Below are 129,383 nucleotides of genomic sequence, written 5' to 3' on the forward strand. Positions count from 1 at the left end.
AACTATTATGATGGTGATTGTCTGGCTTTAAACACTTCCCAGGAAGATAAGTTTCGCCAGAGGTCCTCATCCCCCAAGCCCCCAGGAAGCCCGGAAGTCCAGTACTGAGAGCTCTGGATCCTCCCTGACCAAAACCCCTGAGTGACTCTTACGGGAGGGTAACCCAGGTGAGAACACCTGGCCCCCAGGTGTGTGGGAGAGGTCGCTCTTGACCTTTTCTCCTCTTCATGCAGGGAAGTAAGGCCCTTTGCAGGGGTTTGGCTGGCTGAAGGGAGCTCCTCAGTGCACTGCTGGCTTGTGGTTCAAATCCTATTCTTGAGGTTTAAAAACAAATAGTTACCATCTCACTCTGTACACAGGTCCACATCCTGCTCTTTGCCCGGAGGCAGAAGTCTCCTGCGACTTTCTTTTTCAGGTGCTTTCTTGTTGGCTGTAGGCTCGGCCCCCATCCACCTGAGTGGGAGAGGCCCCAACCTCCCAGGAAAAAGCAAACAACTCCATCCTCCAGACCCAACCCAAGCCAGTCAGCCTGGCCGGGTCCACCTGCCTGGCTCACTCAGGGACAGGGCACCACACCCGCCTGCCCCAGGTCTTTAGAAAGGGATTTCCTCCACAGGCCGCCATGGGGCACAGGTATGTCACCAGGGCAGGAGTGTCAATACTCCAAACGCAGAGTATACGTTGAAAGGGTTTCTGGTAAGTTTTTTTCTTTCTTTTGCCGTATGCGGGTCTCTCACCGTTGTGGCCTCTCCCGTTGCGGAGCACAGGCTCCGGACGCACAGGCTCAGCAGCCATGGCTCACGGGCCCAGCTGCTCCGCGGCATGTGGGATCTTCCCGGACCGGGGCAGGAACCCGTGTCCCCTGCATCGGCAGGCGGACTCTCAACCGCTGCGCCACCAGGGAAGCCCTGGTAAGTTTTTATAATGGTATAAATGAAGTTCTACGTTTTTAAATTTAAAAAAATATGTTTAAACATGGTTGAACCTGTATTTTTCTATCCCATCAATAATAATAATCATTGTTATTCATTAAAATAAAAGCTAGTGACTATCAAGCAATTAAAATGTGCTAGCTCTGGATGAAGTTATTGGCATTTTTTATGTACTAATTTCATCGTCTCCAGTGAAGTGGGTTTTCTCTCCCATTTTACAGATAAGGAAGGTAAGGCAGTGTGAAGATGGGACATAGTAGAGAATCCTGCGTCAGGATTCAGTCCTTGTTGTGGGACCCGGGGCATCTCCCCTCTCTCCTCAAGTAACCCTTCCCACACACACCCCCACCATCCCCACCCTAACCCAGGCTAGACCCCTTCCCCTCATCCCCGCCCTACCCTTCCTCGCCTAAATGAAAGACCTTGGCGAAATAATCAGGACACTGGGTTCTCAGTTGTTGAGCGGTTTTATTTTTTCACATCCTGCCTCCTCTGCTTCAAGAATCCTTCCTCAACAATTGCGTTAAGCCTTTCAGTCCTATTCTCGACAGGTGTTCAGATTCAGCTCTGAGGTTTACAGTATCACTGGTCACTGTCTCTTATACACTGCGCCTTCCTTTTCTTGAATTCCTCCTTCTAATTCATTTTTTTCCGTTTGGTTGATGTATTTCGTGAATAAAATCTTTTTCAGAAGTGGCACAGGAAGGCACACCACACTCCCCGTTCCCTCCCAAAGGAAAGAGAATCCTGGTGTTACCGACAGATCCAGCTGCTTACCGCTCAAAAGTCAGTCCTCGAGAGAGGCAAAGGTAGGTAGAAGGGAAGCTTGCTTTTAATCAGAAAGACAGCAATCTGGGGGAACAGTAGACTCAGTGTCTCCCAAAAACCACCCCCGAAGATTCTGCTCAGCCATGAAAGCTTTTAAAGGGAAACAAGGGGGAACTTCCCTGGTGGTCCAGTGGTTAAGACTTTGCCTTCCAATGCAGGGGGTGCAGGTTTGACCCCTGGTCGGGGAGCTAAGATCCCACATGCCTCGTGGCCAAAAAACCAAAACATAAACCAGAAGCAGTATTGTAACAAATTCAATAAAGACTTTAAAGAATGGTCCACATCAGGAAAAAAATCTTTAAAAAAAGTGGGGCGGGGGGTGGGAGGCTTCCCTGGTGGCGCAGTGGTTAAAAATCCGCCTGCCAATGCAGGGAACACGGGTTCAAGCCCTGGTCCGGGAAGATCCCACATGCCGCGGAGCAACTAAGCCCGTGAGCCACAACTACTGAGCCCACGTGCCACAACTACTGAAGCCCACGTGCCTAGAGCCCGTGCTCCGCAACAAGAGAAGCCACCGTAATGAGAAGCCAGTGTACCTCAATGAAGAGTAGACCCCGCTCACCGCAACTAGAGAAAAGCCTGTGCGCAGCAACGAAGACCCAACGCAGCCATAAATAAATAAATAAATAAATAAATAAATAAATAAATAAATAAATAAATAAATTTAAAAGAGGGGGGAACGGAAGTAATCTCAGTTAATCATTGAGATGGGGGGGTCAGAGTGATCGCCATCCCCCACTGTGTGCAGGCTTGTTGACTCCTTGTGGTCTTTCTTTAGATGCTACATTGTTCCTACAGTGTGTTCGTGAGACTACTGAAGGGGAAGCTAGGGAAGAGATCTGGCCATCTGTTAATTACTTAACTTCATTTCGACTTCTCTGATCTACAGAAAGAATCCAAAAGTTAGGCAAAGTAGGGCTTCCCTGGTGGCGCAGTGGTTGAGAGTCCGCCTGCCGATGCAGGGGACACGGGTTGGTGCCCCGGTCCGGGAAGATCCCACGTGCCGTGGAGCGGCTGCGCCCGTGAGCCATGGACACTGAGCCCGCGCGTCCGGAGCCTGTTGCTCCGCAACGGGAGAGGCCACAACAGTGAGAGGCCCGCGTACCGCTAAAAAAAAAACAAAAAAAACAAAGACCAAAAGCTAGGCAAAGTATTGTGTGAGCAAAAGATTTGAAAAGTGCGCTTCAGTCTAAGATGAGTAGAGTATGGGGGTGCCTAGGTTAAGGTTAGTGACAAGACAGAGAGGCCTGGGGCAGAGAGCTCTTTCCCTCCAAAAGCTGCTCACACTGGGACCAGCCCCGTTCACCTCGGATTGGTTGTTCTGCCACCATTCAGGCTTCTGGAGACACTCCCCTGCCAGCCAGACAGTTGAAACAACTTCCTCTTTATCATTGAAATTCCTGAGTGTCCTTTTCAGTAATTGCACCCAGTATTTGGTGAGGATTTTTGACCTGATGTCTTTAGCTCAAGGAATGTTTGTATCTTTGGTCTTTGCTTCTCCTCCGTCATTTCAGTTCTACCTTCCTGAAACTTGTGACATGAAAGTCAAAGTCCCCTAGATCCCCTTCCCCATGAATCTATCCTTTTGTGGTCCCCACCTCTTCATCTCTTTACTCTGGGGCTGCCAGCCATTCCCTGACCTACACTGAGCCGCTCACTTACACTTCAGATTTCAGCTCTGTCCCTTTTGCCATGCACTGCCTCTATGAGTTTTTCTTTTATTCTCAAAAATTATGTTTTTATCTCCAAGAATTCTTTTTTGAGCTCCACTCGCATTTTTTTTTTTTTTTTAACAGTAAAACCTCTTATTTCCTTCTTAGAATAGCTCCTGAAATTTCCCTCAGGGGCAAAGTCTTAGAATTCTGTGTTAAGTTCTCCACTGCCCCCTCCGACCAGTGGCTCCCCTTCAGCCGCTGGTTCTCCTGGAGTGTCTGGGAACTTCTCACTGTCTGCACGTATTGGGAAGTAAAAGCTAAGACTGATGAATCTAGGTAGTAGCACAGGTTCTCTCTGTAGCCAGTTTAGTGGGAGTCCTTGGGAGAGGGGAGAATGGGATGGGGGCCGGGTGTCAGCTGATGTGCTTCCTCTTGGGGATGGAGCAGGGGCAGGGTGGGCGCAGGTGCCCAGACCTAAGAACCAGGGCGCTGGGGGTGGTGCTATTTTGAGCCGGGGATGGGGGATGGGCAGTGCCTAGCTGCAGGCCACAGCTGGACAGTCACCCTCTATGTGACGCTCTGGTGGAATTTCTGAGATTTTTAATGAGTTCTCCCGTAACTGCTCTGGGTTTGCCCACCCCATTTCCAGCATTTCTGCTGGTGGGATTTTATTGGTGTCTCTGCAGTATCTAGACAAGGGCCCGGGAGCTCAGGGCAGGGGCCGGGCATGCTTGGGCATTCCACTGCTGCCTGGAGCCCTGCTCCCACCTTTGACAATGGCATCCTACAAGGAAATGCAGCACTGCCCTCTCGGTCTCCACTGTCTGCTAGGACCTTGCCAGACCAGATGTCCCACATCACACAGCAGGCCACCCATGGGGGCGATCTGAGGTCAAGTGCCAGGGTTAGCTGCTTTTTGGAGACCAAGGGCCTTTCTGATTATCTGCCTCTTGGGGTCCTTTGCCTTCACTCCTCCAGCCCCACCCCGATGTCTCACATGGGCTGCTGCACCCTGAGCTTGCGGGGGAGGGCAGTAGGGAGGGCATCCTGTGCCCTGAGCTTGAGAGAGAGGGTGGTTTCTGGGGCCCATGTTGCTTTTTTCTCCTGTGCGAGGTGAAGCTGATCTGATTTAAACTGGACGAGCCAGGGGCTCTGAAACTCCACTGGGCAGGGGAATCTGCTGGGAGGGGGAGGGGGAGATGATGCTGTTTCCCAGCCGTTCCCCACACCCACTGCAGTCTGACTCACATTTTCTCCTGCCCTTTCTTCCTTATTCTTTCCCCTTCACTCCCTCCCTTTTTCATGCTTTTACTTTTTTCCTCCCACAAACTCATAAATCCACATAAAAGACAGTCCCATTCTCTAAATGGCCCCTGTCAAAACAGATGCTCTTGCAGGCGCTAGCTTGAATTTGTCTTCCTCCAGACTTCTACCAGGAAAGGGAAGCGATTTCAGACGGTGACCGAAGTAAAAACAGCACATTAAAGAAGACGTTCGTGCAGAGAATGAGTTGGTCTGTGGCCGGCAACCCGCTTCTGAGTTCACCATTCAAGGACTCTGCCTGCATTGGCACGAATATTCATTAATTACGATGATGTAAAAATCACCGAACTTGAAGGAGCTCTGAACTCCAGAGCTTCGCTGAATGCGGCGAAGATTCCACCCTCTCACCTGTGCCATCATAACCAAGTGAGTCCCAGTCTCTTGAATGAGAAATGGAAACCGTTCCTAGTGCAATGGAAAAGAGCAGCGAAGTTGCAGAGGCAGAGAGAAGGCATCCCGACCACACCCTAGAGCCGAGTGACAGGAAGGATGACAGTGAAGATGGACACTCCCCCAAATCCCAGATATACACAGCCACGGGCACAGAGTCTTAAAATCTAAGACAGTATTTTCCGGAAATGTACAGCATTTCTTGAGTAGCTACTATGTAGCAAAGACTTCCACAAGTGTTGTCCATTTCACCAACTCTAATCATGGTAAGATACACACCTCAGCGGAAAGAACCACTATTTCATGCACCACTGAGAAAAAATAAAATGTTACCGTTAAATCATCATACGATACTTTCTTAGCACTTAGGTATTTTGTTTAATGCCTAGAAAAGAGGTTTTCGGCCCAATTTAGGTATTGCTATATAAACATAAAATATAGGTGAAATAAGCTGGTAAGTGATTCTTAAAATTTTTCTTACTCCAGCCAGCTCTCCTGAATCCTTTTGGGACTCACAGTCGTCAATGTCTGTGTTTTTCCCCTACAGCATCAGTCTCTCTGCTATTAAAGTTTGAAGGGATACAGTTTCCTAAGAGTGGCGTGTTAGTTTCCTACTGCTGCTGTAACAAATGACCACAAACTTGGTGGCTTAAAAACAGCATGAATTATTATTATCTTAAACTTCTAAAGGTCAGAGTCTGACTTGGATCTCGCAGGGCTAAAATCAAAGTGCCAACAGGGCTGCTTTCCCTTCTGGTGCCTCTGAAGGAGAATATTTCCTTTGCCTCTACAACTTTCTCAGGTCACCTGAATTCCTTGGCTTGTGGCCCCCCCTCCTCCCTCTTCGAAGCTAGCAACATTGCATCTTTCTGACAGTTCTTCTGTAATCATGGCTCCCTCCGACCACAGCTGGGAAATTGGGATACTCCAGGCTGTTCGCCCAAGCTCAAGGGCCTTAATTTAATCAGGTTTTCAAAGTCCCTTCTGTCATACAAGGTAACTTATTCACAGGTTCCGGGGACAAGGACATGGACATCTTTAGGGGACCATTATCCTGCCACCACAGGGGTTTCCTACTGTGGTCCCCAGGAATCCCCCAGCTCCTGACACCTTTTTGCAAGCATTTATGCTGGGCTTTCTGGACGTTAACAACGGAAAGTTTCAGACAATCCCATGACTCATACACCTTTCTCAAATGATCCTTTAGTGGTTTGGCAACTGAAACGCCCAGGACAGTGGTTTCCACCCATGGCACAGGAATCATGACCAAATGCATGCCTTCTCAGGTGACTAGCATCTGCATCCCGGCTTTGCAGCAGTTACAGTGTGAACAAAGAGAATCATGGGAGCCTAATAAAGCAAGCAAAACCATGCCGATACACAACTCCAGGGGGCGCCATCCATGCTGATTCGATGACAACACACCCCTGGAGGAGGGTGTTTCCTTAGAAACCAAGGCTGAGAGAGCAGAAGAAAGTTGTCTGCGGATGTTCCAGTGGTCTGTGGCAGAAGTCGATCCCAGGTCTCTGGGCTCGCAGTCTTTGGGCCTTCCTTTGGCTGTTACCTCCGCACTCATTCAAAGAGCAGGGCTGGCGGTGGACAAACATTTGGAGACGTCCACGAGTTTGGCAGCCTACCTTTCTAGGTAGAGCCTTGCCTAGGTGGAACCCAGCTGATGTAATATAATACTGATGGGCCTTATTTATCCAAGTGATGTGTTCCTGAAAGTGTACATGGCTTTCTGTAAAGTCATGACCTGTTTTAAATGCACGAGGGAAGGTTGGTATAAGGAAGTCGGAAGTGAGCCCTTACTTCCCTGTGTCCCAAGATCTGCCTGATGAGTCATTTTAAGAAGACAGTGTATAAAATAATGTCATTTTCAGCAACACGGATGGACCTAGAGATTATCCTACCAAGCGAAGTAAGTCAGAAAGAGAAAAACAAATACCGTATGATATCACTTATATGTGGAATCTAAAATACGACACAAATGAGCATATCTACAAAACAGAAACAGGCTCACAGACAAAGAGAACAGACTTGTGGTCACCAAGGGGGAGGGGGAGGGAAGGATTGGGAGTTTGGGATTAGAAGATGCAAACCATTATGTGTAGAATGGATAAACAACAAGGGCCTACTGTAGAGCACAGGGAACTATATTCAATATCCTGTGATAAACCATCATGGAAAAGAATATTTTTAAAACATGTATATATATGTATAACTGACTCACTTTGCTGTACAGCAGAAATTAACACAAGGTTGTAAATCAATTATATGTCAATAAAATTTAAAAAAAATAAAGAAGGCAACGTGGTTTAGGAAAAAGAACATAGGCTTGGGCAGTTTATGGACCGGATTCATATCAGGTTGGCTAGTTACTGGCCGTGATCTCAGGCTGACCTTCGACCCTGCCTGGGCGCCCATCTCCACGGCCTGAGCACAGGATGCCCACCTCGGAGAATAAGTCAGAGGATGTGAGTTAGAGCTAAGAGCGTCCAGGATGTTGTGGGAGCTCATTGCTCCTGTCCCTCAGCGTCCCCTCATAAACAGGGACATCCGCCACCCCCGCCTCCCACTGTTTGAGGATCAAGGTGAGATGGGATTTGTGGCTCAGCTCTGAAAGTGGACGGGCACCAGCCGCGGGCACACAGAAGCCATGATAACACAGATGTCTGTATGCTGTGTGCTAATGTGAGCCTTATCATCCTTCTACCCTATGTTGTGCAGGTTTAACTTCTCAACATGAAACGCTAAACTCTCCTTTTCAGTGCCCGTTGTCGCCATCATCCTCACGGACTCCTGCCGTGACCTCCAAATTGGTCTCCGTCTCCAGGCTCACCGCCCTCAACTCTCCTCCACTCAGAAGCTGGAGTGGTGTCTCCAAAAAAGAAGTATATTTACAATCTGTCTGTGGCCTCTGATGGAAGGGGCTGTCTGGTCTTATTGGTCCATGCGGCTCTGGCTGTAATGTGGCATCTGACACAGACGGGCACTCAACGTATGTCTTTTAAAGGAGCGACGTGGATCCGTGGACGCTGTTGGTAGGCTCTCCCCGGCAGGTGTTCCTCTGGAGGTCCTTCCCAGCTCGACCATCCTGTGATCTTCAGAAAATCCACATCAAAGGGGTGGCCCAAGCCCCGTGACGAAGAGCACAGGATCTGACATCAGAACTCAGATTTTGAATCTGTGCCTCGGTTGTCATCTGTAAAATGGGAATAATAATGATGCCTGTGGATAGGGTTAGTTATTAGGATTATCTGTTTCACTGAGAACCCTGCCTGGTACTTTCCCCACCAACCCATATTATTTTGAAACAAACCTCATTTCATTCGTAAACACTGCAGTGTATGCCCCCACTAGATGAGAACTCCACACACACACACACACTCAGCGCCATTATTACATCTAAAGTGTTAATAATTCCACAACATCATCCAACTAGTGTTCAAATGTCTCTGTCTCATAAGTAACTTTTTCAATATGTTCAAATCGGGATCTAAATAAAGTCCCTAAATCGCAGTTGATTGATAAGGGTCTTGGGACCCTTGTGATCTAGAGCAGGGTTGGCAGACTTTGTCTATAAAGGGTTAGGCAGTACATATTTTAGGTTTTAAGGGCCATACTGTCTCTGTTGCAACTACTTCAGCAAATAGGTGTGGCTGTGTTTCAACAAAGCCTTATTATTATTTTTTTTTTTTTAACAAAGCCTTATTAACCAAAACAGGCAGCAGGCCAGATCTGTCTCCCAGGATACGGTTTGCCAACCTGTGGTCTAGAGGCTTAATGAGATTCAGGTTTGATTTTTTGACCAGAACATTTCACAGGCAGCATGGTGGCCTTCCATCAGGAAGCACAGAATGCTGTGTGCTGTTATCAGCTGTGTGTGCTCAGTGCCCAGATCCATTAATTCTTTAGGGGCTGCAAAATGACAACAGTCTAATTCAATCATTCCTTCACTTATTAGCTGCAATACTTCTATAAAGAGGAATTTCCCTTCATCAGTTATTTGGTTCCACTGAGGCATGGTTTGTACAAGAAAGTCAAAATAATAAATGCTCGATTCTTTTCCTTTCTCTGCCAGTTTTTAAAAACAATGAATTGGGTTCCTCAGCATTCTTCAAAGATAAACAATGGACTTTTTAAAAGAACATTATGAACGAATAAGTTTCAACATAATTGAAGTGTTCTGAGCCATTGCAATTACTACTTTTAATGATGTTTCAATTGTTGCAGCTCTGCCCCAGCTCCTGATAGGACCTCAGGAATCTTTGATAACATCCTTACTTTCTGGTATGACAGAATGTCCCAGGGTCATCTTGTTGGGTTTCTGTTCCAAGCCTGGAGTCAGCCTTCTCCAAGGAGGCCTGGTATAGAGGGAAATGATATTTAGAAACCCTAATTCAGGCACTGGGGATGCTCACGTTTTCTAGGTCTTTTCAGTCAACACAGCAAGGAATCGTTTTTTGAATTTGAAAGACCTCAGGGATGCATACTGAAATTTCAGGATTATGGGGGCACTGAGCCTCTTCCATCTGACGTTTTATCTCATTTCTTCCAGGCTCAGACTCCAGATCCTCCTGGAAGCTTTGAAAACTAGCAATTCTGGAGCTCTGCCTCAAGGCACAGGCAGGATCCCCAGTGATCCTAGTGAAGAGTCAGGCTTGAAAATGCCAGGCGTGGATGAAGAGCCCAGTGTGCAATGCTGTCAAGGGGGTGGGTTGGGACAAGGATGGAGAACTGTCCACAGGGACACAGCCTGTCAATGTGTGGGCGCAGAGTGGGAGGTGAGGAGTGAGTGGGGGAGGGGAAGAAGTTGGGACGAGGGGTGCAGGCAGCATTTCCAGTGGGGGGGCATCAGAAGCAGTAGCTGCAGAGAGGCAGGATCACTACAGGTTTAAAAAGCAGAGAAGAGGAGCCTTTAACTTCAACTTTCTTAAGTTGCTGAGAAGGAGCCTGGGGGCAGGTGGGACATGAAGCCGCAGGGGAATGAAGAGATAAATCCACAAGCTTCCTCTGGGCTGCAGGTGGCCTGGGTCCCCCTCCTGCTAAGTCTGGGGGGGCCGCCGCTAGGATAAAGGAAAGCGCCCCTCCATCTAGTCTGCAAACGTAAGGACCAGCTCTTATCTTGCCTTTTCCGCCCAGTTGTTGACACAGTGCCTGGTACAAAGGAATCTTTATATATTGAGAAGGACTTAAGATGCAAACATAGAAACCATAGAAAGCTAGTGCAAAACAACTGTTCTCAAAGTGTGGTCTGACCCTTCAGGGGGTCCTTTAGCTCAAAACTCTTTTTATTTCCTTGTTCACGCTCATTCTCTCCTGCCTGTTGGTAGAATTTTCTAGAGACTTCGTAATAGGCTGAATGTACCATAGAAGCAGATATGAGAATCCAGCTGCCTCCTATTAAGGCAGAGAGGAATTTGCAAAAATGCAAAATAATGTCACTTCTAACTTTTCTCAGAAGTTAGTTTTCATTAAAATGTTATCAATCTTGTGGTGTGATGGGTTTGTTATTATGATTTTTACATGAATGACTACATACTGTTAAAATGCCTCAGTTCTAGTTCCTCATTTGCTGACTATTGGTAGATATGATCCACATAAACAAAGGCTCTTTGGGGTCCTCAATTTTTAAGAGTGTAAAGGGGGCCTGAGACCAAAAAGTCTGAGAACTGCTGGTATAAAAGGAACTCAGAGCTAGTCCTAAGAGCCAGGGAACATCAACATACGCATCAATGACAATCTTTCTGGCCAAGTGCACCTCGTATTCCTGGAAGGAATCCCTGGTGAGCTCCTTGGGCTGGGGGGTGAGACCCTTCCTCACCTCCTGCTGTCCAGGGACACGATGATGGTGTTTGCTCTTTGCAAGGAGGGAGGGCCCATCCCATTGTAGGGCTTTGGTTTTCCTGAATGGACCAAGGAAGTGTATGGCTGAAAATGGAGGTGCTCAGGCTGGAGGGAGGGAGGGGGAGAAGGGGAGGCTATGGGTGAGGTGAGGGAGCATGGGCCAGTCTGGAGAGGATGCGGGGCTGCTATCAAGGAGTGAGGGGGTCACCTCCTCCCTCCCCACTGCATGGGTCACCAGCACCATGGAAAGTGGCTTCTTTCTTGGAGAAGCCCTTCAAGGATGCTGTAAAGGAAACCCGAAGCCAGCCAACAGGAAGACTGCCACACACGATTTCAGTTAAAACACCTGGGAGGTAAAATGATTGTTCCCCAAATCCAGCCAACACCATAGTTCTGAGTAGGGACCAAGAACTCTAAGACCATTCATAAAAACAGAGACCACAAAGGGTACGGTCATCAGATGCTGTCCCTTCTGCCTGCATCATTTTCTGACGCGGCAGCTCTGCCCTCCATTAAAACTGCACAAGTTTCTCTGTGACTATACCTACTCCACTTGTTTACTCACAAACCTAAACTAGCCCCCTTAAAATGAAAAGCTCATGGATACTCATACTAGATGGAGTCTGGAGTGTCCTGAAGGACCAACCTTAATTAGACTGGATTTTTAAAAACTTCTCTTGTGCTGTTTAATTACTAGAGCCAACGTCTCTAATGTTGCAACTTCTATGTCATGTAGCCCATATGTCAGTGTCCTTAATAAATTTCACGGGCTTTTTACAAGGTTACAGTCTTCTGAGAACTGTCTGGATGTCTTTGGAAACCCCTCAAGACTGGACATTGAAGAGTATAAATAACCATTTTTGAAAAAAATTACACTTCTTCTACAACCTTGAATTTGAAATGTGAATATATGAATGTAATAGTTCTGGGATAACTATGCAGATTTATGGGGAATATCAACTTAGGTTATATCACGGGACCCAACCAGGCCTTTCTCTGTGTGGCTGGGGATTCGTTATAGTTGGGATATAGTTTGGGGAAATGTGATTTATAGTTAAAATCAATACTGCTGAAGATCTCTGACATAAGGGTCCCTTGCAGAGCTAGACCTGATTCTAAAATTGGGAAGACAGCAATAAAAATCAAATCTTGAGTAGAAGTAACTGGAAGCTACAGGGAGGAGGGAAGCTTTCCTCCAACCTCCCCGCTGTTTGAAGATGGGCTTGTTTTTTTTTTAAAACAGCCAACGCAATTCAGCTGGAGGAGGTAGAGTTTTCTACTTCTTGTTTCCGTAGAAATCGATGGACTTTAGCTTATGGAATTGTCTCCCCTGCGTTTCGTATCTAAAATAAAATAAAAACCCTTGTGGCTCGCATTACTGAACGCATTTCTGGGTCTCGGTGTCTGTGGCTAAACAAGTATTAATTAGATAATCCGCGGAGAGCCCGGGGGGAGCGGGAAGCGGTGGGGGGGGGGGTGCGGGGAATGGAGGCAGAGCTGTAAATTCAATGGCCCTGATTTTGGATGATGACTGTAACTTGCTGGGTGGACTGAGGGAATCCTGGGGCAGGTGAAGGAGCAGCTACTGGCAGCATCGCATCTGCATTACGGTCGAGCAGTGGGCGGAGAAGCCCAGGCTCAAAGCCAGCTGCGGACGCCACCTCCCCGGCTCAAACGGTGGGCGCAAAGGGAGAACCGAGGCTGGTGCAGCTACAGCAGCCAAGCCCCCTACCTCCCCCAGATTTCTAGAGAGAAGTCTCCAAAGCTCTCGCATCCTCTCCGGGTTCCCGCAACCCTTGCCTCTCCCAGCCTCCACTCAGACCTCTTCAAAATCACTCAGGGGCCCCCAAAGTGGGGACGGGGGATAGGCAGGAACGGGGCTGGAGGGGGTGGGCACAGAAGAGGCCCCGAGAAGCAGCAGGACCCCAGGGGGCGGGCGGCTGCAGGGCTGCAGGGACGTACTTGGCGAGGGGAGGCGCAGACTCTTTCACTCCTAGAGATGCTCGCGGCTTTTCTGCGTTTCCCTACGCTTCCCTCTGACCCCCACGTCACCCCTGGAAGTCCCCGCCACCAGGGGGCCAGGGAACACCGGCGGGGCAGCCGGGCGCGCGCGGCCAGGGAGCCAGTTGAGGCCCTCGCTGCCCCTTTAAGGGTTCCCGAAACTTTCCCCCCTGGTATCCGATGAGTCTCGTCACATCCGTTGGCCGTGGCAGCCAGGGCGCGTTCCGAGGAAACTGGGGACTCGAGTTTCCCGGAGAAGAGGCGCGGCCCAAGACAAGCGAGGGTGAACAGGGCAGGCCTGGGTGGACCCGGGCGTACCACGCGCCTCGCTTTGACCTTGGCCGGGGAGGGGGGAGGGGCCCGGTCCTTGCGGGGCAGCCGCTGCCCGCCAGAGGGGGCAGCGGCGACCAACTTGCTTAACTTGGCGCGGGCTGGAGCGGCTCCGGCGCCTCCTCCCCGGTCCTCCTCCCGTCCCCCGCCGCCGCCGCCGGCCCCGCTGCGCGCCCAGCCCTGCCCCGCAGCCCAGCGCGCCGCAGAGTCGCTGAGCCGCTGTCGCCGGACGGGACGGGCCCGGCCAGGCGCGCCCCCCGAGCCCCGCCGCGGGCATGGGCGCGCTGGCCCGGGCGCTGCTGCTGCCGCTGCTGGCCCAGTGGCTGCTGCGCGCGGCCCCGGCGCCGGCCCCCGCGCCCTTCACGCTGCCTCTCCGGGTGGCATCGGCCAGCAGCCGCGGGGCGGCGCCCACCCCTGGGCCCGGACCCCCCGCCGAGCCCCGCGCGGACGGCCTGGCGCTCGCCCTGGAGCCCGCCGGGGGTGCAGCCAACTTCTTGGCCATGGTGGATAACCTGCAGGGGGACTCTGGCCGCGGCTACTACCTGGAGATGCTGATCGGGACGCCCCCGCAGAAGGTAGGTCGGTGCGCGCTCGCCAGCCCGCTCGGACCGGGCGCCCTGCAGCCGGGGGGCTCTTGGGGGCGCCCAGCTGTGCCTCCACGCAGCTTAGCGTCGCCCCCAAAACAGCAGCTGTCCCCGGAGAGCAGATCTTGGGGACGCAGAGGGGCTCCGGACCGGGAGCCGGGGCGCGCGCACTCGGGACTCGGAGCGGTGGCAGTCCTGCCCCGGGCGCAGCCGGAGGTGTGTGCAAGCGCTTCAGAACTTGTTAAGCTCTCCGTCTCCGTGTGGCTGCGAGGCGAGAGACCTGTAACTTCCCTCTAATGGGATTGCCTTCTGGCGAGCGACACGTCTTTTCAGCGAGGAGACCTTGCGGTGGGCCCAGGGAGCGATGCTGCTGTTACCGGGGGAATCACTTAGCGTTAATATTCCCGCCCCCTACCCCCGCGCTGTCTCATCGCTAAGGAGGCTCGTGGACGGCCTCCAAAGGCGCAGTACCCTTTCAAAGGGATTCTTGCTTTATCTCAGCTCAGAGCAACCCTGCCCAAGGAGACTCGCTCGCTGGCTGCTCGCGGAGGGAGCAGCGTTTCCCCGGCTCCACTTTCCTCTCTCGGGGTTGGCTGGTCAGCTTCCTCTGGGCTGGCCCTGCTGCTTAGCCCCTCTGCGCCGATCAAAGAGTCTACACACGTGTGGGGAACGTGTTAAATGCAGTAAAGGGACTGGGAAAAAAAAAAATGCGCTGAGCCAGGCTTCCGGGTACCAAGAGGTCTCCCAGTGACAAAATAGAAATAAAATCAAACAGCGATCTTATCCTCATTTTCAATTATTAGCACTTTTTGTAGCAAGAAACAAATGTGCCCAGGCCCGGTCATCTTAAGAAAAACAAAATCCCAGGAGTTGGTTTGGCCCCCTCCTCCTTCCTTCGAAACTACCTAATCTGTGAGTTGAAGTCAAGTTTTTCTTATCCATCGAATACGGTGTCTGAAGATACTTTATTTTTAACATTGTCATTTGGGTTTTAATTCAGCCATGATTCCCCCATAAATAGCACATACTCATGACTTTGGTGTAATTCTAATTAAATTATTCAAGACTTTCTTAAGAGGAAAGACATGCCATGCTAATCTCTTTAAAAAAAGAAACTCTACTGAATAACTTCTATACTTGTTTAATTAGTTTAAAAAAGAAAAGCCTTCAAAAATGTATTTCGGCTCAAAACTTTGATTCTAGTTGCCTTTCATCTAAGCGCTGTCTTTGGCATCTCCTCGGGTGGATGGTGGCTGGAGAGCAGGGGGAGGGCGGGGGGGGGGGGGTGTGTGGAGAGTCAGCTGAGGAAGCTTAACTTGACAAGAGGTTGGAGCTGGTAAAAGCCACCACGTGAGAACAGGCGCTGGTGGTGAGAACCTGGTACATTTCACTTTTCCCAAGATTTCATGAGATAGTGTGAACCTCTTTTTGTGGCCCAAGGATAATCTTTTGGAACAGGCCTTAAATCAGTCACCACTTGGGAAATGTGTGCCTTGATGTTTTAAGTGGAAGGGAATTCTCTCAACTAAAGTAAAGTAAATTTGGGCAGTTTGGGTCCTGATGCCTGTCTTCCTCCAGAGAGGAGGGGAAGGGAAAAAGGCATCTAGAAGAACGAGAAAATATTTCTCTTGGGCTTGCAAAAAAACAAACAAAACAACTTTTCTAAATAATAGTTTGTCTTTATTAATTAATCCAATGACCTTTACTCTAAAATAAAGAAGTTTAATGAATTAACAAGAATGTATTGAGTATCTTGTGCCGATATCTTTACCTTGGCCAAGGAAATAGCTCATTCAAGGTTAGTTCTCAGTTACACATTCGCATGTTTCCGGGGAGGGCTGTTTTAAACAATCCAGATTTAATTTTTACACTTGATGGGAAGTGAAATATTCTGGGCCTCCTTCTTGGCCTGATTTAGTAATAAGCTGCTTTATAGCAGAATTCACGTGTGCGCTTTCCAGATGCCTACTGTAAACTCTTAGGTGTTAATGACGAGGGCATCAGGATTCATTTCTTGCCTACCTCCCCCTGAAACATCTCCGACCACCAGTCAGGTATTTGCAGCAGGCCAGAGGGGGCAGCCATGGGGGGACTTCTGAACTTGAAGGAAGTTTTTTCCTGCTCTGTTAATCGCCGAGAGTCACGCATACGTTCTCTGCTAATTCTCTGAAGCCTAAAAGAAAACTTGCTTAGGTGGCGAGAAAAATGGAATTGTACATTCAAGCAGTAAATAATCAAGAATTTTTTGAAAATTAAATAATAGTCATAGCTAGTGCGGAGGCCTCCCCTCGTGCCTAGCACTGTGCCGTGTGCCTAACGTGCCACTGTAGGAAATCCTCACAACAGCTCCAAGTTCTTACCCTGATACAGGGGATGGGACAGCTGAGACTTGGAGAGGTTGAATGACTTTCCCAGGGCAACGGGACAAAAGGAAAGCACCAGAAGTTGAACCCAGGCAGTTGGACTCCAGAACCCAAGTTCTCAATGACCTGGCAGATACCTGGTCCCTTCCCTTCCTCCCTTCCGACTTCTTTTCTTTGGTTTTTGGCCTCCTGTCACCCTTTTCAGCCAGAGATCTCTGAACCGTACACCCCAAGGTATTAGGAACTTAACACGTGACACAAACTGGACTCTCCCAGTCCCTGCCGTTCCCTCCATCGAGTCCCCTTCCTTGCAGGCAAAGCTCAAGGCTCAGCTTCGTGAATAATTGGATCCAGGTGTGCATAGGAGCGACCATGTGGGAAGATTCAACAGGAACCAGAGCCCCGCCATCCCTGCTCTCCCATGGGAAAGGCAACTGTTGGAAATGTGCTCATTCCCTGAATGCTTTAATCAAGAACAGGGGTCCCTCATTCTGCCTGACACCCTTCAAGACATCGCAGTCATGCGCCCGGAGGGCCGTGTGTGAGCAGCCTCACGTTGGCATGGAGATGAGCGCCGAGGCTCTGACACCATTCTGTGACTTCTCTCTAACAGTGGAGAACCAACAGCTGCTTGAACCATGTAATTTGGTCTTATTAATAATAATAATGGTGTTCTAAAGTGATTATAATTACAGCAGTTTCCATTATTTTTTTTTAAAAAAGACTTCCACGCTAACACAATAAATCCAACTGAAGAAGCTGAAGGTCTGAGGCTATATACCTGGTAATGGCTTCAAAAAGTCTTTTGGGGTTTCTGTTGAAAGATTTTCTGTCATCTCCACTAATAGAGATAAAACAGCAAAATGCGTCTCGGATTTAAACATTGGAATGTATGTGAAGAGCTAACGAATTATTTGGGGGACTCACATTTTAATCATGGCACGTGGGCTTACTTGCTTCTTAGTACACAGTCATCTGGAAGATTTTGGATTGAAGATACGTATCTGTCGTATACAATTTAAAAGTTTGTCCTTTTCAGAATAAGCCACCCAGTGTCCTCAAATTACATGAAGCTCACTGCAGGGGAGGCTGAAAAAGGGTCAGCAAGAAGAAATTTGATGGAAAAAATTGAGACGGACCAAAGAATGGACCACTGGGATGGGAAGAGCCAGAAAGTCAAAGCTCGGTTCCCACCAGCTCCTTTCGGGGGGAAAGATGCCCTTCCTGAGCTTTGGAGCAATAATTCAACACCAAAGGCTTTATTATGGAGGACTGTGAAAGGCCAGGCCAAGGAATCCGCTCCGAACAACTTGGAGAGACAGAGTCTGAGAAATCGTTAACAACTGTGTATTGATAGCTAACCTTGATTTCAGGCTTATTGGGTCCTGGACACCATGCTAAGCATTTTGCCTGGGTCACTTCATTTTCTCTTCACAACAGCATGTACCTGCTGAAGTACGTACGGTTATTTGACTTGGTTTTCAGATGGGGAAACTGAGGCTCAGAGAGGCCAAGTCATTTGGCCCAAGTCACACGGATGAGTGCCTGAGCGGGCTTATCCGTCAGGTCTGCCCCAGTCCACAGTCTAAGCACTTCACCGCTCTGCACGCTGCTGTTTGAGTTGCAGTGACTTTCTTTCTTAAAGAACCATCTTTATTTATCTGTGAATGACTTGGAGGTAGTGGGAAGCGTCCTGGACCCACTGCAGGGGCCCAGATCCTAGTGGCATTACATACTTGACGAGGGGCAGGTGGCAAGCTCCCCGTGCTTCCTTTTCCCCATTGGTTGAAGATCTTTTAAGTTCTTCTTAGTTCCCTGCAGCTGCTGTAATAAATGACCACAAACTAGGTGACTTAAAACAATAGAAACATACTCTCTCAGAGTTCTGGAGGCCAGGAGTCCAAAGTCAAGGTGTCTGTGTGGCTGCGCTCCTTCCGAAGGCTCTGAGGGAGGATCCTTCCTGCTGCTTCCAGATTCTCGTGGCTGCAGGCAGTCCTTGGTGTTCCCTGGCTCGTAGCTGCATCCCTCCCATCTCTTCCTCTGTCTTCCTGTAACATTCTCCCCCCAACCTCATGTTTCTATGTCCAAATTTGCCGCCTGTTATGAGGACACCAGCCTTTCGATGAGGGCCGTCGTGATCCATTCTGACCTCGTCGTGGCTTGATACATCTATCAAGACGGGAACTGGGGTTTAGGGCCTCAGCATTCCTTTTTTTTGGCGGGGTTTGGGGGACACAACCCATAACAAGTTCATTCTAAGTTTATCATTCTGTGGATTTTTTTTCTTTCATTCTACCCCATCTTTTAATTGCTGATAATTTTAATTTGGAATTCAAGTATAATTTTCATCAAAGGCAGCAGCACATGGTGGTTTTGGTGTTGTGTGGACACAGAGTCTGTGACAAGATATTGTGCTGGGAACGGGGGAGGGGGGCGGGGAGGGGAGGGGAGGGTTTGGGTTATTTTCTGTATTTTGGTATCAGTCTCCTCACTAGAGAGTAATCGCTTAAATTTTTTAAATGTCTTTTGTCGTGTTGCATTAATTCTAGAATTGCTGTAATTATTGCATAACCTGGGAAAAGCCCACTTAGACAAGCTCAGATCACTGGTATTTAAATACGGATGACTCACAAATACTCATGTTGAAAGCTGTGTTTCATGTTTTAAAGACTTTGTAAGGCATCTGTCACCCCTTTTCAATGGAATCTGTTTGATATGAAATCCACTCCTTTTCCCCTCAAGCATCTCCAGCGTTTTCTAGACTCTTCTGCCTGACTTCCTTTGTTGTCGGTAGGTGGCTTGACCTCCTCTGGGCTTCCTGTTTCCTCCTAGAATGATCGCTGACCCCGTTCTAACTAAAACCAAAAGGGAAAGGTCGAGGTGAGCCATGGCGAGAGGGATTTCTCCTCCACGGTGGGCTGGGTCAGGCCTGAGGAGAGGAACTCAGAGGCGGCATTTCCCTTCCTCGGGGTGTGGGACAGCACGCCGTGGGTTTATTTTATATTCCAGACACTGAATGGAACAGGTCAAGCCTGGATTCAGGGTCCACCTGGGCTGAGGATGGGGTTGGTGGCTGCGGACTCTCGCCCCAGCCCCAGGCAGAGGGCAGCAGGGGTGGGCGTTGGGTCCCGTCTGATGCTGAGAAAGGCGCTTCTCCCTGGAGCCTAAGAGCCTTCTTTTAGGACTAACAATGGGCTTTCTGCTTACACTTGGCTCCCCTGCCATCTGTCACAGGTTCCTCCTTTGCACTCACTCTGTTCTCCTTGCCCAGCCCGGGCTGAATGTTGACAGTGGACCTCATTGTTTGTTAGTGACAACGGATACCACCTGGAAAACAGAACCCACCTGTGAGGCAGGTGGACGGCCCACCTCGGCTTCTGTGCCTCGTGCATGGATACTGAGGGGTATGGTGTGAGTTAAGGTGTGTGTCCCATATTCTGGGCCAGTTTCCCGGGCTGTGGAGAATGTGTGTGTGATGCCTGGTTGGACTGGCTGTCATGTGGCCCCCCTTCATCCTCTCCTGGACTATTTGCTTTTTTTGCCTATCGCTACTCAATCAAAAAGTCGCTTTTTTGCTCTTGGAATTCTCAAAGAGGTGAAGAGACTCTTGGAGAGCCGACGTCACCACAGGAAGGAAACAAAACGCGTAGGTTTGTTTCTGAGTGAATGCTTGCTACCCCGCACAGGTCTCAGGTTGGGCGTTTCCTAGTTTTATTATACGGCGCATCATATTCCAGTACCTAGAAACACACAGTCTCAGCCCTGCCATTTTAGAAAGATGAAGAGGACTGTCTGCGGGGTAAAGGGTGATGTCCTGGGCCGGCTTCATCGTGCCCGTGAGCCATAAAGGGCGGTGGAAAACCTCTCCCTCCATTTCCCACTAGACTGAGGACACAGGGGAGGAGGGTTTACACCCGGCCCTCCTAAGGAGCCTGCGCACCTCCAGCCCTCCCCAGCCCCCTGCTGGATACATGCACTTCTTGGCAGTGGGCTGAGAACGACTTCAGCTTGTCTGCCCTGCAAACCCCCTGCCAGAAACCCAAGAGGACCACCCACAAGGCAGCCCCCTCAGAAGGGGGCACTGTGGAGAAAAAGGGTGGAAAGCGCGAATCAAAAAGGTTTCCAGGTAGCCTAGGGAGGGCGGGATAATCAGGTCTGACCCCCTTTCAGGGCAGGATACGTTGCCAGAAGGGAGGCTGCTGCTTGGTGAAGGTGGGTGTGGACTCCAAGCCCCACACATCGGGCTGCCTCCTGGGGAAATTCATTAGCTTTTCCCAATCAGACAGGCCACCAAGGAGCAGGCAAGTCTGCGCGTTTGTCACAGCCTTTGGGAATTAGGCGTTTCTGCTGCTCATCCCAGATGCGCTGCTTGCCAGATATTGATGTGGGCGAGCAAGTTCTTCAGCCTGTCCGGGCCTCAGTTTCCTCGTCTGTAAACAGGGGATCTCACCAGGTAGCCTGAGACGCTTCCTAGAAGCTCTGACACTCAGTGATTATAATCCGTTTTGTTGGGGAGAGCTTCCGATAGCCCTAATTTTCAGCAGCTGCCTGCAGGTGCGTCCCCCGGGGGTCTGTTAAGATGCAGAATCTGGTTCAGGCCCTGGGGAGCTGGGGGAGGCTGGGTGCTGCTGGCTCCAAGGGCAGAACTGGAGTCCTTGCTCCGCCAACTAGGGGGCTGCAGGGAGGACTAAGCACGCCTTGTAGGGTTGGTTACAAATACAGATTCCCAAGACCCAGGCCAGACTGACAGGGCGAGAGAGCCTGCACCGGGGCCTGAGAATCTGCATTTTATCACGTCTCTCAACTCCGTCCGCCACTTAAGCAACAAGCCTGGCCCCATCCCTTGGACACTATTTGGAGTCCACGAAGAAGCCAGAGTCTCCTCTGCTGGGTGGTTTCCTGAACGGAATCGGTAGGTTCTTTCATCAACAGCCTAAAGGCTGTTGTCTGATTAAGTGTTAACTCTGCCCATTTAGGAAATCTCTACCTGTAGCAGACTGGGTTCCAGAAGCTTCCTTGCACTTGGCAGGTTGGAAAGGTGGAGTGCGCATTCTCCCGAGCAAGAGCTCTAGGGCCGTGCTGTTCAAAGTCTCTGTGCTGACTGTATCCTTTTTAAATTTCCAGTCTGTCCCGATCAGTCCATTGTAAATCAATGAAAATGAATTACTTGGAAAAGGAAAGTTTAAACGACATACACGTACAAGAGCCGTATTTCAAATGATTAGATTCAGCGGACATCCCTTGTTCTGCGCTGCAAAGTTCGCTTGCGCTCAGAGTTTCCAGGGCTTCCTCCCCCATCCTGTGGTTACCTTATTGCTGACACGTAACCATTTGTTTGTGGATGGGTGCTACCCGCAGGGCATTCATGGAGTACAGGTTAGAAGCTGTTACAGATGGTTCCACTTACGTTTGTTTCGCCACCTCCCATCTTTAGCGGGACAGTGGTCATTTTCACTAAAGCAAAAAGGAAACGTGAGTGTTGGGTTCTCGGCTTTTAGCCCTCTCAAGAGGGGGTGGGTATAGAGCTTTATCCTAGGGGTAGCACGTAAGTCTAACTCAGTCGTTCCCGATCCAGGGAAATCGTATTCTCCAGGTTACATTGGGCTCTCTCTGGAGACGTTCTTGGTGTCACAGTTTGGGTGGTACCACTGGCATCTGGTGGCTGGAGGCCAGCGATGCTGCTTGACATCCTACAATGCACGGGACAGAGAGCCCCTCACCCAACAGAAGATTACCTGTTCCCAAATGTCAGCAGTACCAGGGATCTGAAATCCTGCCCAGAGCAGGGAGGGAGGCTGTCCGTCAGAAGCCTCTGTGTGGGCACCAGTGGGGAGTGGCAGCAGGCTCACACCTGTGGGTCTCCGGATCTTTGCAATCCTGTCTTGTTCCAGTGCCGTGGTTCTCCTTGCCAGATGCAGTAAGGCACTTCTAACTCGAGTGATTGGGGATTAAAGAGGTGAAAGAATTTTGAACTAGACTCAAAGGATGAGCATGCTTTATTCCTTCATTCTGTGTATTTATTAAGCACCTGCTGTATGCCAGGCCCTATCCTGAGCCCAGGGATGCAACAGTCAACTAGACGAAGATGGCCTTTGCTTTCCTAGAACCTGCGTGCTTGTTGGGAAGACAGATTGTAAAGCAAGTAAACAGAATTTTTGATGGGTACCGAGAGACCGTACAGCCTGGTGACGGGCGTGGGTAAAGACCCCTTTAGAAAGGGGACCCGTGTTCCAGGATGAAGCCGGGCAGCAAAGCCTGTACCAGGAGGGCAGACAGCACCAGCACAGTGGGCCACGGGGAGCCGCTCCGACATGCCCGGCCTTTGGAGCAGTTCCTTATTCATCTGCTTTAAAATTGTGCTTTGAGGTTCGATGTTATTAGAACCAAGGCCTTGCAAAGTATGAAAACATTATGCCACATGCTTCTAGGTCACGTGTGTGCAGGGTGTGAGGAGTTGGGGGAGGGGAGTTAAGTATGGTTGTCAGGGAGAGTTTCTGAATAAGGAAGGAAAGTTAAACTCGGGGTGCCAGGGGTGGTGGGGTGCAGGAGACCACTTAGACTTGGGTCTTGGTTTGGGTTTCCCCAGAAACAGACTGAGATGAGCATGTGAGTTGGACAGTTCACTTGGAAGGGGATGGGGCAGTGAGGGGAGGGGAAGTGTGGGTGAGGAAAAGGTTGCAGGCATGGGCAGCGGGCTCAGTCCCCTGGGATCTCTGAGAGGGAATGTCACCTAGACTCAGCTGTCCCAGCTGAAGGGCAAAGGAGCTGGACAGTTATCATCCACTCCGGTTGGTCCTGGGTGAGGGCTAACGGGGGCAGGTTTGTGGTCCTGCAGCTGCTGGCGAGAGAAGCCGGCAGGCAGCGTCCCAGGAGACTTTAGGGTCAGGGGCACAGAATTATCGGCATCAGCGCAATGTACGGCGGCCACGGCATCCCTCCTGCCTGGAGCCATGGCTGGCCCAGGCTGGGCTAATATTTGAGGCATAAAAGAATGATTACTCTCTACCGCTGAATGTATTTGAGAGCATCGTTTGGGCCCACGAGTCACAAAGCGGTTTTAAAGCTCTGCTTTAAAATCCTAACTTCCTGGAGTGTTCTAGAATCTAACTCACGAAAGCCTCTGTGAGTCAGTCCGGAGCGAGCCTCTCATTGCTGCGTGTACTTTGAACTTCTTTCTGGAAAAGGAGGATGTGATGTGTAAGCACTGGGAGAACATGGTTGGGGGGCAGAGAGAGATTTCGTTTGAGGTTAAAAACAACCACAAAACCTCCTTTGAAAATCGAATGCTGTGAACATAAGGATTTTCAAAACCTTTTGAGTGGCTGGCGCCTTGTGATGTAGAAGAGCAGGGATGCAGAGGACACAAAACTGCCAAGTTCCTGATCCGGGGACACTGACGTGTCATCTAATCCGTAACCACGTTCACCCAAGCGTCGCTCCCATGTGTGTGTAAGAATTCACTACCTAATAGTTTGCTTAGCGTCTCCAGCACATCGATTCTTCAGTAGACACAAATTTCAAAAATATGTAAGAGATTTTTTGTTGTCCTTTGATCAGGAAGCGTGTGTACGTTTTCGCTCATTTACCCTGTAGGATGTGGGTGACTTCCGTTTCCCCACCTCCCTGGTTGCTTCACCCAAATAGGAGATGCTGCAGTGCCCGTTCGGGCTGGGCTGGCGGTCGGGGCGGAGTCCTCACCTTCCTCTCCACGTCTGAGCAGGTACTTCACTTGCCTGCTCATCTCTGTGTCTTCGAACGCACGCCTTGTTGTCCTGGGTTTATGAACCGTGAGGCTGGCCGGAGAACTGAGAAATCCCAGTATTTTGTGTTCAGACTTCTGGGGAGGCAGGGACCTGCTGAAACTCAAATCCGAGCTCATGCCCCAGCCGAGCTTCACCAGAGCTCTGTGGGGGGATCCTGGGGGTCAGCACAGCCAGTGGTCACTGGGACCCTCTTCCCGTTTCCTGCTGGTCCTTCAGTCAGCACCACCTCCGATCCCCACCCAAGGGGGAGTGGAGACACAGGAGCCGGGCACTCCCGGCTCCTCTGGCCAACAGCACCTTGATGTATCCCTCAGAGACGTTTTTCTTTATTATTGAAGTATAGTTGATTTACAATACTGAATTAGTTTCAGATGTACAGCATAGTGATTCAGTATTTTTATAGATTACATTCCGTTAAAAGTTACTACAAGAGAATGGCTATAATTCCCGGTGCTGTACAATATATCCTGTTGCTTATCTATTTTGTTCATAGTAGTTTGTATCTCTTAATCCCCTAGCCCGATCTTGCCCCTCCCCCTTTCCTCTCTCCAACTGTATATACACTTACTACATCTTCTTTATCCATTACTATTGATGGACAGTTGGCTTGCTTCCATATCTTGGCTATTGTAAATAGGGCTGCTATGAACATTGGGGTGCATGTGTTTTCTTATTCTTTGGCTATATACTCAGGAGTGGAATGGCTGGATCATATGACAATTCTATTTTTAGTTTTCTGCGGAACCTCCATACTGTTTTCCATAGTGACTTCACCAATTTACATTTCCACCAACAGTGCAGGAGGGTTTCCTTTTCTCCTCATCCTCACCGGTGTTTGTTATTTGTAGACTTTTTGATAATGGCTATTCTAGCAGGTATGAGTTGATATCTCATTGTGGTTTTGATTTGTGTTCCTCTGATGATTAATGATGTTGAGCATCTTTTCATGTGCCTATTGGCCATCTACATCACTTCTATGGAAAAATTTCTATTCAAGTCTTCTTCCAATTTTTTGGTTGGGTTGGTTTTTTTCATATTGTGTTGTATGAGCTGTTTATATATTTTGGATATTATCCATTGTCAGTCATATCATTTGCAAACATTTTCTCCCATTCCAAGGGTTGACTTTTCATTTTCTCAGTGGTTTCCTTTGCTGTGCAAAAGCTTTTAAGTTTAATTAGGCCCCATTTGTTTACATTTTTGCCTTAGGAAACAGAGCCAAAAAAATATTGCTACGATTTATGTCAAAGAGTGTTTTGCCCGTGTTCTCTTCTAGGAGTTTTATGGTTTTAGGTCTTACATTTAAGTCTTTAAACGATTTTGACTTTATTTTTGTATATGGTAGGAGAAAATGTTCTAATTTCATTGTTTTGCATGTAGCTGTCCAGTTTTCCCAACACCACTTGTTAAAGAGGCTGTCTTTTCTCCATTGTATTTTCTTGCCTCCTTTGTTATAGATTAATTGACCATAGGGTGTGGGTTTATTTCTGGCTCTCTATTCTGTTCCATTGATCTATGTGTCTGTTTTTGTGTCAGTACCATGCTGTTTTTATTCCTGTAGCTTTGTAGTATAGTCTGAAGTCTGGGAGGGTGATACCTCCAGCTTTGTTCTTCTTTCTCAGGATTGCTTTGGCAATTCAGGGTCTTTTCTGGTTCCATATGAATTTTAGGATTATTTGTCCTAGTTCTGTGAAAAATGCCATGGGTGTTTTGATGGAGATTGCATTAAATCTGTAGATTGCTTTGGGTAGTACGGCCATTTTAACAATATTAATTCTTCCACTCCGAGAGCACAAGATATCTTTACATTTCTTAGCATCGTCTTCAGTTTCTTTCATCAATATTTATAGTTTTCAGAGTACCTAGTCTGAAGGTAAGGTTAAGTTTGTTCCTAGGTATTTTATTCTTTTTGATGTGATTTTAAAGCTTTGTCTTTCTGATAGTTCATTATTACTATATAGAAGAGCAACAGATAACCGAATATTAATCTTGTATACTGCAACTCTGATGAATTCATTTATTAGTTCTAATAGTTTTTTTGGTGGAGACTTTAGGGTTTTCTATGTAGGGTACCCTCAGTCTTGAAGCTATTTTTACATTGTCATCTGCCTTGATGCTGTTGATAAGCCCAGTGCCATTGTGATTTCTGATTTTTGTCTATGAACTGTATATGAACTATACATGAGATATTGTAAATGTGTTATTATTAGACCTGGTATTCTGAAACTTCATGATGATGTCTTTTTTTTTTTTTTTTTTTTTACACTGGATGCTTGGTGAGTCTTTTCAGTCTCAAATTTGAAGACATTCAGTTCTGAGAAATTTTTTAGTAACTGTTCTCTCCTTTGGACCTCCTATTATCCAGATGCTGGGGCCATCCTGTGTGGTCTCTCCTATTTCCCATCTCTTCGTCTTTTGGTTCTACTTTCCATATTCATTTCTGCTATCTTAATTCCAATTTTCAAGAACACTTCTGAATGTTTCTCTTTTGATTGTGCCTTATTCTTGTTTCAAAGTTGCATATTACTCTGAGAAAATTATGATTTTCTATTACTCTGAGAAAATTATGATTTTTTTTGAAGTTTTTTCTTCTATTACTCTGAGAAAATTAGGATTTTTTTTGAAGTTTTCTTTCAGCTTCCTGCCTTATATTCTGAATTCCTTTCCTCAGGGTGTTTGTCATGGTCTCTGCATATCACCTAGAGGCTTTTCTCAAACAGTGGTGATTGTGGCTGTCTTTTTGTATTTAAAAGAGAAACATGACAAGGCTGATTGGAAGTTCAAGGCTGTGTGTACACAGGGTATGGAGTATGTTCTCATTATGTGTGTCCATGTCTAGTTTTTGAAACATGGCAATGGTAATGATTCTGTTACCTGACCTGTGACAGATATTTTCAGTTGAGTGATCAAACTAAAACACTTTCCCCAGTCTCTTCTCTCCAGCCTGAATCTGTTCACTGGAGCATTCTTTGCGACTAAGGACACAGCTGTGGACAATGGGATCTAAATGGGGTCTCCTGAGGGATTTCAGGGAAAGTGTATGTTTTCCTGATAAAGGTGGCAGGTGTGGCTGGGATTATAATTTCTCCTCCCTCCTGTGTTTGATGCAAATGCAACGCCTTCCACAGGGGCAACCAACTTCTGACCTTGAACAGTAGGTCAGGGGGAACAGCAGAGATCTGACACTGACTTTCCCTGAGATGTTTATCTAATACCAACTTTCTCAAGAGACTTCGTGATATGGAGAAAAATAAACCCCTACTTGTTTGGGCTACTCTAAACCTATAGTTTTCTGTTTACTTGCAGCCAAAAGCATTCCAAATGATGCATCATCATATCTTTGGGGGGGAAATAATAGCTTAATAATAATTTAAAAATAGTTTAGAGCAATTTGTCCTTCTTTTCCTCTCCTTGAACTCTCCAAAGAAGAGAAGAACACGTCTAAAAATCTTGTCACTATCGTCTTTGTTGCTGTTATGGACAAGGTGCTTATTTCCAGTGATCAAGGTGTGTCCCTGTTACAGCAATCTAGGCTTTGGTCGCCACAGAAGGAACCCCGCCAGAGAGGACCACCAGGGGGAGTTTGTATGGGGTATAGACCAGAGCTCAGCCAGCTAAGGCCTGTGGGCCACGTCTGCCGGTCTCCTTAATAAGGTTTTATTGGAACACAGCCATATGGTTTGTTCACATGTCATCTGGGGCTGCTTTCATGCTGCAGTGACGGAGTTGAGTGCATGAGACAGACACCATTTGCCAAGGTCTAAGATCCTGACCATCTGGCTTTATACGGAAAAGTTGGCTGACCCCTGGGTTGGACTGTCAGGTGCTAGAGACTAAGGAGGGAGTAGTAAGGGCCAACGGACTAGCAGTGGTTTCTGCCCACTGCAGGAAGCTGCAGGTGGGAGCCATCTGTGATGGGGATGGGAAGGAAGAGACAGTGGTTCTAAGGAGCCCCCTGCATGTAGACATCAGCCACATCCAGAATCTACCAGGCATGAAGTCAGATAACAAAGTTCCCGCCTCTTACCTTTCCACTCCCCCTTGTTTCAGTCCTGGAGAAATCTGGGGCATCATTGTGATCGAGGTGGGGAAATAGAAATAAATCCAACCGTACCTCCCCTTGCCCTCTGTCTCTCTGAGCCTCAGGCGGGCCCATTATATTGGATGCCAGAAAGAAGCTTTGACGTTAAACAGGATGGGACTTATAATACCTAAAAATAAATTTATTGCCACAAAGCTGTTAGAAAAATATAGCTTTGGCCAAGATTTCATTAAAGCAGGGGCAAGAGCAATTTACAGAGCTTGTTTGAAGGCATTTGTATGACAAGAGAAATTTCTATTAAAATATTATCCCATCCTACAGAGACTATGGAGGGGAGTTTAGAAATGTCTGGGCAAATTCATATGCATTTAGCCTTTGGCTGGGAAAGCCACCCCTAGGAATTTACACGAAAGTTACATTGGGCAAAAGTATGAAAAGTAATTCACAAGGCTATTCTTTGGAGTCTTACTTGTAATACCAAACGATTGGAAACGACCCAGATGCTCATGGGAAGGGGACTGGGGGTGTGAACCGTGGCACATCTGTCCCTTGGACTGTGAGGCAGCTGCAAAGAAACGAGGACGCTCTTTAAAAGCTTCAAGTGAGGACAGCAAGGTGGAGAAAAGAGAGGACAGTGTGCATCTAAGAAAGTGGATCCAGCGCATGCAGGTGCCTCTCTCTCGAGATTGTCCAGGGCAGAAGTCTCCAGCATTGAGCAGGTTCTGCAGCCGTATGAGCACAGCCTCTGTTCCCACACACACTCCTCTTCTTACAGAGGCCGCCGTAGTTTTCAGGCTTCAGCACATCATTGGTCTGGTTTGTTTTTAAAGACAAGACCTCTGAAGGTGAGTTACATGCCTTTATCTCCCAGAAAGCCACAGTTCCAGATGTGCTGGCTTTTATTGCAACTCTAAGTGGCCGTCAGCAACATGCTGCTTCATAAGTATTAAAAAAAATAAATATAATTAAAACATGTCCTTTAAGGTGACATTTTATTTTATTTTTTTATTTTATTATTATTTTTTTGCAGTACGCGGGCCTCTCACTGTTGTGGCCTCTCCCATTGTGGAGCACAGGCTCCGGACGCGAAGGCTCAGCGGCCATGGCTCACGGGCCCAGCCGCTCCGCGGCATGTGGGATCTTCCCAGACCGGGGCACGAACCCGTGTCCCCTGCATCGGCAGGTGGACTCTCAACCACTGCGCCGCCAGGGAAGCCCTATTTTTTTAAATTTATTTTGTTCAGTCTTTTTTGTTTTTTGTTTTTTTTTGGCTGTGTTGCATCTTCATTGCTGCAAGAGGGCTTTCTGTAGTTGAGGCGAGCAGGGGCTACTCTTCATTGCTGTGGGCGGTCTTCTCACTGTGGTGGCTCCTCTTGTTGCAGAGCTCGGGCTCTAGTCACATGGGCTTCAGTAGTTGTGGCTCACAGGCTCAGCAGTTGTGGCTCGTGGGCTCTAGAGCGCAGGCTCAGTAGTTGTGGCGCACAGACTTAGTTGCTCCGGGGCATGTGGGATCTTCCCGGACTAGGGCTCGAACACATGTACCCTGCATTGGCAGGTGGAGTCTTAACCACTGTGCCACCAGGGAAGTCCTTAAGGCGATATTTTAACCCTGAGCTGGAAGCAGCTTTTTGACAGAAACTCCTGCTTTGGAGAGTTCTTTGAAGATGATATCTTTAAGTGTCTCCATCATGATTTGGTTTCTACTACCAAAAATGATATAAGTTTGCTACCTATAAAAATAGTTTTCAACCCTTGACCTGGAAACTGAATTTTCTACCTGGGTAAAAATCTTCCAGAGGATTTCAGCTGTTTAAGAAAAATAACAACCTAGAGATAAGTTGTACCTTATGGTTGGTTTGCCGGAGCTACTTTTGACATTTGGGAAGATGAAAGGGTACCCTCCACTGTCCCCATTTTACAGATGAGTAAGCAGAGGCGCAGACGGTCACAGTGTTGAGGCAACACACTGCATGAGGCCAGAGCCAGGATTTCAAAATGAGTGAGCTGGTCCCAGACCGTGTGCTCTGAACCACTTCCCCAAGCTGCCTCTTAGCACATAAGTTATGGATAGACACACATACAGGGGTTGAATACTCAGATATATTTTCCTTGATGGGGCAGTTTATCCAAAAATCTCACTAGTCTGTGAGAATTCAGGAGCCTTGTAAGGGACGGTGGACCTGGTTGGTTCAAGAGAAACTGCCCATTGCTGAACGGAGCCAATGTGTCTGGTCCTCAGGCCAGCTCTTGGGAAAGCACAGATGCTCAGAAAATAGCCATTCATTTGTTCACGCGCCAGTCTGTCCCTGACACTTGGCCTTCTGGAGAATGGACCGGCCACCTTCTTTAATAAGCTTCTCCGCCAGAGCAGTCCCAGAATAGAATTAGACAATTGAAAGCTTTATCTAAACCATAAATATCAACTCGCAGCGGCGGTTGCCAGGCGGTGCCTGGGTGCGCATACTTACCCCTCTTTCCAACTAGCCTGTAGGAGTTACACCCCTTCGGTTTTAGCAGTGCCCACTTTTTCACGAGACAGTCTCAGAAGTCAGGGTGGCATCTGCTCCCCTTTTTCCGCCTGCGTGTGTCGGGGGGAGGTGGGTTGGCTTCCAGTGGAGAGCAGAGGCCGGAGGAGGCCAGTGGGGAGCAAGGCGCTGGAGACGCCCCTGTGGGTGCTGGAGGCCCTGCTGAGCGCACAGCAGGAGGCACCTGAGCTGGGTGCCCGGATGAAAGCGGCATCGCCCAGGCACTCGAGTAGGGAGTTTTCCTGGGACGGCCCTTCTGTCCTCCATCAGGGTGGCCAGCTTCCGTAACTGGACCGCTCAAGCTCCCTTCTCTTCTGGCTTGGGACTGGGCTCCCGACCCGCCTTCAAGCCAGGATGGGAAGGTTCCCATGGCTGCTGTTGGGTCCCGTGCAGGCCTGTGCTGACCCTCACTCCTGCCCCCCACTCCACGAGGGCCCTGCATCCAGCCTCCTCCCATGGAGCCTGGAGCGGTATCCCCTCTCCTGCTGGGCTCTGGTGGTGAGGACATCAGGGCAGCTGGTGATGATGACGGTGAGAGTGACACTTGTTTATGAGTCTGTCCTAATCTGTTGAGCCTTTGTATTCAGGCCTCAGTTTATTTGGTTTGGACAGTTTATTTGAATAGACTGAGATGCACACACTCAACCAGGTGTCCAATCCGTCTTCACCGCCATCTCCTCCTACCCTGGATCTGGATGTCAGTGTTCCCGTGCCCACGGGGTCTCGGATCGAAACTGCGTTGTCTGCAGGGTCTCAGGGCCTCACCCCCGCACTGTGCTGGCCTGGCCCCTGTTAGGAGCTGAACTGTGTCCCCAAGATCCATACGTTGAAGCCCTGACCCCCAGTAACCTCAGAACGTGACTGCATTTGGAGATACAGGGCCTCTGAAGAGTAATAAAATGAGGCTGTCAGGGTGGCCCTAATCCCATCTGACTGGTGTCCTTTCAAAAAGAAGAGATGAGGGTACACAGAGAGACACTGGGGAGCCCGGGCACAGAGGGATGAGCGCGTGAAGGGGCAGCAAGAGGGCTGACGTCTGCAAGCCAAGGAGAGGGGCTGCAGGAGAAACCAGCCCAGCTGACACCTTGATCTTGGACTTCCAGCCTCCAGGACTGGGAGAAGATGAATTTCTGTTGTTTCAGCTCCCAAGCCTGTAGTATTTTGTTCTGGGCGTCCCAGCAAACTAACACCTCCTGCTTATGTGCAGCTCTTGGTGGGGGCGGAATGCATCTGGCCGTTCCAGCTCTGGCCCCCGACCCCTCACTCAGATTCCACAGGTTTCCAGTGTCCCAGGCCCCCCGCTCCTTCCCATCCCAACATCTCGGATCATTTTATGTTGGCAGGAATGAGAAGGGGAGGACCTCCCGGGCTAGAATCGTCCCTGTGCTGCAAGATCCCATCTGGACCATAAAAAATACTTGTCCTGTGAAGTCTTTTGTTCTTCAGTAAATGAGTGTTAATATGGCGGAAACACACTGAACACCCACTGTGTGCCGGGCACTGTTCAGCTCTCTTCCTGCACTGAAGGTAGACCTACGAGAAACACATTTCACAGAATTAAGTTTCTTTGTTTTTCACAAATCGAGACACATCCACTCGGGGCAAAATCGGGACATTCGGGTGAATCAGAAAATTGCGGCTTCTTTTATAGCCAGTTATCCAAAGGCTAAGACCGTCTCGCTGCCTGTCCTTCGGAGCACTTGAAACCAAAAGGATTGAGATGTTTTGTACAAAACCTGGCACTTAAGCGTCTGAGGCTTTCAGCTGTGACTCTGATGGTCTCATCTCCATCTGGGCAGTTCATTGATCTCCAAACCTGGCAGCCTCCTCCAGGGAGAGAAGATTGAAGACTGAGCAGCTCAAATCTCCCTTTTGTCCAGAAACCAAGAGGTGTGGCGGGCGCACTCGTTAGGCACATATTAACACTTGGTGGTAAGGCTGCGAGACTCTTCTTTTAAATCAGAGTTCGGGAAATGGCGTGGGGAAATTTCTTTCCCAAGTCTGCACTCACACTCATTTCTGCAGGAAATCTATTTTGTCAGTGAAGGAGATACAGTTTGAGGTAACTTTGGTAGTTTCAGACAGTAATCTATATTTTCCAAACTTGCAAGCCCAGCCTTTTTTAGGATTGTTGTCAAGGATTAAAACTTGATTGTTTTAAAACTTCAGTTGGCTGCTAACAGAGGCCCTGATTGGACAGAGAAGGGTGTACTGGAGCTCTAAAAAAATCTTTTATCAAGTTCATATCCCACCTTTGTTCGATGTCGGCTTTTCTATACTCTTTAATGTATTAGGGAACTGTGAAATCATGTAATACAAGTTTTACTATGAATTATTTTCACAGGTCTTTGTGCTAAGTGGGCAGGTGTGACTGCAATTCAGTGTTTGCTGTGTGTATCGCGGCGTGGGTAATGTTGAGTTGACGTGTATGGAAATTGATCATTAGGTGATGTTGATTAGTGGATTGTTGGAAGTTCCTATGGAGGCTGGATATTAACTTTCAACGGGACCCTGAGAAGCTACCAAGGTGGGGAAGGGGCAGGGAGTCAGGTCATATGACCAAGGCTTGGAGGACTCCAGGCAGATGTACCTCCTGCCCACCCACCATCCCAGAGGAGGGACGCCATGGGCTCTATGTAGGGCACACTCCACCACACTTCAGATATTCAACAAGCTGCTTCATGGAAGAGGGCGTTGCTGCAGAGGGCAGGCTAGGTCTCCTGGGAAGCCGTGGGGACCGTGAACTATTTAGCTGACTGGAAACTCCCTGAGGACAGGCACCGAGTCCCTCTTGTTACCCCTTCATCCCAGGATGGAGTATCATGCCTGGCACAGGGTAGGGCCTTAAAAAAATATTTGCTGAATTAAACTGAGCAAGGAAGAGCATTCCAGAATGAATACCCTGAACCTGTGACGAGTTAGGGCATAAGGTAATGAGCTTCCCATCTCTGAGGCATCCGGCAGAAACCTGACCACCTGTCAGGGTGGTTCTAGACAGCAGTGCTACCTTACGGGGAGGCTGGACCACATCAGTGGTCCCCATACCTGGCTGATAATTAGTCATCTTGTTAAGTGCTTGAACTCCAGGCTTCATTCTCTGGATTGGAGAGTCTGTATATTTTTTTAATTCCTGGAGTGATTCCAGTGGACAAAACAATGACCCCCTAAGGTTCATTTCAATGCTTCAATTTTTGTGTTCCGTAACATCTAATCTCATGGCTGAGTTTGGTTATTGTTTTGTTAAGGCGGTTACTATAATTCATAAGTGACTAAACACATTCAATAAATATTTGATGTGCCCTGAATACTTGCCTGGCCCTCTTCTAGGCACAGAGGCTACAGCAGTGAGACATGGTAACAAGAAATCCTGCCGCTTCGAATCTTACAATTTAGTGAGGAAAGACAGACAAATTAAGTAAATGTACTGTATTTGGATGGGGGTAGAGGCTATGAAAAATATTAAACCATGGGCAAAGTCATGCTGAGAGTGTGACTAATTTGTATAGGTTAGCTGCGGAAGGCACCTTTGATTTGGGAGCTGAGACCTAAAGAAAGAGGGAGTGAGGTGCGTGGGGAAGGGTGTTGCCTGCAGGAGGAACAGCCAGTGCAAAGGCCCTTCTTGGGAAGAGCGTGTGCTTGTGTTAGGAGGAGCCCCAAGGGGTTTCCAGCGGGCTGTAGGAGAGGAGGTAAGAGAAAAGAGGGGGCTGGGATTGTTGTGGATGAGTGTGACATGGTTTACTAGGTAAATTGGGAGTTTAGTTTTGGAAAAGCCAAATTGAGATGCCTTTTGTAACATCCAAGGTGCGTGGTCCAGGAGCAGCTGAATCTGCATCTGGAGTTCAAGCAAGAGTTTCCTGATGGAGACCTGTATTTGAGAGCCACTTGGGTAGAGGAGATGTGTACAGTCTTGAGATTGGATGCAGTCCCCGTGGGATGGGTCTAGACAGAGGAGGTGGGCTCCAAGGATGGGGACTGAGACACCCCAAAACTTAGAGGCTGGGGAGAGGAAGAGGGATCGGCCAGGGCCCTGAGAAGCCACAGAGATGGGAGGAGACTAGAAGATGGTGTGTCCGGAAGCCGAGGGAAACAGAGTCGTGATCAGTGACAAATCCTACAACGGCCCCAGGGAGGGGGGTTTAAGGGTTGACTTAGGCATGTGAGGATCCTGGTTGATGTAGGGAAGAGCTGTTCCCACCGGGTGGTGGGTTCCAGTGGGAATCGGAGGAGAGGATTCGCTGTCAACTCTTTGGAGTTGCAGACACGGATGAGAGTCACAAGGAGTGCAGAGAGATGGGGCCGAGGTGGGAGGAAGATGTGGGGTGAAGAAAGTTGTGTGTCATCTTTCTTAAGATGGGAAATATCACAATCTGCTTATAAGGTGGCTGTGGTCCCGGTAGAGGAGGGAAAACCTGACGATGTGGAGGAGAGATGGGGGAGTTGGGGGTGTATTGTCCTGAGTGGTCAATGGGACGTGGGTCCACTGTCCGTGGAAAAGGCTGGAATTAGGAAGAGGTGGATCTGTGTCTACTTTTGCAGCATCTGTCATATTTGATGATGATACCCAAGAGCAGTCACATGTTTGCTAGAGATTTTGCCAAGGTTAATACGTTGCAGTTTTTTGTTTTTTTTTTTTTGCTAAGTCTTCGTTTCTCCCACCTCTAAAATGTTCTGGAAGGTTTCCGTGTGGCTGTTCTGTACCCTAATTAGGAAAACATCTGTATTTTGCCGGCATAGATGCAAAAGAGGGATGCATCCGTTATTTCTCTTCTGGGCTAGCATTCTTTCAAAATATCTGGACACCATAAATAATGTGGAGATTTAATGTCTTTCCTGAGAGGAATTTACTTGGAAGGGCTTTAAAAAATCTTTCCAGCAGAGAATGATATCTTTGATCGCCATATGCCTATTAAAATATTTTTTTTCCTCGTGGGTTTAATAAGAAGAAAAAAAACCCAAAACCTTTTAGGAACCTCATAGAAATGTCTGTTTCTTAAATGGCTGAACTGAAATTAGCGAAGGGTAGCAAATCTGAAAACAATGGCATTTTTGTTTTATACATTCCAAGTTTGGGCCTATCAGATCAGTATGCAAAGAGGTTCTGTAAAATGGAGGTACCATTTTAGATGTTGAGAAGATGTCGTCCTAAAGGCTAGGTCACAGCATTTGACACAGAGACGCATATGAGGAATCTTAGATTATCAGTCATTACCATTAACATACCCATGTACAGTCATCCCTGCTGCTAGAAGGTGTTTGTACCCTTGTGATACTTAGGACTTAAAGCACAATTTCTGCTTTCAAAGCACTTGATGATAGTATTGTACGTGTATGTTCACTACACGTACGTGGAGTTTATTTCAAATAAACTCCGAGAGGCTAACCTCGAAAAGCTATTTGGCCAGGTCAGTTTCAGATTCAGTGCAGTTACGATGCAGTCATTTGTATACTCAAATGCAAAATAATATGATTGGCAGTCCATTTCCCTATTAGGAAATTTACTTTCCTAATTCTTTTGTGTTTTACACAGTGTTAAAATTGATTATAGTACCCTGATAAATATCATCATAAGCAGGGGGAGTTTTTTTTTTCTTTAAGAGTGTTGATTGGAGTGAGACAGGGCTTAGAAATTAAACTTTTAATTCAGTGGAAAAACCTCAAACAAGTCAACTACAGTTATTTGTACTTTATTCCTCACCAGTCCTATAGCCAATTCAGCAGAGACTGAAACCCATTACAGAAGAGAAGGCTGGTCTTGGGTCTGAATGTTAGGTGATAAATTCCATAAGGGGCGCATATCTTCTGTCTCCATGGCCCCGGCACGTGGTCACCACTCACTAACTATTCACTGAAAAAGAATGAATCTTCCCAAGAAAACTGAAACAGGATTCCGAAGAGATATTTGTACACCTGCTTTCATAACAGCATTATTTACAGTAGCCAAAGTTGGAAGCAACCCAGTGTCCATTGATGGATAAATGGACCAAAAAAAAAGTGGAATATACGTACAACGGAATGTTATTCAACCTCAGAAGGGAAGGGAATTCTGACACCTGCTACAACGCGGATGAAACTTGAGGACATTTTGCAAAGCGAGATAAGCCAGGACAAATACTGGATTCCAGAGGAGTCAAATCTATAGAGACAGAAAGTTGAATGGTGGTTGCCAGGGGCTGGGGGAGTGGGGAATAGAGAATTAGTTTAGTGGGTACAGAGTTTCTTTTTTTCTTTTGATTTTATTTATTTATTTTTGGCCACACCACGTGGGATGCGGGATCTTAGTTTCCCGACCAGGGATCGAACCCAGGCCCCCTGCAGTGGAAGCCCGGAATCTTAACCACTGGACCATCAGGGAAGCCCCTAGTGGGTACAGAGTTTCTGTTTGAGATGATGCAAAATTCTGGAGATGGATGGTGGTGGTGGTTGTACAACAGTGTGAATGTCTTAACTCTGCTGAACTGTACACTTAAAAGTGGTTAAGATGCTACATTTCATGTTTTGTGTATTTTACTACCATTTACAAAATGAATCTTGATACCTAGAATAATAGTGAGGAGTAACCATTTTATAGTAATAGTAACTTGAAAATCTTGCCCGTCGCTGCAGTGAGTATATATGCTTTATCTTAATTTTTTTTCACATTTACTGAAAGTTGTTACAATAGTTGAATGTTGAGAGCCAGGATGAAGTTAATCCCATGTCTTTTCTTCTGCAAGTTCAGATCTGAAATGGCTTTCCATTCAAAGTTATCAACTCTTGAGCAAAAGGGAAAATTTAGTGAAACTCCAGAAATGTCTTGAGGGTTAAGACATTACGCCTTTGTTGAGAATCTGTTTAAACTCTTCTGAAAAATGTGCAGGAAGAACCGATTTTTAGCTAAAATGATGTCTCCTAAAAACCCTGGAAATGTGTAACGGGTTTTGGAGGGAGCGGCTGTAGTCATCTCTTTGGGGAAGAAAAGGCTGACTTACCCTCTGTTAATCACACTTTCCCTATTTAGCCCTTCCCCCCACAATCACCAAAATAAGGAGACAGACCTGCTTTTGTCCTTTTTAGTAGTGCTTTCTGAGAGGCAGTTCGGCGTGAGTTTTCCTTTCTGTGGGAAAAAGGATCATGTTTATTGGCGTCAGTGAATGAGGTCAATCCAGCCTTGTGACTCTCATCCGTGTCTGTTTAAATATCCGCTTTCATTCTTCAATCGGTGGGATTGCATTCTGCCAGCAGGCAGACTGTGTAAGCTCAGAGGCTGAGGGGAGCTCCGCAGCCCAGGGAGGTCCCTGGGGCCCTGACATCCTCCATAGAAAGGGCGCCCCTTGTGTTCTTTCTGCCTCCCTAGCCCGCTCCCAAGTTTGCCTGCAAAGAGGGAGGGGCTGGCCAAGCAGGTGGAAGCATCCAGCCCACCTGTCTCTGAATTGCCCCTTGCAAACATCGAGGTACTTTCTGGCTTCCAGCTCTTACTTCCAGAAGCTTGGTGGACGCGAGGCTGCTGAGAGCATCTCCCCTTGTAGCCCGTGATCCCTGGAGACTGTGCCGCCACGTGTAGCCCTTGGCAGACAACCAAGTACCTTCTTCAGGTGTGATGGCAGCTACCCTGTGAGCTCTGAGCCCAGAGGTGAAGTGGCTCCGGCTTCTGGCCCTGGCTCTGCTGGACCAGGGGCAGCCCTGGATGCGTGATCACACCCTTGGACTTGAGTGCGGATGTTGTCTCTAATTCTCAGCAGCCTGAACGGATGGCTGGAGCCTTGGAATATTAAGGGAAACAAACCCAGGGTCAACTCTCACCTGTAAGGATGAGACCCAACGATGGAGACCCCCAGGTGCAGCTCTGTTAGGGCAGTGGCCTTGGAGTATTGTTTTCTTTCTCAAGTGTACGCTAATGCTATTGCTACACCACTGTTAAAAATTGTCCTCAGAGCCCAGGAGTCGCTGCGACTGGGAGACCCTGGAACTCACTAAAACCCCGGGGAGGGCTTGGACCCTGAGAAAACCCAGGCCGGAGAGAGCAGAAACTAGCTGGACTTAAGTCTCTTGCGACAGGGTGGCCTCAGTGGTGTTCGGGCACCATTCATTCATTCAGCAAGCTTTATTGAGCACTTACTGTGTGCCAGGCACTGTGCTCAGAGCTAGCGACACAAAGACCCCGGGGTGAGCCAGGGAGGTGGAAGGGGAGAGGGGAGCATGAACAGTTTTAGAAACATTCTGGAAGTAGAATAGATAGGGCATACCGACTCCATGGTGGGGAAGAAAAGACAGGGTGAGCGAAAGCTGCATCCCTGGCTTTGGGATTAGAGCGTTCCCGGATGGATCTCTGCCTGGTTCCGCCAAGTGCAGGTGCCGCTGACACAGGGCATCCCCAAATGTTTCAGCGCATGGTCACGTCCCTCTCAGCATCACCTGCAGCAGGACCAGCCACGGTGCATGGGGAAAGGCTGCTAAACACACTGGGGTGCCAGTTCTGGAGCTTATGCACGTTACTTCTGGGCTGCGTCCACACTCGCTGCAGTGTGGAGACTCGGAGTGAAAGTCTGGTGGGGAGCTGGATGCGTGTGATGTTTGGCACAGTGATGTATTTGAGAAGTCAGCCCTGTAGCGAGAGGAAAACACGTCACACTGCCCCTCTCTGAGGAATTGAAGCACCCCAATGTACCAGGCACTGTTCTGGGTGTATCACACATACATGAGGGGCATCTCATGTGCCCCTCAGAGCAACACTCTATCATCTTACCTTACAGGTGAGGACACCAAGGCTCAGAGATAGTAGTTTACTTAAGGTTCCACGGCCAACAGGAGTGTCAACTGCAAAAAAAAAGCATAACGTAAAAGTGGAGAGTTATGTTTTACTTGGCGAACAAAACTGAGGACTTAAGTCTGGGACACAGCATCTCAGATGGCTCTGAGGGACCGCTCTGAAGAGGCAAGGGGGGAGCCGGGATATACAGGAGTTTTTGCAGCAAAGACCAGGTAGTCGGAACATCAAGATATTATTGTTAATGAAAGAAAACCAGACATCTCAGCTTAACGGATTTAGTGCTTTTCTCTGTATGGGAAGATGCAAGAGTCCGGGTTCACTGAAGTCATTCCTTTGATGTGCACCTCAGCTCCCTGGGGCCAGTACTCTGTGCTTTCTCATCCTGAGTTTCCTCAGGGGGCACCATCAAGGAGGCTGTGACGTGATGGCTCGATGGCTGTAACAGCCTTTGTTTACCGATATGGCAGGTGGTATTCTTCATTCACAGGAGGCTAAGCCAGGGTTCCAATCCAGGTCTAACAGACGCTAAAGCTGATAGTTTTCATGCCACTCTGCTTTAGAGAAAGTGCAGGGTGTATCCTGGGACCGCAGGTAGAAAGTGAACTTGAAACCAGCATCCCACGAATAGACATAGTTGCAGCACGTTTAAGGGCATCAGCTCTGGTGTGTGATAAAATCTCCCCCCCGCACCTTAGAAATCCGGCCTTTCCACTCATCCTAACAGGGATGGGTTGTTTGAAAAGTTAGGAAACTCAATCACAGAGCAGCCCCTCCCTCCAGTAACTGTCCCATCACCCCGGTGACAGGTTTCAGCTGCAGAGGTAGTGACAGCTCCCGTGTCCAGAAGGATTCTGATTTCGGGGTGACTTTTAGTCTCCTAGAACAAGGACCGCCACACTTAACCTTCCTACAGCCTACGACCTCTGCAGCCGGCCTCAACCTGCCAAGCCCTAAGCATTCAGTGGAAAACTGCCGCCACGTTCGGATCAGACACAGCCAGGCGGGTGTCCCTTCTCCTCCCAGCATCCTTTCGGCAGTTGAGGTTTCCCAGGAACCAGGGAAGCCATCCGCGGGTCTCTGGGCTGTGTTTTTCTAGCAAGAGCCCCATCTGCGAGGAGGAAGCACGTGCACACAAACACACACACACACACATGCACACACACAGAGCCTGAAAGGATTGTATAATCAAGCCCCTCGTAGCTAACTTCGGTAACATCTGTTTGTGTTAAGGGGAGCCCTTTGAAAATGGTTTCTTTTTCCTTCTCTATAAAAACAACCTTAATTTTAGAACGTGGAGAAATGGCGCGTGGCAATTATTTTTGCTTCCTTCAACAAGGCGTTTTGAAGTAAAACGAGATTCATTTCCAGAATTGAAGCCCCAAGAGACCCTGATTAACACGATCAGCACCTACAATCCCATGTCACAACTGTGGGCACACAGCCCTGCGGAGCCAGGCCGCCAAGGACCCCGCCGCTGTGCATTCTGCTTGCTGGCAGACTTCAGCAGATGGGCTGCTAATGTAATTAGGAATCGTTGTGTTAAATGAGCCATTATTGAAATTATCTGCTCATTTTCCTATCTATTAACCTGCTGAAGAAGAGGCAGCGATATCTGAGAGACCTCAGGCTGCTAATCACTAACTAGACGTGGAACCAGTGCTTCTCCTTAATGCCGCCTTTTTCCTTATTACAGCAGAATTAGCAAATGGCTTTCTGTGGGGTTATTGCCCAGTGCATCAGCCGACAATTGAGAACGGACAGTGGGAGCCATGCACAATCTGGAGGTTTCCACAGGTGGTGAACCTTGGGGAGGGAGCCCCTCCGACAGACGTCTGGTCTCTCTGGGGCACAGGAGGCAAGGCTTGCGTGAGTCAGCCTTCCCTGTTCCTCTCCACCCGGAGGCACTGGTAGGGGCAGGGCAGCAAGGCAGGAGGGAGGAGAAGACTAATACAAGGCAGCGCTACGGGGAATCCTGGAGGTGGCGCAGGGCACACTCAGAGCCGTCCGCCCAGGGATCAGGATGTGGGGGCTTCATCCGTCAGCTGTGTATTTGGGGTTCAGGGCTGCGCCCAGCAGTGAGCGTTCATTCCTGGGCACCTCAGGCCTGACGTGGATGCTGGAGGGCATCTTTTTCTTTTTTCTTTTTTTTTGCAGGTATGACTAGGGCTTTACTGGGAATCAGACAGGGCTGGGAAGGGAACACACTGCGCCCTGGATGCTGGAAGAGCCCCAGCAGCTGGAGTGAGTGTGGCGTCAAGTGGAGGCACCAACAAACTCCCCCCACCCCATCATTTTGTTCCTACCTCTGGTTAGCCTTGGATAATTAAGAGGCAGCGTGTGATCATATAGCAACTGGGAAGTTAAGTTAGCCACTCTAGCCAATTCTAGAAAAGCTAAATAAAGTATGTGCACAAGTGTATCGGGAATTCGCCCGGTGAATTCTCTCCAGCTTCTTGGCAGGCTTACCGTCTTTATCAGCTTTCCACTCCTAGGTGGAGTTCATGTGTATTTCCTCCCCATCTTATGGACCAGGTGATTATCGAATTCCTATCAAAGGTAGTCATTATGGAGATTGTTCCAAAGACTAAGAAAAAGGGCTTTGCCCTTGAGCAACTTACAGGCTCACAGAGAGGAAACCTGTGCACCTCGGAGAAATGAGAGGCCAGTAAAAGACATCAGACAAGGGAGGGGGCCAAAAATCAGGCCACGGCTGTCAGAGGAGAGGAATGGATCAGGGCCGCCACTGAAAGGCCTCTTGGAGGACGTAGGACTCTGCCTGGGTCTCAAAGACAGCACTGTGTGTGGTTTGTAATTAACCTCCGCTCGCTGGCAGACAGCAGGAGAGGTGGCTCATAATTGTATGAAAACAAAAGGAGGAAAATAAAACCCCATAAGATGTGCCATTTTAAAAACAAGCGGCTTCCCTGGTGGCGCAGTGGTTAAGAATCCGCCTGCCAATGCAGGGGACACGGGTTCGAGCCCTGGTCCGGGAAGATCCCACATGCCGCGGAGCAACTCAGCCCGTGCGCCACAACTACTGAGCCTGTGCTCTAGAACCCGCGAGCCACAACTACTGAGCCCGCGTGCCACAACTACTGAAGCCCATGCGCCTACAGTAGCCTGTGCTCCGCAACAAGAGAAGCTGCCGCAATGAGAAGCCCGCGCACCACAACAAAGAGTAGCCCCCGCTCGCCGCAACTAGAGAAAACCCGCGCGCAGCAACGAAGAACAAATGCAGCCAAAAATAAAAATAAATAAATTTAAAACAAACAAAAAAACAAGTAAGCTTTGTCTAGGCAGAGCAGGGCATGGCGATATAGAGTCCTGATGTCCCCTAAAGGAATCTTCCTGGAGAATCTGTTAGCTTCAAATCGCTCCAGAACCGGCCCTGGCCAGAGGTTCCTTGGAGTGTCATGGAGTTTGTGGCAATGGCCACCGAGGACTGACCTCTCTCCCCACCTCCTGCTGAAAGTTGCATGTGTGATCAGCGCTAGCAGTTATTACTCGCTTCATATGACTGAATTTACTCCTCACAGGCATCCTGTGAAAGAGGTCAGTGGCCCCCTTCCCGCACGAGGGAGCAGAGGAACAGGACAGGAGGACGACGTGGTCTTGGTCCCAGGCCTTGTGTGCTCCGTCACTGCCCAGCAAAATGAAGAGCCACAGTGACGTGAGGACAGGACTGCCCTCCTGACATGGAGAAAAATCTGTCCACCATCAAAAGCCGTCCGGTTCCCTCCCAGCAGTAACTTGTGCATAATGGCTGTCCTTGTTTCATGATTATTTTATAAAATTGCGTTCGGCAAGTTTGAGTGGGGCTGCTAAAACTGGGGAATATTGTCAAAGAAGCATCCTGCAAAGAAGAAAGTCTTCACTTAGAGGGTAATGGGATTTTCACACTTTGTCTTCTGGAAAAGGTCATCTGAGATCTTTTGCCCTCTCCACATTTTGTGTAGAATTGGTCAGTGGATAATGCAGGTTGCTTTTATAAGTGAATAAACACATTCCGTTTGTCTGGAATGTGCATTTTTCCTATATTGTTTATTTTTAACATCTTTATTGGGGTATAATTGCTTTACAATGGTGTGTTAGTTTCTGCTGTATAACAAAGTGAATCAGCTATACGTATACATATATCCCCATATCCCCTCCCTCTTGCGTCTCCCTCCCACCCTCCCTGTCCCACCCCTCTAGGTGGTCACAAAACACCGAGCTGATCTCCCTGTGCTATGCGGCTGCTTCCCACTAGCTATCTCTTTTACATGTGGTCATCTCCATTCGGTGGAAGTCTCTCAGTCCCCCACTTTTTCATTCATTCAACAGCTGTTCATTGAGCACCTAGGTCGCCCTGGGCACTGTCCAAGGTGCTGGATGGAGAAAGGCTGGTGAGCCTCACGTGGGCCCCACTCGCATGGGGGTGCCCTGTGCTTGGATGTTCTCTGGAGAAGACAGGCTCCAGTGTGAAAATGATGCACAGTGGGGACCTGCTTCTTCCATAAAAGAGCCCTGTGGTTGGCAGAAAGATGGGAGCAGTGAAAAGCCAGTGACCATCAGAATACAGGACGCTTGCTCCTCGTGGAGACAGATTTTTGTCTGCGTTCCTAAATTCTGGAAGAAATGGCACGTGGGTTCTACAGGAGGCTGCTTAGTGTAGGGCAGGAAGCGGGGACTTGCAGCTCTCGGAGGCCTTCCTGCATTTCTTGTTGTAAAGCAGGGATGATGTTTCTTACACACTTCTGAATCATTTTCAGTTGTGCTTCGAAAGTGCGAAGCATATCCCGCTTTTGTTTGTATTTTCAGTGTCCCTTTATGGGGCTGAGCGACAGGCTCTGTGGTTAGACTGTTGTGTGTACTTGGAGCTGAACCCAAGGAGACGGGAAGTGGTGTTGGAAGTTCCCGGGATAAGGACGCAGCAGGGCATGTGCAGCGAGTGAGTGGAGTAGGGGTGAGGCATCCAGAAGACTTCTGCACCCTGAGCCTTTGCCTGCCAGTGGTTTCAGGGTGGATGCTGCAAAATTTATAGGGCAAGCGACTGTATTTTTTTTTTTCCTTTGCAGTTGAGACTAGGACTTGCAAAGGGAAAATCATGGCCCTGGCGCGAGAAGTCAACGTGAGAAAAGTCCGTTTCCAGGTCATCGCACAGAAAAAAGGTGTGGGCAGCTCAGAAGCATTACTTGAAGCCCAACTCAGAGCATTTACTGCTCTCTAGAAATCCATTCCTTCCCTGGCTTTGTGGCTGCCTCATGTATCTGGGCCGTCTCTCGCCTCAAATCTTATCCTCTAGGTACGGCCGAGGTGGCGACCAACTTGGTCGAGCCGTGACTCCAAATTGAATTTTCTTGAAAGCTGTCTTGTGCTGAAACAGCTGGGGACGAACGCCTGGCCATTAGGAGTCTTCTGTGTAAAATAATGCCGTCTATGTTCGCGTGTGACTTTCTGTTTTGTGTCGCCTGCCTCTGCGAGGAGGGGTAACGTGCAGCGTGGCAGAAGCGAGGACGGGAGTGTATAAGAGGACTTGGTTCTGATGTGTGATGCGGAGGCTGTAGGTGGGATTCCACACCCAGGAGAGCAGACTGAAATGTCTGCAGGGAATGGGGCCATTGTGCCCAGGACAGCGGTCCTGTGTCTGCTTTGCCTGGGGCTGGTTGTGCGGGAGCATCGTGTGTGGATGTGGAATGCCAGCCTGGGAATCGGCCGTCAGGTGGCCTGGCCTTTCCACGGGCATCCTGCTGGGCTGTTGGGTGCGTGTTTGCCAGTGAGACCCAGGAAAGCCTTGTAAAAACGGCCTGCTTTCATGGCTGCCGTGAGCCTGGAATTCTGGGCTTTTGGGGTTTTTTTTCCTTTCTTCTTCATCTCTCTACTACCTTCACCAGAGCAACTTTAAAAGCTCATCTTGCCTTCAGGAACCTTTTCAATCCAGGACGTGGAGACGGCACTGAGGACGCAAGGCCGTGTGAGTTACACATATTATTAGGTCAGCTTGGACTATGTCTGCTGTGAGGACAGAGTGAGCTTTATTCCAATGATGGGTGAGGCTCCGGCCCTTGCTGAGTTCCCACTGTCCATATGTGATATTGTGATTTATATGAAGAAACACATTTATACAAAGAAATATGTATTTGGTCTTTGTCCGAGTTCCTGGCTCAGGGCTCCTGAAACCCTTGGGACTTCCTGGGTGATAAGGGGGATAAAGGTGTCTTTTGTTTCTCATAACAAGTCCCTTCCAACCGCACCTGCATCACGTCAGTCAGCTGGCTGTTGGAAAGCCCTGAAGGATGGGAACCAGCCCTGAGAGTAGAGAGTTGCAACTTTCAGCCTCATTTCCAGGGAGCGGAGACGGGTTGGAGGTTGAATCAGTCACCAGTGGCTAATGATTTAATCAGTCATCGCTACAGATGAGGCCTCCATAAAAATCCTGAAGGGCAGGATTAAAACAGAAAATGTGACAGAGGAAGTGATAGGATTAAGAAAAATGTGTATAATTGGATGTAAATGAGATAAACCCATCTCTTAAAAGAATTGAAGTTAAGGAGGTATTTTTAAAAACATGCAGAGGGCTTCCCTGGTGGCGCAGTGGTTGAGAGTCCGCCTGCTGATGCAGGGGACACGGGTTCGTGCCCCGGTCCGGGAAGATCCCACATGCAGTGGAGCGGCTGGGCCCGTGAGCCATCCAGAGCCTGTGCTCCACAACGGGAGAGGCCACAGCAGTGAGAGGCCCGCGTACCGCAAAAAAAAACAAAACAAAACAGAAAAAAAACATGCAGAGATTCTGATATGAGTGCCCACTGAAAATCAGAGCATTTAGAAGCAGCAAGAAAGGGAGAACTCTGCCTGGTAGGACTATCTGGCCCAGCCCCATGGACCTGCAGACAGATCTCCACCTAATTTTCCTTGTTACCAACTGTTCGGTGGTACATGCGAGGATTCCTCGGCATCCCCATTTCCCCTCCTGTAGAATCCAAGTTCATGCAGATTTAATTGGTGCCCTTGGAATGTTTATGTGAAATTCAGGTGAAGCCCATTCCAATCCAGGTTGTGGCTTGGGAGATCGGGCTGTTGAACATCAAATATTTGAATGGAGAACAAGATAATATACTTTTTTAATTGCGTTCTGTCTGAAATCTTTCCGAAGCCTCTGTCGTGAGGCCCTGCAGCTTTTCTAGTGACTGTGTTCGTAAACGGAATTAAGAGAATTCATTTCCCAGAGTTACGAGGCATAAAGGGGCATTTATCGTCTCTCTATTCAGTGCGAGAAGCCCCAAAACATGTTGAGCAGAAGAAGCTGGACCTTCCTCTCGCTCCCCTGACAAAAACTCCACATGATTCCATTTATATAACGTCCAGGAACCGGTGAACTCAATCCCTGGTAATAGGATTCAGAAAGTGGTTGCCTCTGGGAAACAGGAGGGATTGACTGGAAAGGGGCAGAAAGGGACCTTCGGGGAGTAAGAGGAATTCCTGTATCTTGGTTTGGGAGAACACCATGCCAGAGCGCACCAGTGAAAAATCCAAGATCTTCTGTTTTTATTTGTGTGTAAATGCTAGCTCGTTAAAACTAAAAAAAAAAAAAAAAAAAGAAGTGGTACCTCTGACAGGTGTTCCTAGGTGCTATGCAGCAGAGATGAGGGATGCCCAGTGCCAGGACGAGTCTGGGAAAGCATCCTGGACGTGTGGAGGGAGAGGAGGGGGTGAATCAGGATTTCCAAGTGAGATTGGAAAGGCAGGAGGAGGGCTACCCCAGCCAAGTGACAAACCCAGCCAAGAGCCCAGGGTGAGAAAGGGCTCTGCCTGGTTACCAGGTGCCAGCAGCTGAAAAAGGAAAAATCCCACTTATTCCACTGAATTTACCTTCGTTTAAGGTTGAGTGCCTCTCTGAGGCTAAACTGATTCCACCTCGCCCATGCGAGCTTCACGACAGACTGTGTTCAGGGTTCAGTTTTCTAACAGCTTTTTAAAGATATTTCTAATCGATGTAAGTTTTTTCCAAGTAATACATTGTTCTTGGTACTTAATTTTTAAAAGAAGTAGTCAAGAGTGTTGCCTTATTCAAGTAACCTGATGGTTTCTCTGTTTGTCCTTTAAAAATAAAAGCTGCAGATACTTGTTGACACTGGAAGCAGCAACTTCGCCGTGGCCGGGGCCCCGCATCCCTACGTCGACTCATACTTTGACACGGAGAGGTGAGTGATGGGTCCGTGCCTCGCACGGCCGGGCTTGGGAGCACCGCATGAACACTTCAGAACACACTGGGAGAAAGTCACCAAAACGCTGTTTCATTTTGAGGGGGATATATTCATGTATGTATCTGTGTGTGTGGAGGTACCTGTGTACGTGCACATGGTGGTGTGTGTATCTGTGTGTGGTGTGCAGGTGTGGCACGCGTATGTGCGTACACACATGTAAACCTCCATTCCAGATGACTCCACAGGAGGGTTCTCCTAATAACCTGGGTGTGTTCTCATGAGCGCCGCTTTATAGAAACTCAGTCAGACAGCAGTTTTGTAGTCAGACCTGAGTCGCAGGGAGGTGACCCTTTGATGTTTGTTGGGCCCCTCTAGCCCTAACTTGGAGGTGCGCCTGAGCCGGGCAGGGGGCATTGGAGGTGAGTGTGAGACTGTTCCGGGCAGCAGCCTGGCGTTGCTTGGAAAGCCACCTTTGCATCGCCCTGAAGATTGGTGGCATGGGTCAAGGTGTGGTTCACTGAAACACTTTCTGTGCCAGGAGGTGTTTCTGACAAGAGGAATCCATGACTCATTGGAAAGGATGTATTGTGAGCACAAAGCCCTCAGGCCTGAGGCTGCAAGCTAGCAGCTGTGGGCAGGGTTGTGAGGAAGTGTGGAACCCAGATAGAAGTCTCTGGAATAAGACCAGACTGCGTGTCCAGGCGCTGGGACTCGTGCATGTCACTGTTCATCTCTGAAGGGGCCCATGGAGTCAGAGTCACTATCCCCCGGGTATCTATTGCTGCCCTAATGCTGTGCACATTTTAATTTCACATCTATTTTTGTGACCCTAGAATTTAAACGAAACAGATAAGGCGAGTAAGCTGACGTGTGGTTTGCTTTTTAGGGTCGTGAGCTGGTATATCACATTTCCCTGCTGCAAATCTTCTTCGTGTCTTTCCTTTTTCACTCTCCCTACCCACAGTCTTTGGTTCTGGGGAATAAACCCCAACTTCAGTTGCGGGGGGCAAAAAAAGGAAGGAAACATACGAGGGAAAGTAACAACTGGGAAGGTTCAGCAAAGCCCGGGCAGCGTCAATAAGGCAGGAGACGTTATACCGAAGTGCTCATCTCTCTTCTGCCCGTGCATCTTGGTCTCCATTTTGATGGTACAAAGAGCTATGGTCTCCTGTGTGTCCAGCTGGAGACAGTGGTAGTTGGTGCTACATGGGCCCCTGGGGCTACAGTGATAGCTGGTTGGCACCTCCTTCAGGGAATCTGTAGCTTAGTTTATGACTCAGCATGTTGATAACCTTTAATCACTGAAATTCTGGATGAAACTCCTGGCTTGTGATTGCTTTGTGAAGATTAATATGTGCCCTGAAGTTGTTACTGTGACCTCAGATGCCTGGAAATTGGGGCAGCGGGTGTGCAGCCAGGGGAAGGAGGTTGACTTTTGATCGCCGGCTGCCCTTTGCCCTTTCCCACTCAAATTGTGGTTTGTCTAAATCCTCTGCCCCAAACAGCCCGCTCCCCTCAACCACTTCATCATCGAACAGAAGTCAGTCCAAACCTCTCATTTTTATTCACGTAGCCCAGGAGGTCCAGGAACCAAGAGACTGCCCCAGGTTCAGGCTTCTAGGACAAGAGGTCCCAAACTTGAGCCCTGGCACCCCCTCTATAGAGTGAGCGCTTTGTAATGCCCTGAACTGAAACGCAAAGGTAGTGTGACTCATCTTCATATGTAATTCTAAACGCACTGATGCAATATGCAGGAGTTTAGGGGTGCGGGGTAAAAGGAGGGAATTCACAGGAAGGTGATGAGTACCTCTATGTGTAAACACCCTGGGTAGGATACACATGAAGTTGGAGGGTGCCTGAGGCTGTGAGCATCCCCACAGACATGCAGCGCCCAGTGCAGACTGACAAATCGGATTAAAATAGACTCCGACGCCCAGAGCAGCTTGGTTTGGTGATGTGAATTTCCCAGATTGGTGAAGAATCTTAGTAAAGTTTCCCCCTGAAAATATCACCTTCCTCAATTTACACAGTAGTTGCATTCCTAGAAAACGCAGTGTATCTTAAACTATGTAAAAGATGTTTATCCTGGTGGCAAGGCAATCCCAGCTCTATGTTTTTTCCACTACAAGGCTCTTCCTAGTCTACACATTCACGCCGTTTCCCCACGCCTACTGGGGGCTCTGCCTGCCGTAGAGACAGAACAGACATCCCTGGAGCTCAGTTACATCTTTAACAGTTTTCCTCCCCAGAGCAATTTTGTTTTCCATCACGCGTCTGTGGACACATGATACAATACAGCAACGGTACAGCACAGTAAAGCCAAGTTCGGGTCATGTGTGTATCCACTTTATAGATTTAAATGTGTAAATCTAACACCACGGGTGGATATTTCCTTCCCAGTAGGTAAGTGGCGCAGCCAGGGGTCAATAAAGGTCAGAGTGTGCTTTCGACCAGGTTACCCTTTTGCTATGCAGATGCAGTTATGGAAATGTACAAGGGTAAATAATAGTCAACATTACAAATCCTGTGTACAGTGTCATTCAATAAGTGTACAGTATTTAATCGATGGTAGACAACGGGCTGTCTTTCTCATTTGCCTTCGACTTTGTTCATGGTTGTGTTGAACCATGGTTCTCTTTCAGCCTTCAGTGGGACACATCCTTCTAAGCTTCCTGCTAGCCAGTTTGGGGTTCAGCTGGCAGATGGCTTTTGTCTTTCCTACTTAAAGGTGGAGCTCCTCTGGCTCTTTTGCAAACCTGATTTAATGTGAAGACTCCTGGGAACGTGCATAGCTCCCAGCAGGCCTGCCCTCCTGCTAATCCCACAGAAGAATTCCGGGCTCCCTCCCAGCTTTCTGAGCACTCAAGGTTCTCATCTACTTCTCCCTTCTGAGCAAATAAAGAGAGACGTAGCAGAACCTGCCAGCTTTCAGAAGCCCCAGACTCCCTTGCACTGTCAGCTTCCTCCCATTGGCACCTCCGTCATTCAGACTTCCACCTGCTTTCCTTATTTGCAAGTATTGTTGACATTTACTTAATACCTTTAAAACATGACCCATTTTGGACCCCTAGCCCTGGTACTGCCTTTCTTTTAAGGAGATCTCTTCTTCAATAGGGCTATCAGGTTTCTTCCTAACTGAATCAAAAGTAAAACGTCACATTTCTGAATTTTAGGCAAGTTCTCTTCCTAAACAGCATCCCTACTAACACATGTGTTTTGTAGGGTAAATACTTGCTTAAATTTATAGTAACCTTTCTTTCTCTCCTTTCCTCTGTTTTTTTCTCCGCGCTTCTCATAGGCTTATGTCAACACAGATTTATCATTATAAAGACATGAACTATAATTTACATAGTAAAGTGTGTAGGATTAATTTGTCTGATGCTTTCAGCTAACTTTAGAGTTGGCCTAAGGTACACCTTCCACCATGGGATTTGATGGAAGCCGAGGGAATGTTCTACGTCCTTTCTCAATTTTTGACAAAGGTTTCTTTTCTGAGATGCAGCTCCCTGCCTTGTGATGTTTCTGTATTTGCTTTGTCCCTCTGATCTCTCTTAGTTATAATAAGGTTTCTGGTTGGGTTTGTCAGCCTCTGATTCAAGTCCCCCAGTCTCTGGATATTCAGGTTTAATGCTTCCTGAAACATGTCCCAGTAATTGGAGATTTGACTTGGGGTACTTTGACAAGATCTCTTTGATTTGTGGAATCAGACATCAGGTTACCATTAGTCATTTGTGTAGCTTTGTCCCACCAGAAGCCCTCTTTTCATGTTGGTGAATGTTCCAATGAATTACTATATAGCAAAAAGACTATCATGTATTTTTTTTAGATGTACTTCTTTTTTAGCGAGTAAAATAGCCTCCAGTCAATTGGCTTCATGAGAGAGTCAAAAGACTCATTCCCCCTGACCTTATACTAATCTTTTCAGGAAATTAAGTCTATTTTCATTAAAAAGCTTCCTCCTCCTATACTCCATCTGGGGTGAAGCCCACAGAGTAACTGTGGCAAGAGAGCAATTTCTTGTCCTCAACTGATGCTTGTAAGTAGAATTGGGATACTAGAAAATTACCAGCTAATTTCCTTAAGGAGGCTGAACTGGAGCCTTGAGACCCAGTGCCTCATCTTTCCATGTGCTGATGACAGACATTTTTGCCTGATTATTTAGATAATTTCTTGAGCCTGCCCATTGCTTGCCTGTCCAGGAGAGGTCTTGCCATATTGGAGCCCTGAAGCATTTGCCATTGGCGAGGACGTTGATGACGCTCCAGGATGGATGGAAGTCCCTGGGCTGTCAGTGGCCCCGTTTACTCTGATCTGGTCACTTCCAGACCTTAGAAGAGCAAAATGGGTATCTGGTCACCCGGTCCAGGCCAGCTATCCCCAAAGGTAGACCCAGAACTGTGAAATGTGTGGAAGAGCCCCGGGGAAGTCTCTGGGCAGAGTTTTCCAGGAGACTCAGCATTCCCTGCGTGGGGTGGCTTGCGGGAACCAGAGCCGACCCCAGGATTCAACTCTTTTGAATTCTGCCCTTTCACCTTTTCACTGTATGTTCTCTGGGTTTCTTTAAAATAATAAAATGTTCTGTGGTTCTTTTCTCGTCAGTTCGATTGATTTCACTTTCCAGTCCTGCATTCCCTGAACACTCTTATCAGAGGCAGAATGTCCCCTGAATTCGGTTCAAAGTGATTTTATTGCTGTGAGTGGACTTTTTCCTGGCTACTCACATCCTTCCTGGGTGGCTGTTTCTGTGCACCCAGAATTGATACTGCAAAGGAGCAGTCAATCTGGGGTTCGCTCTCCACATAGTTAATTAATAAGCAGAACAGTTGAGAGCCAAAGCATTTTAGTGCCCAAGAGATGGGATGTTAGAACATAAAGATGGAGGAGTGCACTTTTTAAAAAAGTCTGCTCCTGGAAACTATACATTAATGACCCTCAGAATTGCTTATGGTTCATCTATGGGGTTTCTATTCTTTGAGGTTTAGGTTTAGTTCGAGGGGCCCAGTGAATACGAGCTAAGAATTACTTTTTTCTCACATTATCTGGAACTGTGCTTTCTACAAGGGTAGCTACTAGTCACATGTGGCTATTAAAAATTTTTTTAACATCTTTATTGGAGTATAATTGCTTTACATTGTTGTGTTAGTTTCTGCTGTATAACAAAGTGAATCAGCTATACGTATACATATATCCCCATATCTCCTCCCTCTTTCATCTCCCTCCCACCCTCCCTATCCCACCCCCCTAGGTGGTCACAAAGCACCGAGCTGATCTCCCTGTGCCATGCGGCTGCTTCCCACTAGCTATCTATTTTACCTTTGGTATTGTATATATGTCCATGCCACTCTCTCACTTCGTCCCAGCTTACCCTCCCCCCTCCCCGTGTCCTCAAGTCCACTCTCTACATCTCCATCTTTATTCCTGTCCTGCCCCTAGGTTCTTCAGAGCCATTTTTTTTTTTTTTTAGATTCCATATATATGTGTTAGCATACAGTATTTGTTTTTCTCTTTCTGACTTACTTCACTCTGTATGACAGACTCTAGGTCCATCCACCTCACTACAAATAACTCACTTTTGTTTCTTTTTATGGCTAATAGTCCATTGTATATATGTGCCACATCTTCTTTATCCAGTCATCTGTCGATGGACACTTAGGTTGCTTCCATGTCCTGGCTATTGTAAATAGAGCTGCAGTGAATATTGTAATACATGACTCCTTTTGAATTATGGTTTTCTCAGGGTATATGCCCAGTGGTGGGATTGCTGGGTCTTATGGTAGTTCTATCTTTAGTTTTTTAAGGAACCTCCATACTGTTCTCCATAGTGGCTGTATCAATTTACATTTCCACCAACAGTGCAAGAGGGTTCCCTTTTCTCTACACCCTCTCCAGCATTTATTGTTTGTAGATTTTTGATGATGGCCATTCTGATGGGTGTGAGGTGATACCTCATTGTAGTTTTGATTTGCATTTCTCTAATGATTAGTGATGTTGAGCATTCTTTCATGTGTTTGTTGGCAATCTGTATATCTTCTTTGGAGAAATGTCTATTTAGGTCTTCTGCCCATTTTTGGATTGGGTTGTTTGTTTTCTTGATATTGAGCTGCATGAACTGCTTGTATATTTTGGAGATTAATCCTTTGTCAGTTTCTTTGTTTGCAAATATTTTCTGCCATTCTGAGGGTTGTCTTTTCGTCTTGTTTATGTTTTCCTTTGCTGTGCAAAAGCATGTAAGTTTCATTAGGTCCCATTTGTTTATTTTTGTTTTTACTTCCATTTCTCTAGGAGGTGGGTTGAAAAGGATCTTGCTGTGATTTATGTCATAGAGTGTTTATGTCATAGAGTGTTCTGCCTATATTTCCCTCTAAGGGTTTTATAGTGTCTAGCCTTACATTTAGGTCTTCAATCCGTTTTGAGTTTATATTTGTGTATGGTGTTAGGCAGTGTTCTAATTTCATTCTTTTACATGTAGCTGTCCAGTTTTCCCAGCACCACTTATTGAAGAGGCTGTCTTTTCTCCATGGTATGTCCTTGCCTCCTTTGTCAAAAATAGGTGACCATATGTGCATGAGTTTATCTCTGGGCTTTCTATCCTGTTCCATTGACCTATATTTCAGTTTTTGTGCCAGTACCATACTGTCTTGATTACTGTAGCTTTGTAGTATGGTCTGAAGTCAGGGAGCCTGATTCCTCCAGCTCTGGTTTTCTTTCCCAAGATTGCTTTGGCTATTCGGGGTCTTTTGTGTTTCCATACGAAGTGTGAAGTTTTTTGTTCTAGTTCTATGAAAAATGCCATTGGTAGTTTGATAGGGATTGCATTGAATCTGTAGATTGCTTTGGGCAGTATAGTCATTTTCACACTGTTGATTCTTCCAATCCAAGAACATGGTATATCTCTCCATCTGTTTGTATCATCTTTAATTTCTTTCATCAGTGTCTTATAATTTTCTGCATACAGGTCTTTTGTCTCCTTAGGTAGGTTTATTCCTAGATATTTTATTCTTTTTGTTGCAGTGGTAAATGGGAGTGTTTCCTTAATTTCTCTTTAGGATTTTTCATCATTAGTGTATAGGAATGCAAGAGATTTCTGTGCATTAATTTTGTATCCTGCTACTTTACCAAATTCATTGATTAGCTCTAGTAGTTTTCTGGTAGCATCTTTAGGATTCTCTATGTATAGTATCATGTCATCTGCAAACAGTGACAATTTTACTTCTTTAAATTTATTTATTTTTATTTATTTTTGGCTGTGTTGGGTCTTCGTTGCTGCGTGTGGGCTTTCTCTAGTTGCAGTGAGCAGGGGCTACTCTTCGTTGCGGTGCGTGGGCTTCTCATTGTGGTAGCTTCTCTTTGTTGCGGAGCACAGGCTCTAGGCACACGGGCTTCAGTAGTTGCAGCACATGGGCTTCAGTAGTTGTGGCTCACAGGCTCTAGAGTGCAGGCTCAGTCATTGTGACACACGGGCTTAGTTGCTTCACGACATGTGGCATCTTCCCAGACCAGGGCTTGAACCCATGTCCCCTGCACTGGCAGGCGAATTCTTAACCACTGCGCCACCAGGGAAGACACTGTTTTACTTCTTATTTTCCGATTTTGATTCCTTTTTCTTCTCTGATTGCTGTGACTAAAACTTCCAAAGCTATGTTGAATAATAGTGGCGAGAGTGGGCAACCTTGTCTTCTTCCTGATCTTAGAGGAAATGGTTTCAGTTTTTCACCATTGAGAATGATGTTGGCTGTGGTTTTGTCATATATGGCCTTTATTATGTTGAGGTAAGTCCCCTCTGTGCCTCCTGTCTGAAGAGATTTTATCATAAATGGGTGTTGAATTTTGTTGAAAGCTTTTTTTTTTTTTTTTTTTTTTTTTTGCGGTATGCGGGCCTCTCACTGTTGTGGCCTCTCCTGTTGTGGAGCACAGGCTCCAGACGCGCAGGCTCAGCGGCCATGGCTCACGGGCCCAGGCGCTCCGCAGCACATGGGATCTTCCCGGACCGGGGCACGAACCCGTGTCCCCTGCATCGGCAGGTGGACTCTCAACCACTGCACCACCAGGGAAGCCCTGTTGAAAGCTTTTTATGCATCTATTGAGATTATTGTATGGTTTTTCTCCTTCAGTTTGTTAATATGGTGTATCACATTGATTGATTTGCATATATTGAAGAATCCTTGCATTCCTGGGATAAACCCCACTTGATCATGGTGTATGATCTGTTTAATGTGCTGTTGGATTCTGTTTGCTAGCATTTTGTTGAGGATTTTTGCATATATGTTCATCAGAGATATTGGCCTGTACTTCTCTTTTTTTGTGACATGTCTGGTTTTGGTTATCAGGGTGGACTTGTAGAATGAGTTTGGGAGTGTTCCTCCCTCTGCTATATTTTGGAAGAGTTTGAGAAGGATACGTGTTAGCTCTTCTCTAAATGTTTGATAGATTTCGCCTGTCAAGCCATCTGGTCCTGGGCTTTTGTTTGTTGGAAGATTTTTAATCACAGTCTCAATTTCAGTGCTTGTGATTGGTCTGTTTATATTTTCTATTTCTTCCTGGTTCAGTCTGGGAAGGTTGTGCTTTTCTAACAATTTGTCCATTTCTTCCAGTTTGTCCGTTTTATTGGCATGAAGTTGCTTGTAGTAATCTCTCATGATCCTTTGTATTTCTGTAGTGTCAGTTGTTACTTCTCCTTTTTCATTTCTAATTCTATTGATTTGAGTCTTCTCCCATTTTTTCTTGATGAGTCTGGCTAATGGTTTATCAATTTTGTTTATCTTCTCAAAGAACCAGCTTTTAGTTTTAATGATATTTGCTATCGTTTCCTTCATTTCTTTTTCATTTATTTCTGATCTGATCTTTATGATTTCTTTCCTTCTGCTAACTTTGGGGTTTTTTGTTCTTCTTTCTCTAATTTCTTTAGGTGTAACGTTTGGTTGTTTATGTGAGGTTTTTCTTGTTTCTTAAGGTAGGATTGTATTGCTATAAACTTCCCTCTTAGATCAGCTTTTGCTGCATCCCATAGGTTTTGGGTCATCGTGTTTTCATTGTCAGTTGTTTCTAGGTATTTTTTGATTTCCTCTTTGATTTCTTCAGTGATCTCTTGGTTATTTAGTAGTGTATTGTTTAGCCTCCATGTGTTTGTATTTTTTACAGTTTTTTTCCTGTAATTGATATCTAGTCTCATAGCGCTGTGGTTGGAAAAGATACTTGATACGATTTCAATTTTCTTAAATTTACCAAGGCTTGATTTGTGACCCAAGATATGATCTATCTTGGAGACTGTTCCATGAGCACTTGAAAAGAAAGTGTATTCTGTTGTTTTTGGATGGAATGTCCTATAAATATCAATTAAGTCCATCTTGTTTAATGTATCATTTAAAGCTTGTATTTCCTTAATTATTTTCATTTTGGAAGATCTGTCCATTGTTGAAAGTGGGGTGTTAAAGTCCCCTACTATGATTGTGTTACTGTCGATTTCCCCTTTTATGGCTGTTAGCATTTGCCTTATGTATTGAGGTGCTCCTATGTTGGGTGCATAAATATTTACAATTGTTATGTCTTCTTCTTGGATTGATCCCTTGATCATTATGTAGTGTCTTTCTTTGTCTCTTGTAATAGTCTTTATTTTAAAGTCTATTTTGTCTGATAGGAGAATTGCTACTGCAGCTTTCTTTTGATTTCCATGTGCATAGAATATCTTTTTCCATCCCCTCACTTCCAGTCTGTATGTGTCCCTAAGTCTGAAGTGGGTCTCTTGTAGACAGCATATATATGGGTCTTGTTTTTGTATCCATTCAGCCAGTCTATGTCTTTTGGTTGGAGCATTTCATCCATTTACATTTAAGGTAGTTATTGATATGTATGTTGCTATTACCATTTTCTTAATTGTTTTGGGTTTGTTTTCGTAGGTCTTTTCCTTCTCTTGTGTTTCCTGCCTAGAGAAATGCCTTTAGCATTTGGTGTAAAGCTACTTGGCAGTGCTGAATTCTCTTAACTTTTGCTTGTCTGTAAAGGTTTTAATTTCCCTGTCGAATCTGAATGAGATCCTTGCTGGGTAGAGTAGTCTTGGTTTTTCCCTTTCATCACTTTAAATATGTCCTGTCACTCCCTTCTGGCTTGCAGAGTTTCTGCTGAAAGATCAGCTGTTAACCTTATGGGGATTCCGTTGTATGTTATTTGTTACTTTTCCCTTGCTGCTTTTAATATTTTTTCTTTGTATTTAATTTTTGATAGTTTGATTAATATGTGTTGGCGTGTTTCCTTGGATTTATCCTGTATGGGACTCTCTGCTCTTCCTGGACTTGATTGACTATTTCCTTTCTCATGTTAGGGAAATTTTCAATTATAATCTCTGCAAATATTTTCTCAGACCCTTTCTTTTTCTCTTCTTGTTCTGGGACCCCTATAATTTGAATGTTGGTGCGCTTAATGTTGTCCCTGAGGTCTCTGAGACTGTCCTCAATTCTTTTCATTCTTTTTTCTTTATTCTGCTCTGCGGTAGTTATTTTTACTATTTTACCTTCCAGGTCACTTTTCTGTTCTTCTGCCTCATTTATTCTGCTATTGACTCCTTCTAGAGAATTTTTAATTTCATTTATTGTGTTGTTCGTCATTGTTTGTTTGCTCTTTAGTTCTTCTAGGTCCTTGTTAAATGTTTCTTGTATTTTCTCCATTCTATTTCAAGATGTTGGATCATCTTTACTATCAGTACTCTGAATTCTTTTTCAGGTAGACTGCCTATTTCCTCTTCATTTGTTTGGTCTGGTGGGTTTTACCTTGCTCCTTCATCTGCTGCATATTTCTGTCTTCTCATTTTGCTTAACTTACTGTGTTTGGGGTCTCCTTTGCGCAGGCTGCAGGTTCATAGTTCATGTTGTTTTTGGTGTCTGTCCCCAGTGGCTAAGGTTGGTTCAGTGGGTTGTGTAGGCTTCCTGGTGAAGGGGACTAGTGCCTGTGTTCTGGTGGATGAGGCTGGATCTTGTCTTTCTGGTGGGTAGGACTGTGTCCGGTGGTGTGTTTTGTGGTGTCTGTGAAATTATTATGATTTTAGGCAGCCTTTCTGCTAATGGGTGGGGTTGTCCTCCGGTCTTGCTAGTTGTTTGGCATGGGGTGTACAGCATTGGAGCTTGCTGGTTGTTGAGTGGAGTTGGGTCTTAGCATTGAGACGGGGATCTCTGGTAGAGCTCTCGCTGATTGATATTACATGGGGCTGGGAGGTCTCTGGTGGCCCAATGTCCTGAACTCAGCTCTCCTACCTCAGAGGCTCAGGCCTGACACCCGGCTGGAGCACTGAGACCCTGTCAGCCACATGGCTCAGAAGAAAAGGGAGAAAAAAGAAAGAAAGAAAGAAAAAAATAATAAAAGAAAATAGTTACTAAAATAAAATGTTTTAAAAATATATTAAAATAAAAAAATTAATTTAAAAAGAAAAAGAGAGCAACCAAACCAATAAAGGAATCCACCAATGATAACAAACACTAAAAAATAAACTAAGATAAACATAAAACCAGGAACAAATTAGATGCAGAAAGCAAACCCCAAGTCTACAGTTGCTCCTAAAGTCCACCACCTCAATTTTGGGCTGATTCGTTGCCTATTCAGGTATTCCACAGACGCAGGTACATCAAGTTGATTGTGGAGATTTAATCCGCTGCTCCTGAGGCTGCTGGGAGAGATTTCCCTTTCTCTTCTTTGTTCGCACAGCTCCCGGGGCTCAGCTTTGGATTTGGCCCCGCCTCTGCGTGTAGGTCGCTGGAGTGCGTCTGTTCTTCGCTCAGACAGGACGGGGTTAAAGGAGCCGCTGATTCGGGGGCTCTGGCTCACTCAGGCCGGGGGGAGGGAGGGGTGCAGATGCGGGGCGATCCTGCAGCGGCAGAGGCCGGTGTGACGTTGCACCAGCCTGAGGCACGCTGTGCGTTCTCCCGGGGAAGTTGTCCCTGGATCCCGGGACCCTGTTAGTGGTGGGCTGCACAGGCTCCCAGGAGGGGAGGTGTGGAGAGTGACCTGTCCTCACACACAGGCTTCTTGGTGGCGGCAGCAGCAGCCTTAGCATCTCATGCCTGTCTCTGGGGTCCGCGCTGTTAGCTGCGGCTCACGCCCGGCTCTGCAGCTCCTTTAAGCAGCGCTCTTAATCCCCTCTCCTCGCGCACCAGGAAACAAAGAGGCAAGAAAACGTCTCTTGCCTCTTCGGCAGCTCCAGACTTTTCCCCGGACTCCCTCCCAGCTAGCTGTGGCGCACTGGCCCCCTTCAGGCTGTGTTCACGCCGCCAACCCCAGTCGTCTCCCCGCGATCCGACTGAAGCCCGAGCCTCAGCTCCCAGCCCCGCCCGCCCCGTGGGTGAACAGACAAGCCTCTCGGGCTGGTGAGTGCCAGTCGGCACCGATCTTCTGTGCGGGAATCTCCCCGCTTTGCCCTCCGCACCCTTTTGGCTGCGCTCTCCTCCGTGGCTCCGAAGCTCCCCCCTCCACCACCCGCAGTCTCCGCCCACGAAGGGGCTCCTAGTGTGTGGAAACCTTTCCTCCTTCACAGCTCCCTCCCACTGGTACAGGTCCCATCCCTATCCTTTTGTCTCTGTTTTTTCTTTTTCTTTTGCCCTACCCAGGTACGTGGGGAGTTTCTTGCCTTTTGGGAGGTCTGAGGTCTTCTGCCCGCGTTCAGTAGGTGTTCTGTAGGAGCTGTTCCACATGTAGATGTAGTTCTGATGTATCTGTGGGGAGGAAGGGCATCTCCACGTCTTACTCCTTCACCATCTTGAAGGTACTTGTGGCTAAAATTAATTAATGTTAAATAAAGAGTCATTCTTTAGTCAAACTGTCCAGACGGTCCCGGACTTATGATGGTTTGACTGATGATTTTTCACCTTGACCATGGTGCAAAAGCAATGCACGTTCAGTAGAAACTGTACTTTGAATTCTGAATTTTGATCTTCTCCCAAGCTAGCAATATGCTGGACGATCCTCTCTTGTGATGCTGGGCAGCGGCAGCCATAGCTCCCTGTCAGCCGCACAGCCATGAGGGTGAAGAGCTACACACTGATAACCATGCTGGACGCAGACAACCACTCTGTTTTTCACTTTCAGTATAATATTCAATAACTTACAGGAGATATTCAATATTTTATTATAAAATAGGCTTTGTGTTGGATGGTTTTGCCCAACTGTAGGCTAATATAAGTGTTCTGAGCATGGCTAAGGTAGGCTAGGCTAAGCTAGGGTGTTCAGTAGGTTAGGTATATCAAATGCATTTTCAACTTAATGATAATTTCAACTTACAAGGGTTTATCAGGATGTAACCCCATCGTATGTTGAGGAAGATCTACAGTCACATTTCAGGTATTGGAAGCATAGGTAGAGAATATTTCTGTCATTGCAGACGTTCTATTGGACAGCCCTGGTCCAGAGCACAGAAGAGCTCCATCTTTTAGAAACCTAGAAGGTTCCTCCCCTCCCTGGATCGTTTTAACCAAATCTTACCCAAGACTTGCCTCTTTTCCTGGAGGTTGTTGGACTTCAGAATGAGACAGTTTGGGATATTCAGAAAGAGTATCTCTATAGGAACATTTTCTAGAAAAAATATCTTACGTTTTCTAATAGCAGTCCATAGATTGAATAAAGGTAGCAAGTGATTAGATAATTATAATAATAGCAGCTGTGTTTGTTGTGTACCTGCTGTGTTCCAGCGTTTTGTTCTAAATGGTTTACAGTATTAACTCTCTTAATATTAACCCCATGAGGTATGGTACTGTACTTGTCCCGACTTTTTAGTTGAGGAAACCGAGGTCCAGAGAGTTAATTAACTTGACTTAAGGTCACACATGGCTCCTAAGTGGTTGAAGTACTATTTGCCTGCAGGCAGTGTAACTCCAGCTGCCTCTCGTCTCTCTGTAAATGGCACCGAAACATCCAGAATGTTCGCCCATGAGGGAAATAGCAAGCTGGTCAGTACACTGCAGAGGACGTGCTACTTAGCTGGTCAGCCTGGTCCATCTTATCAGTAACTGGCAGATTCTAATGAGTTTTCTGTAGTCTGGACAGAGTAAAAATAAAAAAAAAACTTCTCCAAAGGAAGTCATGGTACTATAGAATATTTGGGGAGATAATAATCTTCTAGATCAGGAGTTGGCAAACTAGGGCTGACAGGCCACATCCAACCTGCTGCCTGTTTTTGTAAATAAAGTTTTATTGGAACACAGACACACGTTTGTTTATCTGTCGTCTGTGGCTGCTTCTTCACTAGCAGAGTGGAGTAGTAACAGAAATCATGTGACCCGCAAAACCTGAAAGATTTGTTTTCTGGCCCTTTACAGAAAAAGTTTGCCAACCCTGTGCTAGATTACATTCTCTAAGCCTTTCAAAATAATTAGCCTCTTCCATTAGCCGTAGTGTTTTGCAGTCAAATGCTCTACCACTGATCTATACCCCCAGCAGTAGTGCAGTTTTAAACTTATGGAATGACCCCAAATTGTCAAAAGGGACTGACAATTTAGTATTTTAATTGCTTTTCATCCTAAACGTGTGCAGTCCCTGCTGTGTGCCAGGCATCGTCACTGAATTGATGTTGGCACTAAAACTTGGCACTAAAACACCAACCCTCAAGTGCCTGCATTTCAGTGACCTGCTACGCGCTTTATACGTATAACTTCTGATGGGTCCCTTAGAGCTCCATGTGCCCGGGGTGCATCCCCACTTACTTTTCGGTCTGTGCCTGCCCTTGTCAGAAGACGTCTGGACGTAAAATGTTCACTTAATGCTGCTCTCTTTTTAAGATCATGGTGGAGTTAGCTAAAGTAGTCAGAAAATGTTAAGATTAAATATTCTTCATATTTCATATCCCATTATGAAGTTAGAATAAATTAAATTTCTCCAAAATGTGTCTGCCAGACATTTTAAAAATAACCTATTTTCCCTGATTATAAGAAGTTATATATGCAGAAAATATGGAAGGATCTAACCACAAGAATGAGAGTTTCCCCTACAAAACCCCACCACCCAGAGGTAGCACTGCTAATGTCGGAATGTATTAAATTTTTTGAAGAAGATTCTGCCACATATACAAATGTTTCTTTTACCTTATTTTTTTACTGTGTCATTGTCATTGTCTTACTCAACAGCATTTTTCAGGTACATCGTATGGATGTACCATAATTTACTAAACTATTTCCTTTTTACTGTGCATTTAGGTTGTTTCCAACTGTTTGCTGTTATAAGTAAAACATAATGACTGTCTTTGTTCATGAATCTCTGTTTGCGTCATGGGTGTTTTTCTTAGGATCAGATTCTCAGAAGTACAATTACTGAATTAAAGACTGTTACCATTTTTAAAGCTTATGAGATGTATCGAAAAAAAGTCATATCATCCCTGACTTAACTTTCTCCCTGACTCCCAAAAAGACCATATAATCCATACAGCAAATTCATATACTCCTGTAGCAAACACTTAGTAACATGTATTAATGTTCAGAGATTTCGTATTAAAACAAAATGAAATGAAAACTGCAGACAAACAGGAACACTTTACAAGGATAGATTTGGTGATTTGACACTTCTCTTAGGAATCTGATCATTTTCCTAGGGGAAGCCTGGTTTGAATGCCCAGATATTTGCTCAGAGATGCCCCTTGGGTTCCTGCCTCTAGTCAACAGAGTTTTCAAGCTCAATTAGGTATAAGAATGACCTCACAGGATTGGACACCCCAGGACCTTGACACCTACTGTTCTCTCTCCAGGCTGCCCCTCCCCAGAGAGCCCCATAGCTTGTTGTCTTCAGGCAGGTCTTACCCAAATGTCCTCTTTCAGAGAGGCCTCAGTGACCACCCTCCCCTCACCCTGCTCTCTTCTCTGGGTGACTCATCACTCTATCATCGCCTGGAATTCTAGGGGTTCATTTGTTTACTGCCTGTCTCTGAAATCCCGAGAGCAGGATTTCCATCTCCCCCCCCCCCACACCCATTGTCCCGTCTTGTTCATGTTATTCTGTTTCAGTAACTCTTACCCTTAGGGGTTGTGGGGTTGTCACAGTGACTTGTCATCAGCATCCTCCTTCATGTTTGGATATGAGTATAATCAGCTTGGGGCACAGGGACGACCTTGAGCAGGAACCTGTGACACCAGGCGGTCGTGCGGGCCCTGAGGAGGGACAGCCCTGGCACTGGGGGGGTGTGGCTTGATCTTTATTCATCCCGTTGGCTGTTTGTGTGAATCTGAACCCCAGGCCACAAGCTGGTGGCCCCTCTTTCTGGGCTGCCAGCCCCTCCCTTTGTCACAGAGTAGCAGTGCAGGGTTCCCGCAGAGCCAGAGGGCCAGGCAGCCCACATCCAGTTGCGGCGTCCCAGGCCAATGCACTTAAGTACAACACCTGGCTTACGGCAGGACTCGGGCGGAGGGAAGAATTAAATTTGGGGCTACACGTTGACCCCAGCGCTCCCTTACGCATGGTGCAGAAGACGCCATTACCCAAATGTTAGCGATTATTTTTTATGGGAAACGTCATCTTGTCAGCGTGAGGAGTCTTAATTATGAAGAATTGCTTACGCAGACCTTCTGGGCGTAGGGCCGCTGTCTTTGCAGCCATGATCGCCATGTGGTCAGAACAGGGACAGGTGGACGGGATACAGGACACGCTGCCTCTTCTCTTTTTCCAGGTCCAGCACCTACCGCCCCAAGGGCTTTGATGTCACCGTGAAGTACACGCAAGGGAGTTGGACTGGCTTCGTTGGGGAGGACGTTGTCACCATCCCAAAAGGCTTCAACAGTTCGTTTCTGGTCAACATTGCCACCATCTTTGAGTCAGAGAATTTCTTTTTGCCTGGGATTAAATGGAATGGGATACTTGGACTGGCTTATGCTACCCTGGCCAAGGTAAGAATCATGGGTGGATCTAAGGAAATCAAGTGATGGGACAAGATTCTGAAGCCAGACATTGGAGGGGCCAACAGTTGGGTCCAGCTGTCCGAGACAGTCAGTGAGAATCACACGGTTGAAAGATCAGTGTTCGCACAATTAAGGTTATCTCTAAGCATTTTTAAAATCTAAGATGAATGGTGACATTCTTTGAACCTTCCTACAAGGTACAGTCATAGCATCACTTTTTACATTTGCCTTTCGTTTATTTTACTTGTATAGTTGACAGGTGTTAACAGAAGCTGAATCCGTTTGATCATGGTGTTTGTTTGGGGGGTTTTATTTGGGCAGGATTAAGAGTAAGCACATTTATTAAATTCATACATTCACATAAAGACGTGACACTGGAACCTCGGCAGGAAGAGGTGTCCCACCAGGCAGAGAGAGCATCGTGCTGCCTTCCCCTCACTCTGTAGTGGGAGCACAGACAGCCTGCAAGCGCGCCCTGGGGATCGCCAGCCACTGGAATTAGCGATGCAGCGAGGAGAGATGGTGGGACCCTCGCTCTCTTCAGCGTCAGAACCTTCACAAAACAGGGAAAGCCAGGATTGAATGTTCTCCAGTTATCTGTCCTTGATCCCACCCAGAGGAAGTGTGTTCATGAGCAGGATGGGTGAGGTGGGCTGGGAAATGTCCACCCGGAAGGGATGCCAGGGGCAGGCGGATCCGACACCCGTGCGTCCCCGGGCCTCCGGGAGACCAGGGCAGGTTAGCATACACTTGAGGAGAGGTTGCTCCTCCTGGCCTGTAAACGGGCACCCCGGCGCGGCCCCTCCTCGTTCAGAGTTAGGCTTCGAGCAGGAGCTAAGTGTGGAACAAAGAATCGTGGGTGCAGAAAGGCCTGTTTTCTCTCCATAAGGACATTTGTTCCAGCTCAGGTTTACGAGCAAGCGACGCAGGGCAGCGATGTGAGGGGGTGGAGATGGGCCAGTAGGCAGGGGCCGTTTCCCAACACTGCGGCTTCTCAAGGACAAAAAATAGCCCGTGAAGCCCTACTGAGACCATTGCAAGGTGTCTGAGACCTCCCCACAAGGCAGACTTTGTAGGCCCCTGTTACCCCATTTTAGAGATGTGTGGACTGAGGGTCAGAGAGGTTTACCCCTTGCCTAGGGCTGTCAGAGCACAGAGCCCCCTCTACGGAGCCCAGATGGCTTCTGGAGCCGTGTTTTTAGCTCAGCACTGTAGGAAATGCTTAACATGAGTTCCCAAACTTGTAGCAACTTATATTCCTCAATACTTTTCACAGACGATGTGACCTCAGGCAAAATGTTTCATCTTCTTGTGACTCTGAAAATAAAAGATGTATGATCGATTTGATGCTGGTTATTTAGAGGATGGTAGCATAAAGCTAAATTATCTGGAATTAATAATATGTCTAACTTCCTTGAGAATAGACTGTTTGGGGGTTCTTTTGGGTGTCCAGACTCCCCACATGACTTTTTATCTTTTCACCTATGAAATTCCAAGATTGCCAACAATTGTCTTCACTTCCCTAGGCTTGGGGAGACAGTAACAGGATTTGTAGGAAGTGGAGCACAGCTAGAAACAGGACTGGCAGGGCGGTCTGGGTTGGCGGCCCAAAGGTGTTTCTGAAATAGGTTCCCCGAGCACCCAGTGGGGTCACAGTGTGTGGTGGCCCCCGGCCGATGCCAGGTGCTTCTCATCGAGGATGTGGTCAGAACCACCTGTGGGGTCTCTCCCACTACAGTTGCCCGCATCCAGCAGCATCCCTGCTGAATCAGGTTCTCTTGGGCTGGTCCTGGGCAGCTGTGTGCTTTTAAACCTTAAAGGATCCCGAGTCCTACTGAAGAATGACCTGACAGAATAATAATAGATCCTATCCCGTGTGCCAGGCACCATTCCAAGCACTCTGTGTGAACTGACCCATTTAAGCCCCAGAAGGCCCTGGGATGCGACTATGATCCCCATTTTACAGATAAGGAAACAAAGGGACAAGTCACACGGTTAGCAGGTGGGCGGTGGAGCCAGGATTCAATTCCGGGCAGTGTTTTATCTCATTGCCTCTCAAGAAGGTGGACGCTGACTGGGTCATCACCAGACCCAGCCCGTTTCAAAAGGGGGCTTTGTCTCATTCCTTGACCCAAACACAAAGTATTTAGACAAGGTTACATGTAGAGATGGTACTGAATTCTGCAAGAGAGTCCACAGCGGCTGGGAAAGAGGCAGACAGGAGGCCAAACACAAAGGAACTAAAGAAATGGGAAGGTTTCTGTCTGTCCGGTAACACTCCTCTCACTCCCTCTAGAATTAGAGTTTCAGTTCTTACAGATTATAAAGAATCCTTCCTTATATGAACCGTAGATGCTCAGAAGATGCCAAGAGCATCTTTGCTGCTACAGTTGTTTTCATCAAGAACTAACCATTCGTAGTAACCAACTCTAATCTCTCTCCCAGTTGTCAAAGCCAAAATCGAAACATAGGTCTATGACCTTCCTTCCTGACCACCAGCACCTGTGACCCACCCCCAGCTAAGACCTGCTCACAGACCATCCCTCCTTTTCAGTCCTGGAGAAATACAGCTGGTCTCTGAAGGTGTGGTTACATGTAACAGAAGCACAGAGGACATTATTGACATACGGCAATGGGGAATAACGAGCTTTTAAACTGCAGGAGAATAGAATCGTTCCTTTCCCGGTTGCCAGAGTTCAGTAGACAGCCGGCAGAGCTAAGCCACCTCCCAGGGTCCGGGATCTGGGATGTGACCTGTCCTCATGATTCAGGCACCTGTCATTTGCATGATGGACGACTACAGCTGAAACGGGTGAATAAAAACTTTTTCTGAAGCTGTAAAGGCAGCTCGTGGAGACACTGTTCTCTCCTTACTCTGAACTGTCTAAGATTAGAATCCACCACCTACCTGGGTAACCCACTTCCACATCTTCTCACGCCTGCCTCACAAGGCAGTCAGGATGGTAAATGGGGCAGCCTCTTAACAGCTTCCGGAAATACTATCTTATTTTTCCAACAGAGCCACCATCCCAAAAGGAAAAATACCAAGTCTTAGGGAGTTCTGTTGGAGGTTTCTGAATCAGTGTACTTAATCATAAGCTCGTTTATTCCTTAGCCTTGAAAATATTAAATATAAAGAAATGCCATGTTGTATACCATGCCTGGTGCCTGCGTGGGGTCACTCCTTGTCTACACTGCGAGTCCTGAAGCAGCTGTGCTCTTTCCCAACCCTCCCGCAGCCATCAAGTTCTCTGGAGACATTCTTTGATTCCCTCGTGGCACAAGCGAAGATCCCCAATGTTTTCTCCATGCAGATGTGTGGGGCTGGATTGCCAGTCGCTGGATCTGGTACCAACGGAGGTAGTCTTGTGGGTATCTTTTCATTTTAAAGGGGGAACATCAGAGATCAGTGGGGCTGCTCTTTCTGCTTTATTAAGACCCTGATAGAAATATTAGACATGTAGGCATACATAGGTACTGTCTGATATGAATAATCCTTGTTTGCGAGCCCTTAAAAATGGATAAAACTAGCTCTTATTTTTATCTTTCCTAATCATCCTGCCAGCTCGTAAGATGATTCTCATTGCTTCCCCAAATTCCTTTATTTTTTTTTATTCCAATTGGGGTATAGTTGTCTTGCACTGTTGAGTTAGTCAGATTCCTTTAAAGCTTTTTAAAAAAAGTTTGTTTGGAAGGTAACTGTTCTGATTGGGTGTGGCAGGGGCACATGAGGACCAGTGGGGTGGGGTGGCAGGTGGGCCTTACTCTGGGGAGGGGAATCAATGGGAGAGGACTGATTTCATAAATTTGGTGGGGAGATGGGGAAAACTGTACATCCTTTCTCTCGCTCTGAATACACGCACACACGCACACAGCCCCACACATATACACATACATATACACACATGAACACACATACACAGCTATACAAACATACACATACATACTTACATACACCCACTTACATACACAGCACACACACAGTGAAGCAGAATCAACACTGTAAACATGCCATAACCCAAGTGTCCCTTTGATGGGCCCTGCACCCAGACATCTAAAGTAGGAGGTGATGGGGAGAATGTCCATGAAGGGGCCCCCTCAGGGTGGGTGATGTTGACCCCTTTGCTCTCCAGCTATGAGAAGCAGGCTCATCTACTCTGATTGCTAACAATACACCTGCTCTCAGCACCTTTTTTATCACCTTTTCAGGGGAGCGGGTAGCCTGGATTTGTGGGATGATGCTATACAGATGTGCAAATGAAGTTTGGGTTAGGGAAGCTCTTTTGTTCTGCTTTCCATGCAAATGTGTGGAGCGGGAAGTCATCCTCTGTCTTCTGAGGAACTAAATTTTTGTCAGTCTGTATGGTTTACAATTGTATTGCATTTCTTTGCCAGTGGCTGGGGTCGGGGGCCGGAGGGGTGGGGATCTCAGTATCATGGAGCTGGAACTGTATGTACTAACTTTAGATGAGGGAACCATCAAAGCATCCTGATTAGACTAGGGCACAAAAGTCTTTGATCTTTGGACACATGGCCCCAGAATGTTCCCTGTTTAATTTTCAGGTGTATGTATTTATTTATAACATCCCAATAACTTGAAATTACTAATTCTAGTGAAGTTTTGCCTTATAACAACATGCTTCTCTGTGTAACTTGTTACATGCCTGTATATTTTTTTCTCTTATACCTGTAAATATCTTCCATCCCAGGTCCTGGGTGGAATTGAACCAACCTTGTACAAAGGAGACATCTGGTATACCCCTATTAAGGAGGAGTGGTATTACCAGATAGAAATTCTGAAATTGGAAATCGGAGGTCAGAGCCTTAACCTGGACTGCAGAGAGGTATTTCCGCACTGTGTCTACCTGTCTGTGTGTGCCTGGGTCACTTAAATATTACAGCTGGGACCTGAATGTGAACTCAGAGGGTACATTACATTGCGAGATAAATCAAAAGTTCATGACGTTAAAAGTTACAGGGCCTTTTTGTAGATGATTTTATACCAGTGATCCCCCCCAAAAAACATTGCTTCCTTTCAACTGCTTCTCTTAATAGAGAGGAATTAGCCTGAAATGGTGAGTGAAGAGAACTGTCCAGAACCATATCATCTTGGCCTGATGGTCCCTGATCTCGGTTCAGGACAACGAGAAGTAAGCAGGGTTTTATCAGTGTAAAGTGGGACTAAAAGATAAGCAAAATGAAACCAAAAGTAAATCAGCTTTATCCTCCATTCACAGCTAACCCCCCTTCCCCCCCAGTATACAGTTCTCACTCGAAGAAACATGTGCTCTAAAGATGTGCATGGCTTTTGATGGTGCTTGAAGGAGGCACACGTGCAGAGCTGGGAAACCACATCTCTCGTTAACCTCGTTCACACCCTCTCGCTGCAGTTTGGCTTGTTTGTGGCACATAATGACGTGATTATGAGGATCTGAGGGAGACCTGGTCCTCTACAATATTTTCAGAATGGTTTACAAAAACCACCAGCATTTCATCAGCATTCCTTGTACTCTTACCTGTCATCACTGCCTTTCAGTTTAACCATCACGTTGTACCATAAGTTCTCATATACACAGATGCCTCTGAAAAAACAAGTCAAAGCTTGATAAAGGGATGGTGCATTCCATTGGGGTGGTGTTTCAGTCCTAAGGCCACAAATCTGTTTATTGTCAAGAGGCATTTACTTGCCATTGAAGAGTCCAGTGATAGAATCAGGTGGGAGGGCCTAAAAGAAAGCACCGACTCCGCGCGTGTGTGTGCGTGTGTGTATGTGTTTGTGTGTGAGTGTGTGTTGGAGAGTGTAAGCATTTATTTGGAGGTTTGATTCTCATATTCCTGGTTCTTTTCTGCCCCCCACAGTCAGCCAAGCTTGCCACATAGAGCAAACAACAAAACCCAGAACGTCCCACCGCCCAGCATTTCAGTGTGCGAGCTTTTCTTACACATACAAGCGCGAACAAACTAGATTATATTTCAATTAACTTTGTTTCTAAACTGAAATTCGTTTTACATTTGAAAAACTATGAGTCAGTTGCTGTATTTCAATTTCTCAAAATTCTTCACTCCTCCCACCTGCTACCTAAACAAATCCTTATTTCCTTTTGACCTGCTTGGTGTATTTGGTCATACGGCTCATGGATTTGCCGTAGAAGCAGGAGGATTAAATTGCCCACGACGCATTCCATTCCTGGGCAGCCTTGCTCATACAGTTATGTCCCTAGAGGTTGGGTGACTACTCTGGTCTTGGCCCACTGACCTCCATTCTTCCCACTCGGCCACATAAAGAATGACAGAGGTGGGGTCAGGGCTGGGAATGCCTCTGTGTGTGTGAGATTCTCTTGCTGAAGGTGGCTTTGGTTCCATTCTAAATGCAAATATGGGATATCTATGGAAAAACTGTCCTCCCCCCTCCTTCTCCACTAGCAGGGTAATAGAGAGTTGAGTTTTCATGATTTGTATAAATGACATTTAATGTATCATTTCAACCTCTGAAGACAAATGGGTCTTCCCTCTTTGGAGGATCCCTGACGGAATCTGGCCACACTGATTTCGGTCAATGTCACTGCCCTTTCCTGGCCTCGGTTTCTTTATCTATAATGAGAACATTGGGCACGGAACTTCCCAAGTTCTGAGAAGATGAAATGAATTGTAGCCACCAAGGAGGTACCGTGACTGCCGAACGTGTGTATCACAGATCCACGGTGACGGCGGGCTGGAGCCGTGCCCTGATGTGGGTGCCCTGTCGCTCATGTGCCTTCTCCCCACCCCCTCTCCCCGTTCTAGTATAACGCGGACAAGGCCATCGTGGACAGTGGCACCACACTGCTGCGCCTGCCCCAGAAGGTGTTTGATGCCGTGGTCGAGGCAGTGGCCCGCACGTCTCTGGTGAGTCCTCAGGATGGATCTCAGAGGTCACACCAGGTCATGACCGCATACTGGGGAATACCGCCACGTAGTCTAACAGTCTCCGTCTGAGGATTTTGAGGTGGTTTTATTTTAATGATTACTTATTAAGTTCACAGTCTTACTCTTTGATATTAACCAGCAAATAATTCCTTCACTTTAACCTCAGAGGACTTGGATCTGAAGGTGTAGTACTTTTTAGTATTTCAAATAACATCGTAGTTAGCATAGTAACTTTTTTAATCTCAGGGGGAAAAGAACCACTTGGTAATATACTATAGTAAAGTAACTAGTAAACCAGGAATATGTTTGTAGCCTTTAAAACAAACCAAAAATTGTACTCCTTTTTTGGCCTTCATCCGAGCTATGCTGGGATTGTAATTCCTACTTCTGTAAAAGAATGAGATTCACAGAAGACAAAGGGTAATCCACCAATGTAATAATTCTTTTATGGCCATGCTTTGAAATACACTTAAAATCATGGTCAAGGACAACATGCCTTTTGAGGGCCTGGTTAACAGTATTCCCAATGTGACCCCAACTTTCCAGTTAGTTCAAGGCAACAGGATAGACCACAGGGCATTAAGTGGGAGGACCGCAGCCTTAAAGGGCAGATGGAATTGAATTTCATCTATAGCTTCTGCCACTTATTAGCTGAGTGCCGGGAGAGGGCTCTTGTGCCCCTTGAGCGTCTCCGTGTTCTTGTCGTGGGACTGTGAGGAGGGTCGGGCATAAAAGCCTGGCACCATGTGCTTGGTCAAGAAGAGCTTCTATTTCATGTCCAAACCACAGTGCTACTACTGTTTGTCTCGACACAAGATAAACGTTTCTCTCGACTTCGTGGGTGTCTTCGTAAGCATCTGTTCATGCAGGGCCACTCTGGCAAAGTGACCAAAAATGAGCGTTTCCTACACAAAGTCTTTCTATTGGCAGTGACCCCAGTTGGGGCTGACAGTCCCACAACTCCACCGGGCTGGCCAAATCCAAAGAATGATGGATAGGAGATGCACAGCAGTTGCTCTGTTACAGGTGACAGCAGGACAGGGGAAGGAAGAGCAGGGTTTTGCTTGTCCTGGACCCAAACCTGAAAAGTCTGAATGTGCTGTCGGAAGAACAGCAGGCAAGTCAAAAGAATGCAGATGGGAAAAAGCAGGAAGAAACAACACCGAGGTCCTTTGTGAGCTGAAAGGTCAAGGGAGCAGCGGACTGCCTTTTTTGTCCACTGCGTGTCTAATATCTGCTGAATCAGAAAAAACTGGCAGGTCACATTCTTAGTGCCTTAAATTTAGAAAACTGGCTGAAAACCAGACTGCTGGAAATGCAGGGCAATATGCTGCCTTCTTCAGAGTAAAACTGGCCTCAGTGAAATTAACATGAGCACCCTCAGATTTGCTATTCTGAGCTAGGAGTGTTTTACAGCCGTCCCAAGGACGTTCTGGCAACATCAGCATGTGACTCCAACAAGCCCGTGACCAGCCTGGGTCTCTGCAGAGTCCGTGACTTTGGCGGGGACCAGCAGGACTGTGGCAGAGGGGCGCTAGCACCCCTGAGGTCAGCACAGCACGTGTTCCGCAATGCCTGACTGTAATTAAAGCACGAGAAGGAATGAGAGTACAAAATTTGTCTGCCTGGTCTAAAATTATCCTCTGATTTCATGCCTCCATCAGGAGGGAGAGGCCTGGGGAGAATGTTTGTCTGGAGCAGGGAAAGCTCAGCGAGGGTGGGAGCTGTCTGTCTCATGGTGTGCGGACCAGAGACGTGCGCGTTCTCTCCCTCTGCCAGGTTCATCTCAGCCGGCTCTCTTGGCTTGGGTTTTCTTTCTTAGGAGAGGACCGGCTTTGAGGAGTTAAACACCATACAGATGCCGGGCTCTGTCTCTGGGCCCAGATTCTTCAGATGGCATTTTAGAAATGAATGGTTTGTAGGTCCGTAGTTCTTTTTAATTATTGAAGTATAGTTAATTTGCAATGTTGTGTTACTTTCAGATGTACAGCAAAGTGATCCAGTTATACATATATATGTATTCTTTTTCAGATTCTTTTCCGTTATAGGTTATTGCACGATATTGAATCTAGTTCCCTGTGCTCTATGTGGGTCTGTAGTTTTAAATGAGCCTGGTGGGGAGTTCTGTGTGTGGCGGGGACCTGGGCTTCCTTCCTGCCCAGCTGTGGCCCCCTCGTCAGCTCAGGCACGGTGCTTCTCCCTCTGTAAGACCCAGAAGTAGGAAGACACCTCCTGTAAATTGACTTCTGGCTTTCAACTCTATGATCTGAGTGTCCAAACTCTCCCCCGGGACACAAGGCTTGTCCCCCAGGGAGGCTTTCCAGACTTGTAAGCACCTCTTTGGAGGCAGACGGTCCCCCTTCCAGTCCCGAGCTGTGCCTCTTAGGCAAGTTACTTGGCCCCTCTGAGCCTCACTGTTCAGCTGGAAATTGGAGCTCTGTGCCCTCTCGTGCAGCCCTAGCCACGCTTCACTTTTCCTGGAATCCAGCAAAATGACTGCGCCACCCCTTCTCAGCTCATCCAGCGAGGGGTCCTTCCCTGTGATACATATTTCAAACTGGCTTCCTTCTCATAAAATGTACAAACCTATGAAGGCCAGCATTAGAGACTTTGCAAATCGGCACTGACAGTTTCAGTGGAGGACCTGTGATGGGTGAAGAGACCGCACGAGCTTCCTCCCGGTTCTCTGCCCCGAGGGCGGCGGCACATGGCTGCGAGGCCCTGAGCAGGCAGCTCTCACTCCGTATTCGTCCAGGGACACCCAGTTTGCTCACTTTCTATCTTCCTTGACCTCTGCAGCACCCCTGCTCACCTTCCTTACCTGTTCTCTCAGCTTCCGTAACACCCTCCTCCCAGGACCTCTTCTAATGCCTGTGTTCCTCTTCATGGGGGTCTCCTTTGCTGCTCCCTTTCTCAGGGTGGGTCCTACGCCCCTCTCTTCTCCCTGTACCCTCTCCTAAGCGATCCCATCCATGGCCACACCATCACTTCCCACCCATTGGTCACTGACTTTCAAATGCATCTGTCTAGCCCAGGCTGATTCCTTGGAGGTTAGACTCAAAGAACCAGTGACCTACACAAATCCTGCTTGGATGCCTTAATCCCACCCCATGTGCCAGAGCGCTCAGATCCCTGATGAATGATCTCTGATAAATGCACGATGGTGCCCCTAGGTCCTTCCCAGCCTCGTCTCCTGCCCCTTCCTGCCCTCAGCGCCAGCCTCCATGGCCATCACGTTGTCTAGTGGGACAGGTTCCATGCCCTGCCTGCTCTCCCCACCACATCTCCCCGACGCCCACCTGCCCCTCAACTCAGCTCATGTGCTTCTTCCTCGGGGACCTTGACAGATACCCCTTCCTCCAAGTCAACACTCTTCTAGCTCCACCCCACATCCCCATCACATGCCCTCCTAGCTCCACCCCGTCACATGCCCTCCAAGCTCTGCCCCGTCACATGCCCTCCTAGCTCCTCCCCCATCACATGCCCTCCTAGCTCCTCCCCTGTCACGTGTCCTCCTAGCTCCTCCCCATCACATGTCCTCCTAGCTCCTCCCCATCACATGCCCTCCTAGCTCCTCCCCTGTCACATGCCCTCCTAGCTCCTCCCCATCACATGTCCTCCTAGCTCCTCCCCATCACATGCCCTCCTAGCTCCTCCCCTGTCACATGCCCTCCTAGCTCCTCCCCATCACATGTCCTCCTAGCTCCTCCCTGTCACATGTCCTCCTAGCTCCTCCCCATCACATGTCCTCCTAGCTCCTCCCCTGTCACATGCCCTCCTAGCTCCTCCCCATCACATGCCCTCCTAGCTCCTCCCCGTCACATGCCCTCCTAGCTCCTCCCCGTCACATGCCCTCCTAGCTCCTCCCCATCACATGCCCTCCTAGCTCCTCCCCTGTCACGTGTCCTCCTAGCTCCTCCCCATCACATGTCCTCCTAGCTCCTCCCCATCACATGCCCTCCTAGCTCCTCCCCTGTCACATGCCCTCCTAGCTCCTCCCCATCACATGTCCTCCTAGCTCCTCCCCATCACATGCCCTCCTAGCTCCTCCCCTGTCACATGCCCTCCTAGCTCCTCCCCATCACATGTCCTCCTAGCTCCTCCCCGTCACATGTCCTCCTAGCTCCTCCCCATCACATGCCCTCCTAGCTCCTCCCCCGTCACATGCCCTCCTAGCTCCTCCCCATCACATGTCCTCCTAGGTCCTCCTCTGTCACGTGCCCTCCTAGCTCCTCCCCGTCACATGCCCTCCTAGCTCTGCCCTGTCACATGCCCTCCTAGCTCCTCCCCATCACATGCCCTCCTAGCTCCTCCCCCATCACATGCCCTCCTAGCTCCGCCCTGTCACATGCCCACCTAGCTCCACCCTGTCACATGCCCTCCTAGCTCTGCCCCATCACATGCCATCCTAGCTCCTCCCCCATCACATGCCCTCCTAGCTCCACCCTGTCACATGCCCACCTAGCTCCACCCTGTCACATGCCCTCCTAGCTCTGCCCCATCACATGCTCCTCTAGTTCTGACCTGAGCAGTGCAGTGTGCTGGGTGTGTTAAAAGAGACACATCCAACATAGTCCTTCCCTCAGGGAGCTGGCAGGAACAGGGCAGGCCTGCTCTGGAAACTTCACTGGGCCTGCTGAGAAGGCACAGAAGTAATTTGTAATTAACTTGCAGATTCAGCAGTTAGTGGATAAGCATGGTTGGCATTGCCCTTCTGGTCCCCGGATGAGAGGCACAGGTGAACAAACATTCTGCATTCTCGGCCATTCATTTTTTTACCCACGAACATTCCCTGAGTCTTTCCTGTGGGCCAGGCGTTAAGGCTATGAGGAGGAGTTGGGGGAGCAGACAGCACACCTGTGTCGTTAGAAGAATCAGATTCTAGTGCAAGAAACAGAAGTTAACCAATCACACCAATAAATTTAAAATTAAAACTGCTACAAGGAGAAAGGTCAAGGAGGAGAGATATATGGTGGAGTACCAGCACTGTGGGGGCCAGTCAAGGAGGGCTTCCTGGACAAGGTGGCATTGGAGGTGAGATCTGGGGGAGGAGAAAGATGTTCCAAAAGAGCAGAGAGCCCCCGCAGGGCTCTGCACCAGTAGGAAGCTTACTGGGCTCAGGGAATTTATAGGGACCTTGATGCCCAAAAGGGCCTTGAGCACCACATTTAAGATCTGGTCTGTCTTCTAAAGGGTATTGCCTACTACAATGTGACCTTGGGTGAGTTATTTTACTTCTCTGAGCATTGGTTTCCTCATCTGTAAAGTGGAGGGGATGATGTTACTGCCCTGATGCGGGTGTTTGAGGATTAAAGTACTTCGTGCTGCGAAGTGCTCCTAGCAGTGCCTAATACCAGTAAGTTTTCCACATGCCTCGGTAATTTTAATAATCGTGATTTTGTCGTCACCATCACTCTTCCAGAGGACGGATGTCTTGCTTTACATCCAAATTAAGCAGTGTTTATCGCCATGGGCATCTGGCAAGGTGATGAGGAGAGCTGAGAGCTGCTTCCTGTTGTCGTGCCAGACTCGTCATTGTTTGTCATGTGACCTTGTTTTGTCTAGATTCCAGAATTCTCTGATGGCTTCTGGACGGGGTCCCAGCTGGCATGCTGGACAAATTCTGAAACACCTTGGTCTTATTTCCCTAAAATCTCCATCTACCTGAGAGATGAGAACTCCAGCAGATCATTCCGCATAACTATCCTGCCTCAGGTATGAACTTGGACTGTGTTTTCTCTTTTTAACATGGAATGTGCAAAAATAAAGCACTTCATGCATAATGAGTGCATTTCAATATCACACCTGTATTAGGTAGCAATTACCATGATAGTGCTGCGTAACAAACAACCCCAAAATCCAGCGGCTTTAATCAGCGAGCTTCTATTTCTGCTTGTGAGTCTGGGCAGGTCTGCTGGTCTCGTCTGGCTTGCTCACGTGGTCTCTAGTCAGCTGGTGGTCGGCCAGGGATAGGTTGGCCTTGGTTTAGGATGATCTCCGACGGCCACACTTGCATATCTGGTGGCTCGATTGGTGGAGGGGTGGGGCCATTGTCTCTCACCACCCAGCAGCTGCCTCAGACAGTGGCAGCAGGATTCTGTGAGAGAGAAAAGAAACCTGCAGGTGCTCCTGAAGTCGAGGTCCTGGGACTGGCCACCACCTCTTGCACAATGTTTCCCAAACCAGGCCAGGGGCAGCCCGGATAACCGGGGTGGGGATGTAGACACCACCTCCCAATGGGAAGAGCTGCAAGGTCACATCACAAGGGTGTGGCTACAAGGAAAGTTAAGCATTGAGGCCATTTTTGCAGAATCTACCATAACATCAATATATGTTTACTTCTGATTTATTTATGAATAGAGACTAACACTGGATGCTCAGAGATGGAAACAGCAGTTTTTCCATACTCAGTAAATCGTTGATTCCTCCTTTATCCTAAGCATCTTGTTACATAGACCAAGTTCCGTCTTCCCCCATCATGTGTCTCACCTCTTCCTCCCCCTCTCCATCCCCAGAGCCCTCACTCACATCCCCTCTCACTGCCACCTCAGGACCCTCCACACACCCCCACCCTCTCCTCCTTCTAAAACTATCGCCAGATTCGTCTTGCTAAGCCACAGCTCTCCACCCCACTACTACAGTCCTGGAGGCCTCACTCGCCAGTGTGGCTTTCCATGACCTCACGGGACCCGTGCTGACTCCCCAGCGTATTTCCTGCTGCGCCCTTGACCCTCCACTCTTGGTGGCTCTCCTCCAGCACTGGGTGCCCGCTGCCGTCTCCTCGCCTTTGCTTCCGCCAACCCCCCTGCCTGAAATGCCCCCGCCTCCCCACTCCATCTGTGTATCCACATTCTTCCCATCCTTTAAGACCCAGTGCAAACAACTCCTCTTTGTTGAACCTCTGCTGAGCAGAATGACCCATTCGTGAGCTTTGCCCTTCAAACTCATAATGCATGTTTTCTAGTCTCCACTCATCTGGCCCGGAATCATATCTCCAGGGTAGAGTTTATGCCCTTGGCTTTTTCATTTGACTTCTTTTTTCTCTAATCGCACACACACTTATATTTCTTCTCCCATTAAATTCTTAATTCCTTGAAGATGAGAACCATGAGATTTAAAGATCATCCTTCCTTCCCTAGCATTGCCACGTGGTAGAGGGTGGTGCATAATAATAACTGTTTGTTGAATGGACAGATCAATGTGTCTTTGTTGCAGTTTGCTGAATTTGGGATAAAGGAGTGGGACTAGGGATAGGGAGAGAGGAATAATTTCAGAAGAAAAAAGTAAATGATAATTTGGCTTTTCCCCATTCTCAACTTTATATGGGGGGAAAGTGCATTCCACAAATGGAGAGTTGTAGGGGAAAGGATTGAAAGCTTTGTGAGAAATACGGCCCAACAGAGGACACATACGCTGAGAGCTGGAAGCTTGAGTGATATTCTCAGTACTGCCCTTGACTCACACTATAACTTTGAACAAATCACTTAGCCCTTTCTGTGTCAGTCTCTTTAACTATAAAAAAGAAATAATAATACTTGCCAAAGACGTTTTCAGAAGAGTGCAGTATCCTTGGATGAACACCACTGCATGGAGTGATGTTAGAATGATATGTTTTCAGCATCCTTAAAATAATGTGCTCTCTGTGATTAAATTTTGGTCAGCCCAACAGCAAAATGTGGACATTATTTCATCAAGGCGATTTGTAACTAAAGTTGAAACCCAGCTTGAGGACAAAGGTGAATGTGAACTGGAGAATAAATGGCATGTGGGTGAGTCGACAGTCAGGGACTCATAAGAAGTAGGAGGAAAGCAGGCACTCATGGGGAAAATCTATAATTATGTCCAGGGCAGGCAGAGCTGAAGGTCTGCTGGGGACCGCCAGCCATTTTTAGGGCTGAGCACTGGGGAGCGTGAAGATATAATGAGGGATGTTTGGGAGTATTGCATTTAATTTGCATAACTCTGGATAAGAATTCAGTTTTATTCTCACTTAGAAGACTGTAGATATCTTTTGTCTAATTTTGACATTGTCCACATTTTCACTTTTTAAAAATCTGCTTTCCCGTGTTTTCCTCATTTCTTATGCACCGTCCCAATCCCGTTTGCTTTCCATTGCCTTGTTGAGAAAGGATGGCAGTTAGGAACCATGACCCGATGAGAACCTCACAAGCGCACGCCTGGGAACAGCGCTGGGGGTACCCTCCTAACACCCCAGCTCTGCCCAACTGAAGCCCTTCCTAACATTCAGGCCAATCATCAAGGCTCCTTGTCACCAAAGTTTTAGAATGAGGCCCCTGCCCAGGACCGTTCAGGCATCAGCAACAGTAGATGGGCAACTGATTGCTAGTGCAGGAGAGTCATGCCAAAAAACAGTGTGTCCATCCCCAACCTATTTTCCAGAAACACATGTGGGCTGAATCCGATTTGGCCTGTCTAAAAAGGCAGCCCCCAAGCCCAGCCCACAGGCAAATTCTGATTTTTTTTTCATAGAATCCTAAAAACGTAAATAGTTTCAGTCTAAATACCACCGGTTTGTCTATTTGTGCTATTTTAGTTAGAAAGCAGGCATGTTATTCTGAGACACAGCAATACTGGAGCTTTCCCAACATGTTACAGAATTTACAGTCTGGAATTTTTATTGGAAGTCAACTGGCACACACACAGAAAGGACAGAGGGAAAGATACAAATTCAGTTTGTATCATGTTTGTATCGGTGTCATCATTTGCATTTTATTTGGTGATTTGGGGGGGTTTTAGTATGGAATTAGTTCATTCAGAGGTAGGAGTGTGTGTGTGTGTGTGTGTGTGTGTGTATGTTCTAGGACCTGCTTACAGAGCCCTAAATGGAAGCGTTTTGGTGGTAGCCAAGTGTATCCACCATCTTTTCTTAAGTTACGTTGACCCTCGGGAGAAGTTGTCTGTTTCATCACACTGCTCAAGCTCATTCGTTTAATACCCATCTGCTGAGGCCCTACTGTGTGCCCGGCATATACCAGATGGTGAGGTGCCAAGACTATGTGAAGAATAGGATGATTCCTTGCTGTGAAGAAGGGTTTACAGACAGACACCAGTCAGTGCAGGGCTCTGACTGCTGGACTCACCACCTGCACGATGTCCAGCAGGTTATGACTCTGGGAACAATCCTGGCGTATCCTTGCTCACCTTCATGCCTTGAGACCCCTTTCCCTCCGGTCCTCCCTGCACGGGGCAAGTGCGCTGATGTTCATCTTCCTCACGTGTCAGTTCGATCATGTATGTTTTGATCATGCAGGGAGCATGTGCTGTTATTCATCTTTGTATGGCTGTACCGAGGACAGCGTCTAGGCCTTATTAAGTGCTCAGTAAGTGTTGAGCGCATAGACGACAGATGGATGGACGGACAGATAGACGTCTCCTGGATGGGTGTACCTGTGCACAGTCAGAGGTGGTGTGCATGTGCCTATCACCTCAGTAGTGTTTGTCACCGGGCACATGGTCCCAGCTCCTGGATGTCAGGGCTGGTAGCATCCTCTCCATCCTCCGTAGCTCCCAGGGCACCTTGGAGAGTCTGAGCACACGGCAGCCTCAACAGCTTGGTGACATTGCCTGACTCGTGTTTTTTCTTGTTTGCTCTTTCCTCTTCAACAGCTTTACATTCAGCCCATGATGGGGGCTGGCTTGAACTATGAATGTTACCGATTCGGCATTTCACCTTCCACAAACGCGCTGGTGATTGGTGCTACCGTGATGGAGGGCTTCTATGTGGTCTTCGACAGAGCTCGGAAGAGGGTGGGCTTCGCAGCCAGCCCCTGTGCAGGTAAGCGATGCTTGGATTGGACAGGGGGCCCTCACAAGAGCAGTTATCTGATGTCAGATAACTGACTTGGAAGCAGTTCTTGATGATGAATCAGTTGGCATTGAATTCTTTCACTCACGCCTATCTCAGAGATCAAAGTCTTATCCTCAAAGTGCACTGGGCGATTGCGGAGAGGAGTAAGTGAGAATAACCCATGTCAGACTTTCAGTCCAGTGCTTGACACATGGCAAATGTGCACTAAATGTTAGTCATTGCAATTATCTCTCATATTAAACGTAAAACGGCATCTCATACCAGGAATAAAAATACTCTATGGGGCCTTGGGGATGAATTACAGTTTTTGGACAGTAAAAGCAAAATGAATAAAAAAGAAAATGCATAGATAAGCTGTGTGTATTTTCTTCCTCAAAGGTATCCTCGTTGTGAAATCAGAGGTAAATGCCTGTCATTGCTATTTCTAGAAATTCTAAAATCGTGAGTGCATTTTTCTCATAGTATTTTTTTGAAGAGTTGCTATGAGGGTGACACAGCAGCATTATTTGGTGAAGTCTAGCTTAAGGATTGGGTGTATCTTCAGAGAAACCAGGAGAGCACAGTAAAGTTGATAGGGTGGTTAAACCCCTTCCACTTGGAAATGTCACAGAGTTAGCAGCTTGCTTGAAATGAAGTGTTCGCACAACACACGATTTAGAGGGAGAATCAGGTACTTCTGACCGATAGCCCAAGCTAGCGAGGAGAAAGCAGATCACAGAAGTGGCAGGAGATAGAGTCGCTGGAGCACGTGCACCAGGGCGGAGGCCGAGGGAGATGCCGTGCTCAGGATAGGGTTTCAGAGGACTGAAAATGTCCCAGTACATTGGATTTGGGATCAGGAACAGAAGGGAATCCCCAAGTTGTACTGGTAACATGCTAAGGGGGAGAACAAGAAATGTGAGGTAGAAAAAGAACTGACAACAAAAAGATAAAACAAGAAAATCAAGGGTTGTAGTGAAATACAAGACTGCCATGTAGTGAAGGAAAGAAAATATGGACTTGATGAAGAAAAAAGTCTTAGACATTAGATGTAGTTGTATGACAGGCAGGGATGCTGGCTGACCATGCTGGTAGCCTGTACTCGGACCAGACCTTCACTCTGATCTAAAACCAGCTGGGGGAGTTTGGAGGCAAACAGAGGAGGTGAGGGTACACAGGCAAAATGCCAAATGATCACAGCTGATTTATTCAGGAGGTGAGGTTTCAGTCTTATTTCTTACTACCTAAACCGTGGTCTTAAAATAGAGGCCCAGTAAATTCCCACGAAGTAGAATAACAATTTGGAGAACAGAAAAAGAGAAATATTCAATGGAAAAATTAAGTATTAGGCCAGTTCCTATTCTATATAAATAAAATCATCTAACCCCAGGTACATATTTGATATCTTGCAATATATCTTCTTAATATCAGTGCAGATTTCTTTGTATTAGTGAAAAGGCTTGGAATCCTTGAGACTTGACATTTTCTTTTTGTCTTAGTCATGAGTAAATGTTTACCTTTCAGCTGTGTATTAACTCTTTCAACCTGTTAGATATCACTGTTAGATTAGCACTGAAAGAGAGCTTTCTCTGTAGCATTACCTGGGACTGTACAACCTGGAACACCACTGTATCTCCCAACTGTGACTCTTTCCCTTCTTCTAACCCAGAGGATCTAAGAACTACAGCAATTTCCCCACAGTTTCTGTTCTCTTGTTAAATACCATTAAAGTAGAGGCTATGATGCCAACAGCTGTTATATCATCCACTTTACTTACTACCTCAGAGAGCGTAATCACCGTATGTTTCCCGAGTGAATTACTGTTGCAAATAGTTTAATCTTAAGGGTCTCTAAGCAGACCGTCTCTTGCACTTCATCATGAATTCTTTGTTAGGTGCTCTTATACAACTTTTTTGTGGCTATTTTTTTTTAAATGTACTTAAGGTCTTGGTACTTAAACATTAGATTTTACCAGCAGTGGGAATATACTCTGATATGTCTCCTCTTTAGTGCAAATTGTTTAGCCATTAAAGTAATTACTTCCCTCAGGGCAGCAGTTAGGAGCTAGACAGTGGTCTAAATAAAGCACCATAGTAAGTGGAAGAGATACCCTGCTTTTCTTTTTCTTTTTAAAAGTGTTTGTTTTTAAGTTATAGCATGTTTTAAATAACAAAATGTTTTCAATTGCAAGAAATCATGTATTATATACACACTGGGGAACACCCAGATTTAACAAATGCTAACATTTTGTTATGTTTTCTTCAAAAATTTTTCATAGAAATAAACATAAATATAGCCCCATGCCACTGCCTTCCCCAGAATTACTCTTTATCCTGAAATCTGTGTATATTCTTCTCCTAATTACCGCACACTTATAATTTCACTTTGTGGTTATAACTACCTTGGATTAGTTATCCATTGCTATATAACAATGACCCCCAATTTAGCAGCATTCCATGGCCTTGTGCAGGTGCCTAGGGGCAGGAATTGAGAGGGGGCGTAGCTGGTGGTTCTGGCCCATGGTCTCTTGTGAGGCTGCAGCCACTGAAGGCTGGAGGGTCCACTTCCTAGTTCACTCACGTGGTTGTTGGCAGGAGTCCTCTTTCCTCACCATCTGGACCTCATCACCGGCCTGCCTGAATGTCCTCAAGGTAGGGCACTGATCACCCCAGAGCAAGTGATCCCAGAAAGAGAGAGAGAGAGAGAGAGCACGCAACAGAGCCCCCCAAACAGAAGCCACAGCCCTTTTATAACCTAATCTTAGAAGTGCCGTGCTATCACTTCTGCCTACTCTTCTGGTCACACAGAGCAACCCTGGTTCTATACTACTTGGGAGGGGACTACACGGAGTAGATATCAGGCAGCAGGGGTCACTGGGGCTCATCTTAGAACCTGCCTACTGTAAACGAGTACCTATACCAAAAGGTAGGTTCGTTTGTTTTGGTGTTTTGGCATTTTTAAATTTATATGAATGCCTTAGTGCTGTGCCGATTCCTTGTCAACTTGCTCTGATTGCCCGACTTTACATTTGGTAGCATTTCCACGTTGAAATGAGGACTAGGTCATTCATTTTGACTGCTGTGTAGTATTCCATTGTGAGAATATACCCAGATTATTTACCCACTCTGGCCTTGAGTAACATGTGGGTCGTTTCTGATATTTCAACTGTGTTGAACATCTTTGTGCACGTGAGTGAGATCTTCTGGAAATGGCATTTCTAGGTGATTTGCTATGCCAGCCTTCAGTGTTACTGCCTGCTGACTGATTTGTCTTCCAAGTAGCTGGACCACCAAAGTTATACAAGAATTTTCATTCCCTCAAAGTATTATCATATTTGTTTTGTTTTCTTTTTTGCCAATATGTGTGTGAAATAGTGCCACATTTTAATTAATTGCTCCTGAGATGACATAACTTTTGATATGTCTATGGGATGGTTAAGCTTTTTCTCTGATAGTGAATTTTTCTATTAACAGCTTGTGCACGTTTTTCTAATTACTTTTTATTGACATACATAAGTTCTTTATATATTTTAGATACTGATTTTCTGGGTTATATGCATGGCACATATTTTCTCCCAATCTCTCTGGCTTTTCTTGGGTTTTGTGTCTTTTATTTACATTTTTAATTTAATGAAGTAAAATTTACTAATCCCTTTTTATGGCTTCTATTCTGTACTTTATTTGAGAAATTCTTCCTTTCTCTAAAAAAATAGAGATTATTTTTCTTCTAAAGGTACTTTATACTTTTGTTTCATTTTCTTCTAAAATGTGAAGTAGGAATCTAATTTTTATGAGGCCACTGAATTTTCTCAGCATCATTTATTGAATATATGTTTTCCCACTGATTTTTTCAATATTTTATTGTAAAAAAAATTTAATATACAAAAAAGACTAAAAATAATACAATAACGTCCTGCATACTGACCATCTAGACTTAATTTTAACATTTTGCCATGTATCAGTATGTGTATATGTATATATATTTTTTTGCTGAACCATTTGCAGATATCATGACATTTCACCCCTAAATATTTCATTGTTCATCTCTGAAAAATAAGTACATTCTCCTACTTAACCATAATATCAATATGACACCTAAAAACGTAACAATATTTACCTAATACCATATAATATCTAAACCATATTCAACTTTCCCCAGTTGTCCCAAAAATGTTTTCCTTAGCTTTTATTTTTTTTGAAGGCCAGTTGTATTATAGAATGTATCAGATTCATCTGAGTATTTCCTGATGGTATCATTTAACATTTTTGATTGATGTCATATTCCTGGAAACTTAGGACTAGAGGCTTGATTAGATTCAGGGTAAATATTTTTGGCAAGGTACCTACTGCGTTTTAATAATTTCTTTGTCATGTATATATATATCTGGGTCTATTTCTGAGCATTCTCTTCTGTCCCAGCGGGGATAGTGGTGTATCTCTGTGCTATAACATATGGTTTTAATTTCTGTAGTTTATAATAAGATTCAATGTCTGGTAGGTGTTTGACTCTTCTCCTTATTCGTCTTTAAAATTGTCCTGGCTACTTTTATCCTGTTATTCAGCTTGTCAAGATCCCTGAAGAATCATATTGAGATTTTGATCAGAACTACATTGAATTTATAGATTCACTTGAGAAGACATCAGATTTTTACTGTATGAGTCTTTACCCCATGAATGTGCTGAATCTCATTTGTTTAGGTCATCTTTGATGTCCTACAGCAAGGTCCTGTGGTTTTCTCTAAAAAGGTCTTACACGTATACTTATTACTAGATACCTGTTAGTGCTTACTGTTATTATAGATGAGATTATTTAAAATTGTATTTTCTAATGGATTATTTGGTATACAGGCTTTCCATTTTATTGTGTAGTAATCTTCTGTCCAGCCACCTTGCTGGATTCTCCGTTTTTTAAATAGTTGTTAGAATCCCTTGGATTCTCTTTGGAAAGGTAGAGGATCTGCAAATAATACGCTTTTTAGCATTTCTAATCTTTTATCTTTTAGTTATTTTTCTTTTACTGATGCTTTTAGAGACACTATTGAATAGAAAATAGTGATGGACATTTCTCCTTACTTTAATGGGGGTGATTAAAATACTTCACCATTGAGCATAATGGATGGGTTAGGTTTGTGGAAGTCCCTTCCAATCCTCAATTAAGGGATTCCTAGTTGCAGACTTTGTTTAGTATGAATTTTAAAAAGCTGCTCAACAGTTTCTACTAATGTTAAAAATACTCCTACTCAATGGATTTGAGCAAATTTCACTCTTAGCTATATGCAAAGGAGAAATGAACGTGTGTGTCCACTGAAAGACTTGACCAGAAACAGCTTCATTCATAAAACTAACCAAAGTGCTGCATTCATGATAATTACATAAAACTATCATTTTCATCAAACTAAAAACAGTCCAAAGTCCTTCAAAGGAGAATAGATAAATAAATGGTCATCTTTCCATTCACTGGGACACTACACAGCAATCTTCTTTCTGCTGCAGAATGTACTTTAGGATTTCTCTTATAAAAGTTTGTGAAAGGTAATTTTTATTTTGCCACACCTCTTGAATCATAATTTATCTGTGTGTGTGTGGAATTTAGGTCAACCGTTTTCCCTTAGTGTTCTGGAGATGCTATTTTATTACTCTTCTGCCATCATAATTGCTGGTGAAAAGACTCCAGTGAGTTTCAGTTGTTATACCTTTAAGGGTAATCTATTCCTTCTCTCTGGGTGCTGTTGAGACTTCTTTTATTTTAAATTTTTAGCGTTTTGATCTTTCACCATGATATATCTAGATATAGATTTTTTTTTTTTTTTTGCTGTACGCGGACCTCTCACTGTCGTGGCCTCTCCCGTTGCGGAGCACAGGCTCCGGACGCGCAGGCTTAGCGGCCATGGCTCACGGACCCAGACGTTCCGTGGCATGTGGGATCTTCCCAGACCGGGGCACCAACCCGTGTCTCCTGCATCGGCAGGCGGACTCTCAACCACTGCACCACCAGGGAAGCCCTAGATTATTTTTTCATTTTGCTCAAGACTCACTGTGCTCTCTGATTCTGACAACTCATGTTCCTTGTCATCAACCCTAGAAAATTCTCAGCTGTATCTCCACACCCATTCTTGTACTCTCGTCTAATCTCCTATGAAATAAATTTTGGGAGTTCTCGTTATTTCCTCCATAACCCTTGACCTTTCATTCATATTTTCTTTGCTGCATTTTGTGTAGGTTCCTCAGGTACATCTTATATTGGTCTAGTTCTCTCTTCAGCTGTGTTCAATCTATTTAACCTATTCTGTGAGTTTTAAATTATGTTGACTGTATTTTTCATTTTCAGAAATTCTGTTTTGTACTTTCTCAAATGTACTAGTTTACTTTTCTGTAGTGGCCTGCAATAATTTTGTTGTGGCTTGTATTTCCTTTATCTCCTTTATCATTTTTTATTTAATTTTAGAAAACGGCTGGGTAACATTCAAAAGGTACAGTGATTTATACAGCACCCCACTCTCTCAGATTCAATCACATGAGTACATAAAATCTTCCCTCGTTATTACTTTTTTGAGCCTCATGATCTCCTATTGTATGGGTGTTTCCTAATTTGTTTAATTAATCTTTATTGATAGGCATTTATGTTGTTTCTAATCTTTTGTTGTTACAACAGTGCTGCAATGGATACTGTTTATATATGTCTATTCACAGATAAGAAAGTATACTTCCAGGTTAGATAACTAGAAGTAGAATTACTGGGTTGAAGGGTGTATCGTTTGTAATCTTGGTGAATATTGTCACATTGCTTTCCATAGAGGTTATACTCACTTATACCTGACTATACTAGTTCTCTAGCAATGTATGTGATGGCCTGTTTCTCCAGTCAGACTCACCAACATAGTGACGCACTTTGAGGAATTTTGCCAATCTGATAGGTGAAAAAAGATCATCTCAGTGCAGTTTTAATTGTATTGCTTTCTATGGGTGAGGTTGAGTTTCTTTTCATATATCTAAGGGTGTTTGTTTTTCCTTTTCTGTGATCTATCCACTCCTATCTTTTCCCCATTTTTTTCTGTTGGGTTTTTACTTTTTGGTGTCAATTTGTAAGAGCTCTTTATGTCTTCATTTGTCTGGAGGAAGAAAAGCTAAAATTCATATCTCAATCAGAAATTATTTTTAAACTTTGCTTCTGATGAATTTTAGTGTAAAAAATGTTTACTTTTATGCATGTAAATATATCAATCTTTCGCTTTAAGTTTCTTGGGTTTAATGTCCCTTTTAAAATTAGCTTTCTCACTAAAATTATTTTGTGAGTTGTTTAAGTATATATTTCTATGTTTGATTTCCCTTGGCATAGAATACAGATTAAATCTTTTCTCCCCAAGATGACTACCAGATTGTTCCTATAACATTTATCAAATGAACTATCATTTCTTGACTAATTTGAAATCCCACTATTACTGCACACCAAATTCGAGTAAATATTTGGGAGATATATATATATATATATATATATATATATATATATATATATATATTTTTTTTTTTTTTTTTTCGGTATGCGGGCCTCTCACTGTTGCGCCCTCTCCCGTTGCGGAGCACAGGCTCCGGATGCACAGGCTCAGTGGCCATGGCTCACAGGCCCAGCCGCTCTGTGGCATCTTCCTGGACCGGGGCACGAACCCGTGTCCTCTGCATCGGCAGGCGGACTCTCAACCGCTGCGCCACCAGGGAAGCCCTGGGAGATATATATTTATTATTTTGTTCCATTGATATGTTGTATAGTATTAGTTCTTTTTGTTCCATTGATATGTTGTATAGTATTAGTTTCCTTTTATTGTTCTTTTTTCAAAACTTCCCTGCTAGTCTTAATTTTCTTTTCCTTTGTGAACTTTTTTTTAACATCTTTATTGGAGTATAATTGCTTTACAATGGTTTTTATGAACTTTTGAATCAGCTTGTTTAAAGAAATAATCTTGTTGGTATTTTAGTGAGTTTTTAATCCCTTTAAACACAGCTGTTGTATAATGCAAGCAGATTGTTGTATTTTCTATCATTGATTGAGAACTAATCTCCTTGTTTTTGTGTCTGTTGACTGTTTTCTCCTGGTGGATTTTTTTTTCTCACTTGGTTTGTAGTTTTTTGTTGTGAGCTTATCTTTAGTGAGAGTGTTTTGTTTTGTTTTTTTTCCAATCTGAGAGAGTTCAGTGCACTTTGGGTTGTAAAAATGTTCCCGTAAAGCAATTTGCATGTTTCTGTTGAGTGTTTTTCAAACCATGAGAAGTATAGTGTTTCTACACCAAGCTGTGTAAATTTAGATGCCAGCCATGATTTAGGTATTGGTTTTGAGGTTCTGTTTCTCATGGGACAGCCTTTCTTGCACTCAGCTTCCACCCTCCTCAAACCTCAGGGTCAGGCTTCCTTGTTGGTAGAGTTTTCCTGGCTCCCTGTACTGATGGGCCAGACTTTTGCTGGCATGTCACCTCTAGCACCCATGTCCTTGGTGCTGGGGTCAAGTCTTCTGTCCACCCCCAACTTGTTGGGAATTGGAACCTAGCCCTAACGCCTATTTCTGAGCTCAGCTACAAATTTAAAATTAAGGGTTGTTTTTGTACTCAATTCTGTGTGTTATAGCAGGAGAAAGTTCTACCTTTGCACCAACCAGAACTTGAAAATCTTTGGGAGCTGCCCTTCTCCCCTAGTGTCTTTATTTTGGTTTTCATAATAATCTGTGTTTGTCAGACAACACTTAGCTTATGGGATTAGGCTTCTCTATAAGGGTTGGGGTGGGAAAGAGGGCAGTGAGTGGGAGCTCTTTGATTAGAATCTCCTGGGGAGCTTTTTAAAATATGCATGGTCTACATCCTCACCTCCTTTTTCAGCCAAGGTATACAGGAATGGTGGTGGGTGGGTGCTTGATGGGTATTTTGGAAGAAGATCCCCAGATGCTTCTCTTCTGCTGCCCCTGCTTCTCCTCAACTCACCCTCCACTCCTACGGACAGTCACTATTCTAGTCTCAGATCAGAGCCAGATAAACAAGGTGGCAGTCGTGGTGTGTCATGGAGATGGCCAGCCTGGGTCTGCAGCACATAGTCGCACATACCTGGAACAGGTACCGGGGACTGGAGCACATTCACCTGCCTCTCTGTTGCCTGGACCAAATGTCCTATAGCTAGGAAAATAGTAGCGTGTTAAAACTGACAGCTTTCTCTTAATGTATCCAAAGCTTCTGAAATACCACCCATCTCTTTTTATAGATTGAGACATTTAGCACCCAAGAACTGTATAGATTTCAGCTTAGACAATTTGAGACGCATCATGGATTGTGGCAGTCATTTAACTGTGAATTTTCTTTGCGGCAGGTTGAAACTGGATATTCTGGTTCAGGTTTAAAAATAGGAAAGTTAGCTATTAAGAACAGTGTCTCAGAGATATGCCTCTGCTATCTACTTAGAGTACAACCAAAAGATGGCAAAGCCAAGGGCCCCCAGAGACATAGATTAGGCAGCCCTGCTTCCTCATTTTACAGAAAAGAACACTGAGGCTTTGGGATGGTAAGTGGCTTCACATGGTTTCAGAGCAAAACGGTACTGAATCCATTGCACTGGTCCTATAACTCCAGGACACTCTTCCAAGTAAACCACATCCACTCAGAAAGCATCTCAGTACCAACTAATCCATGGGAGGGAACGGGTCACTTCATTTTGTATGCTGTGGTGGAAAAGACCTGACTACTATAATTTTTATAGTTGGTAGAGGAGCTGTCTTCCTCAGGCACTCATTATCAGCTGGGTCCTGACCTTCTAGGAGACAAGACAGAAAATGCATAATTAAAATTTTAACCCAAGCCCTTGATGAAAGAATTTAAAGTAACTGTATTAACAGCTGACATTTAGTAAACACTCACCTTAGTCCAGGCACCCTGCTAAGTGCTTAACTCCTGTTGACTTGGTTATCTATACAACAAGACTCTGCTATTATTGGCTTCGCTTCACAGATGGGGAAACTGCGGGGCAAAGAAGTTCAGTAACTTGACCAAAATGACACAGCTCATAAGCGGCAACTAGGACTTGCACCCCAGGGACCGTGCTCTTAGCCACGGCACACTATGGCCTCTCATAAACAGATCCAACGTGAAAAGTGAAAATCTGTTCTGTGACCACAGAATTAGTAGTATGTGTAATAAATACACAGGCTTTTCAGTGAATGGCATTTCTAGAAAATATTCTCCAGAAGTAATTTTAAATCAACTTTAACATTGGGTGGCTGGTTAGCGAATGTGAGAAGGCTGTTGTTTCCAGATAATACATTATGTCTGACAACCTTAAATTGGGGCTAGTTCTCAAAAACTTTAAAAAAAAATACGTAACTTTTCTGATTATAAAAATAATACATGTACATTAAAGAAAATTGGATGATGTTGGGTTTTTTTTTTTACTATTTTTATTGTATTTGTCTATATGTACAGATGGTCCTAGATTTATGGTGGTTTGACTTGAGATTTTTTGACTTTATGATGGTGTGAAAGCCATATGCATTCGGTAGAAAGCTGACTTTGAGGTGTGGATTTTGATCTTCGGCTGAGCTAGCAATCTGCCGTCGATGCTCTTGGGATGCTGGGCGGCGGCAGCCTCAGCTGCCACTCAGCCCCACGATCTCCAGGGTAAACAACCGATGACACGCTTAGAACCATTCTGTACCCAGACAGCCATTCTGGTTTTCACTTTCAATACAGTATTCAGTAAATTACAAGAGATATTCAGCACCTTATTATAAAATAGGCTTTGTAGCGGATGATTTCGCCCACCTGTAGGCTAATGTAAGTGTTCTAATGTAAGTGTTATGAGCACTGTTAAGGTAGGCTGGGCTCAGCTAGGATATTCAGTAGGTCAGGTGTATCAAATGCATTTTGACTTAATGATATTTTCAACTCATCATGGGTTTACTGGGCTGTAACCCCGTCTTAAATCTAGGCAGATGTGTGTGTGTCTCATATATGGAAACATGTGTAAACTTGGGCGTTCCACTTGAAGAACAATACTAAAATACTAAAATCCCTAGGTACCCAGCAGAGCTGGCGTTGGTTTTGTTTTTCTTTTTTAACCTAAATGCAATCATGTCACATGTGTTATTCTTTGACATAACTTTTTTGACTGCCTTGTTCTTTTGATTTTTTGAAAGCGTCATTGAGATATAATTGGTATGAAATGAGCCATTTGTGTTATAGGGTACAATTTGGTAAGTTTTACATTAGGTGTGCAACCTAAAAAGACATCCCAACACACAAGATGATGAACATTTTCATCATGCCCCAGAGTTTCCTTGTACTTTTCTGTCCTTCCTGCCCCCCAGCCCTTGCTGCCTCCAACCCCAACCCCAGGTAGCCACTGATCTGCCTTCTGTCACTATAGATTACTTTTCACTTTTTAGAATATCATATGAATGGAATCATAGCATGCATTCCTTTTTGTCTGGCTTCTTTCACTCGCATAATTATTTTGAGATTGATTTCTTTTTTTCATGTATCAGTATTTTTCAGTATCATTCATTTTTATGCTGAGCAATGCTCAGTTGCATAGATATATCATAATTGGCTTACCCCTTTCACCTGTTGAACTTTTGGGTTGTTTCCAGGTTTTATTGGCTATTATAAATAAAGCTGCTCTGAAAATGAGTGTAGAAGTCCTTGGACATAATTTTCATTTCTCCTGAGTAAACACCTAGGGGTGGAATGGCTGAGTCATAGGAAAGGGATAGGTTTCACTGCCTAAGAAACTGCCAGACTGTTTTTCAGAGATGGCTGTGTCATTTCCATTTCCACCAGCTGTGTATGAGAGTTTCAGTGCTTCCACATCCTCACCAACATTTGATATGGTCCATCTTTTTCATTTTAACAGGTAGTTAGTTGTATCTTATTGGGGTTTAACTTTGCATTTCCCTAATGACTCATGGTCTCGAACGTCTTTTCATGTGCTTATGTGCCATTTACACATTTTCTCTGGTGAAGTGTCTTTTCACATTTTCTTGTCCATTTTTGTATTGAGTTGTTTTCTTATTTTTGAGTTTTCAGAGTTCTTTATATTCAGAATACAAATCCTTTATCAAAAATGTGACTCGCCAGGGGACACGGGTTCGTGCCCCGGTCTGGGAAGATCCCACATGCCGTGGAGCGACGGCTGGGCCCGTGAGCCATGGCCGCTGAGCCTGCGCGTCCGGAGCCTGTTGCTCCGCAACGGGAGAGGCCACAACAGTGAGAGGCCCGTGTACTGCAAAAAAAAAAAAATGTGACTCGCAAATATTTTCTCCCAGTCTTTTCAGTCTCTTAATATTGTCTTTGAAAGAGGACAGGTTCTTAATTTTGATGAAATAAAATTTATCAGTATTTTTCTTTTATACATTGTGCTTTTTAGTGTTAGAGCTAAGAAATGTTTTGCCTACCTCAATGCACAAAGATTTCCTCCTGTGTTTTTCCTAGACATTTTATAGTTTTAGAAATGTGTTATTTAGTTTCCAGATATTTAGGGATTTTCCAGCTATCTTAAATTTAGTTGTTGATGTCTAGTTCCACTGTTGCCAGAGAACACAGTATGAATTGAATCTTTTAAAGTTTATTGAAACTTGTAGTGTGGCCCAGGATATGCTCTATCTGGGTAAATGTCCTATGTGCTCTTGAAAACAATGTATATGCTGCTGTGTGGGTGGAGTATTCTGTAATTGTCAAATTGATAGAATCGTTCAGGTTGTCTATATCCTTACTTACTTTCTGTCTCCTTGCTCTGTTACTGAGCAAAGGATGTTGAAATCTATGACTATATTTGTGAAGTTGTCTATTCCTCCTTTTGTACTTTACCATTCTTCTTTTACATATTTTGAAATTCTGTTGCTAGAGGCAGAAATTATGTCATATTTATGAATTGAACATTTTATCGTTATGAAATTACCATGTTTATCTGATAGTCTTCTGCTCTGGATCTACTCTGTCTGATATTAAAATAGCCACTCTGGGTTTCTTTTTATCAGCATTAGCACTATCCATCTTTTTCCATCCTATGACTTTTAACATAATGGAGTATTTACATTTAAAGTAGGCTTCTTGTAAGCAGCCTATAGTTTGGTCTTGCTTTTTATCTAGTTTGAGAATCTCAGTGTTTCAACTGGGGTGTTTAGACCAGACTTGAGCAAACAGCAGGCAGCAGGCTAAATCTGGCGCGTAGCCTGCTTTTCTGTGGCCCGTGAACTAAGAATGGTTTTTACATTCTTAAAAGGTTGTTTAAAAAAATCAAAAGGAATATATGATAGAAATCATGTATGACCCAAAAAACCTAACATGTTAACATGGTCCTTTATGGAAAAAGTCCACAAACCCCTAGTGTAGAGTATTTATATTTAATGTGATGATTGATATGGTTTGGTTTAAGTCTGCAGTCTTGCTATGTGTTTTCTCTGTCTCATCTGTTCTTGCTTTCCCCTTTTTCTCTTTTTCTGCCTTTTTTTTTGGCTGCATTGGGTCTTTTTTGCTGCATACAGGCTTTCTCTAGTTGCAGTAAGCAGGGGTTACTCTTCGTTGAGGTGCGTGGGCTTCTCATTGCAGTGGCTTCTCTTGTTGCAGACCATGGGCTCTAGGCACACGGGCTTCAGTAGTTGTGGCACGTGGGCTCAGTAGTTGTGGCTCACGGGCTAGTTGCTCCGTGGCATGTGAGATCTTCCCGTAGCTGGGCTCAAACCCATGTCCCCTGCATTGGCAGGTGGATTCTTAACCACAGCGCCCCCAGGGAAGCCCCTCTGCCTTCTTTTGAATTGAGCCTTTTTTTCCCCTTGTTTATTAGCTATGACTCTTTGCTATGTTATTTTAGTGGCTCTAGGGTTTGTAGTATCCACCTTTACCTTGTCACATCTACCACTTCCTGTAGTAAAAGAACCTACACAGCGTACTTCCCTTTCTCCCCTCTGTCATTTGTGCAGTTATTGTCATACATATTACTTAGATGTGTGTTACAAACCACCCAATATATTGTTACTATTTTTGCTTTAATCAGTTATCTTTTTAAATATTTAAAGTTAGAAATGAAGATTTTACAATTGCCTACATAGTTACAATTTATAGTGTTCTTTTCTGTGTGTAGGTCCAGTGTTCCCACCTGATATCATTTTTCTTCCGCTGGAAGGGCTTCCTTTGGTTCATTTTATACTGCAGCTCTATGGTGATGATTTCTTTCTTGTTTTCAGCTTTATTGAGATATAATTGACAAAAGTTATACATATTTAAGGTATACAACTTGATGTTTTGATATATGTGTACATTGTAAAATGATTACCACACTCAAGCTTATTAACATGTTCATCGCCTCACATAGTTAGTAGTTTCTTTCTTTCTTCCTTTTTTTTTCTTGGTAGTGTTAAGAACACTTAAGATACACCCTTATAGCAAATTTCATGTATACAGTATTGTTAACTATAATCAGCATGCTGTACATTAGATCTCAGACTTAATCATCTTGCATAACCGCACCTTTGTGCCTTAACACCTCCCCACATTCCCACCCCCCAGCTCCTAGCAGCCACCATTCTACTCTCTGAATCTATGAGTTTGACTTTTTTAGGTTTCACATGTAAGTGGATGATGCAGTATTTGTCATTCTGTGTCTGGCTAATTCCATTTAGCATAATGTCCTCCAGGCTCATCCATGTTACACAAATGGCAAGATATCCTTATTTTTTAAGACTGAATAATACTTCATTATGCATATGTGTGTGTGTGTGTGCACACACGCATGTGTGTCTGCCTATGATAAATTCTTTCTGCTCGTGTGTGTCTAAAACATCTTTTTTATCATCACTTTTGAAAAATGTTTTTGCTTTGTATAGAATTCTAGGCTGCAGGGTTTCTCCCCCTGGTATTCTAAAGATGCTGCCCCACTATCTTGTGGCTTGTGTTATTTCCAACATGAAATCTTCTGTAATCCTTTTCTTTGTTCCTTTGTACATAATATTTCCTTTTCTCTCTGCTTTAAAGATTTTTCTCTTTATCACCGGTTTTTAGCAATTCACTGGTGTATTCATGTTTCTTATACTTGGGGTTCTTTGAGCCTCCTGGATCTGCGGGTTTATACTTTCTATCAAATTTGGAAAATTTTTGGTTACTGTTTCTTCAAATATTTTTTCTGTCTCCCATCCTCTCCTCTCATTCAGGTGGTCCCATCGTTTACTGATTTTCTGTTTTTTTCAGTATTTTGCTCTTTTTTTGTTTCATTTCGATAGTTCCTACTGGTATGTTTTCAAGTTCACTTGTCTTTTTTCTGCAGTGTATCATCTGCTATTCACACCATTCAGTGTATTTTTCATCTCACGTAATGCAGTTTTTAATCTCTAGAAGCTTGATGTAGGTCTTTCTTTTTTGTACAGTTTGTACGTCTCTGTTTAACATGTCTAATACTTCCTCTAGTTTCCTGAGTGGAATAGAGGTATAATAACCGTCTTAATATCCTGTCTAATAATTCTGTCACCTGTGTCGCTTCTTGCTAAGTTTTAGCTGATTCGTTTTCCCCTGCTACGTCTTGTGTTTCCTCTTTCCTTGCCTCTTGGTAATTTTGTGTTGGATGCCAGACATTGTGGATTTTACCTGGTCGGGCACTGAATACGTTTGTATTCTCTAAACTACTCTTGAGATTTGCTCTGGGTCACAGTTAAGTTCCTTAGGAAGAGACTGATCCTTTTTAAGCTTTATTGGAGGGATCAGAGCAGTTTAGTCTGTGATTAATCTTTCCTATTACAGAGGAAAGACCCTTAGTACTCTAAGTACCCTGTGAATTGAGTGAGTTTTTCTGGGGTTTTGTTTGTTTTTTTCACTGTGGGAAACAGAGTGAACAGGAAATAATTGGCAATAGGCATTATTCTCAGCCCTGCGTGAACTCCAAGCACTGTTTCTTTTAATCCTTCCAAGTAGTTCTTTCACTGGCATTCATTCATTTTAAGGTCAGCACTCCGCTGGAGGCTCAGGGGAGGCCCTCTGGAGATGTGTGGCATTTCTCTGTGTAGCTGTCCCCTCTGCATCCCTCTCCGTGCAAACTCTAACAGCCTTTGCTTCTCTGGATTTCTGCCTCTGTCTCCCCAACTTGGGGAGACCACCATACTCCGCCAGTGTCACCCTTCTCTGTGCCACAACCCAGAAACTCTCTCAAGGCAGTAAGAAGGGCACCTGTGTGGCTCACACCATCTGTTTCCCATCTCTCAGGATTTACTGTCTCTCCTTGTTCAAGTTTTAATATCTTCAGAGTCTTTTTTTCATGTTTGTTTGTTTTTTCTATTTTAGTTGTTTCAGGTGGGAGGGTAAATCTGGTTCCTCTTCCATCTTGTCTAGAAGCAGAAGTGGCTTCAAGTGATTTTTTATTTCTTTGTGCTTTGCTCTATTAAGATATTGTCTTTGCCCTAAGCATGTTTCACTCTCATAATTGCATTTGTTAAAGCTTCTCTATTTACAAAGTAAATAAATCTTTGAAAAGACAAATGACCTACTGTGGAAAGACATTTGCAGCAAAAAAAAAAGTTCTTTACCTTATAAACGCCTCTTACAAATCCATGAGAAAAAGATAGAAATGATAATAGATTTAGAAATGGCCAGTGAGTGTATTTTTCAAATGGTCCCCCAAGTAGTAATCAAAGAATTGTAAACATTCTGATCTTGGGTTGAGGACCATCATTCTTCCTTATAGATGCTGGTGCGAGAGTGGGAAGTGGCACCCCCATCCTGTGCTGGTGGGCATGTGTGCACAGTGGCTCAGCCTTTCTTGTGGGCCTGTTGTCAGCAAATATCCAGATGCCTAAAAGTGAGCCTACCTTGAGCCATATTTTACTTATTTATTCATTCTGAAACATAATAAGAATATGGGCAGAGATTTAGGTACAGTGTGTTTCATATTCAGTGTTTATAATGGTGGAAATACTGAAAACCACTTAAAGTCACAGATAGGGATTGATAAGCAAATGTGATACATCTATAGTTTGGCTTTTTGTGTAGTCATAAAAACAGCACTGTGGAAAATTAATATCAAAAATTAATATCATTGTGATATCAAAAGATTTTTATCACATGTAACGTGAACATACAGTGTATGAAACAGCATGCGTTACATGATCCCATCTTTTTTTTTTTTTTTTTTTTTTTTTTTGCGGTACGCGGGCCTCTCACTGCTGTGGCCTCTCCCTCTGCGGAGCACAGGCTCCGGACGCGCAGGCCCAGCGGCCATGGCTCACGTGCCCAGCCGCTCCACGGCACGTGGGATCCTCCCAGACCGGGGCACGAACCCGCGCCCCCTGCACTGGCAGGCGGACTCCCAACCACTGCGCCACCAGGGAAGCCCCATGATCCCATCTTTGTTTAAAACATTGATGCCTATGATTATACTCTATGAATATTGACGTTTCTGAGTGGTGAATTTGAGTTTTTATTTCCTTATTTACTTATATTTTCAAACTTTCTATTGCACGTATGTACCGCCTTTGTAATAAGAAGAGTGGAGTGATTTTTTGTTATTTAAAATGTTTGTTAAATGCTATAGGCCAGGTATTGGCAAGCTTTTTCCACGAAGAGCCAGATAGTAAATATTTTAGGTTGTTGAGCCAGATGGTCTCTGTCACAACTGTCCCACTCTGCTGCTTTAGCACAAAAATAACCATAGACAATACATAAGTGAACGAAAGTGGCTGTGTTCCAACAAAACTTGATTTTCAAAAGGACCTGGCAGGCTGCCGGTAGCTGAAGATGCTATAGGCACTTGGGTGTCTAGATTAACTGAAGGCCAGCATCCCTCTGTTCGTAGGTATTTGCAGGCTCTGTTCCTTGGATCAGAGGATCCACATTAACAAAATCCACATTTGTAACAAGAAAACGTAACCTCTTTGCAAACTATTTGAGTTTGTCTTTTCCCGCATTTTAAACCATACTTTTAACTATCATTCCATTGCTATTTTGACTTTTTCTTTCCTCAGTAAAAAAAAAAAGATCTTACTTGGCAGGTCTTAGGATCTGGAGGCTTTACTTACAGGAAAATTAATGCTTAGCAATGTTCTTGTCTGGCACCTAAATATTCATTTCTGCAGTTAAATACAGGTAAATGGGTCATGAGGCCTTTTTCTTTTTCCAGGTAGAACTGGAGATGCCAAGCAAATTCTATACTTCTGAAAGGAGCAGATCAGGCTAGTGTAGACAAATGAAATACTGGCAATCCCCAACCTGCTTCAGGAAATCACTTCAACTTCCTTCTCCAGGAAGAACATTTTTCAAGAGTCAGTTTGCAAAAGTCACGGGATGAATTGCAGCCGTGCTTTTTCTTGGTTACCCGTTACGTCCTGAATCTGCTGTTGCACTCACGAACCACTCTTGATTCTGCGTCCTGTGTACACTGGAGATGTGACATAGGACAGGAGTGCAGTGGGGAAGGGTCTCCTGGGCCAGGCTTACCCAGCTGGTCTTGGAACCCATTAGGAATGTGGGTCAGGCTGAGGTGAGCATGTTACCTCCTGGGGAATCCACCGCGGAGCACGCACTCCGGTGGACTCCACAGGGGAGATCCGTGAGAGTCTGGCAGGTGCGGCTGAGTTTTCTGTTCTAGATGCTACTTCTCTTCCTACTTCCTTGTCCCGCTCTTCCTTCCTCATCTCCTCTGAGGAAGCACGACCACACAGCTCCTAACAGACTCTGACTGACACACCCTCACCTGCACAGCGCTCCAGCCTTGCCAGCCTCCTCGAATCACCTGACGCCTCCGCGTGGGCCCTTCCGCACATTGCTCCCCACCTTGTGGGTCCCACACCTGCAGACCTTGAAACGTGCTGTCATTCCAGCGTGAAGGGGACCGGACCCTCTGAAGGCACACGGCCACCGAGACCCCCCTCGGTGTGTGCTCAGACGCCTGGGCCCTTGGAACCTGGTGCCCATGTGGCCTGACTGATAAAGCACAGGGTTATCTCTTTTGTCGTGTGATAGAGATGGACTGCTCGTTTCACAGCTGTGGATTTTCCCCCTTCTGTCTCCTCAGAAATCGCAGGTGCTCCAGTGTCTGAAATTTCTGGGCCTTTCTCGACAGAGGACATAGCCAGTAACTGCGTCCCTGCCCTGCCTCTGAGCGAGCCCATTTTGTGGATCGTGTCCTACACTCTCATGAGCGTGTGTGGAATCATCCTTCTTACCTTAATCATCCTGCTGCTACTTCCGTTCCGGTGCCGGCATCTACCCCCAGATCCCGAGGTCGTCAATGATGAGTCCTCTCTCGTCCGGCATCGCTGGAAATGAAGAGAGAAGCCTAAACTCTAGCAACCTTGAACTCAAGGATTATGACAATTCAAGGGGCAGCAGGCAGGGGTTATAAGGCAAGGTTTCTTCCTGTGTCCATTAGTCTTAAGTCTCTGTTCTGCTCCCAGATGCCTTCCAGATTCACTGTATTTTGATTCTTGATTTTAAAGCTTCCGCCTACTCTCCTACTTCCAAGGAAAATGATAATAAAAGACACCTCATTCATAATCAAAACAGAGTGAATTGGGCTTCAGGCTTTATGTAGCTGGTTATGCCAAACTATCTAGGTGTGCCACCCCCCCACCCCCCAAAAGAAAGAAAAGGAAAGAAAAGAAAACCAAGAGCCTTGCTTTTTTGGCTTGTTCTCTTCTCCCTCCTCTCTCTGGAGAAATAAGTGCATATAGTTTATAACTCTTCTTAGCTAATGGGAAGCTTTTTGTATTAATCACATTTAAGGGTATTTTGTACCAGGCTCGGCCTGCGTCAACGTGGTACAAGAAGGCTCACAGTATGACTGCAGAAGAAGTCTGGGGCCTGATGGTCTAACCATCCTGCCCCCTTCTGAGTTGGAAAAAGAGCAGCGGCCCCTTTTCGGGGTCTCTCTGTGCTCTGACCGGGAGCTGGACTCTACTAGGGAGAGATGAGCACTCAAGTCTTCACCAGCCTCTTCTGAAGACGGAAGGCCTTCGAGTGGGAAGGAAACCTACTCTTTGTACTCAATACTTCCATAGTATTGTGGGTATAAAAGTAAAAACTACCTCTGTTGAGACTTTTTCCCAGGGTCCTGTGCCTGATGGGGGTACAGGCAGCCTGGTTCCAGCCGCTGCCCTCACCTTAAGAATCCTCTTTCCAGCAGGCGAGACCTTATAGGTGCTGAACCACACGTCAACCTGGAGACGTTCTGTCACCAAGCTGGTTACCGTCACATAAGCTTACTCTTACTTAAAATGAACAAACACTGTATTAAGGAGAAAAACAAATTCTCTTTCACTAGCTTAATTGTTTCTTTTTCCAAATCTCCTCTGAAGGTAGGTTGCTGATTATCCTTTTGGGGAATAGAGAAATGGCTAAATACCCATACTCCTGACCAGCTCTCCGAGGAAGGAAGGCACAAGACATGCAAAAGATGCTAGGGAATTTCTACTTTTTCCTGTGCTTTGGAACCATGTGCTTCTCTTTGCAGGACTCCCTAGGCTCGAGCACACCCATCTGAAACAGCTTAACCAAGTCCGTCAACAGTTGACCTACATGCGTCTTCCCTTTGGCGTGTTCAGTCTTTGGTGATGAGTTGGGTGTGCAGTGGTATCCTTATTTGGGGAAATCCACACTTGCTGTCATTTGTTTGAGGGCTTTGGCAAAAGAAAAGCAGATGACTTTAACGTGATGTCATTTGAAGAAGGGTTTAAAGCCAATATCCCTTCTGTCACTGGGTGCCAAGTTCAGGGTTCCCTTTGCATTGCTATTGGGATGGGTTGGATATATACTACAACCCCATGGGAAGGGCTAACTGGCTGGAGTGTTATGTGTGTTCAAAATAGGCTTCCTATGGATGTTTCAGCCACCTGCCCTGCACACTGTCTCCCCAGGTCACCTCCATATTGAGAAATAGGTGACCATGCCAAAGAGATGTGGAGCCACTTATACATCTCTTGGTGTCCTCACAGACCCTCTAGAAGCCACAAGAATCTGTGGGATTCTTGTGAAGAAGGTTTGAGTTGTGTCTTAGAACATGGACCTTCTGTGTTCTTCAAGATTCATTCAGGCATGGCCGTGGTGGGAACGATGCCCTCTTGAAATGGGATGATAGGAGATTCTGTTATCAGAAGCTCATTATCATTTCCACTCTCAGCTAGTTAAGAGGTAATAATTTCAAAATACATTTCAGAGATAGAAACCTCTGGAATTCCAATTCTCTTTTTGCCCTCTTGGCTTTTTCATGGGTTCCTATTTTGTGGGCCACTTTACCTAGGTGTGAAGGCAACAACCCTAGACAGTGCCTTCCCCTTGGTGTGAAAAATCCAAACCCCTGAAATAAAAGGAGGGAATTGCAAGTATGACCCTGTTAGTTTTGCTACTTATTTCCTCACTCAGGCATCTTCTGTTTCATTTTCCCGTGTTCTGTTTCCAAGCTGGGGACCATTTCTCTAGTTGTAGACTCGCAGGCACTGTTCCCAAAACACTTGATAAGAGCAAGTTAGATTTCAAGCTTGGGTATTTGAATGAAATTTGCTATAATGCTCTGTATTTCCTATCAAATTTCTCTACCTTTTCATCTGAGATGTCATTGGATGTGACATTTTAATGGAAATGCTTAAATTACAAAAGCATAACTTAGCAACAAGAATGAAATAGATAGTTGAAAGTAGGACATTCTCCTGGCATACCTTGCTGCTGAAAATTGGACTTTGAGTCAAAACCCTGTTAGTGACACTCAACTCCTCCAGTTATGTAAATTGATACTTAGCTTGGCAAACCTTCAAGGAGGCTTGCTTTGAACAGGAAAGGGGGTAGCAGTCCTCTGGGGGTGTCATTTTTACCTCACAGCACACTGTGGAAGGTTATGGAAGATGGTCCTCTCCGGAAAGACGAAAATTAGCCTTAGGTTTTTGTCAAAATCTTGTCAACTCTCTGATGGGACATGGATGTTTCTACATGAACAATGTTTTGTTTTTGTTTCTGTTTTTAATAGGCTGATGCTTTATAGTCTTGATAATTTATTCAGAAGCCTGAAGTGAAATCCTGTCTTCAGAAACTGAAACTTGATGAAAAATAGTAATGGATGGGGATTCATTCATTCTTTTCCTCTGGAAAAGAACAAGTGATTGGTGTCTGATCACTATGGCATTTACCATGGTGAACAATTCTGTATTTCTCATGAACCAAAAAAACAAGTACCTGGCATTAAAGAAACAGATTCCTTGTGTGTGACAACAAGGAAGTTCTCCCTGAACGCAGTCCACTCCCAAACTTCTGTAAGGATTTTTTTTTTTACCTGATTCCGTGTAACGCAGATGTTGAGGTCAGAGATGAATTTGGGGTCAATTACAGTTCAAAACTATGAAAGTAACTCACAGTAATGCAGCCATTAACAACTTCACAGAGCTTTGGGTAGTAGATTTTGCAAAGCAGTTTTGATTTGGGGATTCTGTCATCTCCTTTAAGAGGAGAGGAAGGATTATTTCTTTATTTAATAGGTTCTCCTCTCAAATGGAAATTGGTTAAATCCCTCTTACCAAGTCCCCACCAGTGGAGTTGCCAGGCATGGTTCAGTTCCAAGTTCTGGCCTAGGGCCACTTGATGTCATTGGAAATAAATCACTGCCCGACAGCCTGTTCCATAAACAACAATAATTGAGTTTCATAGACTTTATCCTTATTAGTAGAAACCAAATAATTGAGTGGAATTCCAGTGCATTTTCCTCTTGCACAAACTTACTAGAATTTATTACAGAACTGTTCAGAGGGAAAACTTGCCACTGAGTTTGTGTTTTTTTTTTTCTTTTTTAGGAAAAACAGCTAAACACCATAAAATGTAAAATTATGGGTTTTGCCAACAGGGATACCAGATTTCTAGTGCAAAAAACCCTCCACACAACAGAAGTTATTGTGTACATTTCTAGTGGGTTTTCAGAATTTCAGATTTGAACTTATGGCAGTTTACCGATTAAATAGCAAGAGAGTGGGGAGGAAAAAATAAAAATATAATCGAAAGTGTGCTAACAAAATAATCAGAATTAGCTCTTTTGGAAAAGTAGCTTCAATTCCAGGAATCCTCAGATTCCTTTTACCCTTAAAGCTTTACCCTTAAAGTGATTTATTTCACACAGCCACAACCCCCAAACTTCAAGAACATCCAGGCTGGAGTCGTGTGTCAGATGTCAGCACGGAAACAGTGAGAAAAGGTGGCCCCTTACGCTTACACCGATCCCGGGGAAGACTGGGGCATCCAAGGAACACAGAGTAGGTGATGGTTGGGAGTGGGAAAATTCTAGAACCTGGGAAGGGTGGTGGGGTAAGAAGTCGTGTCCCTTGGTCAGCAGATGACTGCAAAGGTCTGGACAAACTGAGAACAACACAGGATGTCGCAGGAAACTCATTTCCCTGAGTTTTGGGCACGGCCTACATTTTTTAGGAATTTTCCAAGGGAACCCCTCAGGATGCGTAATTTGTCAAAGAGAAACTTGCTTTGCGGCCATCACCTGTGTTCTAACAAAACTAGAGACACCTGAACTCCCAAGCAGGACCCTGTCCTTAGGCTGTAGGTTCAGGGTTGTGCCCTGGGAAGTTCATAGGGCAGGGGTCAAGGGTCTGGAGCCAAAGGGAGGTTGGCAGAGTTTGGGATCTGAGCATCTGGGGAGGCCTCCTGGCTGCAGCCACCCTGGTAGTTGCACTGAAAGCTGGAAAACTCAGATATGGCCATGTCCACCCAGCCCTGCTGGCCAGCCCACTGACTCAGAAAGAGTCCTGCAGCTTCTTGACCGTACTCCTTCTCTGGGGACACCTGCTGTCAGGTACACTTCCAGAAAGAAGGGCTTGAGGGCAGCAGAAGGCTCCCTTGGGGCACTGCTATGCCTACTGAGAGCCTGGGCACCAGCATCCTCGAGTCCACGCAGTCGCAGAGTGCACGCCAGCCCTCATCAGAACCGTGCAGCTCCGGGCTCCCTGGGAGACTTGGTGAGAATGCCTTCCCTGTGGGGGGAGGGGGGGTGGCCAGTGGAAACAGCCTGATGCCCCAGGTCAGCAACCTTGTGAGATGTGGTCGTGAGAGCAAAGCCGGGCCTCCTGGTGATGCAGTCTGCAAAACCTCTAGTTAGTGGGATCGAGTAGGAGTGTCACAAGGACAAGATGTGACCAATCAGTACAGTGTTTTCCCCCCATCTCTCAGCTTTCTCTGGGTTTCCTATAATCAGATATTGCCTACAGACGTCCAGTGTTTGTAAACTACATTGTACTGTGTGACCTCACAGCACACGTGCTCTTAAAGGGCACCCAGTACCTAAAGGCTGGCAAGAGGCACATGAAGGTTCCAGATAAACTCAGATGCAGCCCACAGCAAGAGTGACCCCACAGCACCTGAGCTTTGGTGCTCAAGGGCCTCCATGTGTCCCATAAAGCCTTCGGGTACTTGCTGGGACACCACTGGCAGAGCGGTGATTCTGGATGTGTCGAGCTAGCATCTCAGGATACGGGAGAGGGTGTGATGGTAAATCTCACCTCTAGATATCGTCTGGTCAGGGCTTGCCAGTACCCTGGGAACAGCAATGAGAAGTGGGCAGTTCTTTTTGCAGGTGGAGAGTCATCTGTAGAGGATCACCTGGGTAAAGTTTAAATTGCACGTAACACACAGCTGTACCCCACACCTATCAGTCTGAATAGAATATTTTTTGCCAATGTAGATTTATAAATTATATAATTATAAATTATAGGTTTATAAAATAGATTTTGAATACAAGCACAGCTGTCATACTAATGATATCACTAAAAGGAGATTTGAGGTCTTAAAAATCTTTGAAACCTAGCCTAATTTGACACTGATGTTTTTCCACACAATTTCCTTCCTTTTGGTTAGAATAATTGGGTTTTTTTTTTGTTTTTTTTTTTTTTTTTTGCGGTACGCGGGCCTCGCATTGCTGTGGCCTCTCCCGTTGTGGAGCACAGGCTCCGGACGCGCAGGCTCAGTGGCCATGGCTCACGGGCCCAGCCGCTCTGCGGCATGTGGGATCCTCCCGGACCGGGGCACGAACCCGTGTCCCCTGCATCGGCAGGCGGACTCTCAACCACTGCGCCACCAGGGAAGCCCGGAATAATTGTATTTTTATTCATGATGCACTCATGGATCAGAATCGCATGAGAAGGCAAGTGTCTCCAAGAGGGCTTATTTTTTCTTCTTTTTAAACGCTCCGTGTGAGGGTAGTTGACAGTTTCCTAATATAACTAAGGTTTCAACTTGCTTTAAAATTGCACCTGCGCCTCACGCCCTGGTAGTCAACACTTCTGAGTGAAAGCTAAGAAAACCTTCAAAACTTATCTCTGTGAGATAAAAAATAAGCAAAGCTAATTAAGGATTTATTCACTTATAATGAAAATCACCAAAAAGAAACTTCCGTAACCCCAGTTGCTTTTACAGTTTTGTGTTCTTTGCTGCTAGTATGAACAACTTGGAATTGTTTTTTCTCATTTCCTAATTGTGGATGTAATCTTATACATTCTTATCAGTGAGGCTGGAAATTCTGTTTAGGGTTGGAATTAGCATAATGAGAGGGAAAAGAATGAATGAGATTTACCATGTGCTAATATGAGATGAATTTTTGTAATCTAGGATGATGTATTTCCTACTGTATCTGTTAATTCGCACCGTTAAATATACTTAAAATGTAAAATCCCTATGTTCAGTCACGTAAAGCAGCCACTCATTATTTTCTCAAAAAGGGTGACTTTTCTGCACCAGCAGTGTTTCTCTTTGGGCTGAAGGGCTACAAGCCTTGTATTCTAAAAGAAAAAGTCCTGAAAGTAGTGCTTTAGAACATGTACTTATGTGTGTATCTCACATTTACATCCTTTAATACACAATGCGTAAGTGTAACCTGTATTTCTGAAAACGCTTCAGGTTATTTTATATTTCCCTTTTGAAATTTTCCTCTATTTTTAGTATATCATGTTGATTTAAATCAAAGTCGTGATAGGACCAGGAGCTGGACTACAGAGGTATTCATGCTGTCTGAGAAGATGCTATCTTAGCTACTGACAAGTATTCAAATTGTTATGCACCTCAAAAGTGGAATTTTCTACAATAATCTTATTTTTATACCTGTCTGTTCCAATTTGAGATATGTACCATTGAAAAGGAGATAAAAGAGTTTGGTTTGTTTGAATAAATAATACTTCCAATTTGTTGGGTTTGGGATTTTTTTTAATACTTGGGTCAAGTCACGCTTCTGAAATTACTGTCGGTGACGTGTCACGCTCTGCTTACCTCCCCTACTTTAATGTGGGTTCCTGGAAAGTATCCAAGAGAAAACCGAATGAAGGCAGGGGCCAAGTCCAACCGTTAAGGTATACAATAGGCTGGAAGTGGGAGAAGAGAACCGTCCCGGGGAGGAGTGGAGAGAAACCGCCTATAGAAAAGCCCCCAATAAGCACATCTAAACAGTCAAGAATTTAACAGGGCTGTCACACGGGGACTGAAAACGGCCGGATTGGGAATGCTCCGGACCCACTCCCACAATCACCCAGCAAGGAGATGGCATTCTCCAAATTCTACAGGTGAGAAACCAGCTCCAAGTCACATGCCCAGGAAAACACAAGCAAAGGGTTAGCCCTGGAAATGGACCCAGCCTCGTCCACCTCCAAAAGCAAAGCTTCCAGGACTGCACTACATTCTCCCGCCCAGGTGCCATGCTAAATCACGCCTTCCAGAAGCCTAAGGATCCAGCCGATGGGTCAGTCTCTAGAGAGGGGTGTGCGCCAACTCAGGCGAAGCAGAAATACTTTATGGAGACGGACATCATCCCTGAGCCGTAAGCAACACTTGAAAAGTACCCTTCTTTCAGGCACTAGACACTTTTTGGTTGACAATACCCAGACAAAGAATAAAAAAAAAAAAAAAGAGGGTCAGACCATTAGGAGGGAAAGCAATAGTTACTGGAGAAACAGAATAGGAGGTATAATTTCTAATAATAAAGGAGATTATTTGATTTCAGTTTTCACTTTTTTCTATGCTAGATTCCCAGGTTTATCAGTTTTGCGATCCATCAGCTGTGGGTGGCATTGCGAATGTGATTTTTCATGATTGCCACTAGGTGGTGCTGTTGTGAAACTTTGCGGAATGGCGTTTGTGCCTTTATATTTTTCATCCTGTGTGGCTTCACAGACTTTTATCCACTGTGTCTGTAATGAAACTACATCCAGCAACTATCAAGAGTATCCACTCCTCCATTTTTCTCCAAAATAGACTCTGCCAAATATACTGGCCAGATGTGCAGTAAATCTTGGAGGCAGTCCCCAAATACGCATCTCCTGCCGTGGCGGGAGAACTTGGCTGTGTCACGGAGAAGTAAACCGAGTTAGGGAGATGCGGAAAAGTCCCCACGTGTGGTGGCAGAGTCCAGACTGGAGAAACCAGCTTGTCTGATGACCAGACCTATGATCTCAACCATTAAGCTACTGTCTTGGTAAGGTTAAAAATTGGAAATTGAAAGGAAAGTTATTTTAAAAAATTAAAAAGATGTATGCTAAGAAAAAACGCTACCACGGAAAATATTGGGGAAAGTATTTGTCACAAATACAAGGAGAGAAGCTAACATTTATTGAACAGCAAATTCTAGCATCTTAGATGCATTATGACATCTCATCCTCAGAACTCCCCTTCAGGTACACATTGTTACTACAAAATATTGTAGGCAGGGGGCCCAGAGATCACAGATTCAGAGAAATCGAAGGGTACAGAGAAAGGAAGGTCTCAACCCAGTGTGTCACCGTGGTAAATAAATAAAACTGAAAAGGTCCTTCACATGTAAAAATTGCATACAAATATTCTAAATATTCTGATGCTTTGAAATCTGGGTCCTTGCTGACCCTGGAGAGACGGGACTCCCAGGGCTGGCCAACTCCCAGAGAGAGCAGGCAACTCACCCGCAAGCAAACAACTCACCTGGCTGTGTGTCTTTCAAATACAGAGCAACCAATCCAGAGCCTGCATCCCTGAGATCTCCTTTACCCTTTACGGACTGTCACACTCTGGGCCACCATCCACTGCCCTAATCACCCCAGGGTCAGGTACCAGACGATTAAGGGCAGCCCCCATGCCCCAGAGCCTGCTGAAATTACTCAGTCTGGGCAGAGTCCTAAACCTATTCACCCTGCCTTGCTCATTGCTTCCTGTGGAAACTACAGTAAATCCTCTTGCTCTCTCCCTTCCTCTCCCTCCTGCATGCTCCCTTGGCCTGGTGCTTCCCTGAGTGGCCCACACGGGACGCTGTGCCTCCTGTCTCTAGGGATCTGTGAGTAAAACAAACTTCCTCCTTCGTGACAGTCATTTCTGCTGCTGCATGTCTTACCCTCATTAAAGCAAACCCAAGGTACCCTTAAGCACTGAAGAAAAAGAACATGAGAGCCCGGGAGAAAAACATGCAAAAGCTATGAACGAGAGCTGACAAATACGGTCAAGAAACCTGCAAGTGTGCAGTCTTAAGGATAAATGAAGTAGCTAAAAATCAAATGAACAAAGTTTTCAAGGGCAAATAAGCTGCCCAAGTGGTGCGCAATCTCCTCTTTTGCTGATGAGAAGCGTAAATTGGAAAAATCATTTGAGAGAGCCCTAAAACATCCAAGTCATTGCTGAATCAATACTTCTTTCAGAAATCTATTCTAAAGAAACAGAAATGTGGGCAGACAAGGGAATAGTGTAGAGCGAGAAAAGCGATTTGCTGAATAATATGCCAAAACGGCATCCATTTTTTAAGAGAAATATATTAATGTGAATGTGAATGTGAGGGTATAAACTATGAGTCTAGGGAGTATATGAAATTCACACTAACCTGTTACCCCAAGAAGTGGGGATCATGAATGGAAATGGATGGCTTAGGGGTTTTTCAATTAATTTTTATTTTAATTCAAGTAACACATTTACAGCATTATTAAAAATTCAGATAATCTCAAGAGAGGCTTATCACAAAAAAACAGTGGTCACCTGCCTCCCCCCTACCCACCTTTAGATGCTGCTTGCAGAGGTAACCTTCAGTCTTGTTTGCCCTGGTACTTAACTTCCATGTTTCTAAACGACGTATTCATGCTGTGTTTGCTACATGATCAGCCAACAGACTTGATTCTGTTGATTGAGTAATCGCCAGCCTGAGCATCTTCTAAATTCCTACATTCACTAGGGCCATTGCTGCCCCTTTCGGATTCTATGTGAGTATCTGCTTCCACACCTGTGCCCAGTGTTTTAGTTACTGTCACTGTTGATACGGTTTTAATACATAGGAGGAATCATATAATTAATATTAAAATAGGGTTAATATGTTATATCCTGCAGTTAGTCATCTCACATAATAGTATCATATACTTAGTCTCCTAGATGTCCTTTAGAAATATTGGGTAGTGTTTCTAAAATCATCCTGTGGGGATCTGTTTTGGAATCATGCTAAATTTATGGATGAATTTAGGAAGAATCTACATTGTGCAAAACAGAGCCTTCGAATTCAAGAGAATGGTGTAGTTCTATCTTTCTCTGTCATCTATCACATCCCTCAGTAAAGTTTATTTCATGTAGATCCATGCCTATTTCTTGATAATTTAATTCCCAAGGGTTTTGAATTTTCTGTTGTCATTACGGGTGGGGTATTTTTTTTTCTATAATATTTTAAAATTGGTTATTGCTCATATATCTGAAAGTACCTATTTTTCTATGTCCTGTAATTGAACATAGAAAACTAGGTTAATGTTAGGAAACTAGTGTTTCTAACAAGTTTTTTTTCCTGCTTTTATTTTCTGGGAGTTTCCAAGATGAAAATAATGTCATCTGCAAATGATGGTAATCTTATCTCCTTTGTAATATGTGCACCTTTTATTTTCTGTTCCTTTCTTCTTTTTTTAATGCCTATCATGGCATATAGCACACTGTTTAAGCCAGTTTTTTAAACTTAATTTTTAATAGGTTATACATTCGCAAAGTTCAAAAATCAAAACGTGGTGAAAAATCTCCTTCCCACTACTGACCCCTCATCTATCTAGTTTCAACCCCTTCCCCACAACCTCTGCCAAGGTGACCTGTTATGAGTTTGTCATGTAGACTTTCAATTTATCTTTAGGCACTGATTGGCATATATTCTTATTTCCCTCTTTTTTCCATAAAAAGGTAGCAAACTATATATGCTGGGCCGCTTTCTTTCAAAAGGAAGAAAAAAGTCACGTAGTTTACCTTGGAGATCGCTCATTTTTCCAGATGCATTATTCTGTTTAACCAGTCCCATGTTGACAACATCTGGGTTTCCCATCTTTGCTCCTACAAACGTTGCTGCAATGAATAACCTTATACAAACATCATTATGTGTGCAGGTCCATCTGTAGGATTCATTTCCAGGAAGGGAACTGTGAATCAGAAGACACCTACATTTGTCATCCTTACAAGCACTGTCCAATTGCCTTTCTAGGGATTTGGTCCAGTTGACACTCGTACAGGTAATCGATGACTGAGCCTTTTTCCCTGTTTTCTCGTCGGGAAGTTGAGTATTACGCTTTCGAACGTTTGCCAAGCTAATAGGTGGAAAATGATATTTTAGTGAAGTTCTAATTTGCATATCTTTTATTATGAGTAACTTTAGACGTCTTCATATACATAAGAGCCAATTGGAGTTCTATTTTTATGAACTCTTCGAATCTCTTGCCCACTTTTCTATGGGGCTGTTGGTCAATTTCTAGGGAATCCTCTATATTGGTATACACGTTACAGGGTTCATATATGAAGGTCTCTTTGTACTAGCTCTCTGACCTCAGTAAATTACTTACCCTTCCCTGCTTGAATTTCCCAGTTGTGAAATGAGGTTAGTAATAATTCTCAGGGTTGGTGTACAGTTTAGCTGAGCTGATCTTTTTAAGTGCTTAGTTCAGTACCCGTCACATAAGAAGAACCGTATGTGATGATAATTACTTTAAGGGGTATGATTATCAGTTGCAGTTTTTCTTTCCAGTTTGTCATGTCCTCTGGCTTTGCTTATGTTGGTTTCGGGGTTTTCTTGGTTTTGTTTCTGCCTTTGAGAAAGGTGTATACACACACATATTCAAATTTACTAAACATGTTTTACTGAGTCTTCTGGATTGGAGTCTGTTAGAAAAGCCTACCCGACTCCAACTTTATAAAGAAACGTATAAACATGTTTTCTTCTAGTATGTTTATGGCTTGTTTTTTTAAACATTTAATCTTTAATCCATGTGGAATATATGTGCGTGCAAGATGTGGGGTATGGTTTTTCTGTCGGATGGTTTACCCAGTTATGTCAACACTGTTAGTTAAATAGTTCATCATTTCCACTGGTTTAAAATGGCATCACACACTTAATTGTTGTGTGTATTTGGGTCTGTTTCTGAACTTTCTTCTTCCATTTATATTTCTTCTCCATTGGTCTGTCCCATCACTTGCTGGAACTCTGCTGTTTCAGGTGTTAAAACTTTAAACCTTTAACAGCTTTAATAGTCATCATGGCTACTTCATTCACATTACCCTTCTTTTTCAAAGTTATTTCTTCATATCAACACCTGAATCAGCGCCCCCCAAAATACACATTAGGATTTGGTGGGGATCACACATAATTTATCTTAGGGAGAGTTGACACCTTTCTGATCTTGAGATAGCCTATCCAAGAAGAGGAAATGTGTTTCTATTTGTTAATTACATCTATTTTGTTCCTTCAGAACATTTTTAAACTTCCTTGACATAGGTCTTGCCAGGTTCTTACTAAATTTATTTCTAGGCATTTAATCTTTTTTGTTATTGCAAAAGAGATCTTTTCTCCCATTAAAACTTCTAACTGGTTGATTTTTTGTGAATATGGAACCTGATGGTTTCTGTGTATTAATTTTGTATTGTGCTATCTTCATGAATTCTTTTGTCTGAGCTTTTCAGGCGAGTATTTGGGGTTTTGCAGGTATACGATTAGTGATAGTATCATATCATTCTTTCCAATTTTATACCTCTATTTCCCTTCTCTTGTCTGATTACATTGTCCAGTACCTTTAGTAGAGAGCTAAATAGTAAAGCGCATCCTTATTTTGTTCCCAACTTTAAAAACTGACACTAATGGCTGAGAAAGATACAGTTTCTTATGTTGAGGAAGAATCTATCTCTGATGGTTAATTTTATGTGTCAGTGTTTCTATGACGGTATTTTTGGGTGATATTAACATTTAAATCAGTGAATGCTGAGTAGAGAACATTACCCTCTGCAATGTGATTGGGCCTCATCCAATCAGCTGAAGGTCTTAGGAGAAAAAGACTGAGGTCCCTGCAGAAAGAGGGAACTCTGCCTCCAGATTGCCTTCGGACTTGAGCTGCAACATCAACTTTTCCCTGGGTCTCCAGCCTGCCGGCCTGCCCTGTAGATTTTGGACTTGCCAGCCTCTACCATCATGGGAGCCAATTCCTTAAAATAAATCTGTGTCCTGTTGGTTCTCTGAAGAACCCTGACTCACATACCATCTCTTCCTATTTCCTTGAGAACTTTATCATAAATCTTACAATTTTGTGAGGTGCCTTTTCATCACCTGTGGAGGAGATCATGTTTCATCTCCTTAGATTTAACAACATTGTGAGTTATATTATGAGCTTTCCTAATACGAAACCACTTGTGCTTCTGGCATCACCTTTATTTGATCATGATGTGTTATTGCTCTAACGTGCTTTTATATTCTGTTTCATCGTACTTTACTTAGCATTTTCTAGCCATATTCGCAAGCGTAGTGGGTCTGTAGTTTTCTTTTTCTGCAGTTTGTCAGGTGTTACTATCAATGCCGCATTCACTTCTTAAAAAGAAATTTGATGTTTACCCTTTTTCCTGTGCTCAGGAAGAGCTTCTGTACAGAAATGGAGCATCTGCTCTTTAAGAGTTTGGTAGAATTCCCTTAAGAAGTTCCCTGGGCACAGTGTTCTTTGAGGAGCTAGCACCTTGACAACATTCTCTGTCTTCTACGGAAATACTCTGTTTAGATGTTCTCTCTCTACTAAAATGTTTTGATCAATTAGATTTCATATAAAATTATCCACTATAATCCAAGTTTCCAAATTTTATTTAAAGCACCACAGTCTTATGATTCTTTTCCCCATTTCTCCTGTCTTTGTGGTTATTTTCCCCTTATTTCCTATTGTGTGTCTTTGTGTTCTTTTGTAATATGTATCAGGTAGCTCATGCTCTATCCACTTTATTGTTTAAGGATTTATTTTTAAATAAGTTTGCATTGATTAGTTCTACTGTTTACTGCTCTTATTTCCACTTTTAGTTTTATGAACATCTCCCTCTTAGTTTTTGATTGATAATTTGTTTTCATTCTGTTTCCTTGATATAAGCAGTTATGGCAATAAATATTCCTCTGAGTGCTGACTTAATTATATTTCAGACATTCTGACATATAGTGTTATTATCATTATTTTCTAAAAACTCTATAATGTTTTGGTTTATTTCCTCTTTCACCAAAGGGAGTCAGAGAGATTTTTTTTTTGAAATTTTCCAGTGGAATTGGCTTTTTGCTTTCTAATAGTTTCCTCTTTGGTTGCTCTGGGATCAGTCAGTTTTACCTGTAACATGTCCAGCCTTTGGAACTGACTGAGATTTTCTTTGTGGCTTAATACAGGCCAGTTTCCATGTTCTATGGGTGCTCGAAAAGACGATTCTTTTTTTTCCTCATGGCAAACAATTTGAACTACATCCATCAATTCTACTTTACTAGGCTATGTGGGTTTTCACATCTTTCCTTTTTAAGAGAAGGTGTTACGGGCTGAATTGTGGTCCCCTCCCCACCAAAATTCATATGTTGAAATCCCAGCCCCCAGCACCTCAGAATGTACCCGTATTTGGAGATAAGGCCTTTACAGAAGTGATTATAACAAGATGAGGCCCCTGGAAGGGCCCTGACCCAAAATGACTGGCATCCTTACAAGAAGAGGAAGAGATCCCAGAGGTACCCGTGTGCAGACGGACAACCATGTAAAGAGGCAGCAAGAGGGTGGCCGTCTGCAAGACAAGGAGAGCAGCCTCAGGAGAACCCAGCTCTGCTGCCACCTTGATCTTGGACGGCTGGCCTCCAAAACTGTGAGAAAATAAATTTCCGTTTAAGCCCCCCAGCCTGTCGTATTTAGTTCTGGCGGCCCCAGCAAACAAATACAGGAGGACTTGAAGTCTCCTGTTTCCATAGAGCTCATCTAGTCTGTTCTAGAAACGTTGCTACTGTCTTACTTTGTCCATAGGTATGATATTATATATTCATAAGGAATTGTCCCTTTAACAAATAAGGCAAAGTGCTCCCTTTTATATCATTTAATGCCTTTTGGCTTAAATTCCTCCTTGACTGGTATTAAGACCCCAGACCTTATGTTATTGTTTGCATAAGCCTCCTGGGAGGTGCCCAACCCTTATTTCCAACCTTTCCGAATCATCCACAAAGTGGAGTTTTTCTGTCTATCCATTCAAGAAATCTTTAAAATAGATAAGCTAAGTCCATTTACGTTCATTCTCATGACAATCATCTTGTATCTGTCTTACTATTATGTTTTATGTTCAATTCGTATCATTCTTCTTTTTCTCTATGCGTTTTTTTGTTTTGTTTTGTTTGAGGGGTTTGTGTGTCTGTGTGTGTATGTGTGTGTATGTAGTTCTTTTATCCAGGAAAGCGTGTGCTTTTAGTATGGTGGTTACTTTTATACTTACAGCTTATATGATGGCAGAGAGAGAGTCCCTTAGTCTTACATTTTTTTTTTATTGGAGTATAGTTGTTTTACAATGTTGTGTTAGTTTCTGCTGTACAGCAAAGTGAATCAGCTGAATGTATACATATCTCCCCTCCTTTTTGGATTTCCTTCCCATATAGGTCACCACAGAGCACTGAGTAGAGTTCCCTGTGCTATACAGAAGGTTCTCATTAGTTATCTATTCTATACATAGTAGTGTACATATGTCAGTCCCAATCTCCCGATTCATCCCACCCCCCTCCCCCCTTGGTGTCCATACATTTGTTCTCCACGTCTGTGTCTCCATTTCTGCTTTGCAAATAGGTTCATCTGTACCATTTCTCTAGATTCCACATATATGTGTTAATACATGATATTTGTTTTTCTCTTTCTGACTTACTTCACCCTGTGTGACAGTCTCTAGATCCATCCACGTCTCGCAAACGGTACAATTTCGTTCCTTCTTATTATGGCTGAGTAATTTCCCATTGTATACATGCACCACGTCTTCTTTATCCATTTCTCTGTTGATGGACGTTTAGCTCCCCTCCGTGGGCAATGATCAGATGAGCATTTCTTTCCTGCTCCCCCACCCCTGCCATCACCTGATTTTGCCAGTCTTAATATTATCTTTGTACTGCGATGTACGTGTACACTACTCTTGATTGACTTGCAGCTTTATTTTATGTCTTTTGGCTCTCGGCCATTGTAGATGAGAATCAGTGAGTTTATTCCACCTCTTGCCTTCCTTCCTGCTCACTTCTCAGTTTTGTTAGTTTTATTGTTTCTGCCTTGTCCGGGACATATAAAAGGTACATTCTGTCCTGTCTCCCTAATCCTAACCCACACTCTGGGTGTTATCATTACAAAATACTGGGCTGTCACCACTTGCCTCTTGATTGGCTAAAGTTTTCTTCTGTTTCCTCAGAAAGGACTTAGAGAAACAATATTTCCTCAGTCCTTGCTGGTGAAAATTATTTGGCCAGGTATACAAGCTTCATCTGGTCCTTCTTTCTCTTGAGCAGCCTGTGGCCTGGCATCACTGCCTTCTGGCTTTGAACAACATTCGGAGGAAACTGAGGCCAGCTTTACATCCCTTCCCTACCACCTCCTCTTTTAAGTGATTTAATTTTTTTTTTCCCAGCTGCCCAAAAGATTCTTTTTTTATCTTTAAAGCCCTGTAACTCAAGGATGTGACTTACGCTGACCATTTGGGGTCAAATTTCCTGGAACAAGGAAAGTTCACTCTTTCTTCTGATTCATGGCTTTAGCCCCTCACTCTTTCTATGTGGACTTAAATTTTACATGTTAGATCAGCTTTGATTTCATTCTCTAGCTATCATTATTATAAGATTTTAAAATATTCCTTTATTTCCATACATTTTTACTTGCCTCATTTCTTTTATTTTCATTGTTTTATATTTTTAATTATTTTTTATTGGAGTATAGTTGATTTACAATGTTGTGTTAGTTTCAGGTGTACAGCAAAGCGAATCAGTTATACATACACATATATCCACTTTTTTAGATTCTTTTCTCATATAGGTCATTAGAGTGTTGAGTAGAGTTCCTTGTGCTATACACTAGGTCCTTATTAGTTATCTATTTTATATATAGTAGTGTGTATATGTCAATCCCAATCTCCCAGTTTATCCCTCCCCCCACTTCCCCTTGGTAACCATTAGTTTGTTTTAAAAGTCTCTGAGTCTGTTTCTGTTCTGTAAATAAGTTCATTTGTATCATTATTTTTAGAGTCCACATATAAGTGATATCATATGATATTTGTCTTTCTCTGTCTGACTCACTTCACTTACTGTGATAATCTCCAGGTCCATCCATGTTGCTGCAAATGGCATTATTTCATTCTTTTTAATGGCTGAGTAATATTCCATTGTATACATGCACCACATCTTCTTTATCCACTCATCTGTCGATGGACATTTAGGCTGCTTCCGTGTCTTGGCTACTGTAAACAGTGCTGCAATGAACATTGGGGTGCATGTATCCTTTTGAACCACGTTTTTCTCCAGATATATGCCCAAGAGTGAGATTGCTGGATCATATGGTAGCTCTATTTTTAGATTTTTAAGGAACCTCCATGCTGTTCTCCATAGTGGCTGCACCAATTTACATTCCCACCAACAGTGTAGGAAGGTTCCCTTTTCTCCACACCCTCTCCAGCATTTATTGTTTGTAGATTTTTTGATGATGGCCATTCTGACTGGTGTGAGGTGATATCTCATTGTAGTTTTGATTTGCATTTCTCTAATAATTAGCAATGGTGAGCCTCATATCATGTGATTTTTGACCATCTGTATGTCTTCTTTGGAGAAATGTCTACTTAGATCTTCCTCCCATTTTTTGATTGGGTTGTTTGTTTTTTTGATATTGAGCTACACGATCTGTTTGTATATTTTGGAGATTAATCCCTTGTTGGTTGCTTCATTTGCAAATATTTTCTCCCATTCTATGAGTTGTCTTTTCGTTTTGTTTATGGTTCCCTTTGCTGTGCAAAGGCTTTTAAGCTTAATTATGTCCCACTTGTTTCTTTTTGTTTTTATTTTCATTACTCTAGGAGGTGGATCAAAAAGATCTTGCTGCGATTTATGTCAGAGAGTGTTCTGCCTATGTTTTCCTTTAAGAGGTTTATAGTATCCAGTCTTACATTGAGGTCTTTAATCCAATTTGAGTTTACTTTTATGTATGGTGTTAGAGAATGTTCTAATTTTATTCTTTTACATGTAGCTGTCCAGTTTTCCCAGCACCATTTATTGAAGAGACTGTCTTTTCTCCATTGTATGTTCTTGCCTCCTTTGTCATACATTAGTGTGACCATAGGTGCGTGAGTTTATCTCTGGACTTTCTATTCTGTTCCATTGATCTGTATCTCTGTTTTTGTGCCAGAAACATACTGTTTTGATTACTGTAGCTTTGTAGTACAGTCTGAAGTCAGGGAGCCTGATTCCTCCGGCTCTGTTTTTCTTCCTCAAGATTGCTTTGGCCATTCAGGTCTTTTGTGTTTCCATACAAAGTGTATATTTTTTGGTTCGAATTCTGTGAAAATGCTGTTGGTAATTTGATAGGGATTGCATCGAATCTATAGATTACTTTGTGTAGTATAGCCATTTTGACAATATTGATTCTTCCAATCCAGGAACGTGGTATATCTCTCCATCCGTTTGTGTCATCTTTGATTTCTTTCATCAGTATCTTATAGTTTTCTGAGTTCAGGTGTTTTGCCTCCTTAGATAAGTTTATTCTGAGGTATATTTTTCTTTTTGGTGCAATGGTAAATGGGATCATTTCCTTAATTTCTCTTTCTGGTCCTTCATTGATAGTATATAGGAATGCAAGAGATTTCTGTGCATTAATTTTGTATCCTGCAACTTTACCAAACGCATTGATGAGCTCTAGTAGTTTTCTGGTAACATCTTTAGGATTTTCTATGTATAGTATCATGTCATCTGCAAACAGCGACAGTTTTACTTCTTCTTTTCCAGTTTGGATTCCTTTTATTTCTTTTTCTTCTCTGAATGCCATGGCTAGGACTTCCAAAATTATACTGAATAAAAGTGGTGAGGGGCTTCCCTGGTGGCGCAGTGGTTGAGAGTCCGCCTGCCGATGCAGGGGACACGGGTTCATGCCCTGGTCCAGGAAGATCCCACATGCTGCGGAGCAGCTGGGCCCATGAGCCATGGCCGCTGAGCCTGCGTGTCCGGAGCCTGTGCTCCACAATGGGAGAGGCCACAGCAGTGAGAGGCCCATGTACCACAAAAGAAAAAAAAAAAAGTGGTGAGAGTGGAAATCCTTGTCTTGTTCCTGATCTTAGAGAAAATGCTTTTAGTTTTTCACCACTGAGAATGGTGTTTGCTGTGGGTTTGTCATATATGGCCTTTATTATGTTGAGGTATGTTCCCTCTATGGGCACTTTCTGGAGAGTTTTTATCATAAGTGGGTGTTGAATTTTTCAGCATCTATTGAAATGATCATATGGTTTTTATTCTTCAGTTTGTTAATGTGATGTATCACATTGACTGATTTATGTATATTGAGGAATCCTTGCATCTGTGGTATAAATCCCACTTGATCATGGTGTATGATCATTTTAATATGTTGTTGGATTTGGTTTGCTAGTATTTTATTGAGAATTTTTGTGTCTATGTTCATCAATGATATTGGCCTGTAATTTTCTTTTTTTGCGATATCTTTGTCTGGCTTTGGTATCAAGGTGATGGTGGCCTTGTAGAATGAGCTTGGGAGTGTTCCTTCATCTGCAATTTTTTGGAATAGTTTGAGAAGGATGGGTGTTAACTCTTCTCTAAATGTTTGATAGAATTTGCCTGCTAGGTCTTCTGGTCCTGAACTTATGCTTGTTGGAAGTTTTTTAATCACAGTTTCAATTGCAGTTCCTGTGACTGGTCTTTATTTGAGATTTTTCTTGTTTCCTGAGGTAAGACTGTATTGCTATAAACTTCCCTCTTAGAACAGCTTTTGCTGCATCCCAAAGGTTTTTGGATCATGGTGTTTTCATTGTCATTTGTCTCTAGGTATTTTTTTTATTTCCTCTTTGATTTCTTCAGTGATCAATTGGTTGTTTAGTAACATATTGTTTAGCCTCCATGTGTTTGTGTTTTTTACATTTTTTTCCCCCTGTAATTGATTTCTAATCTCATAGCATTGTGGTCGGAAAAGATGCTTGATATGATTTCAATTTTCTTAATATACCAAAGCTTGATCTGTGGCCCAAGAAGTGATCTATTCCTGGAGAGTGTTCCATGTGTACTTGAGAAGAAATTGTATTCTGCTGCTTTTGGATGGACTGTCCTATAAATATCAATTAAGTCTATCTGGTCTAATGTGTCATTTATGGCTTGTATTTCCTTATTAATTTTCTGTCTTGATGATCTGTCCATTGGTATAAGTGGGGTGTTAAAGTCCCCCATTATTACTGTTGATTTCCCCTTTTATGGCTGTTAGCATTTGCCTTTTTGAGGTGCTCCTATGTTTGGTGCATACATATTTACAATTGTTCTATCTTCTTCTTGGATTGATCCCTTGATCATTATGTAGTGTCCTTCCTTGTCTCTTGTAACAGTATTTTAAAGTCTATTTTGTTTGATATGAGTATTGCTACTCCAGCTTTCTTTTGATTTCCATTTTCATGGAATATTTTTTTACCATGCCCTCACTTTCAGCCTGTATGTGTCCCTAGATCTGAAGTTGGTCTCCTGTAGACAGCATATATATATGGGTCTTGTTTTTGTATCCATTCAGCCAGTCTATGTCTTTTGGTTGCAGCATTTAATACATTTACATTCAAGGTAATTATCAATATGTATGCTCCTATTGCCATTTTCTTAATTGTTTTGGGTTTGTTTTTGTAAGTCTTTTTTCTGCCCTGCCTCTTTTGTTCTCTTCTCTTGTGGTTTGATGACCATCTTTAGTGTTGTGTTTGGGTTGCTTTTTCTTTCACGTGTGTGTATCTATTGCAGTTTTGGGGTTTGCTGTTCCCACGAAGTTTTGATATAGCAGTCTATATAGGTACAAGGTTGCTTTTAGTTGCTGATCTCTTTGCTGCCTAGAGAAGTTCCAGCATTTGTTGTAAAGCTGGTTTGGTGGTGCTGAATTCTCTTAGCTTTTGCTTGTCTGTAAAGCCTTTGATTTCTCTGTAGAATCTGCATGAGAGCCTTGCTGTGTAAAGTATTCTTTGTTGTAGTTTTTCCCTTTCATCACTTGAAATATATTGTGCCATTCCCTTCTGGCCTGCAGAGTTTCTGCTGAAAAATCAGCTGAGAACCTTATGGGGATTCTCTTGTATGTTATCTGTTGCTTTTCTCTTGTTGCTTTTAATATTTTTTCTTTGTCTTTAATTTTTGTCAGTTTGATTAATATGTGTCTCAGCATGTTCCTCCTTGGGTTCATCCTATATGGGACTCTCTGAGCTTCCTGGACTTGAGTGAGTGTTTCCTTTCTCATGTTAGGGAAGTTTGGGGCTATAATATTTTCAAATATTTTCTCAGGCCCTTTCTCTTTCTCTTCTCCTGCTGGGACCCCTATAATGAGAATGTTGGTGCATTTAATGTTGTCCCAGATGTCTCTGAGACTTTCCCCATTTCTTTTCATTCTTTTTTCTTTATTCTGTTTTCTGGCATTGATTTCCACCACTCCATCTTCCAGCTCACTTATTCGTTCTTCTGCCTCAGTTATTCTGCTATTGATTCCTTCTAGGGTATTTTTCATTTCGGTTGTTGTATTATTCATCTCTGTGTTCTTTAAATCTTCCCGCTCTTTGTTAAACATTTCCTGTGTCTTCCTGGTCTGTGTGTCCATTCTTTTTATGAGATTTTGGATCATCTTTATTATCATCACTCTGAAATCTTTTACAGATAGATCGTGTATCTCCTCTTCGTTCAGTTGTTCTTCTGGGTTTTTATCTTATTCCTTCGTTTGCAACATATTTCTCTGTCATCTCATTTTGTCTAACTTTCTGTGCTTGTGGTCTCCTTTCCACAGGCTGCAGGATTGTAGTTCCTCTTGCTCTGGTGTCTGCCCCTTCGTTGGTGAGGTTGGTCCAGGGGCTTGTGCAGGCTTCCTGGTGGGAGGGACTGGTGCCTGCCCTCTGGTGGATGGAGCTGGGTCTTGTCCCTCTGATGGTCAGGGCCGTGTCAAGGGGTATGTTTTGAGGTGGCTGTGAACTCAGTACGACTTTATGCAGCTTGTCTTCTGATGGGTGGGGCTGTGTTGTTTGGCCTGAGGCTTTCCAGCAGTGGATCCTGCAGGCTGTTGGGTGGGGCCGGGTCTTGGTGCTGAAGTGTGGACCTTCAGGAGAGCCCACTCCAATCAGTATTCCCTGGGGCTTCCGCTATCAGTGTCCTTGCCCCAACAGTGAGCTATAGTCAACTTTTGTCTCCCCAGGAGACACTCCCTAGGTAGGTGTAGCCCAGTTTCCTATGGAGGTACTTCTTTGTGCTGGGTCACAGTGCACATGAGACCTTGTGTGCACCCTCCAAGAGTGGAGTTTCTTTTTCCCCCAGCCCTGAGGATCTCCTTCCTTCAAGCCCTGTTGACCTTCAAGCTAAATGCTCTGGGAGTTCTTCCACCCAATGCCAGACCCTCAGACTGTCTTGGAGGGCTAATTTTCTGTGGGAGTGCCCCTTTGTAGCCTGCGTGGATCTAATATTTTTTGGTGTGAGGGTTGTTTTTACTATAGATGTCTGCCACCTCTTTCCTCCGTGTATGCTGGCCATTATCCCCTCTGATAGGAGGTGTGACTGATGTTGTGGTGACCAGAGCCTGCACTGGATACTGAACAGGGCCTCTCCTTTGCTCTGTGGTTGTCCCTGCCTGTCAGGGGCAGGGTCTGCTCCCTAGTTATTGGAGTAGAGGTCCTCAAATCTGTTTCTTAGCTGTGTTCCTGATCTGTGGTGCAAGGTAGCTGGGGTTGGAGCACTCCCACTGGGAGAGAAGCCACTGTTCACCTGTGGGTGTGCTCTGTTGTGTCACCTTTCACCCACTGTGCGAGCTCTCAGATTACACTGTTGTTGGCACTGCTCTCAGCCCCACCTTAACCATGGGCATGCCAGCAATTGGCCCTGGTGTCTCTCAGACGTTGCTTTCACCAGGCCACCAGCATAGCTCCACTGAAGTCAGGTTCCAGGATTGCAGTAATCATGGATCTGGACCCGCTGTGGGCACGATGGGAGCACCTCAGACTCTGGCCTGGCCCAACCCTCATGTGTATGTACCCACTCAATGGGCACTCAATGTCCATTCAGATGTTCTGTAAGTGCTGGGTTTACAAAGCTGGTCACAGGGGAGTCAATTTGCAGTTTGCCCAGCTGCAAGGAGAGATTTCAGCTTTTACTCCTTAGTTGCACAGCCCCTGGGGCTCAGCTGTGGTTTCAGCCCCACCTCTGAATGTGGGCCACCCACAGAGGGCTGTTCCTGAGGCTGCCACAGAGTGCACAATTCCTCCCCAGCAAGGAGGGGGCCTGGAGGTGATGGTGGCTGGGTTGTGAGAGTTCCCACTGTGGTGGGGACAGGCTGCAGAGGAGGAGGTGGCAGCAGCTGGGGTCACAGGAGCCCCGGTGGGGATGGGTTGTGCCGGCAAGCCTGCAGCCACGGGCACAAGAGAGCAGGCCCTGGCAGGAGCCCTTCCTAGGAGCGGCTGGTGTGTGGGGAGAGGCTGCAGTGACGGCCCCACCCCTTGCGTATCACTCAACAGAGGCGCACTTCTATGGCAGTCTGGGTTTCCTACACAAGCATTCCCAGTTGCAGAGCTCCTCACTCCTGTCCCCTCAGGCTGTCTCCTTGCAGCCAACAGCAGTCCCCTCCCTGGGTCTGCTCTCCAAACCCCGCGTTCCAGCACCCAGGCCCTGTACACACTGGCGGATACCCATCTCAGGCTGGGGCTCACAGGGCTGTGGCACGGACGATCTGTGTAGGTCTCACTCTGTCCTGCCTGCCACAGACCAGTTGCTGCACTCTCCTCCGACTGCCACCGAAGCTCCCTTTCTGTCCCAACTGAGCTCTCCACTGGAGAGGGTCTTCCCCAGATGCGGGAACCTCTCCTCTCCTTCAGCTCCCTCCCACCAGGGGCACAGGTCCTGTCCCACTTCCTCTCCTCTTCCTTTTCCCTTCTTCTTTCCTTTGTCCTACCTGGTTATGCAGGGATCCTTTAGGGGTCCAAGGTTCTCTGCTACTGTTCAGGCAGTGCTTTGTGGGAACTGTTCCATTTGTGGATGTATTCTTTTTTTTTTTTTTGCGGTACGCGGGCCTCTCACTGTTGTAGCCTCTCCCATTGCGGAGCACAGGCTCCAGACGTGCAGGCTCAGCAGCCATGGCTTATGGGCCCAGCCGCTCCGCGGCATGTGGGATCTTCCCAGACCGGGGCACGAACCTGCGTCCCCTGCATCGACAGGCGGACGCTCAACAACTGCGCCACCAGGGAAGCCCTGAGGATGTGTTCGTGGTGCATTTGTGGGGAGATGAATTGCACATCCTTCCAGTCCTCCAACATCCTGACTCCTTTTTCACTTGTCTCATTTCCGTCTACTGTGTTCCTACTAGGTTTTCATAAGCATTTATTTTCTCTGGGGCTTCTCTGAGTGACTTTACCTTTTTCTTCCAGGTCTTTCTTGAGTTTGGTCAGTTTGAATTTTATCTCCTCCAGTGATTTTGCTATTTCCCCTAATCTTTGCACATCTTCCTATGGGCCTCCTTCATGGAAGGAATTTCTTCAATGAGTTGTTTTTGTGTTTTTTAAAAAAAAAAATTTGTGATGAAACACATGCTTCTGTTCTCTACCTGCTTTCTGAAGACCTTTTTCTGTGAGTGTTCTTCATTAGATGGTAAGTTTTGTTCCTCTTTTTCACACTTTTAAAATAAAATAACACCTCATAAGTATGCTTGAGTTGCTTTTTTAGATCAGACACTCACTCACTCACCATGGAACTGTAGAACAGCTACTTGCTGGAGGTTCCAAGGGAGCAGCAAGCGTAGGTTTCACCCAACCTCCGAGACTCACAATACTAATATTCTCTCTTTCTCGGCTGCCAAATAAGTGGACTGTTTTCTGGAAATGTGGAACGTGCATTTGCAGTTTCACAGCCCTGGTTCTTCTGATTCTCCCAGGAGTGCCGTCAGCCCTGGTCCATCTCCTTCCCTTTTCCCTTGCTGAAAAGAAGCAACAGGCTTTCACACTTCAGTGTGAGCCCCTCGTGTGGGGAAATGAATGTTTTCTGGTGCCTTCTGAGGCTGGGTGCTGCTGGAACCTGTCGTCACTGGCCATCGCTTATCACTTCATTCCTTCCCCGTGGCCTCTGCCCTCTCTCAGCCACTTCTGGCAGCTTCTACACATTGCTTCCATCTGCAGCTTCTCTCTCCCTCCTACTTACACTGAAAATGCAGGGTTCAGGGCATGAAGTTCGTTGTCTGTTTATTTTTCTGATTTCTCTTCTGTGACTTCCGAGAGAAGCAGGGAGGGTTGCTATATCTAACATGCCCATGTTCATACTAGATGTCTGGTCTTCCAGGGTTTTTTTTTTTTCTTTTTCTTTCTTCTTTTTTTTCCTTTGGTTGCACCACACTGCATGTGGGATCTTAGTTTCCCGACCAGGGGTTGAACCCGTGCGCCCTGCAGTAGAAGCATGGAGTCCTCACCACTGGAGCGCCAGGGAATTCCCCGGTCTTCCATTGTTACTGTATATATTTCGGTATCATTTAAGGTTTTTGTTTGCTTGTTTCTTTTTTTCTACAGGAATGTTGAGTTTGGTTATTTAAATGTTTTTACACTTTTTTATTGAAACTTGGGTAAAGATTTAATACAAATACAAGGTGGAAAAAATGGAAGTGATCTACGAGTCCAACAGTAAAGAAATAGAGTTAACTATTACACGTTCCTAGGGTGGAATACTCAGCAACCATTAAAAATATACAGGCAAACTCTGGAGATGTTAACAGGTTTGGTTCCAAACCAGCACAACAATGCGAATATCACAATAAAGCGAGTCACACAAAATTTTTGGCTTCCCAGTGCATGTAAAAGTTACGTTTACACTATACTGTAGTTTATTAAATGTACAACAGCATGTCTCTAAAAAATATACCTGCCCTAATTAAAAAGTACTTTATTGCTAAAAAATGCTAACCATCATCTGAGCCTGCAGTGAGTCGTAGTAGTAACATCACAGATCACTGATGACAGATCACCACGACTAATATAATAGTAATGAAAAAGTTTGAAATATGGTGAAAATTATCAAAATGTGACCCAGAGACATGATGTAGGCAACATTCACTTCGTCAAAAAAACACAATATCTATGAAGTGCAATGAAACAAGTCTGCCTGCATTCTAATAATTTAAAGGTCAGGAAATGATTAGATTATATTAAAAGAAAAAATAAAATAAACTGTCTATGCAGTGAGATCAGTAATTTTAAATGCAGCCCTAAACGCACACACAAACACATACAGAAAATATACGGTACCACTTACTTGTGAATCTAAAAAAAAAATGATACAAGTGAACTTATTTACAAAACGGAAATAGACCCACAGACATAGAAAACAAACTGATGGTTACCAAAGGGGAAGGGGGGTGAGGGATAAATGAGGAGTTTGGGATTAACACATACACACACCTGTATATAAAATAGATAACCAACAAGGACCTACTGTATAGCACAGGGAACTATACTCAATATCTTATATTAACCTATGATGGAAAAGAATCTGAAAAAGAATATATATATACACACAGTTATATATATATTCAGTTATATATATATAGATATTCAGTTTTATATATATGCGTAACTGAATCACTTTGCTGTATACCAGAAACTAACACAACACTGTAAATCAACTATACTTCAGTTTAAAAAAAAAATTTAAGGAAGTGTAAAACAAGAGAGAGAGAGACCAAAAACTGGAAAAAAAAAATGCACCAAAAAGTCAGAGAAGTTATTTCTAAAAGAACTCCAGGTGAGTTACAATATTCTTTTTAAAATTCTATGTTTTCTAAATATATATTACTTTTACAATGAGGAAAAACTATTGAAAAAGCAACCTGCTCATTATTTCCTCCCACTTGACCCTGTTCTTATTTCGTTCTCTGTCTTGGTGGATGGCAACCCCTCCGGCCACCACAAACTGGGCAGGAATCCCGAGTCATCCCATGCCCTCCCTTTCATTATTCCCCACCCCAAATTGCTTTGGGCCCTACCTCCTAAAGAGCTCAAACTCCCTCACCCTCACCAGGATTGCTGTAGCCCTCTGTCCTCTGGGCTCTTGAGTCGGTTCCCATATTCATCTCCTCATCCCATCTTGAAACCACCTTCTGTATATGAGCTGGACCACTAAACACTTCTATGGCTCATGGCAGCCACAGAAGAAAAATCGGTATACAAGTACTCAAGGCCAGCCCCAGCCTGACCTGACTCTACCTCTCCCAGGACACGCCTGTCACACTCCAGTGTCTAGGTAGCCTGCATTCTGACACAGTACCTGGATGATTATTACATAATCATCAAATTATGTAATAACTGGCACACAACAGACTCCACACAACCAGAGCAGACGCCGGCCGTGCCAGCTGCGGTGGGCTGACTGGATCTTCCCTGCTGGGAATGGAACAGGTGTAACGCACGAAGCGTAGAGGAAGGGATTCAGCCTGGCACCCAGCTCCGAAAGGAACCAGTTCTAAGCCATGCTGGAAAAATGATGATTGTCCTGGTTTAGGAGTGTGAAAAGGTAGGAATCTCAGATTCCTACACGGCAGCCGTGACAAGACCCAATCCGTGCTTTGCTTGTTTGAACAGCATTCGGTTTGAACAGCATTTGCTCTGTCACCTCTGCACTTTCACTCTTTCCTTGGATTCTCTGGTCACCTGATCAAGACAGCTGGAGCAGATGGCAGCCCCGTGTTATAAAAAGCAGAGGGTTGGGCTTCCCTGGTGGCGCAGTGGTTGAGAGTCCGCCTGCCGATGCAGGGGACACGGGTTCGTGCCCCGGTCCGGGAGGATCCCACGTGCCGCAGAGCGGCTGGGCCCTGAGCCATGGCCTCTGAGTCTGCGCGTCCGGAGCCTGTTGCTCCGCAACGGGAGAGGCCACAACAGTGAGAGGCCCGCGTACCGCAAAAAAAAAAAAAAAAAAAAAAAAAAAAAAAAAAAAACTGTCGGGTCAGGGCTTTAGTTGGATACTTTTCCAGTGAAGCTATTCAAATTCACACTCCACTCATCAGTGGCTGAAAGCAGTCACCTGACTGCTGGTAATATTATTATTTGTTAAATCCTTGCTAATTTTGGAGGTATCTGCTTATTTGTAAGATTCATCTTTTTCTTCTGTGTATCACACATTTTGTGAACTGTTGCTTCTTTTGTTTGGCCCATTTTTCACTTGGGGTTTCAAGTTTGCTCTGCCTTGAGAGCATTAGTGCTTTACATCCCCCGGGATCTTGCTAAAATGCATGCTCCGATTCTGTAGGTCTGGGCCTGGGCCTTCTGACAAGCTCCCAGTGATGTGAGGCTGCTCCGTGGGGCCCCTTAAGTAGCAAGGTCTAGATAACACCCTCTCCCCAGACCCCACCATCAGGAAACACCCTGCCTGGTTACTGCCTTGCATCCTTCCGGCCCCAGCCCGGCCTCATCTCCCCCGGGAGCCCTCCAGGTCCCCCTAAGATGGGATAAAAGCCAAGCACTCCCCCTGATGGTGTGAGTCAGCTCGGCATGTCCCAGCCTGACTGTCACCTGCCGGGAAGCAGGCCGTGGAGGTGGTCGGCACCGTTTACCACAATCCTGCTCTACGCCTGGCTTCCGGAAGATAGTAACTCTTTCCCGGATCCGTGAATGAATGGTTGCTTTTGCTTGTGTTTCTCTGTGCCTTTTACAATCTCATTAAAACATTTTGAATCCTCAGACAGTAAACACCTTAAATGCACTAGGTGTGCGTGCCGAGAGCCATTTCTGTACCTGCGCTTGGCAAAAACCTGTCAGTTTTCGGAATTCCGTGGCGGTCCAGTGGTTAGGACTCCAGGCTTTCACTGCTGAGGGCCCAGCTTCAGTCCCTGGTCAGGGAACTGAGATCCTGCAAGCCATGTAGCA

The 129,383-nt window shown here is 45.1% G+C and overlaps 1 protein-coding gene and 1 long non-coding RNA gene across 3 annotated transcripts; one reads left to right on the forward strand and one right to left on the reverse strand.

The window, feature by feature from the left end:
• Positions 1-7,401: 7,401 nt before the first annotated feature.
• On the reverse strand, positions 7,402-14,504 carry LOC141278626 (uncharacterized). Of its 2 annotated transcripts, none has more exons than XR_012331622.1 (3): positions 13,852-14,504; positions 9,416-9,495; positions 7,402-8,289 (listed from the first exon to the last, which is right to left on the reverse strand). It is a non-coding gene; the product is annotated as an uncharacterized lncRNA (long non-coding RNA). The 2 variants fall into 2 exon arrangements; XR_012331623.1 differs by having other exon boundaries at positions 7,402-8,333.
• On the forward strand, positions 13,585-100,583 carry BACE2 (beta-secretase 2). Its single transcript, XM_019923162.3, has 9 exons — positions 13,585-13,884; positions 47,424-47,512; positions 64,140-64,356; positions 67,608-67,736; positions 69,078-69,212; positions 71,152-71,253; positions 76,840-76,989; positions 80,902-81,070; positions 100,096-100,583. The coding sequence occupies exons 1-9, from the start codon at positions 13,585-13,587 to the stop codon at positions 100,347-100,349; spliced, it is 1,545 nt and encodes a 514-aa protein (XP_019778721.1). The 3' UTR covers positions 100,350-100,583.
• Positions 100,584-129,383: the final 28,800 nt, after the last annotated feature.

This window comes from Tursiops truncatus, chromosome 4, assembly GCF_011762595.2.
Source record: "Tursiops truncatus isolate mTurTru1 chromosome 4, mTurTru1.mat.Y, whole genome shotgun sequence".
Taxonomy (NCBI): domain Eukaryota; kingdom Metazoa; phylum Chordata; class Mammalia; order Artiodactyla; family Delphinidae; genus Tursiops; species Tursiops truncatus.

Bases quoted from the DNA above. Each gene is read 5' to 3' on its own strand.
- BACE2 (XM_019923162.3), top strand. From the start codon at position 13,585: ATGGGCGCGCTGGCCCGGGCGCTGCTGCTGCCGCTGCTGGCCCAGTGG. The intron at 67,737-69,077 runs GTGGGTATCTTT...CTTCCATCCCAG, and splicing joins GTACCAACGGAGGTAGTCTT to GTCCTGGGTGGAATTGAACC. The intron at 71,254-76,839 runs GTGAGTCCTCAG...TGTTTTGTCTAG, and splicing joins CAGTGGCCCGCACGTCTCTG to ATTCCAGAATTCTCTGATGG.